Genomic DNA, 144,179 nt, shown 5'->3' on the forward strand with positions numbered 1-144,179 from the left:
TCAACTTTGCACTACAAGTGCACCTGAAAGTGCAGTCGCTGTAGATCTGAGGGGGACATGCAAAAAAAAAAAAAACAGCATTTTTGCTTGCACATGATTTGGTGATAAAAATCAGCAGAGCTTCCCCTTATTTCAGAGCTTCCCCTCAGATCTACAGCAACTGCACATCCAAGTGCACTTTCAGGTGCACTAATGCCTTGAACACACGGTCGGAATTTTGACCATGCAAAAGTCTGCCGTGAGTCCGTTGGAAGTCTGACGGAAAGATAGAGAACAGGTCCTCTATCTAAGGTCTGTCGGACTTCCAACAAAAAAGTCAGACGGAGGCTACACACGGCCGGACTTTCCAAGAAAAAAGCCTGTCCGACTTTTTTTCTCGGAAAGTCCAGCCATTTGTACGAGGCATTAAGGTGCAGAGTGGATTTGCCTTTAGTAAATAACCCCCATAATGTCAGTAAATGCCGAATCAAGCGTCTGGGTTTGATCCATCCTTTCCATAAATACCAGTACATTTTCCGTAATGCCATGCATTTATATTTCTGAAATGACAGCTATGTAAAATTGCACTTTAGTAGTCATTTATTCCAGCCTGTGTATTGGCATAATAAGCAGAATTAATGAAAAATGCTCTTTCTGTTCATGCATATATTAACTTTAATATTTAATTGTGAAAACAAAGCTTTAAGTAATTGAGGCCAGCAGACTGTTTATGTAAAAGCACTCTTGACCAATAGCTTATAAATATTTAAAATTATACAAATTGTAATGGATGGTACTGGAGAACAGACCCAATGATTAGAACACATTACCAATTACCTCTCTGCACACGCCTTTGCTGGTGAAAACAACATTTTTTATTTTCACATATTTCAGTACATTTTGTTGGCCACTAACATTAGACAAATATATCAGCCATGAACTAAGCACTCTTTTAGAAATATAGTAATATTTTGGCAACCAATACAATGCAAAGTCAGAGAGTGTAATGGTTAAAGAATCACAGGATAATAAACAACAACTTGCATCAGAAGTGTGCCTGCGTTACTACTCGCAGAGACTTTGCAACACGTTGTACATAAGGAGATGTTGCCCTACCACAGTTATACCAATGACATGTTCCATGGTAAGACAAGTCATGCAGATGTGGGATTGAGCAGGCTTCTCTCTTGATGGGAGGTTTACCACTTTTAAATAGTCCATCAAATTTACTCCTGCTAACCTGTGGTTGGTAGAGTTGTCATATCATCCCTTTAATCCAGGACACATATTAACCACGTAAGCCCTGGACTATTTGGCTGGCCAAAGACCAGGCCACTTTTTGCGATTCGGCACTGCGTCGCTTTAACTGACAATTGCGCGGTCGTGCGACATGTTTTACAAACAAAATTGATGTCCTTTTTTTCCAACAAATAGAGCTTTATTTTGGTGGTATTTGATCACCTCTGCGGTTTTTATTTTTTGCGCTATAAACAAAACAAAAAAGACAATTAAAAAAAAAAAAATAACAATATTCTTTACTTTTTGCTATAAAGAATATCCCCAAAAAAACATTTAAAATGTATTTATTTTTCCTCAGTTTAGGCCGAAACGTATTCGTCTACATATGTAATTTTTACAGTAATCAGTGCTATAAAAATGCACTGATTACTGTAAAAGGGGTTTACCTGTAGTGGTGCTGAAGGGGTTAAGTGTGTCCTAGGGAGTGATTCTAACTGTTAGGGGGCGTGGCTACGAGTGACACGTCACTGATCGCTGTTCCTGATGACAGGGAACAGACGATCACTGACATGTCAGTAGGAAGAACGGGGAGATGTGTTTACACTGAGATCTCCCTGTTCTTCAGCTCGCAACGGTGGCATGCGCGACCACACAGCAACAAATTAAAGGGGGCGTTCCTGTACACCCATGTGCCCGTGCCTTGCTGTCAACGTAAATCTGCATGCGGCGGACCTTAAGCGGTTAATTACACAGGTTCTGAGGCTGATTTAATGCAGATAAGGCACCAAGTGAGTTTAATTACCACCTTAATCAGCCACAGAACCTGTGGAATTAATGTGTGTCCTGGATTAAATGGAAGATGCTGCAACCTTAGTGGTTGGATGCCATGGGGCTCACCCAACGGTGATATTTAAAAAAAAATGGAGTCCAGAGGTCTGAATTACTTAGCTCTCTCCTTGCCATGTTGGAATTATGGATGTTCATGCAAACCATTATGGGTCTCCACTCTTCCTTATGTCTTTTTTATATTACATAGCCATTAAAAATCCAACCAGAGTGTTGTAACAGAGATCCCCTTATAATAGCCACAGGAAGCACAAACACATCTAACTACCGGTGTTCATAGGACATAGGAAAGGGTTAGTTGAGCTAATTTATTTTTCATATACCAAAATCTGAAATATCTTGTCAGTAAGCTAGGTTTTAGGAATTAAAATTTATTGAAAATAATCAGTGTATTCTATTTATATTTATTACGGGAACTTATAAAGCACTGTCAATTTACACAGCGCTTTACATATATATTGTACATTCACATTAGTCCCAGTTTTTAAACAAGTTGCATTAGTAGTCACCGTAAACCCCCCAAAAAATATATTGGTTTTATTTTCTTTGTTTTCTTTTCCAAGAGAGCTATCCGAGTTCGCAGCCATTCCATGGAAACCATGGTGGGAAGCCAGAAAAAGCATCAGTCAGGGGGATTATCTGGAAGTTTGAGTGGAGGCATTGTGCATACGGGTGCTGAAATGACAAAAACCACCTTCTCTGTAAGAATTGCATTACAATTGATTTTTATGATGCTGGTTTTGTTTTTATTTCTGTTTGTTAAATCTTGGGAGTGTCAGGTCTTACACTCTGTACTGATGTGAATCCTATAGCTCCACTGTAAGGATCACCCAAGAAAGGCAATAGACATACCTAAGAAGTGTAGTCTGACCACTGGCTTTCCATAAGGCAAAGCATCACTGAACCAATCGAAAACTTGAAATTGGATGTCCGGAACAGGAACCACGCTGGATCCCACTGGGACAGGTAAGACCTAGGAGCTAGATCTCTAGAACAGCACCCACATAGTCTCACACTGGAAGATATATCACTGGTAGATAGATTTGTTAAACAAGACCTACACAGGATCACACTGGAAGCTGGACCTATGGAACCAGGTCCACTCTGGAACACTGCAGATCAGATAAGATCTTTTTGCTGGATCAGAACTTTAAACTTTAAATCAGAACTTTGGGGCCACGCCCCCAACACATTTCACTTTGCCCCGAAGCTTAGTCATGGGAATCCCATGACTAAGCTCCGGGTAGCAGAGTGAAACACGTTTGGGGCGTGGCCTGGTCGGAGTCCAGGCTGAGGTTGCCACTCCATTGATTGCAGTAGGACACCAAAGATGTGTGACTTCCAGGGGTTACCCTTTCTTTCTTGTGTCACCAGGATACAGACAAAAGGTAAGAACAAAGAGCTAATGTAGATAACCAGAAAACAAGCACGTGGTCAGGACAGGCAGCAGACACAGATAACCAGAATATATCCAAGGGTCAGGGAAGGCAACGGGCCAGATTCCAGGTTTCAAGCCAGAGGTTAGGGCAGGCAGTAGCCAAGAATTCCAGGATATAGGCCAGAGGTTAGGTTAGGCAGCATACACATACACCAAGCAAGAGGTCAGGGTGCTGAACAGGCTTGGCAAACAAGAGTTGTGTGGCAACCAGCAGAAAGCTGCGCTGCTCATATTGGACATGTCCTATCGGGGGGGGGGAGCCACTGTGGTTTACATGGGTACAACATGGGTACAACAGTTTGAGTAAAACCCAAAAGTGTACTTAGGTACATGCCATAAAGGCAGAGGTGGCACTGGAATGTGGTTGGTAAGTAGTTCTGACAGTGGTTCTAGCAGAATAAACACAGTTTATTCGTATTATATGGCTGAAACTGATGGCATAATGTGTATTGGGTAACATTAAGGCCAAACGCATATATAAAAAAAATGTATACCAATATGGCACTGAGTTATGACCAAGGCCTCAAAGGCTAAAATGCATCAACTGATCTTATCTGTGTTTGTACACTGTAATTTTTTAATACAAATTAAGATTTTATAGGAGCAACTACTGGTGTAGGGATTATCTCTCTGCATGGCACTGTTGCCTGATGATCATGCATTTTAGGTGTTAAAGCCTAGCCCTTTTTTCTTTACATTTTGGATGGAGTAGGGAAAGATTATAAACCTCATTGGCTTTCTATTATTATGTGGGGCTCTATTTACCTTCACCTACTGTCAAAGTAGCAATAGTTTCACGAGACCAGACATCTGGTGAAACTTAAATTAAAACGTAAATTGAAGAGCCAGAAATGAGGAAAATCTGCATAAGAATCACATGCAGCAATACAAATCCGGCAGTGGTTCTATGCTTCCTATACTCTTATAAAAAAAAAAAAAAATTATTTCCACCTCTGTTGCTTTTTTTGTTTTTTCCCTTAAAAAAATTTTTTGACTGGACATACACTTTGATATATTGTTTAATGTAATAATAATATGCAGTAGATTGAATGCTCATTGTTAGTACACTTGTACATAATAGTACAGTTTAGTACAGTTTTTACATCCCATGGCACTCTGTGTAACTGTACTTGGGGCAGGTGCCTACTCCTAAAGTAATACAGGAAGATGGGGCTAGCATGTTTCCCAACGGCAACGTTGCACCACCGCGCAATTGTCAGTTAAAGCGACGCAGTGCCGTATTGCAAAAAATGCTCTGGTCGGGAAGGGGGTAAATTCTTCTGGGGCTGAAGTGGTTAATCCAGAGATGTTCCCCACAATACATTTTTCTGCCATTAAATTTCCTCTGTCTTCTATTGTAAATGATAGCCAATATTATTCAACCTTCTTCCTTTGAGCCCAGTCTGTCATGGACCTGTCCACTGCCTGTGATTGGGCAGTGAAATAAGAAGCAGCAGACTGATGAGCTCATTGTTTTGTCACTCTGCTTTCTTCTCCTATCAGCATGTTCCCATGAGAACTTCCGCACATGAGCTGTCATTTTAATGCAGGTTAGCAAATTACAACAAATATCTGTTTTTCTAATGAATGTGATAATATGCCATTTAACAAAAGATAAATTGGTAGGTGTGATGAACAAACACTTTCAAATGTTAATGAGTTTTATTTTAAGGATGGAAAAAGTTAGCCAGCACTTTCCTTTGGTTGTCATGTACAGCACATTTGTATTAAAGCATGTTCTTAAATGTGTATTGCCTTCAGCTAATATGCATTGTTATGTTGTAAATGTGTTTTACAGCCCCCAGCTATTGGAACTAAGACACAGTCCAAAAGCCCAGTAAAACGGAGATCAGGTCTTTTCCCTCGATTGCACACAGGGCCTGAAACCCAATTGGAGGGCCGGACTCGTTGGTAAGAAAATGTTATTACTCTATATTTTTTATACTTTATTCTGTCATTAAAGCAGAACTTCACCCAAAAATGGATGTTCTGCTTGTTTGCCTCCTCACCCCCTCCACTGTCATATTTGGCACTTTTTTGGGGGGGCAGGTACCTCCTCCCACGTCTGGTCAGATTGCCACAGCGATCTGTGCGGAAATCTGCCCCCTCCTTCCCCCTGAAGCCTTCTGGGACACATCACAGGTCCCAGAAAACTGTTGGACTATTTACAAAGTGCAGCCAGGCCCATGCATTCCCACTAGGAAACTGGCTGGGAAAGCCGAAGGGCTTCACTGATAGTTTTCCTGACCTAAGATGTCGGCGCAAAGGCAATTGAAGAATAGGCTCAGATGAGGACATTGCTGGATCCCTGGACAGGTAAGTGTCCTTATAGTAAGTCAGCAGCTGCAATATTTGGGGAGGGGACTAGATCTCCTCTTTAGGTTCACCAATCTGTAGCTAAAGATGGTGGATTACATTGGTTTGACCTGTTTTGTCTGTACAGAAATTAGCTGGGAAGAGGTAGGCGGAAAAGAAAAATGTGTGGGCTGGCATTGCTGATCTCTCCTGTGAAAATGAGATGCAGGCTGTCTGGCTGTGTTGGTGGGTCAATGGCTTTGGTATTTTATGAATCACTGACCCGAAATAAGCATACAACTCAGGAGTTCTATCTTCACTCTGAGTGAGTGAGTGAGTGAGAAACTTATATAGCGCAACATATGCCAACTGAATCTCCTCTGGGCGCTGGACTCTGACTATACTTAATGGCCAGCCCTCAGAAAGTATTGAAACCAGAGGCAGCCAGGAAACTAGCATTTTCAGAAGGAGATTAGTAATAGAAGCCTACATATATAGTTACATAGTTACATAGTAGGCGACACAAGTCCATCAAGTCCGACCTATGTGTGTGATTTAAATATGTTTCTTAAAGGAAAACTGTGCTGAAAGAAACCTAACCAGTAGGTGTTAGACCTCGTACACACAACCGTTTTCCTCGGCAAAATCCATCAAGAAAAATGCTGGCAGAGCATTTTTGCCGAGAAAAATGGTCGTGTGTATGTTTTCTGTCGAGAAAACTGTTGTGGATCTCGACAAGAAATAAAGATAACATGCTCTCTTTTTTCTCGTCAGGAGTCTCAATTTCCTCGTCGTGTTTCTCGTCGGGCTGGTTTACGACGAGAAACACGTTTGTGTGTATGCTTAGAAACCCGCACATGCTCAGAGTAAAGTATGAGACGGGAGCGCACCTTCGGTAAAAGTAGCGTTCGTAATGGAGATAGCACATTCGTCACGCTGTAACAGACTGAAAAGCGTGAATCGTCTCTCACCAAACTTTTACTAACGCGCAGTAACATGAGATTAGCAAAAGCAGCCCCAATGGTGGCGCCAGTGGAATCAAACTTCCCCTTTATAGCGCCGTTGTACGTGTTGTACGTCACCGCGTTTGAGAATGACGATATTTTGTCTCGACAGTGTGTATGCAAGGAAAGCTTGACAAGAATCTCGTCAAGCTTGACAAGAACCTCGTCGAGGAAAACGACGTCTCTTTTACGACGAGATTCGACGAGTGTGTACGAGGCCTTACACTTGGCCATCTCTTAGAAGTCATTAGCTCCCAGACCTAATTTTCTCACAGTAGTTAATACAGCGTACTCCTGATTTTCTAGAAGTAGTTATTACATCAAACACCTTATCTCCCAGAAGTTATTAGAATACACACCTAGCCATTTCCCAGTAGTTATTAAACCAAAAACCTAGCCCCATGCACACTGGGCATTTGCCCAGCTCCTCTGAACAACTTTGCTCCTGGCAGGAAAAAGCCACTTGCAAAAAGGCACCTAAAGCTGTGTTTTGCAAATGCGTTTAGGCGTATCAAGCAGTTGGACATTCATTCCCTTGGCCAAAATATGAATTTATTCTGGCCATTGGAATGAATGAACGCTTAAGTGCTATACGTGCTTATTGTTTAGGAGCATTTATAGGCATTTACATGCATTTAGTTATATCTAGCATTATTTCTCCTCTCCTGAACGCTCAAGTGATGTTTTTTTTTCTTCAACCTCAAGAAACATGGACGACATAGAGGCTAACATAGAGAGGCATTTAGAGGCAGAAAAAAAACAGCATTGGCCTGTAAAAGCAGAAATTTTTACTTTCAGTGTTTGAGTTCATACAGCATACACGTGAAAATCTAGTATTAGTAATTACAGCTCACACTTGGCTATCTCTTAGTGGGTATTATAGCACACAACTTTCCATCCAGTAGTGATTATTACAGTACACACCTGACTATCGAGTAGTAGTTATTATGACACACATTTGGCTATCTCATAGTAGGTATCACAGCATATGCTTACTGTCTCCTAGTAGTTATAATAGTATACGTCTAGCTATCCTCTAATAGGTATGACAGCAAACACCTATCTTGTAGTAGTTATTACAGCACACACCTGACTATCGAGTAGTAGTTATTATGACACACATTTGGCTATCTCATAGTAGGTATCACAGCATACGCTTACTGTCTCCTAGTAGTTATAGTATACATCTAGCTATCCTCTAATCGGTATGACAGCAAACACCTATCTTGTAGTAGTTATTGCAGCACACACCTGACTATCTTGTAGTAGTTATTATGGAATACACTTGGCTAGCCCCTAGTAGGTATTACAGCACATACCTGACTATCTAGTAGTAGTTATCATGGCACACATCTGGCTATCTCTTTGTAGATATTGCAGCAAGAAATCCTCATGTGGCTGCATAGGACACAGTTTGCTAGAGTTCTCCTTTTAATTTAGATCTTTATTCTCATTTTACATGGCAAAGTTAAAAACCCGAATTCATTCTGTATGATTGTGCAGAAATGTGTTTCTTGGTGTAAGCTCAATGCTGCTCTTTTATTTGACATTTCCAAATGTTAGCGTCTAGCTTTTAAAAAGGGAACTTTTGCAAAGTGTAAGAGGTTCTTGTTCTCCTGTCTTTACTTGTCATCACTGCATGGCTGGTAAGAACATCTTCCCTTACTAAGTCAAGGTACCTGCCTGGAAGTTTGCTCATAAACTGTAAAAATCCTTAAGCCCCCGTTCATTGTATTGTATTGCAGTAATGTATGGTTACGTAATGCATAACGCAATGTTAATGAGGTCTTAATTTTTTTTTTATCTCTATAAGCATCAGATGATATACAGATGATACAGATAATTTGAATATCATGCAAAAGTTCATTTATTTCACTAATGCAACTTAAAAGGTGAAACTAATATATGAGATAGACTCATTACATACAAAACAAGCCTTGATTTGTCATAATTGTGATGATTATGGCTTACAGCTCATGAAAACCCCAAATCCACAATCTCAGAAAATAAGAATTTTTTTTATTTTTTGCTCAAGTGTGCCACTTCTTATTATGCCATAACTGACTACAGAAACTTAACCCACTACAGAAAGACAAGGTAAAACTATACAATGTCCACGTTGTTATGGCAGGTAGTAATCAGAGATGGAAATACGAAAATGCATCTGTAATGGAGAATAAATTACTAATTAATGAAAAGAGGAAGAAGCAGAATTGTAATCACTCCACAGGTGCTCTTAGTTTGCTCTCATAGGAAAGCAGTTGATTAATCAACACTGTTATTTATTTAAGTGCATGTTCTGCTTTTTTTTCTTTGCTTTTTTTTAAGTTTAGGATTGGGAAGGGGAGGTAGCACTTTTGTCAAGTTTCAAATACTATAGGGACATTTAATAAGCAAAATAGCAGCAAAATAGATGCAAATCAGGCTGCTTGTCAGTTATCAGCAATGTGTATTTAACCGTTTTAAGTGTATTTGCAACCACTGCACTTGCAATCCTAGGCAGCATATCAAAATAGATTTGCACAAGCAAAATAAGGAAATGGTCAGAGTCAGATTTTATTCATTAACAAGGCTGCATTAGAGCTGCAAGGCAAAGAATTTATGAACCATAATACATAATAAGAACACATCCATCTCGTAATCAGTTTTCCTGGTGTCTACAAAGCATCTAAGGCCTCGTACACACGACCAGTTTCCTCGGCAGAATTCAGCTTCCGACCGAGTTTCTGGCTGAATTCTGCCGAGGAAACTGGTCGTGTGTACACTTTCGGCCGAGGAAGCCGACGAGGAGCTCGGCGAGGAAATAGAGAACATGTTCTCTATTTCCTCGTTGTTCTATGGGAGCTCTCGTCCCGCCGAGCTCCTCGGCGGCTTCAGTGCTGAACTGGCCGAGGAACTCGATGTGTTTGGCACGTCGAGTTCCTCGGCCGTGTGTACGAGGCTTTATTGTACATAGTTGGAGCCCCTTCCCCAATACAATCCACTCCACAGGAGTTATAGATTTATAAATGTTTGCCAAGATAATTCACTCACTATTCAATACATCTTTCCTTTGCATGCATTGCCTCCTGTGTAGCCAATTATTAACTGTATGTGTGCTGCCATGTAGACACAAATGTATATTTAAAGTGACAAGAAAAACCGCCAGAGACAAATACTCACCCTTCTTTCCTGGTGCCTATCAATATCTGCATATGTTCCCTACCTGTTTTGCATCTATGTACAAGAATAGGGAGGCAGCTATCTAGCCAATCTTTTATAAAGCTTTAATTGTTCCTATGGGTAAGGACAGGCCACACAACCTTTTGTATGCTGCCATTGATAGGTACTGGGAAATGAAAACTCTGGAAGGTGAGTATTCAGTCCTCCTGTGTAATGCTCATGTTTAGCATTGGATTGGGACAGAATTTATAGTTACCCCCCAGTGACTGCACTGGGTGACTGGAGCACTAGAGGTTGGAGACCACCTAAAATATATCACCTCAAATGTTTCTACACAATGACCCTCCTTGAACTTCCTTTTATATTTGCTTTTGATTATTTTTCACTTTAAGGTACTATTAGAACATTTCAGGTGTTTTATATAAGATGTGTTAAGCGCTGCAATTTTTCCTTATTGTTAGTATTTCAGTGCTCTGCATAGAGTATCTGCACTAATTGCAAGTGGCTACTTACACCCATAAGCGCTGACAACATTTTTACATTTATGTAACAAAGATAATCTCAGTTGATTTGATTTGTGGGCAGATGTCTCACCTTAATTTTTGGTAAAACTTCTGGTCATCCTAATAACTGTATATGATCACCCTTTTAGATTTGTCATCCTTATCAGTTGGCTTATGTGTTAACCTTAAATGTTTTTTTTTTTGTTTTTTTTTGCTTAAAGTGATAGCATGTCCACCACTCCTAAAATCCCAGACTGTGCACATTCATCGCAGGATGTTAAATCTGAAACCTCATCAAATCCCAGTTCTCCAGAGATATGTCCCAACAAGGAGAGGTAAGGGATAGTGTTTTAAACATTACATTGAACCAACAGAAAATTCAAATAGTAAAATGCCTGCAATTTCTTTGTAGTTTTTATGTTATTCTGACAGCAAGGACTCTTTTCAGTTGTTTCTTGTCCCTGTATTTTACGGTCATATATTTTATAGTTTTATATATATACCGTATATACTGAAATCAATGGGAAAGCGAGGTAATACCGCGGTATTAACCCTTTTTCGGCCGCTAGCGGGGGTTAAAACCTCACCGCTAGCGCCCGAATATCGTGGTAAACACGACGGTATAGCCGCGCTGCAAATAGTGCGGCTATACCGTCACCGCGGCTCCACGCTGCAATATGAAAGCAGCCTTATAGATTTATAAATGTTTGCCAAGATAATTCACTCACTATTCAATACATCTTTCCTTTGCATGCATTGCCTCCTGTGTAGCCAATTATTAACTGTATGTGTGCTGCCATGTAGACACAAATGTATATTTAAAGTGGTAAGAAAAACCGCCAGACACAAATACTCACCCTTCTTTCCTGGCGCCTATCCATATCTCAATATGTTCCCTATCTGTTTTGCATCTATGTACAAGAATATGGAGGCAGCTATACAATACTGCCTGCCATTGCCTTCCAAGTATAAACAAGCAGTGGATTTGAGCCTTGCTATCTTTTCACTGCAGTCATATTAAAACCTTGTTTGGAACGACCAGGGCAATTTAGTTGCGGTCTAGTGTGCTGCTCTGTGCACACTACCAATCCCTTAGTCGATAGTTCCTAGTTTCATCTCGGGAGTGAGTAAGAGAGGGTGGCTTTGTATATACAGTGGGACTATAGGGAATGAATGTAGCCACCCTCAAAGAGGAAGTCACATATCAGCAGCAAAAAAAAAAGGAATTTGGAGATCAGGAGGAGAGCACTAGAATGTTTTTTTTTTAGATACAAATAAATACATAAATACATTATTTTACCAGAGTTTACTGTCAATTTAAAAACCTTCACTTATAAAAATAAATTACTTGAGTATCATAAAATTCTGTTACAAAATAAGGTCAATTGATCTCACATTGGTCTGATCCATATTTCAAGAGGAGTAGAAATGGCTGTAGAGGTGTGTCATGGACCTTGGGATGCTAAAGTGTTTCTACTTGACATCTGTTACACAGGAGAGGGTTGCTAATAAATCATAATTCATGTATTACATGAGATGGGACATATTACAGGTGATTTCATGTGGGCCAGAGTGACTCATTCCTCTGCATAACAGAAATGCTAATGTCCCACCACCAGCCAGCTCTCTATTCTAAAGGTTAATTGATCTATTGTGTGTGTGTGAAGAAGACCTAAAGAAGAAGAAGACCTAAAGAAATGTGTCTTGTCAGGGTCGGCACCAGAGTGTCTACCTATAACCTGTATGGAAGCCCCAATGTGTGAAAAGGGGGTGGAGATTTCATTGTTCTTTGATTGATGATAAGCTTGTAAACTGTATATAACCAGCAGAATGCGGCCATTAAAGAGAGTCCTGTTTGAACTTACATACAGCCTGCCTGGTGTGTGTTCTTAATGGGTCCGAATGGCACATAGCTGTAATTCGGATCCCGGAACCTTGGATGAGTGGACCAGCAGACGTTGCAATCTGCAAGCTGACTCAATAGTAGCAGAGGAGTGTCGGGAGAGCAGAACCGGGCAAGCAAAGGATCTCGTCACAAGGTGTATGTTAGTAATCTGTGATGTAGTCAAATAGCACAAAGAGGAGATTTGCACTAGAAACTACTCATTAGGTATGACACATGGCATTAACTAACCCTATATAGGTAGGGGGGAGGCATAGAACCACTGATTTCACAAGCTATGGAGGCACTGAACATGACAGAATAACCACCATTTTATTATAGTGCCAGCTCAGCATGACACAGATCAGGGTATAACAATACAATTTTTATATAGGATTGGCTAGATAGCAGGGGCCCAATTGTTTTATTTATTTTGATTTTTGCTACCATTTTAAATGCAGAGCTAGAAAATGTTTGTTAACCATGATTTGTACTTTTAAAATCGTCCCTGTTAAACCAACTTTCTTAAGATATAATCAAGTTGAATCTTTCTTTGAACTATTTTATTTTTTAGACCCTACATAAAACTGAAAGAGAATGGCCGATCCAATATTTCTCGCTCCTCGTCCAGTACAAGCAGTTTCAGCAGTACAGCTGGAGAAAGTGAGGCCATGGAGGAGTATGAGAGTGTGGTGAGTATTACACAGTCCCAAGTAGTAAATCTAAAGGTTAACCTGTTTGAGAGTTCAGTATATAGACATTGAAATTATATGGCAAAACCATTTTTTACCCACAACTTTGTTTGGCTGTTTATTGGCCTATGTATGATTACCTGCAGGTAAAAAATAGCACACGTTGTGTGCAGTCAACCTTCATTAGCCAATTAGAAACCATCTTTAAAAAAAATAGAAAAAATTAATTAAATAAAAACTGTTTTCTGATCCAATGCATTCTTGGAATTAATGTATGTATCATTAATCGGAAGTTACCTATGGAGGTAATATATTTAAGAGAGTCATAATTTCCCTTTGTTTTCTTTCAATTGAACCTCAAAATATATGTAGGATATATATATATATATATTTACAGTGCCTTAAAAACGTATTCATACCCCTTAAAATGTTCCACATTTTGTCATGTTACAACTAAAAATGTAAGTGTATTTTTTGGGATTTTATGTGATAGACCAAAACAAAGTGGCACATGAATTGTAAAGTGGAAGGAAATTGGTAAACGGTCTTCAATTTTTTTTACAAATAAATATCTGAGGAGCGGGAGGAGCGCAGCTCTCTTGGCCGGAGTGGCAGTGACCGGAGCAGTGTGTGGAGGCCTGTGGCTGCTGAAGGGAAGAGGAGAGCCGACAGTCGGGCTAATGACAGTCTGTGCACAGCGGACCCTTAGGCCCCGTACACACGACCGGATCTATCCGCTGGGATTTATCCGCGGATCAGTTCCAGCGGATAGATTCGGTCGTGTGTAGGCTCGAGCGGACAATTTTCGGCGGACATTTGTCCAGCCGACGGATTCCCAGCGGATAATAAAATTTTGTAGCATGCTACAAAATCTATCCGCTGGAATCCTGTCCTTTGGACTTATCCGGTCGTCTGTACAGACTCACCGGATAAGTCCGTCCACTCCCCATCCCTCGCATGCGTCGGAATGATTTGACGCATGCGTGTATTTACCTTCCAGCGTCGCGCACGTTGCCGCGTCATCGTCACGGCGACGGTGCGACACATGACCGCGGATGTTTTCCGCGCGGATTTTGATCCGATGGTGTGTACAAGCCATCGGATCAAAATCCGGAGGGGAAATGTCCGATGGAAATGGTCCGGTGGACCGTTTCCATCGGATAACCCCTCGTCTGTACGAGGCCTTATGGTCCTTCCCTCCCCTACATCTAAGATCAACAGCCATAGCCTGTAGAAGAAGCTGATGCTCCGAGCACGTAGTCTGCCATGGCCCGATCTGTACAACGCTCCAAGATGCTTTGAAGCTTCCTGTGACATCAATTGCCTGCGCTTCACGCCTGTTTCCGGTCGACTACCTGGTGGCCACAGGGCGTGCAGCAGACCCTCTGCCATTCCAGCTAAGCGTGGGTGATACTATTCGATGCTAGGAGAGACCTGCATATAACCATCTACAGATGAGACCCATTTTTACTTCTAACATGTGAGTGTAACCACGTATTTTGCCATTAAACTGTGATTTTAATACTACACTCAGTTGACGCTTCCTGCGTTTTCCCCTATATTCATGTGTTAGAATGGCCCAGTCAAAGTCCAGACCTAAATCTGATTGAGAATCTGTGGCAAAACTTGAAAATTGCTGTTCACAGATCCTCTCAATCCAATCTGACAGAGCTCGAGCTATTTTGCAAAGAAGAATAGGCAAAAATGTCATGCTCCAGATGTGCAAAGCTGGTAGAGACATATCCAAAAAGACTTGCAGCTGTAATAGCAGTGACAAGTTATTCTACTAGTATTGTCTCAAAGGGGGTGGGGGGGGGCACACAAATGCATGCCACACTTTTCAGATATTTATTCATAAAAAGATTTGAAAACCATTTATCATTTACCTTCCACTTCAATTTTGTGTTGGTTTGTGTTGTACCATGAGAAAATGTGGAAAAATTCAGGGGGTGTGAATACTTCTTCAAGGCAAGAAATTATACTTTGCTACAATGTAACGTATCGGGTTTACAGCTTGTATAACCGTGTGAATTTGCTGTCCCCTCAAAATAACTCCATACACAGCCATTAACCTCCCTGGCGGTATGATTCTTTCCGAAAAAACATGCTGAAAGCGGTACCATTATTTGCAAGGAAATTTGGCGTTTTATATTGTAGGTCTGTAATTTTTAGAAATAACTCACTTAAATCTGACCAAACAAGATTCTAATAGGCATCCCGGGTATGACATTTTTTTAAAAACAAAATTATAAATTATAATATAATAAATAATTATAAATAATTATAACAAATAATAATATAATTATAATAAAAATTATTCAATAATGTAATCAAATTAAAATCACTGAAATTTGCTCAGTTGCAGAATTGTTGCTGTCATTATTTTTTTTTTTTTATGACGAATTTCCCCACAAATCGCTATCGCACAATTCTGCAAGTGATTATAATTTATTATCGCTGTTTTTTAGCTGATCTAAAACTATTTTTGACATAAAGGGACACTTTTGGTTGCTATGGACAATCTACAGTTTGCAGGGAGAAAAAAAGGTTTTTATTATATAAAATGACATGCAGGACACAGGACAGACCACTAGGGACAGGGGGTGTGTGTTTTTTTTACATACAGTACTGTAATCTATAAGATTACAGTATACTGTATGTAATGTGTTTGTTTACGTTTTTGAATTTGGCGCCGTTCTCCGTCCCCGTGCGTCGTAACGTCGCAGGGAACGGAGATCGGCGTCACACGGAGGCACTATGTGAATCGAGCGAGGTCCCGCTCGCTCACACAGCGCGGTGGCATCGCTGGATCCAGGGACAAGGTAAGTAAAAAGTGCCTGTGGATCTAGCGAGGCAAGCCCGAGACTGACTCGGGGTTACCGATCGTAGCAGGAAAATCTAACCCCAAGGCAGTCTCGGGAACACCGCCAGGAAGGTTAATGTCTAAACCGCTGGCAACAAAAGTGAGTACACCCCTAAGTGAATATGTCTAAATTGGACCCAAAGTGTCAATATTTTGTGTGGCCACCATTATTTTCCAGCACTGCCTTAACCCTCTTGGGCATGGTGTTCACCAGAGCTTCACAGGTTGCCACTGGAGTCCTCTTCCACTCCTCCATGACGACATCACGGAGATGGTGGATGTTAGAGACCTTGCGCTCATCCACTTTCTGTTTGAGGATGCCCCACGTATGCTCAATAGGGTTTAGGTCTGGAGACATGCTTGGCCAGTCCATTACCGTTACCCTCAGCTTCCTTAGCAATGCAGTGGTCATCTTGGAGGTGTGTTTGGGATGTTATAATATTGGAATACTGCCCTGTGACCCAGTCTCTGAAGGGAGAGGATCATGCTATGCTTCATTAATATCACAGTACATGTTGGTATTTATGGTTCCCTCAATGAACTGTGGTTTCCCAGTGCCGGCAGCACTCATGCAGCCCCAGACCACGACACTCCCACCACCATGCTTGACTGTAGGCAAGACACACTTGTGTTTGTGCTCCTCACCTGGTTGCCGCCACACGCTTGACACCATCTGAACCAAATAAGTTTATCTTGAACTTCCAATGACCAGTATGAGAGAGTGAGAGCAATAACACCAAATTTAACACACCTGCTCCCCATTCACATCTGAGACTTTGCAAAACTAACGAGTCGCATGACACCAGGAAGGGAAAATGCCAAGTTGGGCATTTTCACTTAGGGATGTACTCACTTTTGTTGCCAGCGGTTTAGACATTAATGGCTGTGTGTTGAGTTATTTTGAGGGGGCAGCAAATTTACATTGTTATACAAGCTGTACACTCACTACTTTACATTGTAGCAAAGTGGCATTTCTTCAGTGTTGTCACATGAAAGGTTATAATAAAATATTTACATAAATGTGAGGGGTGTACTTGCTTTTGTGATGTGTATATATATATATATATATATATATATATATATATATATATATATATATATATAGTAGCGATGGGCTCAAACTCTTTCCGTTTTTTCCAGTCTGTGTCCTGTTGTGGAGATTTTCCTTCACAACAGGAAGTGAGAAGAAATCTCCCCAAAGTTAGAGGAATTACCCACTTGTTACCAAAACAGGTGTGCCATTGCAAGGCTTACCTTTACAGTTTGTCCAGGTGAAAACTCTAGGATTTTGCTATTTCAGTGTCAATGGTCACCAAGACAAAGCGTGGGGTGAATGTTCTCAGTGGGGTCACAGCCAACAATACAACTTTGGCAGAAGGGCTAACCCTTCTCCACTTTATCCAAAATAAATTAATTCATTAAGACATTTTTGCCTTTAGTTACACCTCAACACAATTTAAGACATCAAGTAAGCACAGCTATACTTACAATATTGTACAACTATTGTACAACTAAATATGATCTTGTGTGTAGTTATGTTACATAGTGTTTTGTGTTTTTTTTTATGTATCCACAATGTGTTGGAAACTCCCTCGGCACTGGAGAAGTTGGGACTTTCATTATTCAAATATATATTTTTTTTAGTAGCTAATTGTTTTACAGAAAATCCATTTGAAATAAAGATGAGTTTATGCAAGTAGTGTTAGATTATATCAATACATTGTATTATAGAACACAGAGCAAATGAGTGATGTGACAGAGTGCTACATCTATGTACAGAGGATATAAAAGTGACATACACTTCAATGTGCGATCTTAATCTAAGAGACCAATATAGAAGCCATTAAATCCAAAAGTAGATCAATTCACTGAAAATATATAAAACAAATGTTTTACCAGGGAATGAGACACTATTTGGAGTATGGATAAAAGATAAAAATGCACAATTAAAATTTATTATGAAAGATGGAGAGCTATGAAAAATTCAGGAAATAAGACATAAAAGAGAATTATTGGTAATTAATGAGTTAAGATATTTTCAGTTTATGCAATTTATAAAAACATTGCCATACCCAATAAGGTCAGGGAAAAATCTATTGCCATTCGAGAAACTGCCCAGTTCACAGGAGACACTGAAGCATGGTATATCTCAGATATACAAGATGCTTACTTTAATGGCGGAACCAATGGCACTGCCTTTTGTAGGAGAATGGGAAGTGGAACTCGGGGCACACTGGAGTGAGCATGAGAAAGAGAAAATGCTGAAATTAGCAAACAGAACAGCAATAGTTGTAAATACAATAGAAATTATAAGTGTCTATCAAGATGGTGCATAACACCTAGTAGAGTACATAAATATCAAATTATAGAAATCACTGCTTTTAGTTGGAGAGGTTGTGGAATAAAAGGAACAAATGTGCACATATGGTGGGAATGTTTAAAAATACAGAAATTTTGGCAAGAGGTGATATAATTGATTCAGGAGATAACGGGAGTGAGTATGCCTAAAAACCCAGAAACGTATATATTTCATAGCACTAACCTAACAATAAAACAGTAAAAACGCAGCAAAATACCTGATATCAAAACATTGGGAAGCATCGGAAAGCCCAACATTAAAAGAATGGATTGGAAGGGTAGATTTTATATATAATTTGGAATAATTATACTGTATCATTGTGAAGAAGATAGAAAAGGGAAGTTTGTAAAAGCATGGAAAAGTTGGATGGAATTTAAGAGCAAGGAAATATTTTGGGATAGTGAAGGCTTGAGGATGAGGAGAGGAGAAGATGAGGGAAGGGAATGGAAGTAGAAAGGCAGGATATAAGTAAAGGAGAGCAGGGACTAGAGGGGGAGGGGGAAGTGGGGGAGGGGAACTGGAATTTGTATTTTATTCATGAAATTATGAGTAAAGTATAAATATTTTGTATAATGTTAAATTAAATAACATTTTTATAAAATAAAAAAGACTAGGTCACTGAAAAAAAAAATATATAAAACAAACTGATGTTTACAAGGGTTCTGGTTTGGCAGCTGACAGACTTCACTAGCAATATATAAACCACACTGAAGTATCCAGGGCTCCGGTTGGCAGTTGACAGACATTAATAGTCCTCTGGGGGTGTTTCAGGTGAAATCCAAGAGATACAGGAAGAAAAAAAAAAACGAATGTTGAGATTATACTACTGTACATACTCAAACTTATAAAGTAAAAACCAACAGGGTTCTAACTGACCACTTCACCCTTCATAATGGCTCAAAAGGTTTCTGTGGTCAGCTTTTGGAACCTACTCTTAACCACTTACCCCCCGGACCATATTGCTGCCCAAAGACCAGACTACTTTTTGCGATTCGGGACTGCGTCGCTTTAACAGACAATTGCGCGGTCGTGCGACGTGGCTCCCAAACAAAATTGGCGTCCTTTTTTTCCCACAAATAGAGCTTTCTTTTGGTGGTATTTGATCACCTCTGCGTTTTTTATTTTTTGCGCTATAAACAAAAATAGAACGACAATTTTGAAAAAAATTAATATTTTTTACTTTTTGCTGTAATAAATATCCCCCAAAAATATATAAAAAAACATTTTTTTTTCCTCAGTTTAGGCCGATACGTATTCTTCTACATATTTTTCGTAAAAAAAAATCGCAATAAGCGTTTATTGATTGGTTTGCGCAAAAGTTATAGCGTTTACAAAATAGGGGGTATTTTTATGGCATTTTTATTAATATTTTTTTTACTAGTAATGGCGGCGATCAGCGATTTTTTTTTCGGTATTGCGACATTATGGCGGACACTTCGGACATTTTTGACACATTTTTGGGACCATTGGCATTTTTATAGCGATCAGTGCTATAAAAATGCATTAGATTACTATAAAAATGCCACTGGCAGTGAAGGGGTTAACACTAGGGGGCGGGGAAGGGGTTAAGTATGCCTGGGTGTGTTCTTACTGTGGGGGGGGGGGGGGGGGTGGCCTCACTAGGGGAAACACTGATTTTCTGTTCATACATTGTATGAACAGAAAATCAGCATTTCCCCTGCTGACAGGAACGAGAGCTGTGTGTTTACACACACAGCTCCCGTTCCCCGCTCTGTACCGAGCGATCGCGTGTGCCCGGCGGCGATCGCGCCCCTAGTGGCGGCTAAAAGGTAGGACGTCCATTTACGTGGTCTCGCCTAGGAGAGCCACCTTGTGGACGTATAATGACGGTGCGGCGACGGCAAGTGGTTAACATATTAACATTTATCATATTGAACTCCAGATTTTTACCAGCAATTTTAAGCCCCAATAAATGTAACATCGTTACATAGTTAAGCTGGTTGAAAAAATACACAAGTCCATCCAGTTCAACCAATAGAAGAGGAAAAAAAAAAAAAAAAAAAAAAATATATATATATATATATATATATATATATATATATATATATACACAATCCTATATATACAATCCTATACACACAGTTGATCCAGAGGAATGCAAAAAAAAACAATAAAGCATGATCCAATTTGCTACAGCTGGGGAAATAATTCCTTCCTGTTCCCCCAAGAGGCAATATGATGTTACCTGGATCAACTTTACTTATTATCCAGTTATAATATGTGTATCTAGGAAAGAATCCAGGCCTTTCTTAAAACAATCTACTGACCTGGCCAGAACCACCTCTTGAAGGAGTCTATTCCAAATTTTCAAAGCTCTAAGGCCATGTACACACGATCAGTCCAAACTGATGAAAGCGGACTGAAGTTCAGTTTCATCAGTCCAAACCTACCGTGTGTATGGCCCATCAGACTTTTGTCCTTCAGACCAAAGTTTTAAAACTTGCTTTAAAATCGGACTGATGACCGATCGGTCAAAACCGATGGTTAGTACGCAAAAGCATCGGTTCAAAACCCGCACATGCTCAGAATCAAGTCGACACATGCTTGGAAGCATTGAACTTCGTTTTTTTAAGCACGTTGGTGTGTTTTACGTCACCGCGTTGGACTCAATCTGATTTTAAAGTGATGGTGTGTAGGCACATCAGACCATCAGACCATCAGTCCATCAGACTTCAGCCTTCAGTCCGTTTTCATCAGTTTGGACTGATCGTGTGTGTACAGGGCCTTACTGTGAAGAAGCCTTTCCGTATTTAGAGATGAAATCTCTTTTCCTCCTCTTTTCCTCCAGACGTAAAGAGTGCCCCCTTGTCCTCTGTAATGACCTTACAGTGAATGACTCAACTCCGCATTCACTATATGGACTACTTATGTATTTATACATGTTGATCATATCCCCGTTAATCTCCTCTTCTCAAGAGGAAATAAAGGACGCAAAAATTCCCAACCACAGATCGCAAAAGAAAGTAGAACAAACCCCAAAAAATCTCCAAATATATTAATAGTAAAAAGGTCAGGTCTGAGTATGTAAGCCCTTTACAAAATAATTTGCAATGGGTGACTAGGAACAAAGAGAAGGCCATGTTGCTATCTTAAAGAAACATGTTGGCTCTTCAAAGTTTCTCAACAATTTGTCTGGCATTCCTGTTTTTTTTCTTTCTCTATCTCTTTCGGTAGAAATCTGGCATGGTTTTGTCTATTAACAACCCGTATGACTTACTTTCATTGTAATCATTTGTGCAGTCTGGTCCTATCCATAACTTGTCTATTTCTGAATCAGTTGAATACAACTTTATCTAAATATATTTTTACAAACATTTTCCACAGGGCAGCCAGCCACTGACCGCATCACCCTGCAAACAGGAAGTGTTTGTCTACAGTCCGTCGCCTAGCCAAGAGAACCATACTTCCTCTACCCCTGTAATCATGAGCAGGAGCCCCACAGGTGCTTCTCTAACTAACCTTTACACACAAGCCTGAGCGGGTGTTGAAAAGTGACCTAAGTTAGTGGAGAATAAGTAGGCATAGGTTTTTGGTAAATTTGTATATTTGTGCTTGACTGGTAATATCGATGGGAAAACCATTTTGTCTTTTTAAGTTTGTAGAATTCAGATATCCATAGCTAAAGCAAATCTATCATGTAACCATTAAAGGGAGCCTGTAACTTTGACAGGAAGGCTTAGGAACAGACACCAGAAGACTCCTACAAGTGCTGTGCACAGTTATTTTTATTTACAGCCCAAGGTACAACTCTGGCAACTGTAGCTTACAATACTTTGCTGCAGGTGACAAATGGAAGGTCAGTACATCCATGCAAACAGGTGTTCTGTGCATCCATGCAGGTAGTCCCATTTAGGGACTTATTCTTGGGACACAGCAGCTGCTTCCAAATTCACATCCATATGGATACTGGTCCCCAAATGGATATGTATTGTAAATTTGAGGGCACACATGAACCCGCACTCACATGGATGTCAAATTGAGAGCAGCCACTTTGTCTCAATAGACATAACTGGGACTGCCTGCACACAGATGCTCAGAACACCTGTGCATCCTGTGTGGGCAAACACAACCATTCGCATTTACGTTTATGTACGTGCCTGTGAATGATGCCCAAATTCTGCTGGGCAAGTCATAGTTAAACTGAACCAATTGCTTTGGTCTTTGCCTTAGGCCAAAGACAAAGAATAGGTTCACTTCAAATTGTAATGTATTCTTCTTTCCTGGACTACAGAACACCTCTTCACTATGTTATGGAAATGATCACAAGGGGATATCGTGCTGTCCAGCAGAGGATAGCTGAGTGGGGCTGATATTATTGTATAGGACTTTGTCACCTTTGTCAGCTCAAACAGCAATGTAAAAATATACAGTGTGTTAAAAGATTAGACCTTGGAGTTGGGTGTTTCAGACTCACTTTTTTTTAGCATTTTAAGATATCGCTTCATATGCAACATATCAACACATTCCGTGTGATGCAATAAAGAGGTTAGAGCTAAATGCTTTAATATCACAGTGCACAGTAATATACTGTATGTAGTTTTTAAGTGTATACGTACATACAGCTGCAATATATAAAGTATGTGGAGCTTAGCGGTATGCAAGGCAAGGTTACCTGACATTGGAGGTGACGTTGGTACAGCGGGGGAAGCTTAATGTCTTAAAACCTTCATCATTAGTAAAAGGCAAATCCCTAAAGGGCTTTAAAAGGCATATCCTTACCATTTCCAAACTACAAGTGCACTTTAATAGGTTGGTACAAATTTATAAACAGAAAAAGACAGAGGCCTATTATGAAAAGGGAGTTGTTTAAAAGGACCACAATTTAAAAAAAACAGAACTGATGTTCATAGTGACCAATCATGTTTCTTATTTTATTTCTTGAAAATAAGGAATCTTACTTTTGTAAATAACTTCACTTTGTTCCTTTGTTCTCCACTTCAGGTCTTTATAAATAGCTCACTAGTAATGAATTCTAAAGGCAACACCTTTAGAGTTCTTTCTAAAAGTAAAAATTGAACTTTCACTTTAAGTCACCTAAATACTTTCCAGTTGCATAAATTCAAAAGATACTCAATGTCTTACAGTTCATTTTCTTTCTAAAGCAACTACAGGTTTCATAGAACAGCCTGTCCCCTGCCAACAGCTGCCAAATAGGACCCTTGCTCTCTGTGGATAAGTAATAGTCTCTCTGCAGAGATCTTCCACACCCCCTGCTGACTCAGACCTATAGGGCTTGCTCGCTACCGATTAGAAAACTCTAGCTCTGACTCAGCAGGAGACATGTTGGACATATGCAGATTGACCACTGCTTTCATACAGGTAGCAAGGGCAGGGGACAGACTTTCCTACTCAGGCTCTGGTTGCTTTCTAAAGAAAGGACTGTAATGCCACGTACACACGATCGGACATTCCGACAAGAAAATCGTGGATTTTTTTCCGACGGAATGTTGGCTCAAACTTGTGCTGCATACACACGGTCACACAAATGTTGTCGGACTTTCCGAACGTCAAGAACGCGGTCACGTACAACACTTTGACAAGCCGAGATAAATTAAGTTAAATTATTCCGAGCATGTGTCGACTTGATTCCCGAGCATGCATAGAATTTTTGTGCTTCAGAATTGCATACAGACGATCGAAATTTACAACAAGAACTTTTGTTGTCGGAAAAATTGAGAACCAGCTCTCAAACATTTGTTGTTGGAAATTCCGACAGCAAATGTCCGATGGAGCCTACACACGGTCAGAATATCTGACCAAAAGCTCACATCTGTCTGTCGGAAATTCAGATAGTGTGTACGCGGCATAAGAGTTTGCAAACTTTTTGTTTTGATGCACCTGGAATGAATTTAGCTGATTTAATGTTAGGCTTTAACATGACCCTGTCACCACAAGGTTAATTTAACTCAGTGGATCGCCTATAAAAGAAACATTATTATACTTACCTTTCTGTGGTGACCAGTGTACTGAAAAACCATCTCATCTCCAAACCCAGCTGCTGCATATATTCAGATGTTCCACTCATCGAAGTACTTAAGCTGCAGTGGCCAGAGAGAAGCAACTATTCAACTAATCTGGTTAGGGAGTGGAGATGTGGTGGCTTTTCAATACATGGGCCACTAGAAAAAGAAGTATGTTCACACTTCTTTTACCGGCAACCTATTGTATAAAATGGTCCTATGGTGACAGGGTCACTTTAAGCTGACAGTTTTTTCTGAAATGCTTCTGTTCCTCCTCTATTCCGTCTCCCCTACATACCATCTGTTTAATTATTGCCACCTGGTACATATATATAGTTGTGTTCATAAGTTTTCATACCCTGGCAGAATTTATGATTTCTTGGGCATTTTTCAGAGAATATAAATGATGATAACACAAACAAATTCCCTTCACTCATGGTTAGTGTTTGGCTGAAGCAATGTATTATCAATCAAGTGTGTTTACTCTTTTTAAATCATAATGAGAACAGAAACTACCCAAATGACCCTGATCAAAAGTTTACATACCTGAGTTCTAAATAACGTGTATTGCCCCCTTTAACATCAACGACAGCTTGAAGTCTTTTGTGGTATTTGTGAAGGAGGCTCTTTATCTTCTCAGATGGTAAAGTTGGCCATTGCTCTTGGTAAAAAGCCTCCAGTTCCTAGAAATTGTTGGGCTGAGTGGCTCAATGATATTAAGGTCAGGAGACTGAGATGGCCACTCCATAATCTTCACTTTATTCTGCTGTAGCCAATGACAGGTCAATTTGTGTTTTGGATCATTGTCATGTTGGAATGTCCAAGTACGTCCCATGCGCAGCTTCCTGGCTGATGAATGCAAATGTTCCTCCAGTATTTTTTTATATATACTGCATTCATCTTGCCATCAATTGAGACCAAATTTCCTGTGCCTTTGTAGCTCACACATCCCCAAAACATCAGTGATCCACCTCCGTGTTTCACAGTAGGAATGGTGTATCTTTTATCATAGGTCTTGTTGACTACTCTCTCCAAATGTAGTGTTTATGGTTGTGGCCAAAAAGCAAAGTTTTGGTTTTATCACTCCAAATGACTGTGCCAGAAGGTTTGAGGCTTGTCTCTGTGCTGTTTGGCCTATTGTAAGCGGGATATTTTGTGGCATTTGCGTAGTATATTTCTTCTGGTGACTCGACCACACAGCTCATCTTTCTTCAAGTGCCTCTTTATTGTGCATCTTGAAACAGCCACACCACATATTTTCAGAGAGTCCTGTATTTCACCCGAAGTTATTTGTGGGTTTTTCTTTGCATCCTGAACAATTTCCCTGGCAGTTGTGGCTGAAATTTTAGTTTATCTAGCTGACCGTGGTTTTGTTTCAACAGAACCCCTCATTTTCCACTTCTTCATCAGAGTTTGAACACTGCTGATTGGCATTCTCAATTCCTTGGATATCTTTTTATATATCATTGCTGTTTTATACAGTTCAACTTATCCTTTGACAATTCTTTTGCTTTCCCCATGACTCCAAAACATTGACCTTTTATACACACACACTAATTACAAGCAAACAGATCACAGGTGAGGATGGTTACCTTTAATAGCCATTACAACCCCTCTGTGTCAACTTGTGTGCATGTTATCCAGCCAAAATCACCAAGGTCATTTGGGTAGTTTCTGTTGTGATTATGATTTAAAAAGAGTAAACACAGTTGATTGATAATAAATGGCTTCAGTCAAACACTAACCACGAGTAAAAGAAAAAAAAATGTGTTATCATTCATATTCTCTGAAAAATGGCCAAGAAATCATAAATTCTGCCAGGGTGAAACTCATGAGCACAAGTATAAGATAAATCAAAAACCAAAACCCAAATTGCAATGATAGAGACTATCAAATAAAGTTAATATGGCAAATATAACCAAATAATAGTATGTTTAAGTGGTATAGTCATTATGCTAACCATTCCCCTTCATAATGTAGATCATTTTTAAAGTGGATCTCTATTCTTTAGTTTGGGGTTAACTGTGTTTGACCACATTGTGGAGTTTTTCCTCCTCTTCCTGTCGTACCATGACAAGGCTCCGCTGTGAGATTTCTGGTTCCTCCAGCATATGGTGTTTCTAGTCCAGCTCCATTCCTCAGTCAGAAACCTGGTTTCTATGGCCTTGGGGTAAATAGAGAGAGCTGGAAGGGGGTAAAACCTTGCTTTACTTAACCCAGAACTAACAAAATTATTAATAAAGAAACTAAGAAATGTCCTCTTTAAATTAGCTTAGAACCCATTGAAGTGCACATCTGATGGTTTTTCCTTCTCACAGATATAAAGAGTAGAAATTCCCCAAGATCCAACCTCAAATTTCGTTTTGATAAACTCAGCCAGTCAAGTTCCGGCTCCAGTACAGTAAGTAGATGTGTCTGCAGGCACGCAATCCAGCTCTAGATAGCTTGAGCTAGCTGTTCTAATGTGTGGCTTGGCCTCGGTTGTGCATTTTTTCAGCTTGGAAAGTAAGCTTGGTGTGACCCAATCAACCATCATATCTATAAGATGCCTAGAAAATTATGTATTAATTCTAGAAGGATTTTGTCACTGACAACAGTGATGGACACTTACCATCAATATGTTTTTTAAGTGTCACTCCTCAAAAATGTAAACGAGATAAGATAATACGTTTTGATTTGCAGGCTTAATCTTGCTTTGGAACGTTCTATGAGATGATAAGGCCTTGTTCACACTTGTGGATTTTATGTGTGCTATTAAGCACACTTTAAAAAAAAATCTGCTTGTTCCATCTTTGATGTGGTTTCATCAAAACATACTTTATATACAGTTCAATGGTAATGCACTTAAAGCACATGTAAAACAAACCTAAAATGTAACGCACCTAAAGCGTACCACAGAGATGTGATCGCTGTCTAATGCCGCGTACACACGGTCGGAATTTCCGACAACAAATGTTTGAGAGCTGGTTCTCAATTTTTCCGACAACAAAAGTTCTTGTCGGCAATTCCGATCGTGTGTCGCCAATTCCGACACACAAAAATCCATGCATGCAAATTTTTACTACTAATGGCGGTGATCAGCGATTTTTTTCGTGACTGCGACATTATGGCAGACACATTGGACAATTGTGACACATTTTTGGGACCATTGTCATTTTCACAGCAAAAAATGCATAAAAAATGCATTGTTTATTGTGAAAATGACAATTGCAGTTTGGGAGTTAACCACAAGGGGGTGCTGAAGGGGTTAAGTGTGACCTCATCTATGTTTCTAACTGTAGGGGGGGTGTGGCTCTACAATGGAGTGGTTTTGATTAAAACATATTAATGTGTTAGAATGGCCCAGTCAAAGTCCAGACCTGAATCCATTTGAGAATCTGTGGCAAAACTTGAAAATTGCTGATGCTGCCACAACCATGTTAAACCACTTAAGGACCGACCAACACCGATATACGTCAGCAGAATGGCACGGCTGGGCACAATCACGTACCTGTACGTGATTGTATAATGCCCAGCTGTGGGTCGCGGTCCGAAGCTCCGTGACCATGGCCGCGGGACTCGCGGGGACTCGCGGACCCGATCGCCGCTGGAGCCCGATCACCGCTTTATGAATACGGAACTTGCGCCCTAAGTTACAGCGGCGTAACGTATCTAAGATACGTTACACCCGCCGATAGATACACAATTGTATCTGAATCCGGGCCCGTATATTTATGTGCATTAGTGCAAATACAGCTGTGCTGAGAATACACGCCCTGCACGCTTTCGGCAGTTACCAGCGACAAATTGAAAGCAAGAAGCGATTGGGAGCTTTCCAATCATGTAACCAGCTGTGACAGCCAATCAATGTGGTTACGTTAGCATAAACCCTCCACTCTGCCTCCCAGCATTCCAAAAACCCCTTTAAGGGTCGAGAGGCGCTGGCTCCCAAGGGTTAAATGTTTGATTTTCATAACCATTTTTAGGTTGGCTTCAGATGTATGTGTTGCGGTAATGCATGCATTACCACAACACATGGTGCCAATTAGATGAACCCAAACCCTTCCACTGCTTTCAGCCTGTATCCTCCTTGATTCCCTGTAATCAAGGTCCTGGAGTCCACTGTTTCTCCACTGCAATCCACCAATCAAATAACAGGCTGCACACCAAAGATTTTAAACTCCAGTCAAGGTTTATTGCAATATACCTGTTTTTCAGTATTCCTCAGAGCATGGTAATGCACAACTGTGTTTTATAGTCCTTTGTTGTGAGTTGGCAGTATTTCAACTGAGTAGATTCTCTTACCGTAATGTGCATTAACACGCACGATTTAACTAACCCCATGAGACTGCAAAAGTCTCAGTGCCAAGTGCTTCAACCCTTATGTCATGTTGCCCTAAAACTATCTAAAGCCAACATTTTCTTTTTTTTTATTATTATTTTAGATTAGAGTTAGGAATGGTTAGAACCCATGTGAATTTTTTTTTTTTTTTTTTTTTAGCATCAGTGTCTTTTTGTGGAAAATAAACATAGACAAAACAAACGTGAGATTAAATATCTCCAAAATAGGAGAAAGTCATGTTCAGACAGTTGCCACCTGAACACGTTTACCCATTTGAAGATTTAATCGTTATTCCTATTCTGATGACACTTTACAAATCCATTGGAACCAGGATGAAGCCTTGTTTGTTGACTTTACAATTCACACTGGGTTGGTGTGCTGCGGCTTTGATTTATTTTTCCCAGAGTGTGTTCACAGAGTCAGGAGGGGCTCCTTATTCGCCTACAATCATGAGTGGGAGTTGACAGGCTTTGGATGATCATGTGGAGTGGTGCCCCAAGCTTTTCATGGTCACAGCTGCTATACTGGTTTTGGACTCTAAAACTGAAAGAAATGTCTGCTAACATTTTACTCCTTTGTCTTTAGATGTAAAAGCGTGTTTCTTTTCTCTGAAGCCATGCTGTATCTGTATGGACTGATTGCTTATACATGAAACCCATTAGATTAAAAAAAAAAAAAATGTATATGAAAGAAACATAATATTGTCAGGAAACATTTGTTTGAGGTTTTGCTCCGGTGTGTGCCCTCTCCACTGTGCCAAAGCTACTCAACTCCCATCCTGCAATGCCAACATTCAGTGTTTTGTTATTTGTATTCTTTAGTGTTAGTTAGCAGAAGGTAGAAAAGGGGGCACAGACAGAATATTTTCAGGGGCTTACTTGGCAATAAATGAGCTGGTCCCCTAATCTAAGGAAGGTAGAAGAAAGTGTTAATAACTTTTTTAAAGCTTCTACTTTAACTGTAATATCCTGTTTATCAGTTAGGCCCCGTACACACGTCCGAGGAACTCGACGGGCAAAACTCATCGTTTTGCTCGTCGAGTTCCTTGTGAAGCCGCCGAGGATCTCAGGGGGGCCAACTTTCCTCACTGAACAACGAGGAAATAGAGAACATGTTCTCTATTTGGCTCGACGGGTTCCTCGTCGGCTTCCTCGGCAGAATACAGCTCCGATCGAGTTTCTGGCTGAATTCTGCCAAGAAACTCGGTCGTGTGTACCGGGCCTTACACTTCTCTACTATATATGTTATGTATTTTTCTGATACTTATCATTTTGAAGATTTTCAGTATTTTCTTTTACCGGTCAAAGCTTATTCCCCCTCTACCCAAAAGCTATGATAGTTGATCCAATACTAACTTTGCACATCACTCATCATATAGTCCCATATTGCATATGTATGAAGATGGCAATATGAAATGCAAATAATCCAGTGCCTGCGAGCTTTGCAATACATATAAAGGGCTTAGCAGTCATGGCATATAACCTGTGGTCATTATTAATGCTAACATGGCTTTCTTTATATATACATTGCCTTATATTAATACTACAGTGTAAACACAAGGTGGTAAATCTGAGTTTTCCAAGCCACCTTTTCTATACCTGGTGCTACAAAATGTCCTAAAATACACAGTACATTATTATTTATGATAAATATGATATGTTTTGACAAACTCCTCTATTTTTATGTGTAATGACCACAAGCACACCTTTGCATACATAATGACATCTATTATGTTTCCCAACATTTGAAAATCTAAAATGTGGCTAGATATGCAAATGTAACTACTTCTAATTGTTACTAATTGTGCCAAATATGTGCATAAGAGCTAGTAAGGAAAAGCAAAACTTTTGTTGACTGCATTTACACAGAACATAGGGATTGATTTTTGCACTGTATTGTCACAGGGAATGTACAGTGGTTATATCGGATTATATGTAAAATAATATTATCAATGTGGGTTAACTAATGCAATGTATACTATATATACAGTATCTAATATATGCAGTCACATTCTGTCATTGGATATGCAAGCTTTACAGCAGGGGTAGGCAACATTGGCCCTCCAGCTGTGGTGAATCTACAAATCCCTTCATGCCTCTGCTTTTAGGAGTCATGCCTATGATTGTCAGGGTCTTGCAATGTCTCATGTGACTTTTAGTTTCAAAACAGCTGGAGGGCCAAGGTTGCCCACCCCTGCTTTACAGATTTACTTCCTTTATCGAAGTACTACACAGTGGTGGTGCTTTATTGCTCCTTCTGACAGGTTTATACGCTTTGGTTTTAATTAAAATATATACCGTATTTTCCGGCGTATAAGACGACCCGGCGTATAAGACGACCCCCTAATTTTCCAGGAAAAATTTTGATTTTGGGATATACTCACTGTATAAGACTACCCCCTTCTTACTGTCTTTCTGGAAGCTGAGGGGGAGCCAGAACCGCTGACAGAAACAGGCTTTTTCAAATCTCACTGTGCCATTACATTACATTACTCACTGTGCCATTACATTACATGCCCAGACTGTGCCATTACATTACTCACTGTGCCATTACATTACATGCCCAGACTGTGCCATTACATTACTCACTGTGCCATTACATTACATGCCCAGACTGTGCCATTACATTACATGCCCAGACTGTGCCACTGTGCCATTACATGCCCCCACATTGCCATTGTGCCATTACATGCCCCCACATTGCCATTGTGCCATTACATGCCCCCACATTGCCATCACTTGCCCCTCACATTGCCATTGTGCCATCACTTGCCCCCACTGTGCCTGAACTTGTTGCCCCCCCAGTGCAATAACACTCACTTTTTCCCCCAGCGCTGACAGTGTCCCATGCTGCGATCGCGATCGTGAAGGATTTCAAAGCCGCGCCTTCACTGCAGAGTGTTCTGTGATAGGATGAACAAAAATCTTCCCAGCAGCGCCTCTGTTATGTTTCCCGCCTATCACGGACGTCTTCTCATCTCGTCCGAGGATGAGAAGGCATCTGTGATAGGAGGAACAAAGAACAGAGGCGCTGCTGGGAAGATTTTTGTTCATCCTATCACAGAACACTCTGCAGTGAAGGCGCGGCTTTGAAATCCTTCACGATCGCGATCGCAGCATGGGACACTGTCAGCGCTGGGGGAAAAAAGTGAGTACTGAGACTGTACCCAGCGTATAAGACGACCCCCGACTTTGGATGCATTTTTTTGCATCCAGAAAGTCGTCTTATACGCCGGAAAATACGGTATATATATATATATATATATATATATATATATATATACTTTAAACCTCATACTAGGCCATTTGATTAGGGGGGAGTCACTGCTGTGATTGCACATTCACTACTATAGTTTTGATTCTCTAAGCAAATCTAAAAAATGTGGAAACAAGACTAGAGTGTCATCTGCTGACTGAATCAAAGACTACATGGTAAGATAAACTACTCTGCAACTGAAACTGAAAAGGCTATTTAATTCACTTTGAATATTCAAAAGCAAACTCATCCATCCATCCATGTCTCCATACTTTATGTTATGGAGCCATCACTATGCAAAACATCCCTTACCTTTAGTAAGGGAAAATGATTCATGTAGCATATACTTCCTGGAATCCATCTTGCCTTTAGCTCAGACATGTAGGCAAGAGGGTGTGATTAGTTAAGAAAATCATTCCTCCCCTACTGAAGACTCATGGGATATATTACATTATTTGCCTAGGCATGGAAAGCAGGAAGTAGCTAAAGGAATGTAAAACAAAGTTTAAAACAAGTGGATTTAATATACCTTCCTATTGTCACAAACTACAGTGAACGAGAGTGAACCACAACTGCGGTTAGGAAAATATTTCAATGCACTTCTCTATGCTATGTGATTTTCAGTACTGGACCCCAGGCGTCACTCTAATCAGAGAAAAAGAGTTTTGGGGTTCACTACATAATCTCACATATAGGAATGCGTTGAGCTACTAAGGGTGGAGGCATTACAACATACCTTCAAGCCCTAGCTTTGAAAGGTTACGGTGAGCGAAGCACAACTGCATTAAAGAGAAGATTTCAGTGCACTTCTCTATGCAAAGTGATTATCAGTACCGGACCCCAGGCATCACTCTAATGAGAGAAAAATTGTTTGGGGGTTCTCTACATCATATCACTCACATATAGGAATGCATTGAGCTACTAAGGGAGGGGGTATAACACACCTTCAATCCTTAGCCTAAAAAGTTATAACGAACATGTCCAGTATTTTAGGCCGAGAGGCCGTATACTATTAACAACACATGTCAAGCACGTAGCATATGAGAATACTGTATGCAAGTAGCATATACTTCAGAGAGGCAACTGTAGCTTAAATGGTTTAAGAGAGTATGTCCCTTTAAGATATTCCACAACTGTTACTTGAAAGCACAACAAGTAATGCCAAGCAGCATGATAGTATAAAGTAGAAGCAGATTCAAATACAGTACTCAGTAAAGCTATATGTGAACCGGTTAATTCCTGAGCAATAAATGTAACGTAGTAAAGTAATGGTACTTATCAGTTTGCAGAGGATGAGAGTTCTTCAGTAAGCAGGGTATTGTTGTAGCAATGGAATTCAGTCAGGCAGGGTCTCCTGGTGGAAGATATCTTAGGGTGTCCCCAACAACTCCAGTAAGGAAGGCAGCGTGGATGTAGGTAGTGGATAAGTTAGGGATGGTATAGATCCGGGCTTCAGTGACATCCAGGTGTAGGGGATATTGCCTATAGTTTGTTTGTAGCGTGGTCCGGCTACGGCCGACAATACTAGAACACTGTGTACTCTGCACGCTGTTCTGTTTATAGGAGCGGGACATGTGTAGTGCATAAAGCACTGATTCCACTCGCACTTCTGCGTTCCACGCTGGAACGCGCACATCGGGCGATGACTTCATTTTGTGGTCGCCGTATGCGTTCCAGTGTGGAACGCAATACGGCGACGGGAAGCGCCGATTACACCTATCTATTTACTAATGATAGCAGCATAAGGTTTAAAAATAGCCAGAGAGAGTAAAGTTCTGCTTCAATATGCAATGTTTTAATGACTATATATATATATATATATATATATATATATATATATATATATATATATATATATATATACACATATAAATATGTACAAAACCACTGCACACATTCCCTTCTTATAAATGGAGGAAGTAAATTGGGTTGCACAATTATACATGAAAAAGGAAATTGAAGCACATCCTGTTACAAATCAGCACTTCCTGCTGATAGTCTTCTGTTTACCCTCAGTGTTGCTGCAGTTCAGTATGTCCTTGTTTGGCTATGTGCTCAGTGCAGCATGTTCTTGTTAAAGTTAAAATACTAGGCTACCATTTAATATAAGCATGTAAAACACACATATATGATTTCTTTTACTGACTGTCTTTTTTTTTATTTGCTTTGCAGTGAGTCAAGACTAGTCAAACTTTAACTACCATCTTGAGAACTCACCTGGAAGGGTATGCTCACTCCACGAATAGTTACTGCCACAACGCATTCAAGGAAATGTTCAATTATTGCGCTGTTCCCCACAAATCAATGAAAGAACTGTCATCTTAGTGCACTCTTTGTGTCCACACTTGTCTTGTGAACGGAGTCTTGTCTGATAGTGGACCTAACTCTTTTTCATTTCAGTCTTTTATTTTGTCTAAAGCAAAAAGCATTTTTTACTTGATACATCCTACTTACTTGCACAGTCTTTTTATTCAGGTGCAATGATCTCCGAATGCACCGGTTTGTTGTATTTATCAGGAAAGATTACTGGAATTCTCACCACAATCCTAGGCATCCCACCTAGAAGTGGTGCTTCATATTTAATTCAGTGATATTACCAAATGCTGCTTTTTCATCTTCCAGGATATGTTGAAATCTTCCTGAGGCTTGCACAGTCCCCTTCATTGCTGCCATACCATAACGCTTTGTCTACAGTACTACTTCAAACATGGCTGTACAATAGTCACTGTCCACAAAACATATGTGCAAAAACTTTCTAATGTTCTAGTAGTTTGAACAATTAATTCAGCTTAAATGTTACTTACGAACCATGAATTCCCATTGTGCTGAGTATGTCAAAGCAGCAATAGAGCTTCCAGACCATAGTATACTAAATATTGTTGCCATTTCTTGGTGATTTTAGGGAGGAACCCTATATGTATTTAAAGTGGTTTTCTAAAACGAATGCTCTAAATTCATTGACTTCCATAGAGACTGTACTGAGAATGTTTTTTAGGGTAGGTTCCGCATAAGATAGAGCTGTACAGAAATCTGTGGTAGCATCACCATTTATATCCAGTCCATCTCAGCATGGTTAATTTCAGAAAAGATTTATGATCTAAAAAACATTGTATGCTCAGCCATGGAACCTTAAAGAGCTGTTGACTTTAGCTCTCTTTATTCAACCTCTGTAACCATTGTACAGAAATTTAGAATGGATGTAAATGTAAATGTCCAGCTTTGTTTACCTAAGCTACATGCAGATGCTCAACTTATTGCCCGCAATGACAACATCAAGGAGAACCAAATAAGGCTTTCTTCCTCTATAAAATTTGTAAATAGCCAACAAGATGTCATGGGGCAGTAGGCCATCTCAGTTGGACTATAGGTAAGGGGGATCTTCAACAAGTGGCATTGTGAATCTAAGAGAAAGTTTATCACAGTAAGCAGCACATACACATTTATGTACATGTTTTCCTAGTCTCTGTACAATGGTTAAATCATTTTAACTAAAGCTTATATTTATTATTTGCTCTTGGTGATCACTGCTGCTGTTTAATGGGCATTTATTTATAGTGGTTTACAAGTAATGTGCATGGTGAGTGCCATCCCCACACAGGGTGCCTCTAATGTGTTTTATGGGTCTCCAGGTCATTTACAGCATACATTCTGTTGAATAGTATTTTGGAACTACTATTTTCTAGGGTCCCAGAAAAATTACATATTGACAACAGGGGTCAATAAAATAGGTTGGAGTCTCAGCATTAATAATATACCTCCTGGTTTAAAAGACTGAACACACGGTACAGTGATACCTATCAGTATGTGTATAGTGTGACGTGTTTGTTGTCATTCTGTTATAAAATATATTTTCAAAAAAGAAAATGAACATATATAACAGTGAATATAGCTTGTTTACAGAAGGACATTAGGAATAAGTAAAATAATCAGGGAAATGTGGAGTGACAATGGCTAGAAAGTGATTATTTCTATATTAGACTGTTACCAAAGTTTTACGTTCTGCTGTGTCATGTCTATAAAACCCAGACAAAAAAGTTGTAATTTCCATAACATCACTCTGATTACAGCTTATATTTAAAAGATAGAAATTAATTACCTGATTGTTTAGTGGGTAACGCCTATGTCTTTTTTTTTCTTTTATGCTTTATTTTTTTATATTGTTGTATTTCCATAGGTAGAAGTCCAACCTTAGGTGATACTTGGTAATCAAAAATTCACAATGTTTTTATGCTTTAATGATAGAGGAGTACATGGCATGGGTTAATAAAGAATGCCTTCTGCCCCTAGATTCAGGTGAGGGAATTTGCTAAAAGCCAAAAATTAGAACATAAGCTCTCATGAACAGGACCCTTCTAACTCCCTTTGTCCTGAATTGTATTGTAACTGTACTGACTCCCTTATATAGTAAAGCACTGCACAAACTGTTAGCACTATATGAATTCTGTATAGTATTAAAAATAAAAATAATATTGATACTAATTACAATAAGTAAGCACCCTTAAAAAAAAAAAATACCAGGAAATTCAAAAATGGAACGACAGAGTTTAATTCCGATACAGTGTAAGTGAAGCAAGCCAATTCTCAATATTGTTGTCCATGTTGGGATATATCTGTGAGAGTTTTGTGTGTGTGTGTATATATATATATATATATATATATATATATATATATATAAAAATATCTGTCCAAAACTGATATTATTTTAATTATGGATAGACTTCGGGCTGCTAAATCATCCTCCTGGTTTTGTGCATTTTATTTTTGGTACTCAGGCAAAACTTCCCTAAGCTGTAGTCCATGGCCCTGACTTTAACTCTATGATGTCTCATACCAGCCTATGGATTAAAATGTACTGTTAGTAAAAATGCAAGCTTGACATATATTCCTCTCATAAGGATCATCACAGTCACAAAAGGTCTTATGCCTCATACACACGACCGGTTTTCCCAACGAGAAAACTGCCATTTTTTAGATTGGTCGGGAAAATCGGTAGTGTGTATGCTCCATAGCAATTTTCCAGACGAGAAAACTGCCTGCAAAAAAATTAGAACCTTCTCTATTTTTTCCTGTCGTGTTTCCCGTCAGTCTTTTTCTCGTCGCGAAAACCGCTCGTGTGTGTGCTTTTCCGAGGGGAAAAAAAACGTGCATGCTCAGAATCAAGTATGAGACGGGAGCGCTCGTTCTGGTAAAACTAATGTTCGTAATTGAGATAGCACATTCGTCACGCTGTAACGGACTGAAAAGCTCAAGACTGAAAAGCGCGAATCATCTCTCACCAAACTTTTACTAACACAAGGATCAACAAAAGCAGCCCAAAGGGTGGCGCCATTTGAATGGAACGTCCCCTTTATAGTGCCGTTGTACGCGTTGGACATCACCGCACTTTGGTTGAGTGTTTTTTGACTGAACATGTGTATGCAAGGCAGGCTTGAGAGGAATCACATCGGGAAAAACTTCGGGTTTTGGCATGTCAGGAAAACCGGTCGTGTGTACAGGGCATTAGGCTAATGTTGACAGGGAAATTCCTGCCGCTGAGCCATTGTGTTCTCCCTACGGCGGGAGAAGCCGTCCCTGCCGGGAGAAGACAGTGATTATTGCTAACAGCTGTAACGGCCCCTTGCAATAATCGTATATACAACCTGGCAGGCTGGTTGTGCCCAAGTTTCAGCCTGCCCATACATGATTTTTTGGGCAGGGGCATCAAAACAAAACTTGCCCAATTCATTTTCTAGCTATCTAAAGTAGCCATAGCCTGAGTAAAAAAGCATGTCTCCTGCCACCATCTGCAGAGTGGCAGCCTTGCTTTCTGTGAGATGCATTGGTCTCATAGCAAAGTTCAAAATGCCTCCTAAAGTTTGGCAAGTTCTTGTTTTACCTCTACAAGGAGATCGCTGATTCCACACAATAAGCAAAGGTACGTCTCTGCAGTTTGCTGGCAGGGGAAAGGCTTTTCTACTCAGTCTGTGGTTACTTTTTAATGAAATAAAAACAAACTGTAAACTTTGCTCACCTTTAGTTTTGCTACACTTGTATTTAGGTCATTTAAACTGTTAGTTCAATTAGACTTTAGGTTGGGTTCACACTACTGCAAATTGGATGCGGCTTTCCCTGCATCCAATTTGCATGTTAGGAGATTGTGACCGAGTCCTGGCCTCTTCTGGTCTGTTTCAGGTCTTAATTCAGCCAAAATTCGGACTGAAATCGCATCTGAAACACTGAACTGGGACGCAAGGGACCCCAGCTGTGAGCCGAACCGTGCGGCAGTGTAAACCCAGCTAGTGGCAGTAGGATCCGATTGACTGGAGGTTCAGAGGCAATCTTTAGTTCAGTATATTTGTTGTGATACTTTTGTGTTAATCACTATGACCGAAATTGAAATCTGCTTTAAATATTACTAGAACTGGTGCCATCACACACCTTAACAAAACATATTTATAGAGTGCTAAACACCAATAATTTTATTATAAATTACATTGGAAATACATTGTACTTTTATATATTGCTGAAGGTTGTGCAGTTATTTTAAAAGCCCATATTATTACTTTCATTACTATTACTTTTACCAAAGTGTTTACAGCAAAAGCAGTTGGGTTTAGGTTTCCATAGTCATGGAAGGTGAAACCAGGCTAAGGTTCTCTGAGAGTAAGAAAGAGTATTGGGAGAGCATAAGCCAGGGAAGCCCCATTCTGCTTCTAAGCATTCCAAGCAGCAAAGTGAGCTGCTCAACCAAAGGCTCAGGCCTCGTACACACGACCGAGAAACTCGACGGGCGAAACACATCGTTTTGCTCGTCGAGTTCCTTGTGAAGCCGTCGAGAAACTCGACAAGCCAATTTTCTCCATTCCCGTCAAGGAAATAGAGAACATGCTTTCTTTTTGGCTCGTCGAGTTTCTCGACAGTTTCCTCTACGAAAATTTACACACGACCGGTTTTCTCAGCAAAAAAATATCTCCCAGCAAGTTTCTTGCTGGTTTTTGCAGAGAAACTCGGTCGATTGTACGAGGCCTCAGAGAACAGAAATTTACTTTTGAAAGATCGATGTCTCTGGCATTTCAGCGTATATTTAAAATCATTTAATTGTTGTAAAATTATTTTAAAAATCAGATTTTTTTATTTAAGAAATAAATATATACATATATATATATAGTTATATTAAAGGTCATATTTTATAGGCAAACTTAGTTCTTCATTCTAATTAAAAATAGTAATAATAATAATAATAATATAAATAGAGATAGAGTTCCCTAAATAAAATCATACCTAAAATTGCTATGACTAAAAAGAATTTTCAGGTAAGATTTGACATATACCTTTTAAATTCTTGTCATCTTAAATGCAATGAATAAAGTGCGCATTAGTATATAATGTGTTCACTTCTACCTTTTGGTACCTCCCTGTTGGAGAGATTTCCTGTGACTTCCTGTGTACAGTCTGACAAATCGGGTGGGGGGAGAGGCAGAAGCAGCACAGGGATCCAATCAGTTGTGCTGCAGTGTACATGTCCTAATAAGGTACACGCTGATAGCTGGAGAGAGCAGAATGACCGAAAGATGAGCTCATCAATCTGCTTCTTCTTTCACTATTTAGTTAAAGGCTGGAGTAGATGAAAAACCCCCCCCCCCCCCCCTACCAGACAGAGCTGTGCTGTATTGTAGAGCTGTGTAAATCTCAATACTGGATAGTACAAGCTTTGGTAAAACGGCTCCCTTATACATATTTTATCTGTGTATTAGGCCACTTTCACACTGAGCAGGCGCTATTTCACACTGGAGCGGTGTGCTAGCAGGACCGATACAAAAGCGTTGAAGGAGCGGTGTGTTTACCGCTCCTTCCCATTGAAAGCAATGGGAAACCGTGGCTATACCGCCGGCAATGCGCCTCTGCAGAGGCGCATTGCCGGCGGTATTAAAAAAATCTCGCCCGCTAGCGGGGGTTAAAACTGCACCGCTAGTGGCCAAATACCACCACAATTCTGACGGTATAGCACCGCTCAAAATATATATACCGCCACTGCACCTCCCACCTCAGTGTGAAAGGGTCCTTAAGCTGTTTGCCTGGGGCTCAACTTTAAAAGATATGTTCTCAGCAGGGACATCGACAGCAGTCAAAATTCCCAATAACAAATTTCAAAATTGTTGGGTTTAACAAAAAATTACATTAAATATTCTGACCATATGAAAATAAGATAAGGTCATGGTTGTAGCAGTAATTATCAGTTCAACAGTGTTTTTTATTCAGGATATTTTAAGGGACATATTTAAAAATTCTGAAGTTCTGTATTTTAAGAAAAATCTTGTTCTTGTTTTTTTATTTTCAGCTGCCAACTTTTACGCTGACTGTCATTGCCCAATTTCAAATATTTGATATCCCAGGAGATGTTGGCGTTATAACCAGACATCTACATCAGATTGTTTTTGATGGTTTAATTTATTTCAAATTGTTTTAATTTTGCAGATATAAAATAAAAAAGAGAGTTGTGTACATAAAAATAGCATGCCAATATAAATAAATATAATTTTTACCTAAATGTAGCACTAGACAAAATACAAACAATAAGCAAAATCGGTTTCTAATTTTAGAGTAAAAAGAAAAATCATTTTTAAGTATGTGAATTGAGTAAAGGGGATAATATACATCTATTTGTATTCTTTTTAGATTGGTGGTGCTTATTGTAAGTCTCGGGTGACCTCTGTCTGTAAATAGTGTACATTTAATTTATTGCTATGGTCTAGTAATGTATAGAATTAAATCAAAAGTTCACAAATGTATATTTTGTTGCTTAAATGTGTCTTTGCAAAATTCACAATAAATGACCTATTTTATGTCCACATTGTGCATTGTCTCATTGTTTCTGGTGTAGCTTGTAAAATATTAAAGTAGATGGGAATGTCATTAAGCTTGCTAAAGACCTGTTTATCATAAGGCAGGCCATAGATGATGTGATATTCCGCCTGTGGTTGCAGGAAAGAAAATCGCTTGATTCCCCCATCAACTCTGACCCCCTCCCACGGAGGTATTGTGTTCGCCCGGAGAGGGGGGGCATAGGGAGCCGTCCCTGTCGGGGGAACTTAGTGATTATTGCTAGCGGCTATAAATTGCTTAAAATTGGACATGCTGGCTGTACACAAGTTGATCAAGGGATTCATTTGGGTACATTCCACCTGCCCATACATGGGTTGAATCTCAGTTGGTTCCTGCTGAACCAGACGAGATTCGAACCATCTATGGCTGGCTTTAGAAATAGCTTTTTTGTAATATAATGCTGGTTTCATCTTTTCCATTGTTGCATCTTAGTATAGCTATTTCTGCATAAATTATTTGGCATTTCTCAGATGGAGTTTACTAATGGTGACAACAATGAGCAATGTACATCTGCAGGGTTGCTTGTAGCCTCCAATGGGACAACATGAAAGGTAACAACACAGGAGTGCAATTGGGAGACAGGGAGAGAGTGTTGTCACCATATAACAGGAAGTGCCTGAACAAGGACCTTGATGGCAGCATCACCGAAGATTATTTCAAAGGGATCTGCAGATTCAACAAGATTGAAAACTACTTTTAAAATGATGGTGTAATGGTAAAACTTATATGAGATTTTAGTGACTGGAAAATAATTAACTTGGTTCTCCATGGTCTGATTTCCCCCCCTGCTTTACCTCAGCTGCCTGCTTAGACGAAAGTAGGCAGCTTGTGCAAGGTAAGGTAAGGATCCCTATTGAGATATAACCTAAAATGGTTCGAGAGACTATGTTTGGGAAATCATTTTCTTATCTTATCGAACCATTTTTGGTTATATCACAATAGGGATCCTAGTTTAGCTATTTTCTTTGGAATAAATAGGGTGCAACCTCATTGGAGGGGGGGGGGGGGGACATGACTCAAAGAATATCAAAACAGAAAGATATATAACACAAAGAATATGAAACAGAGTGGATTTTTTAATCTAATACACTTAATCTTACAGTTATTAATGTTGACATGGATTTAAATTGTTTTCTGTCTAACTCTTAGGCCTCGTACACACGACCGAGGAACTCGACGGGCGAAACACATCATTTTGCTCGTCGAGTTCCTTGTTAGGCTGTCGAGGAACTCGACAAGCCAATTTTCTCCATTCCCATCAAGGAAATAGAGAACATGCTCTCTTTTTGGCTCGACGAGTTCCTCAACAGTTTCCTCGTCGAAAAATGTACACACGACCGGTTTTCTCAGCAAAAAACAAAACAAAACAGCAAGTTTCTTGCTGGTTTTTGCCAAGAAACTTGGTCGTGTGTACGAGGCCTAAGAATGTAATGTCACTAAGGAATTCCAATTTAATTTAATCTTCTTATATATTTGCGTAATACCACAAACCACCACAAGATGGTGATATATCATTATTGGGAGTCAGTATCTTCACGCCTCCACTAGGGAGTGTGTCGTATAGACGCCTTTAAGATCCATAACATTTAATTTTAAATCTAATTAAAAATGTTAAGAATATTTTAAATTGATCTGATATAGTATATTAAAGGTAGATATTTTGATGAATAATACAAGGCATACATCTTTTAGGAGTTTTTAATGATCAAATTGAAGGATTGAACTTGATTGGATATCCTTTGATGGGCGGCAGTATATATGTATGGAGGCAATATATCCGGTCATGTGACTTCTGATGACGGCAGACGTGTTGACAAAACGTGTTGGTTGTGGTCGAGCGTGATACGTCACTTCTGCTCAGTGTGGAGCGCAAACCGTGTCCGCGCCTCCCACCTTCATTGTTTTAACTTGTATTCGTTCAAGTGCTAATATTAGCCCTTTTTTATAGCCAAATCATACGGATTTCACTATGGAAGGCTGTTTCTTTCTTCCAATGCCGCACCTATGACCGGAGTCCAGGTACTTGATCCAGTTTAATGCTGAGCTTCCTATGCCGAATTATTATAAATGACCATTGGGAGATTATCTGCTGTATGTGACTCCTGTAATGAGGGTCATGTGGATCTGGTGAGTAGGCTGTGTGACAGATTTTGGTGGAGGAACATCTAGAGTCATTCTAATGCTGGATCAAAACTACTTTATGCACCACGGAAATCAATTGATGGAAGTATTTTTTGGACACTTTTATAAGGTTCATATGATTTTTTTAAACATTGCACTTGTAAAATAATTTGAAATCCACTGGAAGGATCCAGGGGTAGTTACAGTATATGTATTTGTATGCACATATGCACTTTAGGTACATTGTGTTGAGGTTGCACAGCTATTTATGGTAAATACATTGTAATCAATTAGGGACATCTAGTGGTCGATGATGATATTGCACAAAATTGTATGCTGACATATGGTTTCACTTATTAGCAGGCAGTACGGTTTATTTTAAATCTTCACAATCAAAGGTTTCACCCTTACAATGAGCAGGCCCTAAAACCAAATTATTATAACACTTTTTGCACAGGTAAGGGAACTATATACATCTTCCCCTTTAACTTCATTTGTAGTGTGATATTGGTGTCAAGAGAGATAGAACAGGGCTCTGTTCAGTGCTACTATTACAATTTGTCAGGGCAGGTTTCCTACAGTATATATATATATGTATATATATATATATATATATATATATATATATATATGTATCAGTGCTTTCCTGCATGTTTAACGTGGTCTATATCAGTGCGTTACTGCACGTTTAATGCAATATATATCAGTGCATTACCTGCAGTTTAACACAGTTTATTTCAGTGCGTTACTGAGTGTTTAACGCAGTATACACTGTATATCAGTGTGTTACTGCAGGTTTAACGCAGCAAATATCAGTGCGTTACTGTGCATTTAACACAGTATATATCAGTGCATTACCTCTTCTTCTCTGGTCCCCCCTCAACACTCCTGACTCCTCCCTTTTGACCAGTGCCCCCATTAGCAAGTTGCTTGCTATGGGGGCACTGGTGCATACTCCCTCCAAAAGACACATAGATCTTCGGCTCGGCCCCCGCCTCCCACGCTCTCCTCATTGGCTCACTGACTGCGATTGACAGCAGTGGGAGCAAATGTCTCCTGCTGCTGTGTCTCAGCCAATGAGGAGAGAGAGAGAAATCTGGGATGGCCAAGACTCCCGTGCACATTGCTGGATCAAGCGGGGGGGCTCAGGTAAGCATTGGGGGGGGGGGGGGCTGTGGGGGACGCAGCACACAGAAGTTTTTTTAACTTTATGCATAGAATGTACGACAACATACAGCATTTTTGTGGACTTAATGTTGTCAGCCCTCCCACTCTCGGACCTTTAACAACATAAAGGTGAATCAATCAGTAGTCCAAGATAAGAACTAGGAGGACTTTTTTTCCATGCAAGACTTCTGATGATATCACAGCCTTTCAGGAATAAATCATCTGTATATTGAAAGGTGACCTACATATTATGCCAAGATTGAATCAAAATGCTGACTGAATAGAATAAAAAATATATTGTTATATATTTCTTTAGGAACAAAATGCTCATCATTCACAATTAAACTCTGTGTTTGTATATTATTCCAATGTTCACACTGATGCTTACTTTGTAAAAAAAATATATATACATTTGACCCCTGTTATACTTGTCATGCTTTGGATTTTTGGCATTTCTTTTAAAAATTAAAAGTTAGGTTGACAACCCTGAGCCACTTTCATCATCAGTCGCTAACACATAACTGCAAGACATTATAGAATTATATTTTTCCAATGTGTTAAATTTCCTTCAGTATGTGCCTGAATGATTATACATGTTTGGTGGATATATCCAAGCACTGTCTGGTCTTACGCAAGTCATAAAACTAGTCTCATTAATTGATTGTCATGTTCTAATGTATCCTTTGCATACATATTGTCACAATTTGTCATAAGTAGAATCCCTTATAATTAATATTTGACATACAAGAATTACCACACTACACAGCCAGGCATCTATGCGCCTGATTCTGCAAGTAAGATACGCCTGAATTTTGGCTTCATACGACCGACGTAAGTTTCCTACACCGTCATATCTTGGGCGCATATTTACGCTGGCCGCAAGGGGCGCTTCCATTGATTTACGCGTCGAATATGTAAATGAGCGAGATACGCCGATTCACGAACGTACTTACGCCCGTCGCAGAAATCTACGCCGTTTACGTAAGGCGTACGTCCGGCGTAAAGTTAAGCCTCATAAAGCAGGTGTAAGTCATGTTAGTATGGAAGAGCCCTGGGGCCATCATAAAAAAAAAAATACTAAATTCTGAGTTTCAAAGTCAGAATTCTGAGATTAAAAAGACAGAATTCTGTGTTTCAAAGTCAGAATTCTGAGATTAAATGTCAGAATTCTGTGTTTCAAAGTCAGAATTCTGAGATTAAATGTCAGAATTCTGAGATTAAATGTCAGAATTCTGTGTTTCAAAGTCAGAATTCTGAGATTAAATGTCAGAATTCTGAGATTAAATGTCAGAATTCTGAGATTAAATGTCAGAATTCTGAGATTAAATGTCAGAATTCTGAGATTAAAAAGACAGAATTCTGTGTTTCAAAGTCAGAATTCTGAGATTAAATGTCAGAATTCTGTGTTTCAAAGTCAGAATTCTGAGATTAAATGTCAGAATTCTGAGATTAAAAAGACAGAATTCTGAGTTTCAAAGTCAGAATTCTGAGATTCTAAATATAGTAGTCTCTATTAGGAGGATTTTAGGAGCAATTAGCAATAATGTAGTAACACCCATAGACCATCATTCTGCAGACATACAAGTCTGGTGCTCTAGATATAGATCTGTAAATCTATCTTAGTTACAGCATACAGTATGGAGAAGCAGGCAATGCTGGGCTCTCTGGTTCCTCTACAGTCCCACAGTTTACTGTCATTTGCTCTAACATAAAGAGGGATGCTGAAAACGAGTGTATTGTGTGTGTGAGTGGGGGGGGGGGGGGGGGGGGTGACACAGCTTCCATAGATAACAGAACACAATGCACCCCAACTTTTAGGAAACATTGCACTGTTGCCCCAACAAGAGGGAATTGTGAGCACAATGTGTGTCTTTGTTCAGAACGGATTGATTATAGCAATTACATGTCTGGACTAATTCTTACAGAGAATGAACCTCATATTACACATAAAAATCAATACAGGTATATAGCTTGAGAAATAGCTCAATGCATAGGGTGACAGACTTGTGATTGATATTTTGTGGGTTCGAATCCAGGAGACAGCACAATTTGAACACAACAGAACACAGAACACAATGCACCCCAACTTTAAGGAAACATTGCACTGTTGCCCCAACATGAGGGAATTGTGAATGGCTAGAAGGCAGAAGGACAATGTGTGTCTATGGTCAGAACGGCTTAATCATAGCAATCACATGTCTGGACTAATTCTTACAGAGAATGAACCCCATATTAAACCTAAAAACACAGTAGAGTTGTATGATTTGGGTTATAGCTCAATGGTTAGAGTAATAGACTTCTGTGTTTTTAAGTTTTGGGTTCGAATCCAACTCAGAGCTTAATTTTTTGAAGACATATACATTTTCAATATATTGATTTACTAATATTGGTATTGGGACATCTCTATTTTAATCTAAGAGCAATGTATAAAATAATATGTATATATACATATAACTAAAAAACAAATTGTGCTGTCTCCTGGATTCGAACCCACAAAATATCAATCACAAGTCTGTCACCCTATGCATTGAGCTATTTCTCAAGCTATATACCTGTATTGATTTTTATGTGTAATATGAGGTTCATTCTCTGTAAGAATTAGTCCAGACATGTAATTGCTATAATCAATCCGTTCTGAACAAAGACACACATTGTGCTCACAATTCCCTCTTGTTGGGGCAACAGTGCAATGTTTCCTAAAAGTTGGGGTGCATTGTGTTCTGTTATCTATGGAAGCTGTGTCACCCCCCCCCCCCACTCACACACACAATACACTCGTTTTCAGCATCCCTCTTTATGTTAGAGCAAATGACAGTAAACTGTGGGACTGTAGAGGAACCAGAGAGCCCAGCACTGCCTGCTTCTCCATACTGTATGCTGTAACTAAGATAGATTTACAGATCTATATCTAGAGCACCAGACTTGTATGTCTGCAGAATGATGGTCTATGGGTGTTACTACATTATTGCTAATTGCTCCTAAAATCCTCCTAATAGAGACTACTATATTTAGAATCTCAGAATTCTGACTTTGAAACTCAGAATTCTGTCTTTTTAATCTCAGAATTCTGACATTTAATCTCAGAATTCTGACTTTGAAACACAGAATTCTGACATTTAATCTCAGAATTCTGACTTTGAAACACAGAATTCTGTCTTTTTAATCTCAGAATTCTGACATTTAATCTCAGAATTCTGACATTTAATCTCAGAATTCTGACTTTGAAACACAGAATTCTGACATTTAATCTCAGAATTCTGACATTTAATCTCAGAATTCTGACTTTGAAACACAGAATTCTGACATTTAATCTCAGAATTCTGACTTTGAAACACAGAATTTTGACATTTAATCTCAGAATTCTGACTTTGAAACACAGAATTCTGTCTTTTTAATCTCAGAATTCTGACTTTGAAACTCAGAATTTAGTATTTTTTTTTTTATGATGGCCCCAGGGCTCTTCCATATGTTAGGGTATGGACCAGGGAACAGCCGTCGTTTTTTACGTCGTTTACGTAAGTCGTATGTGAATGGGGCTGGGCGTAGGTTATGTTCACATCGTAGGCATTGAGCCGTCTTATCTTAGGGAGTATATTCAACGCGATTCTGAGCATGCGCCGTTCGTTCGGCCCTTCATTTGCAATGGATCACGCCCACTTCCTTCCTACTTTGAATTAGGCGGGCTTTACGCCGACCAATTTACGCTACGCCGGCGCAACGTAGGGAGCAAGTGCTTTGTGAATACTGTTCTTGCCTCTCTATGTTACGTCGGCGTAGCGCATATCAGATGCGCTACGCCCGCACAAATGTACGCGGCTCTACGTGAATCCAGGCCTAATTGTCTGGTTGAGCTTTGCAGCTTTCTGTGTCACTTTTCCACCTCCAGCTTGCTCACTGGACAAGGAATCTGCATCATTTCTTTCTAATAAGCCAGGAAGAAGTACTGAGAAATCATTCTTTCCCACATTGGTTTAGCCAACAGTACTGCCTGTTCTTTCCAATCACTGTTTTACAGAACACAAAAAGAGAAGCATTGCACAGGGACAGTATAAAATACATTTTATTAACTATAACATTGTAAAACATATGTTCCATTCACTAATAGTAGTCATATGGGTTATATAGCCATTCAGTGTGGACCTTCTTTTTTTTTTTCTCTTTTTTTTTTTTTTTTTACATAGATACCATCACAGGCTTTTGTAAATATTACTCATGGGTTTTAGTATATGCCATTTTCTGTGTGATGATACATTTGAATTATATCACTGTGATATCAGAAATGTTTTAGGGTTTGGTTTCCAGTTAAGAATTACATTTAAAGTGGTTGAAAATCCTCCCATATACCAAGTAAAGTGAACAGTCTCAGATGATACACAGAGATAAAACAAATCCTACAAAAGTTTTACTTGTTTATCTGCAGTATTCTCTCCCTACACCCCTTCAAAAGGGCAGAAACGTTTTAATCCTTCTTCATCTGTTAGTATCACAGAGAAGGGGGCGGAGAGCTGCAGTTACAGTGTGTGAGAGCTGGTTGGAGGAAAGGCACACACACCCATCGCCTTGAGGCGATTCAGTTCGCATTTGTAGCGCTATACAACTTATTCACTCACACAGCAGAAATGTGTTGTGAATAGACAAGCTGCGTGCTGAGCTCCTTCTCCAAAACATATTTTATCTCATGTGTCAGGGAAACTTATCAGAAATGACTCATGATGATAACTGAGGAACAAAGAACCAGAGAGAAACTACACTTAGAGATTTGAGGAGAGATAAGTAAACACTACAGATATATGTGTTTTGCTCAGATTTCATGACTGAGGTTTACAACAACTAAGGATTAGGTGCAGGTTGTGGCTATAGGAGCCTGACAAAATAGAAATATGGGAGCCCTCATTTCTGACTTGTCTTTAAAGGGGTAAGCTTCAGAGCTGTCATCCTTATCCTTCAGTACTTGGTAAATTATGGACATGGAACATTCATAAGAAGTATTGGGACACCAGATTGTTCCAGGTCAGTGACTCAATCCCTGCAATTAATAAAGACTGGCAAAGACAGATTTTTCCAGTCTCATGTGTTCTAAAAGTGGTGCAGCATGAGTCAAATTCATGTGCCCATCCAAAACTTGTATTAGAATTTGGTGCATGCTGCATTACTTTTAGATTGCATGCAAGATACTTTCACAAATTCTGTCTGTGCCACTGTTTCTCTCTGTACGGCAAAAGACAGTTGGTCTCACTTTCATAAGATACAAACTGTCGGTATTGTATTTTGAATTTGGCATATTCATTGCGCCACAATGTAAAAGTGGTGCATTTTAGAACTACCGTACCTGAATTTGGTTTCAGAACCAAAACTGTCACAAATGCTTCATGAATTTTAGTGCAATACAATAGCAAGAGAGATTAACACCCAAACATGATGCAGCAGCTTTATTAAATTACCCCCAAAAAGTACTGAATATAAGGATGACTTTCTTGGATCATGCACCTTTACAAGTCATTGGTGGCAGCGCCCATTCTACCCAGACAGAACCCTGTAAGGTTTAAGTTTATAAGTTATAGTGAAGAGAATAGCTGGCTTTTAGTGTTGGGTCAAGGATGTAAAATACGGTAATGCCGCGTACACACGATCGGTTAAACCAATGAGAATGGTCTGATGGACCGTTTTCATCGGTCAAAACCGATCGTGTGTGGGCATCGTCGGTTAGTTAACCATCGGTTAAAGAAAAGGCAACGTGTTTTAAAATTAACTGATGGATTCCTAACCGATAGGACAAAACCGATCGTTAGTAGGCACGACCATCGGTTAAAAATCCACGCATGCTCAGAATCAAGTCGACGCATGCTTGGAAGCATTGAAGGTTTTTTTCAGCACGTCGTTGTGTTTTACGTCACCACGTTCTGACACGATCGTTTTTTTAACCGATGGTGTGTAGGCGCGACGGACCATCAGTCAGCTTCATCGGTTAACCGATGAAAACGGTCCATCGGTCCGTTCTCATCGGATGGACTGATTGTGTGTACGCGGCATAAGAGTTACGGTTATAGGCCAGTAAATTATGATTTTTTCTTTATCTTTGTGCAAAAAGTCTATGTGCTGCAAAAATATTTTTGTTTTCTAAACTAATACATTTAACTACCCAGTGAGAAATATTAAAGTACCAAAACAAAGAACCCCCAAGTATAGGAGCATATCCTATATAGATACCCATGCTTTCAATACTGCAGAGTCTTGAGTTGCCAGTGTGGAAAATGAACATGTTCTAATAACAGAAAGGTAGGAGGATGATGTTCAGTAATCCACACCCATTACAGACAAACATGTTGTGCTACCTAGTACTAATTTCAATATTTTGACATGCAACGATCATACAACGCTGTACCCAAAAACATGTATGTCTTTTTATTCCCACAAATTGGTGGTATTTGATCACATCTGCATTTATTTTTTGCGCTGTAAAAAAAAAAAAAATAAGACTGACAATTTAAAAAAAATATATTTTTTACTTTCTGCTATAAAACATATCCAATAAAAAAAAAATCATATTTCTTCATAAATTTAGGCCAATATGTATTCTGCTACATATTTTTGGTAAATAAGCATATGATAATTGGTTTGCGCCAAAGTTATAGTGTCTACAAATTATGATAAATATTTGTGGACAGTGATCATCGACTTAGAGCGGGTCTGTGATATTGTGGCAGACAAGTCAGACACTAACTTTTGATTCTTTTTTGGGAACCAGTGACACTAATACAGTGATCAGTGCTAAAAATAAGAACTGTGGGCCAGATTCACAAAAGAGATACGACGGCGTATCTCTGTTTTAGGGCTGTTCTAACTATGCGACTGATTCATAGAATCAGTTACGCATAGATAGCCCTAAGATCCGACAGGTGTAATTGAATTACACCGTCGGATCCTAGGATGCAATACTTCGGCCGCCGCTGGGGGGAGTTCGCGTCGTAAACCAGCGTCGGGTATGTAAATTAGCAGTTACGGCGATCCACAAAGGTTTTTCCCGTTGTTATGTCGTCACAAGTTTTAGATTCCCGTCGCAAAGATAGGGGTACTTTAACATGGTGTAAAATTACTCCACCATGTTAAAGTATGCCCGTCTTTCCCGCGTTGCTTTTGAATTTTTTTGTTTTCCCGGCGTAAGTACGTTACGCACGTCGCGATTCTCAACACGGAAAATTTGCGAACGGAGCATGCGTAGTACGTCCGGCACGGGAGCGCGCCTAATTTAAATGGTACCCGCCCCATTTGAATTGGGCCGCCTTGCGCCGGACGTGTTTACGATACACTGCCGCAAGTTTACAGGTAAGTGCTTTGTGGATCGAGCACTTAGACTGAAAACTTGCGGCGGTGTAACGTAAACGGGTTACGTTACGCTGTGCCGCAGCTACGAGAATCTGGCCCTGTCACTCTACTAATGACACAAGCTGGGAATGGGTTAACATCAGGGGTGATCAAAGGGTTAACTGTGTGTACAGTGTGGGAGGTGCTTTTACTAGGGGAAGACATATATCCTTGTGCCTGTAAAGTGGGCCACTGGCGCGTGCCCCCTACCTAGAAGTGTCCGATCACGTACTAGATACATGACCTGGTGCAGCCGTGCCACCTTGCCACTGTATATGTAAGTTATACAGCAGCAAGGTGGTTAAAGCATTCTTATTTACATATTCTCTACAGAAGTCACTCTTTCATACATTGGGGTTGACTTAGTAAAAGCAAATAGGCCTTTCCCAGAGCTTAGCGATTGTGCTGAACTTTTTTTTTTTGCAAAGAATACCCAATCATGTACAAGGAAAACAAAAAATAAAAAACTTGCACACGATGATGGAAGTCAGCAGAGCTTCACCTTAATCACTGAAATTTGGGGAAAATTCTCTTACAAAGTGAGCAGCCTTCCCTGCCTGCAGGGATTATTATCTCAATAAGATCCATCTTATTGGCATGTTCTCCTCATGTCATCCAATAAAGGCATTCTTCTTGTGGATTTGTCCATAATTGAAGTTCTTGGATCTCCAACTTAGTAATCTTCTATTGAATCCGCTTTCTGTTGCACACCTTTTCCATTTTCTTGTTGAAGATAGCTGGAAATTCAATACAAAGAATACCTATTGAATTAGTTCCCCTTTAACTCAGAATTTAACATTATACTAAAAATTGCTACTTACAAAATGTAATCCCAGAGAAAGGGGGTCAAAACATTCCCTGATGTATTTAGCTGAAATATTATATCCAGAAGTATAACTTTTTAACTGGTAGGTAACAGCTTGGGACACATTCATTATGTCATTCACTGAGGGCCCCAGAGAAGGAGCGATAAAGAGCTGCAAACAACCCATATAACACAGATTTTGAATGACTGGTCTGATATGTTCCAGCACCTTCTAGCACCTGCTATCAAACAGCTCTATCAGTTTATACAATAGTTACCAGTAACAGATTCTTTCTTCACTTACCTTCAGTTCTCCAACAGTTTTTAATATGGCTTGGTCTGAATAAAAAATAAATTCCTTGTGTTAAGTCACTCATTACTTCGTTTTATACATACAGTATATATGTTTACATGAAATTACTTCCAAAATAATTTAACTATGCAACATAACCATTTGATTACCGTATATACTCGAGTATAAGTCCGGTAAAAGCCGAGGGGGGCATTTTCAGCACAAAAAAATGTGCTGAAAATGCCCCCCTCGGCTTTTACTCGAGTCAGCTTTTTGCGCCTGATCTACCGGACTTTGGGGACCTGGTGCTGGCTGGCCATAGGTCCCCTGGACCCCAAACTGGCACACGTATAGCCCCACTCTTCCTCTACAAGTGTGAAAAGTTTGCTGTCTGGGGGACCTACGGCCGGGGAGCACCGATTTTTCAAAGCCGGGCACCCCTTCTATATACTCCCATGTTAAACGTAAGTCTAGTCATGGACACAGTGAGGCATGGGCACAGTGAGGCACAGTGAGACTTCGGACACAGTGAGGCATGGGCACAGTGAGGCACAGTGAGACATCGGACACAGTGAGGCATGGGCACAGTGAAGCATGGGCACAATGAGGCAAAGTGAGGCATGCAGAGGGACACCCTCTGCAAGTTTTCCCAGTTTTTTGTGGTAGAATTAGGTGCCTCGGCTTATATTCGGGTCGGCTTATACTCGAGTATATACGGTACTTGTCTAAAACGTCTTGAAAAACATGCTTGGAAAATAACTTTAGTTTAGGAATACAGTTTGCCTTGACCGTTTCTAACTCATAGTCCTTTACTTTTGATATAAGAGATTACAGCAGCTGACATAAATTGCTCAAGAGATCCACTTGGGGATGCACCCACATTTTATATTGTTCCTTATTAGAGCAGTCTTTAACATCTGCAAGCTTTGTTTTTAAGCATTGCATGTCAAAGTCGTGGTCGTTGTGTGAGTCTACCAACTTCAGAATTTACCCGTTTTGGTTTCTGGATGATTAATCTTTTCCCCAGATCTGGAACAATAATATTTGTCTTATTGACCATATATTACATGTCCTGATGTAGTTGACCTTGACCCATGCGCTGAAGCAGGTGAGGTGCAACTTCGATGTAGGCGCTAAAGTTCATACGTATGGTTAAGAATATCGCCAAAAGTCTAAGTGATGGGGGAAGTACAATATGTGCAGGTATTAACCAAGTATAAGTATGTCTACATACTACATAAAACTGTACAGAAAATGTTAATATAGCTCCGTTCCATTATAAGCTTGTAGGTGACCCTATCAACAGCTTAAACAAGGTGCAGGTATTAACACTGAAAAACCAAGCATTTTGAATGCTTGCAGAGTTTCTCTTTCCATAAATTATTTTTATTTACTTGCATTGTGTCTTTGAACTTGCTAGAAAATCGTATTACTTCACTAAGCATAAATTTCCTTTCAAAATACCCTCCCTCCTTGCACATCATAGCTCCCTTCTCCCTCCTGTAGATGTGTGTATCTACTCTGTGCCGGCCCAGCTCCTCTGCCCCTCACTACACAACCTTTTATGTAGCTAACAGGGAAGGAACAAAGGTTGTTAATTGAATAACAGATCTAAGTCTGCTGGTTCTGTTGATATCATATCCAAGATGGCAGATCCCAGAAGCCATGTTAGGGCTTTTGGATGTCTATACAAGAAAAGCTTTTACAAGTAAATAATATGTAGAAAATACATAAAATGGGAAGATTTTCATTGAAATAAAAGCCTGAAGACAGTCTATTTAAGGAATTGTCTCATATCTCTTACATACATAAATAAAACCATCTGTAAATGAGAAGGTAGAGTACGAGCTCACCTTTCTGAAGTTGATCCCTTTGTGTTTGGGGGAAAAAAGAGAAAGAGAAAGTAATTCAATTTGAGTAACTGTAAATGTAGTTTCTATATAGTCTTAAAGTAGAACTATTAGAAAACTTTTTTTCATTTTAGAAAAAAAAGTGTTGCCTTTAGTTATAATTAAATTTAAGTTTTGTAAGTTTCAGCAGTTCTCATGCTTGCCAAAAAAATGTATTGAACCCTGATAATAGCACTGATTGCTGTATAAATGTGAATGGTCCCAAATTTGTGTCGAAAGTGTCCGATACGTCCGTCGCAATATTGCAGTCCCAATAAAAATCGCAGATCGTCGCCATTACTAGTAAAAAAAAAATAATGAAAAAAAAATCATAATTCTGTTCCCCATTTTGTAGGCGCTATAACTTTTGCGCAAACCAGTCGCTTATTGCGATTTTTTTTTTTTTTTACAAAAATACGTCGAAAAATACGTATCGGCCTTAACTGAGAAAAAAAATTGTTTTTTTTAAAAAAAGATTTATTGTAGCAACAAGTGGGAGATTTATTATAGCAACAAGTAAAAAAAAAATATATATTTTTTAAATTGTCGCTCTTTTTTTGTTTATAGCGCAAAAAATAAAAACCGCAGAGGTGATCAAATACCACCAAAATAAAGCTCTATTTGTGGGGAAAAAAGGACGTCAATTTTGTTTGGGAGCCACGTCGCACGACCGCGCAAATGTCAGTTAAAGCGACGCAGTGCCGGAAGCTGAAATTTCGCCTGGGAACGAAGGGGGTTTATGTGCCCAGTAAGCAAGTGGTTAAATAAGGTGGTTAGTAAACCACCTCCATCCCTGGTTGTATAATAAAAAAGAAAGAGAGAGAGCGGGACTTTAAATGAAGCATGTGCAGGGATCAGATTACAATGGATAGGGGGAAAATAATAAAACTGGAAAAAGTTATGTTATTAATTTCAAAACTTTCAAATAATGCACTGTCCATGACTATATTGCATTATTAAAGAAATTTGGTAAACATATATACTTGACAGAAAAAACTGGGGTATTAAATATAGAAAAAAATGGGGGTTTATTTGGGGCTATAAACAAGATAAATAAATTAAAGTCGTAGACAGCAAGGCCACATACTCTGATTTGCAGTTTGATAAGTTGCAAGGGACCATCCACTTTGGACTGCTGTTCAAGGATGGGCAGATGTGTTCCCAGCCATTTTTCTTGGAGAAACAACTGTGCCCATCCCAATCCAGGGCTGGATTCTGCCTATAGGTAGGGACGGATTTCCCAATAGGTACTGTAGGCATGTGCCTACAGACAGACGCCCTTCCTCGAGGGGCAACCTTCTAAGGTGAAAGATTGTTCCTCTTTCCCAGAGCTCAGCTGATGAGGCTAAGCTACTTCTTTTCGGTCCAACACCACCTCCAAATCCTATGACATTCAATCATTTTTAACTTGTTCTTCCAAAAATGAGGCCCATATCATTACCTGCCCATGTGCGTTACATTATGTTGGGCGTACCATTCACACTTTTCAGGTGTACATTCGGGAATTCGCGTATCTAGCTAATTTGCATACTCGGCGCGAAAATCGATGGAAGCGCCACCTAGCGGGGGGAAAAAAATTGCAGTTACGATCCGACGGTGTTAGAGACTTACGCCTGTCGGATCGAATGGATATCTATGCATAACTGATTCTAAGAATCAGTCGCATAGATACGACAGACCAGATTAGGACTTACGACGGCGTACATGGCGCTGCGCCGTCGTAAGTCCTTTGAGAATCTGGGCCTTTAAGCTTACCTGGGCTGTCTTGTAAAGATCTAAGTTGTCTTGAACCCTTTCACTATATGGAAATAAACTGAATTCTAAGATAACATTCATAAGCTACTTCTTTTCGGTCCAACACCACCTCCAAATCCTATGACATTCAATCATTTTTAACTTGTTCTTCCAAAAATGAGGCCCATATCATTACCTGCCCATGTGCGTTACATTATGTTGGGCGTACCATTCACACTTTTCAGGTGGGTATAAAAGAACACATAGTCAACATCAAAAAAGGCTTTCCCAAGCATAGCCTTTCAAGGCACTTTGATACCCATCATTACTTCGTTTTAAAGGAGACTTCTCTTATGGCCATAGATCAATATAATCCCCATTGGAGAGGTAACCACATTAGAAGGGAAATCTCCAACCTTGAGACAAAATGGATTTTTTTACTTAAATCCTACAGACCCCATGGTTTAAATATTGGGACATTAAGGCGTTTAAAAATAATAGTTGAATTTTCTTTGGGGTTTTATTGTTCTTTTTATAGAATTTTTTTTTTATAGAATTTTTGGGCATTGTGTATTTTTTTATGAAATGTTCTATGAGATGTATTTGTCATGGGTTTTTATTGGCAGTGTCACATAAAGAAAATATATTTAAATTAACACTCTCCCAATACCAGCGTACTTCTTTTTAGGCTGGTAATTTAGCATTTTGCCCATTTCAGTGTGATTCGATTGAAATCTTTGCTTTATTGGCAGGCAGTCTCTGTCAGGAAACTGTTCCTCCGGGTGGAATTTTTTTTTTCACGAACGTGTGTATGCAAGGCAGGCTTGAGAGGATCACGACAGATCACAAAGAGAAAAACTTTTTTTTTTTTTTGCATGGCACGAATAACGGTCATGTGTACGCGGCATTATAGTGTGTACCCGGCTTCCCAGCCACCAATAATTTTAAATGACTTGGTTCAATTCACACACTTTCTTTTTCTTATCAGTCAAGGTGGCACAATCTTTGGGAATTGATAGCTTTTTACAGAACTACATTTTCCTTAAAGTTCCTTTAATCCAGGGGATCGCTTTACCAAGTATTTGGCATCCCCCCCCCACAACTTCTGGGGGGGGGGGGACCATATGTACCATTGGGTGTCTATGTCTGGCTACTTTTACTCATCTTTACCCGGAAGATTCATCAATTCAATTACCATACCATTGAACTTTTATAGTGTGACTCCTATTATCTGTAAGTCAGACTTTCGTGTTCTTTAACCTTTTTTGCCTCTTTCCTCTCCCTTTTTTTTTTTTTTTACAACTTTGGGGTAGATCCACAAAAGGATTACGCCGGCGTATCTACTGATATGCCGGCGTAATTTTAAATTTCCTGCGTCGTATCTTTAGTTTGAATCCTCAAACCAAGATACGACGGCATCTGGGTTTGATCCGACAGGCATACGTACGCCTTCGGATCATAGATACAATTCTTTGGCGTCCGCTGGGTGGCGTTCCCGTCGTTTTCCTCGTCGGGTATGCAAATTAGCTATTTCCAACGATCCACGAACGTACGCGCGGCCGTCGCATTCTCTTACGTCGTCTCTAGTCGGCTTTTTCCGGCGTATAGTTAAAGCTGGTATTTCGCGGCGTATAGATAGACTTGCCATGTTAAGTATGGCCGTCGTTCCCGCGTCTAAATTAGAATTTTTTTATTTTTTGCGTAAGTCGTCTGTGAATCGGGATGGACGTAACTCACGTCTAAGTTAAAAAAATGACGTCCTAGCAACGTCATTTAGCACAATGCACGGCGGAAAATTTCGGGACGACGCATGCGCAGTTCATTCGGCGCGGGGAGGCGCTTCATTTAAATGAAACCCGCCCCCTAATCGCCGATTTGAATTCCGCCGCCAGAAATACACTACGCCGCCATAACTTACGGCGCAAAATCTTTGAGGATTCGAAAGAACGCTAGGTAAGGTACGGCGGCGTAGCGTATCTCTGATACGCTGCACGGATCCAATTCTATGTGGATCTACCCATTTGTCCCTATTTTTAGACATCCATATGTGCCTCTCCTGAGGAAGCAGGGTTTTCTCTTGTGAAACGTGTAGAGAATCAGTATATAGTACTCTAGGCTATCATGTTTTCAATGATGGTGATCCTTGCACAGATACTTTTGAACAATTATGTACCAAAGATGATTTTAAATGTATGTAATTGTTGCTTTTTGTATTAATAAAATAATCTTTGTAAATGTTATCTGTTGGGTGTGCCTCATTAAAGTCCTGTGGGCATTTTTTTCTGTGTGTATGTACATTTTGGGACTGAGACATGCCCATGCCCTACACATGCCAGCTCATTCGTTATATAATGAGCTCATCTCTCTGCACTCTGCTCTCCTTTTTTTCATCATGCTCTTTGCACTGTAGCACGCCTGACTGGCTTCTTGTGCTGTTTCTTCCTCAACCTGTGTAAGCTCTGCTGTACAGCAGAATTGAAGTGAGTGATACCAGGCCAAAATCAGGTGCTTACACTGCTTATTTACAAAAATACATTTCATTAGGTAAAATGTTTACATGGATACATTTATGTGTGCCTTTTATATCTGTCAGGAGTTCAATGGCTGGATTAGATGTATATTGACCTATACATGTCAGCATTTCTGTACAATTTAACCTGAATATAGTTGATTGCACAATCTAACTATAAAAAATGTAACCCGTGTAAGGTTCTTAGAGCGTATTTCTACTTTTGCAGTAAAAAAAAAAAAAAAAAAACACTATGGGGCAAATCCTCAGCCAGCGGGCGTAACGTAATTTTTCCTATTTAAGTTACACCGCCGCAAAATTTCTACCTAAGTGCCCGATCCACAAAGCACTTACCTAGAAATTTTGAGCGGTGTAACTTAAATCCGGCCGGCGCAAGGCGTTCCTCTTCTCCAGGGGGCGATTCCCATTTAAATGAGGCGCGCTCCCGCGCCGGCCGTACTGCGCATGCTCGTGACGTCATTTTCCCGACGTGCATAGTGCGAAATTATGTTACGCCAGGCTTTGTGGATCGCGACGGGACAATAAAGTTGCGTCGGGTAAAAAAAAAGATACGGCGCCAAAAAAAAATTTTAAATTAAAAAAAAATCGCGTCGCTAGCAAGAAAGGTCTGTTTTTACAAGGTGTCAACAGTTTACACTTTGTAAAAGCAGCCCTAATTTTACGTTTGCAAAATAAAACTTACGGAGAAAAAACGAAGCTGAAAAGCTTCGTGGATCTCTGTAAGTCCTAATTTGCATACCCGAGGCGGCATTTCGACGCAAAATGCCCCCAGCGGCGGATGCGGTACTGCATCCTAAGATCCGACAGTGTAATTCAATTACACATGTCAGATCTTCGTCCTAACTATGGGAAACTGATTCTGTGGATCAGTTCCATAGTTAGGACCAGGGATACGACGGAGTAACAGCAGTTACTCCGTCGTATCTCTTTTGAGGATTTGGCCCTATATGTGTATACTGTATCAGGGGCGTACCTAGAACATTTGGCACCCGGGGCAGATCCAATATATGGCACCCCCCCCCCACGGTAAAATGTAAAAACACCCCACTGTGCCCCCTGCATCCTTCAATATCTCTTTGTCACTACTGTGTACCCCCTCTCCACAACTGCACCACGGGACCCTTTTACATTTCACAGCACTCTGGCCCCCTTTACATTACACTGCACTTCTGGACCCCTTTACATTACACAGCACCCTGCATCTCTGGACCCCTTTACATTACACAGCACCCTGCATCTCTGGACCCCTTTACATTACACAGCACCCTGCACCTCTGGACCCCTTTACATTACACAGCACCCTGCATCTCTGGACCCCTTTACATTACACAGCACCCTGCACCCCTTTACATTACACAGCACCCTGCATCTCTGGACCCCTTACATTACACAGCCACCTGCATCTCTGGACCCCTTACATTACACAGCACCCTGCACCTCTGGACCCCTTTACATTACACTGCACTTCTGGACCCCTTTACATTACACAGCACCCTGCATCTCTGGACCCCTTTAAATTACACAGCACCCTGCATCTCTGGACCCCTTACATTACACAGCACCGCACCTCTGGACCCCTTACATTACACACCACCCTGCACCTCTGGATCCCTTTAGATTACACAGCACCCTGCATCTCTGGACCCCTTTTCATTACACTGCACTTCTGGACCCCTTTACATTACACAGCACCCTGCATCTCTGGACCCCTTTACAATACACAGCACCCTGCACCCCTTTATATTACACAACACCCTGCATCTCTGGACCCCTTTACATTACAAAGCACCCTGCATCTCTGGACCCCTTTAAATTACACAGCACCCTGCATCTCTGGATCCCTTTACATTACACAGCACCCTGCATCTCTGGACCCCTTTACATTACACAGCACCTCTGGACCCCTTTACACTACACAGCACCCTGCACCACTGGTCCCCTTTACATTACACAGCACCCTGCACCTATGGACCCCTTTACATTACACAGCATCCTGCACCTCTGGACCCCTTACATTACACAGCACCCTGCATCTCTGGACCCCTTACATTACACAGCACCCTGCACCTCTGGACCCCTTACATTACACAGCACCCTGCACCTCTGGACCCCTTTACATTACACAGCACCCTGCACCTCTGGACCCCTTTATATTACACAGCATCCTGCACCTCTGGACCCCTTACATTACACAGCACCCTGCATCTCTGGACCCCTTACATTACACAGCACCCTGCACCTCCTGGACCCCTTTACATTACACAGCACCCTGCATCTCTGGACCCCTTTACATTACACTGCACCCCTTTACATTAGACTGCACCTCTGGACAGTGCAGACCCCTCCCTACAATACAGACCCCCCTACAATACAGACCCCCCCTACAGTTCAGACCCCCCTACAATACAGAACCCCCCTCATATACAGAACCACCCCCTATACAGAGAACACCCCCCCACAATACAGAACCACCCCCTACAATACAGAACCCCCTCAGAATACAGAACCCCCCCTATACAGATACCACCCCCCTACAATACAGAACACCCCCCCCCTCCCACAATACAGAACCCCCCAGAATACAGAACCCCCCTATACAGATACCACCCAACTACAATACAGAACTACCCCCCACACAATAAAGAACCCCCCTCATATACATAACCCCCCCTATACATATACCACCCCCTACAATACAGAACACCCCCCCCCACAATACAGAACCCCCTCAGAATACAGAACCCCTCTCATATACAGAAACCACCCGTTACCATACAGAACACCCCCCCCACAATACAGAACCCACCCAGAATACAGAATCCCCCCTCATATACAGAACCACCCCCTACAATACAGAACAACCCCCCCCCCCCATAATACAGAACCCCCCTATACAGATACCACCCCCCTACAATACAGAACTCCCCCCCTACAATACAGAACCCCCCAGAATACAAAACCCCCCTCATATACAGAACCCCCCCCCCCTATACAGATACCACCCCCCTATACAGATACCACCCCCTACAATACAGAACATCCCCCCCACAATACAGAACCCCCCCAGAATACAGAACCCCCCTCATATACAGAACACGCCCCCCCCTTACAATAGTGCACACACCCCCCTTGCCTTCAGACCCATAATGCCGTCAGACAGATGATCATCAGCGCGCCGCGTGTTACACTACACACACAGGCAGCACAGCACAGGGGGAGGCGGCTGCAGCTTCACGCTCCTCGGCTGTGTGACTGTCAGTGTCAGACAGTCACAGCCGTATCTATCAGAGCCGCGGGCGCCGCGCTGCCACAGAGAAGGGGATAATTGCGGTCCCGGGTATGGGTACGGCTCGCACGAGTCACACACACCCCCCCCTCCTGAAAAGCCACACTTCAACTGTGTCTTACCTAGACTTCCGCTAGCGCTGCCTCCCTGTTACCGCGCCATCATGCCGCACGCTACAGTTCTCTTCATTCGCGGAGGGGGGGCGTCGGCCTGTCTGACACCCCCCCAGGGTGTGGCACCCGGTGCAGCCCGCCCCCTCCGCCCCATGCTTAGTACGCCTCTGTACTGTATTCCTATTGATGCAGCATATAAGAAAAAAAATCTTACCAGTTATGGCAGACTGCAAGCATCTCTGAACAATTTCAATGTGAGTTTGTCAAATGGAAAGGCAAAGGCCGACAGAGTTTCCTCTCACCAGCATTCTATGATAAGGTTAGCTCCTAAAATTGTAATGCCGCGTAAACACAACCGTTTTTCGGGATGTAAAAAATGACATTTTTAAGGGTCTAGAAAAAACGACCTTTTTTTTCAACCCGATCGTTAAAACGGCTTTGCCTACACACGATCGTGAAAAAAAAATGCTGTAGCAAAGCACGGTGACATACAACTCGTACGACGGCACTATAAAGGGGAAGTTCCATTCAGATGGCGCTACCCTTTGGGCTGCTTTTGCTGATTTTGTGTTAGTAAAAGACGTTTCGCGCTTTTCAGTCTGTTACAGCGTGATGAATGGGCTTACTTCATTACGAACGCCAGAACGAGCGCTCCCGTCTCATAACTTGCTTCCGAGCATGCATGTTTTTTTCACGTCGTTAAAGCCCACACACGACCATTTTTTTACGACGTTAAAAACGACAACGTTAAAAACGTAGTGAAAAATTAGAGCATGTTCGAAATTTTTAATGACCATTTTTTACATCGTGAAAAATGCTCTGGAGCCCACACACGATTGTTTTTAATGACATTAAAAAAAACTTAATTTTTTACATCCCGAAAAATGGTCGTGTGTACGCGGCATTACTCTGTGTTTGCACAAGTGAGAATGAGATCTGCCTGCACAGGACAGACAGGTTTAAATATGGCAAACACAGCTTCAGAGAACTATGTAAGATTTGTCAATGTTGGAATTTCAAGAAACAAATATAAAAAGTTAAGCTGCAATTTTTTTTTTTTATGTTATATGTGAACTAAAAACAGTAAAAATAAAGTAGGTATTATCCCCAGCTGGCTGCAGACGTGGAAATACACTTTGGGCCAGATTCTCGTAGATGGGCGCAAAAATGTGCGGGCGTAACGTATCTCATTTACGTTACGCCGCCGCAAGTTTTTCAGGCAAGTGCTTTATTCACAAAGCACTTGCCTGTAAAGTTGCGGCGGCGTAGCGTAAATCACCCGGCGGAATTCAAATTCGGCGGGAAGGGGGGCGTGTTTCATTTAAATGAAGCGCGTCCCCGCGCCGAACGAACTGCACATGCGCCGTCCCTAAAATATCCCAGCATGCATTGTTCTAAATTACGTCGCAAGGACGTCATTGGTTTTGACGTGGACGTAAATTACGTCCAGCACCATTCACGGACGACTTACGCAAACAACGTAATTTTATAAATTTTCGACGCGCGAACGACGACCATACTTAACATTGGCTGCGCCTCATATAGCAGGGGCAACTTTACGCCAGGAAAAGCCTAACGTAAACGTCATAACTTTACTGCGTCGGCCGCGCGTACGTTCGGGAATTCGCGTATCTAGCTAATTTGCATACTCGGCGCGAAAAACGATGGAAGCGCCACCTAGCGGGGGAAAAAAAATTGCAGTTACGATCCGACGGTGTTAGAGACTTACGCCTGTCGGATCGAATGGATATCTATGCGTAACTGATTCTAAGAATCAGTCGCATAGATACGACAGACCAGATTAGGACTTACGACGGCGTACATGGCGCTGCGCCGTCGTAAGTCCTTTGAGAATCTGGGCCTTTAAGCTTACCTGGGCTTTCTTGTAAAGATCTAAGCTGTCTTGAACCCTTTCACTATATGGAAATAAACTGAATTCTAATGCCTCGTACACATGGCCGAGGAACTCGACGTGCCAAACACATCGAGTTCCTCGGCCAGTTCAGCCCTGAAGCCGCCGAGGAGCTCGGCGGGCCGAGAGCTCCCATAGAACAACGAGAAAATAGAGAACATGTTCCCTATTTTCTCGACGAGTTCCTCGGCGGCTCCATCGGGCCGAAAGTGTACACACGACAGAGTTTCTCGGCAGAATCAGGCTCTGACCGAGTTTCTCGCCGAATTCTGCCGAGAAACTCTGTCGTGTGTACGAGGCCTAAGATAACATTCATAAATCACAATAGCTAGGTAGGCTTACCTGAGCACAATACTGGTAACCCCCAAATAATGATCAAAATAAATATAACGATCATAACTTGAAGAAATGTCCAGGTCCATCCATAGTTTTCTGTAAAAAAATAAATAAAAAAAAATAATAATACATTGTTGAAATGTCCATATTATAGCACTATATTTGCAAAACTTGATCAGAGAGGTCTATACTCAAGATTCAGAATACTTCATGTCTGTTATTTAGGAATGAATGGCTGTTTGCTTCAAATAGAATTTGGCCACAAATTGAACCTGTGTGATTTTATTTACGGAGCATAGAGCTTTGCTATTATTCTGTGACATAATCTCATAATATGGATTCCACTCTGGCGACAGTCAAATAAATCATAATGAAATAATTTACCCCTTCTGCAAAATACGAAGCTATTTAAAGTGACATTAGGCAATAATGTTTGATATTAACTTATTATTTATTATTAACTTATTCCCCAGAAATAATCCATACACATCCACTACTTAAAGCGGAGTTCTGGTCACAATTTCACTTTTTAAATATAAATACCCCTGTAATACACAAGCTTAATGTATTCTAGTAAAGTTAGTCTGTAAACTAAGGTCCGTTTTGTTAGGTTGTTACAGAATTTAGACACTTTATAAAATAGAAATTGACTGGGGCCATCTTAAGTGTGGGCATCATGAAGCCAGCCATGATTAGGCACTAGCAAGAGTGTGAAACTAGTCGGCTGTCCTGGTTTATGGTTGTGGTGATTATGCATGTTCCTGCTTGAAAATAAAAGACAACTTTTTTGAAAAGTTATTTTGGAGTGCGGCTGTCCATCTCCTTCCTCCTATTGCTACAAGCCAGACTGTATGACTTCCTGGATTTCAGCCTTACAGATCTCGCACATGCTCAGTGCTGCACAAGCAGTGTCAGATCAGGTTTCAGCACCTGTGCTGTCCAAGTCACATGATTCTTTTGAGACTGGGGAGTGCACAGACTCCTGGAAAGTTACACCCACTACATTCCCAGGAGTCTGTGCGGTGTAGGTTAGGAAGCATTAAGCACCTAGGTGCAGGAAGTGGGAAGATTAACTATTCTGCCTAGTAACAACACTTTGAAGGCATCTAAAAAAAAAAAAAATTCGTAAAGGACTAATGACATTTTTTTAAAACTACTGATGTAATGTTATATTTATGGGTGGAACTCCACTTTAATGGCCCTGCAAGCTATTTTTCATTAAATTGTTTCTTTCTGTGTTTTTCTGCTTCCTTGTAACATCCTCCATGAGCTCCCAAATATCTCCTCCCCCCTTCCATTTGTTTGGAACAAGCATTGTATGTTAGTTGCGGTCATACTACATGCTATTACACAAACTTCACATGCCATAGTCCTTCTGTTGGGACTTGGATCATCTGCTGATGGCACGGTAGTTCCCAGACCTGAAGGGCACAATTGCAGTGGCCACCAGTGGGTATCTCTCAGCAGTGAGCATATCTCAGGAATTAGGCTCAGCTTGAAGTAGACTACACCTGATGCTGGCTGATGGGAAGGTATATAACCCTTTTCCTTAACTTTTATCAATGCCTCAGTTTTCTGCCTGTAAGCTACTTCCCTGCTTGATCATGTACCTTGTATTCGGTACCTTGTATTCAGTACCTTGTATCCTGCATCCCTTTTCTGCATCTTTGCTCCCTTTATTCCCAGTCATGCCGCATTTGCACATAGTGTGTTATAGTTTGATTTTTGGTTTGATTTTTGCTTCACTGCCATGTTTATTTTTCACTTTTGCTTTGCTCATGGTCAGTTGGTGTTGTAAAATTATTGAATTTTTCAAGACACATACACATTAACAGGCCACAAACGCGACCAACATTTACCGGTCATGACACATAGACCGGTGTATAAACCAAAACCCAACCAAGAGAAAAGGGGGGAGGGGGGAGTGGGGGGAAGAAGAGGGAAAAAAAAAAAAAAAAAAAAAAACAAAAAAAAAAAAGGGGGGGGGGGGGGGGGGACAAATGCTTGCATTAGACATATTCAACACCTGTCAAATGTAATGAGATGGATTATAATGCAATGAAGTCCAAGCTTGACCGTTCCCCCTTACACAGTATAAATAACGCCTTCTTGCCGACCCTTGACCCCAGTACCGAGCTAAGAGACAGATGCTCGCACTCCATCATGGAGGACCGAACCCCTCCATAGTAGGCAGTAACAAGTACCCTTTTCAAAGTGAACAGTCATCATGAGACATATCCTGCGCCCCTACCCACAATTTCCCTGACCCCCTCAGCCGTCAGACCATGCATGCCTCCTACCCATCCAGCTTAATCTGACACTGTATCCACAGAGGCCATCCAGCCCCCCCATACCTTATCAAACTTGGTCAAAGCCCCTCTATTCAAGTAAGTTGCCTTATAGAATGGGATGGCTTTGTTGACTAACGCCTTCCAGGCTGTCACCGTTGGGGCTGAGGAGCTCTTCCACGAAAGGATGATTCTTTTTTTGGCATAAAAAACAGCAGAATGAGAAGAGTCCTTATAGCCCTGGTCGTGGCCAGGGGTTCAACTAGTTGCAGCAAACACACCTCCACAGTCATGGGGATCGAGATAGAGGTGACCGACCTAATGCAATCTACCACCGCCTGCCAGTATGCCCTGACCTGGGGGCAATCCCAGAAGACATGCATAAAATCGGCAGAGGGCATGGAGCACCGCCAGCAGGCAGAGCCCTGACCTCCGAACATTCTAGCCAGTCTGGCCGGGGTCAGGTATATCCTATGCAAGAACTTGTAGTGTATAAGCCTGTCCCTAGTGGAGACCAGGGCCTGAAATGCCGCCCCCCAGACATCGTCCCAGTCGTCCCTGTCCAGTCCCGGGGCTACAGCCACCCAAGCACTCCTGCAGGGCGACAGCAACCTGGTAGTGTCCTGAAAGAGCTCCTGATAGAGGCTAGATACCGTCTTAGGAAGTGATTCGCTACGGGCCAGCGATTCCAAATCCCCGATCTCTAAAGTCAAAGGAACCCCACCAAATTGAGCCAGGAATGCATGGCGCAACTGCAGGAACCTAAAGAAATGGGTATTGGGAAGGTCATAGCGCGCCTTTAGTTCATCAAACGTCAGAAGTATACCGTTCCCCACAATGTGACTTAAGGTCTTTATCCCATAGGCCGCCCACACCACCGGGTCCGGGTAGTCCAGAAAGTGTGACAAATTAGGATTTCTCCATAGAGGCGTTTTAGGGGAGAGGGTGAGGCGTTTAGAAGGCCTCAATTCTTGTGCCACAGACCATGCTCTAATCACTGACCTCATAGAGTGCGTCAAGGGGTAAGGGGCCCTCGGGCCTCTATAAACTAAGTAGGAGAGCGCCTCATAGGAACCCACACAAGCCGCCTCCAACGACACCGCAGCATCGTCCGGAGCAGAAGTCAGCCAACGGTGTGCAACCGTCAGCTGGCCTGCCAGGAAGTACCTATGAAAGTCGGGTACCGCCAAACCCCCCTCCCCCCAGGGTTGTTTATGGACGGCCAACTTGAGACGAGGAAGATTACCCTGCCACAAGAAGGAGGAGATCATACCATCTATGGCCTTAAAAATGGACTTTGGGATCCACACCGGAGTGTTCCTAAATGTATAAAGCAGGAGAGGGAGAATCTTCATTTTAATAAGATTGACCCTACCAATGAGGGACAGGGGGAGATTCTTCCAGGAGTTCAACTTCCTGGAGACAGTGCTCAACAATGGGGACACATTGAGGTTAACAAAGTCTGACACAGAGTTCGTAATTTGTAACCCCAGGTACCTAATCTGAGTTACCCACTGTAGGGGATTAGAAGGATCAGCTTGTCTAGGCGACACATGGGACCGGAGTGGGAGGATTTTTGACTTGGTCCAGTTGACCTTGAGGCCCGAGACCACAGAGAACCTGCTCATCAATGAAAGTGCGGCATGTAGGGAAGGACCGGTATCCCCCAGAAACAAAACCAGGTCATCTGCGTAAAGCGCTAGTGACTCAGTCAGAGTGCCCACCTTGATTCCCTCAATTTGAGGCGAGGATCGTAGTGCAATTGCCAGGGGTTCCATCACCAGGGCAAATAAGCCCGGCGACAAGGGACACCCCTGCCTGGTGCCTCTGAATACCGGGAAGGTGCTCGACACCTCACCATTTAAACGAATTGCCGCCACCGGACTACTATATAGCAATGATATCCATTTAAGGAACACAGGGCCGAAGCCCATACGCTCCAGTACCTGGGTCATGTAGCCCCAATCAATGGAGTCAAACGCCTTCTCAAGATCGAAAAACACCAGGGCCCCCCCGTGAGATATGTCCCCGTCAATCTGTGTGTGGGCGTACACTCTGCGTAAGTTAATATCTGTAGCCTTCTTGGGCATGAACCCTGTCTGGTCAGGTGAAATTAAGTGTTCTAGGCAGGGCATCAACCTATTAGCTAACATCTTGGTCAAAATTTTTAGGTCCATATTCAGTAGAGCAATTGGCCTATATGAGGAACAATGGAGGGGGTCCTTCCCTGGTTTGGGAAGCACAACCACCTGGGCCTCGTACCACGAGGGGGGCAAACTTCCCACCTCCAAACATTCCCTGTAAAGGGTCAGCAACCTGTGCGAGACCACATCAGAGTAAGTCTTGTACCACTCTGCCGGAATCCCATCAGGACCCGGCGCCTTTCCATTTGGGAAGGAAGCAATAGCCACAGTCAGCTCCTTAGGAGAAAAAGGAGCCTCCAGGAGCTCCACCGCCTCCCCAGGCAACACCGGGATCGGAAAGGAGTCCAGCAGGTCCGTCAGAACCTGATTGTCATACTGTGGGATAGCCGCATAGAGGTCAGAGTAGTAGGACACAAAAGCCTGCATTATCCCCTCCCTGTCCCCCACCAAGGCTCCTCCTGCCGTGTGTATGCAAGGAATTGCCACATGAGGCCTAGCATCTGCCGCTAAGTATGCCAGCAATTTTCCGTTCTTGTCCCCCTTCTCAAATAAGTCTTCCGCCTTACATTTAAACGTGCATTGCGTAAGAGATTGCAGATGAACCAAGAAGGCCCTTCTGGCCATCTGCAACTCCGCAAGTGTGGAGGCAGAGGGCGCCTCAGCATGAGCCTTCGCACACCGAACCTCATGGACCTGGAGCGCCTCCGACTCTGAATTCTTCTCAGTCCTAGCAGCCTTGATAGCAGCGATGTACACACCCCGGGTGGACGCTTTAAATGCATCCCATACCATGTGCCCACCCGTAGAGCCGTCATTGACCTCCCAGTACTCAGCAATATGGCCGGCAACCAGCGGCTCAACCGATGGTTCATCAACCCACCCCGGGTGTAGTCTCCAGATTCTCCGACTACCCCCCCCCAGGGCGGCACAGCGTCACCTGCAAGGGGGTGTGATCCGAGAGACCCCCGGCCAGGTAACCAACATCGGTCACCAGCGGCAGGAGGGCCGGATTCGCAAAGGCCAGATCAATACGGGAGGAGGATGAGCTGACGTGGGAAAGATAGGAGTAACCTCTCTCACCAGGATGTTTCCACCGCCACACCTCCTCCAAAGCCGCCACATCTGCCCAGTGCCCGAGATCCAGATTCCGCAACCGGTTCGGGTTAGAAGCGTCCAACTCATAATCGATCACATTATTAAAATCCCCAGCCACTAGCAATTTTAGTGGACCAAAGGTGGCAATCTTCTCTAAAATCAGGTACAACACCTCCTTTTGAAAGGGGGGAGGGATGTAAACATTCGCTATAGCCAACAGCTGAGAGTCTACGGTGAGGACTACAATAGCATACCTCCCTTGAGGGTCCGTCACCACATGTTCTATATTACATTGCAATTTCTTATGCAGCAAGATGACCACACCTCTGGCGTATGAGGAGTAAGTGGAGTGTACTGCCCTCTGTATCCAGCTCCTGTTCAGGGAAAGGGTTTTACTACCCACCAAGTGGGTTTCTTGCAGGAGGACAATATGGGGGTTCAGGGATTTGAGGTACTGTAAGACTAAAGAGCGTTTGAATTTAGAGTTTAAACCGCGGACATTCCACGATACTAGTTTAATATCATTCATTGGGTCTGGAAGAGAAAAATATTTGAAGGACAGGAGGGGCACACGAATCAAGCCAGCCAGGGGGGGGGAGTCTGGACACAGAGAGCCACAGGGTAACATATTTCAATGGTTCAATATACATGTCATGAAGGGTATCACACACTGTAACACGCACATGGGGCGAGGCCCCAAAGCCGAGGAAAGGTGAAGGCAAAAAGTCAATGTCCCAAGGGTAAAAAAAGGAAGGGGGGGGAGAGGTAAAAAAAAGAGGGGGGGGGAAACAAAACATGCCAGTAAGAAAAATTAAAAACGTCTGGCAAAAATACAGTGAAAAAAACATCACACAAGCCCCAACGCCCTGTTTGCTCCAGGCGAACCAAACTAAAAAACGGTATCACCGCCGGAGAAACTTTGTACCCAAAACGTATAGAACAGCCGTGGAACGTCTCAAAAGTCCATCCACTTCAAAAAAGAGAAAAAAAAAAGTTGTGGGGGGTTTCAGGGAATCACGCGGGATTTTCAATCCGTGCTTAACCGTACCTGCTGCTCCTGTCCGGAACGGATGATTGACCGCTCGTAACATTCCAACCAGCTTTCAGCTATGGAGTTCCACAACAAAGTGTAACCGGAGCATATCATTCAAACACTGCAGCATGGAACCACTGCTCCCAGCAAGGACATCTTAGACAGGTAAGTGACTTCTCCTCCTAGGTCGATCACATCACCACCTCAACCCCCGACCTCAGCACCTCCTCAGGCCAGTGAATCCAGCCAATCCACCGCTTCCATCGGAGAATCAAAAAATTTTGCTGAGCCCCTGTGGATCACCTTCAGACGGCTAGGATAGAGCATGCTGTATACCAGGCCCTTCTCTCTCAGGCGACGACGGACGTCTGTGAAGGAGCGCCGCTTCTTCTGCAGCTCTTGTGAGAAGTCAGGATACAGGTGAATCACAGCATTTTCATGTTTCAGTTCAGGGTGTTTACGGGCCTCGGCCAGGATCGTGTCCCGGTCCCTGAAGTTAAGCAGGCGGACAAGGAAGGCACGCGGCCATGCGCCTGCAGGCCTCCTACCGGCAGGTACCCTGTGGGAGCGTTCCACCACATATACCGGGGACAGGTTCCGCAGGCCCAGAAGATCTTTAAAGAAGGATTCTGCAAACTCCACCGGGTTGGCGCCCTCTGCGCCCTCAGGGAGCCCGAACACCCGCACATTATTGCGGCGCAGGCGGTTCTCGGCATCTTCAGAACGGGCCATCAGGACTCTGACCTGCTGTTGCAGTTCCCCAACAGAATGAGAGGTGGAAGCCACTGTGTCCTCCATTACTGACAAGCGCTGCTCTGCTTCAGACAGGCGGCCCCTGAATTTATCCATGTCCTGCCTTATGAGCCCACACTCTATAGCCAGCGTGTCCATCTTACCCTCTACAGAGGATTTGCTGTCTGCAATGGCCGCCAGGATCGCGGCGGTGGATCGGCCTTCCAGCTGCCCCGGGGGACTCCTCACCTCCATCTGTGACTCCTCCAGGTCCAGGGCCTCGAGATCCGCCATCCAGGATTCTGTCTGCACCGCTACCGAGGCCGGAGAAGATGAGGAAGGCTCCAAGATGGCCGCCGCGCGTGTGGTCAGCGGCGGAAAACGGGACGAATAACTCGTCACCTTCTTAGCCGAGTTGCGCTTGCCGGGCATCGGGAGGACCGGGGGAGCCCCCCAGACAGGAGGGAGAATTTTGCTGAGCAGGATGGCTCTTGGAATCGAGGATGGGGACGGATACTGTGCACGGATGGCAGGAGCACAAGCTTAGCACGTCCGTTCCTCTCTACATCCCGGCCACGCCCCCCAGTTGGTGTTGGATGGGTGTTTTGTGCATTGATAATTATTTTTTTCTTTTTTTCCTCATACCTGGCCTGACTCCAGCTTCCTTTACACGCGATCCAAAAATCGTATGAAAAATCCCACTACGATAATCTGATTGTTAGTACACAGCTTTCGAGAGCCAATCACGACAGTTCATCCGATGGCACAAGCACGAACAATTTTTTTGTAAGATGCCAGATTGTATGATTTTCAATGAATCGGTACAGTTGTCATTCGATAATACAATACAAATACACTGCAACCCATTAGATCACTTCTGAATTTTTATTCTGTTATACAAGAATTTTCATCACTTTAGTAAACTCTTCATTTTTGATAAGAGACTAGCAACCAAAAAAAAAAAAAAACGGATGATCTGTCGTACTTTTTTCAGATTGTGTGTATGGCCCATAAGTGTAGCATACTAATTTGGTCTGTGTCTATAAACGCAGACAGGGTGGCTCTGCAACGAGCTTGCATGAGTACTCCCAGAGAAAGCTGCTTTCTATGGGGGCACATGCTGAGGAGGTGGAGCCAGAAGTGCCAGCAGGGGACCTGAGAAGAGGAGGATCAGGACCATTGCACAGAGCAGATAGGTATAGCGGGCCAGATTCAGGTAGAATTGCGGTGGCGTAAAGTATCATAGATACGTTACACCGCCGCAAGTTTTCATCCCAAGTGCCTGATTCACAAAGCACTTGCGATGAAAACGACGCCGGCGGCCTCCGGCGTAAGCACGCGTAATTCAAAGGGGCGTGTGCAATTTTAATTAGGCGCACTCCCACGCCTGACCTACTGCGCATGCTCCCTTTTGAATTACCCGCACGAAGTGACGTCAATTTTTCGAACGGCGACGTGCGTAGCGTATTTTCGGATTCCCGGACGTCTTACGCAAACGATGTGAATTTTTACATTTCGATTCGGGAACGACGGCCATACTTTATACAGCACATACGTGTGCTGTGTAAAGTTAGGGCAGCCAAAACGACGACTAAAATTGCAACGGGAATCTAGACTAGCGGCAACGTAGCGAACGCGAAAAACCATCGTGGATCGCCGTAACTCCTAAGTTGCATACCCGACGCTGATTTACGACGCAAACTCCCCCCAGCGGCGGCCGCGGTATTGCATCTTAAGATCCGACAGTGTAAAACAATTACACCTGTCGGATCTTATGGCTATCTATGCGTAACTGATTCTATGAATCAGTCGCATAGTTAGAACAACAGATACAACGGCGTATCAGGAGATACGCCGTCGTATCTGCTCTGTGAATCTGGGCCAGCATGTTTAACATTTTAATAAAAAAATGTAGGTTTTAGTATAACTTGAAAGTCAGCAGTGCAGCCGTCATGTTTCTATCATAATTATATTACTTTACAACCTCACCTCCCAAATTGGAATAGCGATGGGTCATTTCAATTCCAAGTAGTTATTATGCAGAGTTCAGATTTAATTGTTATGAAGAAGCTGGTTGCATGGCTGTAATGCTATCACATTTTCTATTCTATTGGATCCATAGTCACTTGATCTTAGCCTGTTGTCCTTCAAGTATAACTAAAGAAAAAAATGTTTATTTCATTACAGATAAAGTAGGGCAGTGTTATAACCCCTGCCAGTTTTGTCTCTGCCATCTGTGTCCCATTGGGGAGATTTTCCTCAACGTCCTGTCCCATAGCCAAAACAAGAAGTGAGAGGAAATCCCGGAAGAAAAAAAAAAGGAATCTACTGGGGACCCCAAGGTCATTAAAGCTAGGGTTTGTTTGGAAAATGTCCTCTCTATTCCTGTTCTGTGGACAACATTTTCGTTTTTTTTTTGCTTTCATAAACATCAAGATACACAGGGCAAATAGAGAGGCTGCATCTCCCAGCAGACTGGGCCACAGAAAGCATTAAAACCTGACAGGTGTTCTAATCCATCTCCACTCTGTCCAAAACTAAAGAAAAAAGTTTGCCTTTGGTTATACTTAAAGTGACAGTTAAAGTGTGGGAAGCCGCTGCAAGGAGGTAAGGTAAGTAAAAGGGAGGGTGAGGGGGAATGCTGATGCCTAAACATTTTTTTACCTTAATGCACAAAACCACTTTAACCTCCCTGGCGGTATGATTATGTCTGGAATTTTGTACCAAAAGCGGTACAATTATTTTGCATGGAAATTTGGTGTTTTATACTGTAGGCCTGCAATTCTTAGGAATAACTCACTTAAATCTGTCCAAACAAGAGTCTAGTATCCCGGGTATGATAAAGTTTGAAACACAAAATCATAAATTATAATATAATAAATAACTATAAATAATTATAATCAATGATAATTTAATTACAATAAAAATTATTCAATAATGTAATCAAATCAAAAACACTGAAATTTGCTCAGTTGCAGAATTGTCGCTGTCATTACTTTTATTTTTTTATGACGAATTTCCCCACAAATCGCTATCGCTCAATTCTGCAAGTGATTATAATTTATTATTTATGTTTTCTAGCTGCTCTAAAATCACTTTTGACATAAAGGGACACTTTTGGTTGCTATGGACAATCTACAGTTTGCAGGCAGAAAGAACAGTTTTTATTATAGTAATGTGCATGCAGGACACTGGGCAGACCACTAGGGACAAGGGGGTGTGTATTTTTTACACACAGTACTGTAATCTATAAGATTACAGTATACTGTATGTAATGTGTTTATTTACTTTTTTGAATTTGGCGCCGTTCTCCACCCCCGTGCGTCATAACGTCGCAGGGAACGGAGATCGGCGGCACACAGGCACTGTGTGAATCGAGCGAGGATGCCGCTCGCTCAAACAGCGGGGATGCATCGCAGGATCCAGGGACAAGGTAAGTACCTTGCCAGGAGAAGGTAAGCCATGCCGCTGCAGGCTCTGCACAGCTACCCCGAGCGTGACTCTGGGTTACCGATAATAGCATAAAAAAAAACACCCTGAGTCATGCTCGGGATCAACATTTAGTTTTTAAGGAAATCATAATACTGTTTTTAAAAAGCCTGCTATTGGTTGCTATAGGTTTTTAAATATGTTACATTCTCAGATCAATATAATCAAGCAATGTATATATATATACAGTATATATATATATATATATATATATATATACACACAGCGGGACAGCAGGTAAAATGAAGATTGAACAGGTCACCATTTTTCTAGGTTAATATTTTACTAAAGGTGCTATTGACATGCAATTTGCATCACATGTCGGTAACAACCCATGTAATCCATACATACATACAAAGAAACCAAAACAAATAATTTCAGAAATTAAAGCGGTTGTAAACCCGCATATACATTTTTTTTTTTTTTACACCTGCAAGGCAAAAGCCATAATGAGCTAGTATGCACCGCATATTAGCTAATTATGAAATACTTACCTCGGAACGAGGTAGGGAACTTATCTGGTCCATGCCGAGCCGAGCGTGTCTTCCGGGTATCGCCGCTCCAGCACTGTGATTGGCTGGAGCGGCGATGACGTCACTCCCGCGCATGCGCTTGGGAGATTTCATTCCGGCATGGGTCGGCGGGGCCGGCCCTTCAGCCGAGGATCCCCCCTGCGCAATCAGCGGCGCATTGCGAGGGTAATATCTCCTAAACCTTACAGGTTTAGGAGATATTTTTTATACCTACAGGTAAGCCTTATTATAGGCTTACCTGTAGGCAAAAGTAAAAAAAGTGGGTTTACAACCACTTTAAGTTATGTGTAATAAAATGTAATGACACAGGGAAAAAGTTTTGAGTACATGAAGAAAGGGAGGTGCAAAAAAAAACATGGAAAGCCAAGACACCAGTTGAACTCTATCAGTAATTAAACATCAATCCTGCCCCTTGTCATTGCAAATTAATAACAGCTGGTTCAGTCTCAACAAATGGCCTATAAAAAGGTGTCTCATTACCAAGGTGTCACACAAGAAACATCTCATGATGGGTAAAAGCAAAAAACTCTCTTAAGACCTTTGCAACCTTATTGTTGCAAAACATACTGATAGCATTGGTTACAGAAGGATTTCTAAACTTCTGAATGTTCCATTAAGCACTGTTGGGGCCATATTCTGGAAGTGAAAAGAACATAGTTTCACTATAAACCGGCTACGACCAGGTGCTCCTCGCAAGATTTTTGACAGAAGAATGAAAAAATTATCAAAAGAGTTGTCCAAGAGCCAAGGACCATTTGTGGAGCACTTCAGAAAAACCTGGAATTAGAAGGTACAATTGTTTCAAAGAAATAATAATGCACTCAACCACCATGGCCTGAATGCACGCTCACCATGCAAGACTCCATTGCTGAAGAAAAAGATGAAAATTGTGTCATACTTACCAACATACATGTGATAGAGCTCTGCCTCCACTCCTGAATAGCATAAATTAAAGGCATAGCCCCTCCCCCCACATTCTCCTTAATATAGAATACAAAGGGTAGTAGCATATGCTGCCATGGATTTGCACCAGGAAAGGAAAATTACGGTAAGTATGATATCATTTTCCGTTTTGCTGGTGCCTCGATGGCAGCATACCTGAGATAAATAACTAGCTCACATGGGTGGGTTTAATGCTTTAACAGAAAAAAATGTATTAGACACAGACATAGCGGCACAAAGTGCTCTACTCCTGAACTCTACTGTTGTAAGAGCCCTGGGATCAATACGATAATGTTTAAGGAACGTACAGTAGGTGAACACGATATTGTGTCAATCTCGCTCCCTTTCTCGGCGAAATTGACTACCTACGAGCCCCATCGCGGTAGCCAGCGCCGAGCTGGCTTGCCGCGATGGAGACAAAGCCGTCATAGAAGCGACGGGAATCCGACTTGGATTCCCGCCAATTCTAGCTGCGGCGTTTGGTATGAATCCTGAGCAGGAACTCCACGCCAAACTTCAAATAAAAAAACGGCATGGGTTCCCCCCCCCCCAGGGGCATACCAGGCCCTTAGGTCTGGTATGGGTTGTAAGGAGACGTGGGGGTCCACCAACAATCCATACCAGACCCGTATCCAAAGCACGCTGCCCGGCCGGTCAGGAAAGGAGTGGGGACGAGCGAGCGCCCCCCCCTCCTGAGCCGTACCAGGCCGCATGCCCTCAACATGGGGGGGTTGGGTGCTCTTGGGTGCTCTGGGGCAGGGGGGCGCACTGCTTTGCCCAGTCAGGGCTTAGTATGCACTGTGCAGTGCGCAGTGCATTGTGGGGGGCTTGGCAGGAAAACAAATGTGGGTGTTCAATGAATGGTTGAACAGGCGATGTTCGGGCTGAACTCTTGCTTGGCCCGAACCATTCGCCTAACTTTATTTGTAAATAAACTCACCTGTATGAATTAACAGGTGCTGGCAATGTAGAACCAGTTAAAATGGTAAAAAAAGGTACTCAACCTTTCCGTTGTGTGTCTTTGTGTGCCACGCGGAGTATTGACAAGATAAAGATCAGCAAAGCATTGTCTGAGGATTTGAAAACAAAAATTGTGGACAAATTTAAGGTTACACGTCCATCTCCAGAGAATTTTCCAGTGTCCGTTGTGTGCAACATTGTCAAGCAGTTTACAGCCCATGCTAGCTAATCTTCCTGGATGTAGACGAACAAGAAACATTGATAAATGAGTTTACCAAAACTATTTTGGGAAAATGTGCTGTGGACAGGCAAAACTAAATTACAGCTTTTTGGTAAAGCCCATCATTCTGTTTTCAGAAAAAGAAATGAGGCCTTTAAAGAAAAGAATACAGTCCCTACAGTCAAACATGGTGGAGATTCACTGATTGCTTTGCTGCTTCAGGCACTGGGTGTCTTGACTGTGTGCATGGCATAATAAAATCTGAAGACTACCAAAGAATGCTGGGGTGCAATGTAGGGCCCAGTGTCAGAAAGTTGAGTCTCCGTCAGAGGTCATGAGTCTTACAGCATGACCATGACCCAAAGCACACATCAAAAAGCACCCATTTAAGACAAAGCGCTAAAGAGTACTGAACTGGCCAGCAATGAGTCCAGATCTAAATCCCAAAGAGCGCCTGTGGAGAGATCTCAAAACAGCAGTTGGGAAAAGGAACCCTTCCAATCGGAGAGACCTGGAGCAGTTGGCGTAAGATGAGTGGTCCAAAATTCCAGTAGAGAGGTTTAAGAAACTCATTAATGGTTACAGGAAACGATTGATTTCAGTTATTTTTTCCAACTGGTGTGCTACCACATATTAAATTGAGGGTGCCAATAATTTTGTCCATTTTTGGAATTTTGTAAGAAAAGTGTTGGCTTTTTGTTTCTCCACTTTTTGTTTGTGTCATACCAATACAAACAAAATAAATGAACACAAGAATGCATAAGCATTGGTAATTGCAACAATTTTCTGGGTGAATATATATTTATATTTATAAGTGAGCCAGCAGTAACAACAGAAGTCTTATGCCGCGTACACACGATCATTTTTCAGCATGAAAGAAAACGTAGTTTTTCAGCATGTCTAAAAAACGACTTTTTTCCCAACTTCATCATTAAAACGATGTTGCCTACACACCATCGTTTTAAAAAAATGATCTAGCAAAGCGCGTTGACGTACAACACGTACAACGGCACTATAAAGGGGAAGTCCCATTTGCCTTTGGGCTGCTTTAGCTGATTCCGTGTTAGTAAAAGACGATTTGCGCTTTTTTGTCTGTTACAGCGTGATGAATGTGCTTACTCCATTATGAACAGTAGTTTTACCAGTGCTCCCGTCTCATAACTTGCTTCTGAGCATGCGCAGGTTTTTTTCGTCATTTTAGCCCACACACGATAATTTTTTACAACCTGAAAAACGACATAGTTTAAAACGACGTTAAAAAATGCAGCATGTTTGAATTTTTTTTTTGTCATTTTTCAGAACCTGAAAAATTATGTGAAGCCCACACATGATCATTTTAAATGACGTTTTTAAAAAACAACGTTTTTTTTCATGCTGAAAAATGATCGTGTGTACGCGGCATTAGGGTTTTTATAAGGCAACAGCAGTTTAGAAAGCATGATAAATGTTGACTGGGGCTCTCAAGGTCCACAGTAGCTGCTGCATTAGTGGTATTTATACAGCATGGGTTGTAGTTATAACATATTTGCATAGCTGAACATCTGTCAAAACTGCATGTAAAATTATTTGGCACGAATGGGGCAAAATAGAATGTTCTCAGGCTTCATTCTCTGCTAGATGCTGCTGACTAGAAAAGGAAATAAGTACACTCCCAAGCTCCGTCTAGTGGCAATAATGCAGTATTTTCCACATAATTACAGATCCACATAGAATACAGCAGAATACAGCCTGGGAATATTAGATTTTTCCCCATTTGCACAGAACAACTTTACATGTAATTTCCATGGACATATGATTATGCACTTTTTTTTTTATTAGAAATACACCCGTATGTACTGTATATACTATTGCTGTAAATTGTATAAAATTGACCATGTATACATTACCTACAACTGTAAGGCTCACTTTCTTTTTTATTGGTATGCTTAGGCTTTCATGCTCCACACGGCAGGTGAAAGTGGTGTCACTGTCCTGCAGGGATGCAGTGTAGAAGAAGAAACAAGAAATGCTATAGGTGCCATCACTATTGTATCTGTGGCTGCTATAGACGATGTGTTGTACTGAAGTTGGCAAAAGTCCTCCATGTTGGCTTTCTCGTAGCCATTCAATACTGACATCAAGAGGATAATAATTTGAGGCATCACAGACAAACTTCTGCTCCTCTCCCTCTGTCAGTGTCACCGATTCCACATTTACAGACACCACTGGGCTTTCTGCAAATAAAGATATTGTAATATTCTTGTTTGTTAAACAAATAAAAAAACATGAGGTGTAAATGAAACATTATATATCAGTTCATGCATTAATTGTGAGCAACTAAAAGATTAGTCCACCCCAAACTTTAAAGTGTATGTAAATCCAAAATCAATTTTTCAATATGTTCAGCTTCACATTTCACTGTAGAAGATTCTCTTTAGCAAACAGTGGAGGCCCATCCATAGGGGGCACACGGGCGCCGCCCCCCTATCCATGTGCCTGGCCCCCTTAGCAACATGCAGGGCGCTGAAAACTGTATACAGTGACACATGATGACAGACATATTGAAAAAAATCATTTTGGCTTTACATACACTAAAAACTGCCTACTAAATAGTAACTGAGTGCAAACAGGACAATATCTGGAATATGCTTGTATTATGATGATGATGATGATGATGATGATGATGATGAAAGACACCCTCAACTTGCCATCCCCAGCTTCTTGTGTCTCAGTAACCAAAATGTAACCTATAAACCTAACTCCTATATACACAGTATATATACAGAAAGAAAGAACAATTCTAAGAATTTATGTCACTGTGGGTAAAATGTAGATAGAATCTGCAAAAAGGATCAAAACACTCTAAGGTGGGGGAATAATCTGGTCATGAGTGAGGCAGGTCTAGATGTGTCTGATTGAGTATCTAATACTGAAATAAAATAAGGATAACGATGTGTATGGACTATTCATAGTAGTGAGTAATGTCCCACTCATAGTTTAGACCCTTAGGGATACGAGTATCAAGTCTAAAGATCCAATAAACATCCTTTCTACATAGAAGGGAGACAGTCACCACCGGAGGCTAGGAAATCAACACTTCCAATTATCTGGACCTTGTAAGATTGTGTATTTTGCTGGTGAAATTGGTTGAAATGCGTGGCCAGATTTGTGTTCTTATTGGTCCTTATATCGGAAAAGTGGTCTTGCATTCTGTCAGTCAGTCGTCTGGTCATCCTTCCTATGTATTGGACATTACATGTGGTACAAGTAACCACATATATTACATACTTAGTGTAGCGGTGCCCCCATAAGGTCACTGCGTGTACTAGGCATCCACACATTTCATCCTGCTGGTCAGACATCCATTTTGGCACACTTTACCAGACAATGAATAGTCTCTTGCTTGTTTTTGTTGTTTTTTTTATTAAGGGAATAAACTTGGACGGGGGAAAAGGGACATGGGATGCCCAGATAATGAATACTTTGCAATGAAATAAATGTTGGTCGAGTCTAAATCTGACAGTCATTTCCTCTGCACATCTCCTTCAGCACACGACTTGAGATCACTTGCTTCACGTCACTGTCCAAGTCTAGGTTTCTGTCACCGTTAGCACATGGCTAGGCCTCACTCTGAATAAGTCCTAATGTTTTCCTAGTAGCCCTTTACCATCCTGGGGTCTAAAGTCCCCCTTGGTAGCAACAGGGGTCAAGTCCTGGGGAAAAAAGTGTGGGGACTCCCACCCAAGATCCACTCCCCCACCAAAAAAAAAAAAAAAAAATGATACGCTCATATGCATAATTACTAAACCGCATGTTTTTTTTTCCGATCCACTGTACTTTAGTAATCCTTTATGTTACTGCCCACTTCCTGTATATGTCTCCTGGGAGCTTTTGTCATTGTTCCCAGGAGACATTGCGGAGATCTGCCATTAAGCAAGTTCTTTCTAAATCCCGCGATAACTTGCGGCAGACCGCCGCAATGTCTCCTGGGAACAATGACAAAAGCTCCCAGGAGACATTGCGGCATCGAGGAAGTGACGGAATACCCGCACACTACCCAATGAATCCATATACAGGAAGCGGCCAGTAACATAAAGTATTACTAAGGTTCGCCTGCCCCTGACAGTGACTCGAGCTGGGCATCGCCGCTTAGTGAAGGATTGGCTCGGGCGGCTCGTCTGCTCTAGTCCTGCAAAGGGAACTGCGTTCCTGCTGTGAAAAAAGTGCAGGGACTCCGTTCCCACGCGTTCTCACAGGACTTGAGCTCTGGGTAGCAACCGTTTTAGTTGAGAAGAGTAAATGTGCTAACTGACATTTGGTGGACTACTGATCCCAGCACGTCTGATTCACATCCTGCCAGCCCTTGTGGCTGCAATGACTTGACTTCCAAACAACACCACTGTCTCTCCCTCTGGCTCCACATTCAACTCATGGCATGTATCTCCCAGAGCTTCACACTGTGCTTCTTACTCACCAACCCGGCATGGATCCTTCCTGAATGACTTGCATAGCAGTGCTGCCAACTATCCTATTCCTGCTCCTGTTCCAGGCACCTCTGGATGACTGTGTAAAGAGAGGCGAGCACCAGGCCTGAATTCACCCCCCCCCCCCCAGAAAGGGGGTTCCCTCAGACCACGACAGTCTAACATTCCATCATTCAGTTCTTCCACCGGACAACCCCTCCCACAGCAGGCTGACCATGGGTATATATAGGAGGCCTTTCCCATGCCAATCCTAGTTGGGGATTGGTCAGGGCTCCCACATACACCCCATGTCTCTCCAGCTCTCTGCCCTTCCTTCTTTCCAAACCCACTATTCTAGCAATTATCTACCTAAGGTAAAGGGTGCTACACTAGGGTTGTCCCGATACCAATTTTTAAAGACGAAGTACAAGTACCGATACCGATTACCGATACTTTTTTAATGTCATGTGACAGTTTGACTGATGGGCACTGATAGGTGCCACTGAATGATGGCTGGCACTGATAGATGGGACTGACCGATGGGCATTGATTGGTGGCACTGCTAGATGGCTGGCACTGATAGGCGGCACTGACAGTTGGCTGGCACTGATAGGTGGCACTTATAGATGCCACTGATAGATGGCACTGATGGGCAGGCACTGAAATGCAGTAATAAATGACATGAGGAAAGCATTTATTTTGAAATGCTTTTCTGCGACGTCCATCTTGGTACTCCTTGCACTCGGGCGCAGTAAGGAGCAGCAGCAGACATCTTGTTACACCCAGTCCAAACTATATGGGCTGGGTGTAACAAGATGTCTGCTGCTGGCATACTGTGGCCGAGTGCAGGGTGTACCAAGATGGGGGTTATCGTTCCTGATGTGGCTGCACCCCTGCCAGCTTACCCAGCTAGTTCCACTGCAGGTGGGGATTCAATCTCCGCTCCGCTGACTCCACCAGCCGACTCCACCCACTGACTCAGCCCACTGACTTCGCCCACTGACTCTGCCCACTGACTCCGCCCACTGACTCTGCCCAATGACTCCGCCCGCCAACTTCCGGTTGTGTGCAGCCTCTTCCCAGGTATTGGATTAGGCATCATGAGAATTTGTGTGAGTACAAGTACTTGCGCAAATGCTCGGGATCGGAACAACCCTACAATTAACCAATTGTTTAATGGTTGAGGACAAACCATTTAAGCAGGAGGTTAAGGTGTGGGGATGACCAAGATGGTTGCAAGTAGAACATCTGGTGACACCGCACCTGTACATCCCTGTGGTGCTTAGCCACAAACATGTAGATTGTACATGCTGGGAGAGACCATATGGTCTCTCCCAGCATGTACAATCTACATGTTTGTGGCTAAGCACCACAGGGATGTACAGGTGCGGTGTCACCAGATGTTCTACTTGCAGTGTCACCAGATGTTCTTTCTAGCAAAATATCGGACCCCTCATTCTAATATGACTCTGTAGCTGTCATCACTATACAAAGCGGGAAGATGTCTGGCTTACATCTTATATCTTAGAATTGAGAGCTATAGTTAGTGGAAAACACAGGTAAGTCAGATGGTCTGGTCTGTTGTGGATATTGGTATTGGTTAGTTAGTAGGTTCATCCAGTTTACATTTCAAACTTGGAGACAAACTTTTTTGACCTGTGATCTATGGTAGCCCCATTCACAAAGTCTTTGTTCCAATGACAGAGCTTCTCTGTCATAGTCCATCAAATTGGAACATTTTTTCCTGATTCCACTAAATTATCCGGTATCGATTTAATAGTTTGGAAGGTTTGTTTCTGTATGTACCATTTGTCGTTAAAGAGGAAGCGGTTATGGTATAAGAGATAGGAGACCCCTTTCAAAATTAACCATTTAAAGTGTAACTTCCGCTTTAAGCACTCCTCGCCCCCCTGACATGCCACATTTGGCATGTAATTTTTGTTGGGGGGGGGGTATTTAACTTACTTTTATTGGGACTTCCTGGAGAAACAATCGTGTGCCTAGAGCTGATGCGAGTGCCCGGCGGACGCGATGACCGCAATCAGAATCGCTCGTGACAGAGTGAGAAGCGGGATCTGTGTGTGTAAACTAAGGTACTAAGTATAACACAGATCTATCTCTCCTCCCAGACATCATCCCCCCTACAGTTATAACACACACTAGGGAACACACTTAACCCCTTGATCGCCCCCTGGTGTTAACCCCTTCCATGCCAGTGACATTTATACAGTAATCAGTGCATTTTTAAAGCACTTATTGCTCTATAAATGTCAATGGTCCCAAAAATGTGTCAAAAGTGTCCGATCTGTCCGCCGCAATATCGCAGTCCCAATAAAAATCGCAGATCGACGCCATTACTAGTATAAAAAAAATAATAAAAATGCCATAAATCTATCCCCTATTTTGTAGACGCTATAACTTTTGCGCAAACCAATCAATATATGCTTATTATGATTTTGTTATGATTTTGTTTACCAAAAATATGTAGAAGAATACATATCGGCCTAAACGGAGGAAAAAATTAGTGTTTTTTTCAAAATTGTCGCTCTTTTTTTTTTTATAGCACAAAAAATAAAAACCACAGAGGTGATCAAATACCACTAAAAGAGAACTCTATTTGTGGGAAAAAAAATTACATAATTTTTTTTTGGGTACAGCGTCGCATGACCGTGCAATTGTCAGTTAAAGCGACACAGTGCCGTATTGCAAAAAATTGTTATTGAGCAGCCAAATCTTCCGGGTCTGAAGTAGTTAAACATGCCAGCTTATCAGTTAGTTACATGTTTCATCATTACATTATGGGTTATGACCAATCCCTTACCTCTGACCTCAAGGTGAATCTGTTGTTCAGCATAGAGAGATCCTACGGACACAGTGCAGGTGAAGAGTCCTTCCTTTTCCAAAGCCATACTGGTCACACTAAGAGAAGCAATCCCCTTCTGTATTTCCTCCACTTGTATCAGACCCTTCTTACTGTGATACTCCAGCTCCTTTTTGGATCCATTGTAAGACAGCAGTTTTAGGTTCCTCCTTCCTTTGCCTTGGAAATTCCATGTAACTGAAGCTTCAGCCATGTGATCAACCAGGAAAGCACAATCCAGAACTACATTGTCATTCAGTCTGGTATAGATATGAGGAGTATAGGTACTTATCGTAAATGTAGCTGTATAGACAGAAAAAAAAGTTCAATGTACCATAGATACAATGTATTAATACAGTGGATGAATTTATTAGAAATAAATTATTGAATTATTTTATTTGTATTTAATCTGTAGTAAAAAAAAAAAAAAAAAAATGACAGAAAATAGGAAAATAATTGTTGTTTGTAATTGGGTGGATAAAACTTAGGGCTGGATTTTAGTGCCATGTCCCATAGGTCAGTAATTATTGATGACAGCCAGTGTACTGTATGTATTCTATATCTCATCCAGTTAAGAAATAGTAAAAGACTATAATAGCAAAAGAACAGAGCTACCTGGCCCTTGTTCAGTAGATCAATTAAATTAAAACGTAGGCATTACCCAAATGTACCCGCCTCAAACCTCCCTCCTCCTCTATAGTTAGAGCCGGTTCACACAGGGGCGACCTGGGATCCGACTTGAAGTCTCCTCAAGTCGTCCCAAGTCGTGTGGTTGAGAAAATCAATGTAAGTGAATGGAGCCGTCTTAATGTACACTACTGAAGTCGCTCCAACTTCAGAAAAGGTTCCTGTACTACTTCAATCCGACTTGTAGGCAACTTGTACCCATAGATTTCAATGGAAGTTGCCTCAGAAGTCAGATCACTGTCTTAACTGAAGTAACAATATAGGAAGATAACATACATTTCTCAGGCAAAACCCTCCCTCCCACAGAGCTGATTGTTGTTTGATTGGCCACTGGAAAGCCTTCTGTCCTGGAGGCGACTTGAAGTTGCCTTATAAGTTGCCTGATGATTCATACTCAAGTCGTGTCCAAGTTGCCTCCCAAAGTCGTGCTGGAAGTCGTGTTGCCCCTGTGTGAACCGACTCCTAATTTTTCTTTTAACATGTTTTTGTAGCAAGAAACAATTTTATTAGTTCCTCTGATATCATCGCCAGGCTTGTAAAGTTCTTGCGTGGAGGGTGTTTGGGGTGGAGCTGGTAAAAGCTCAGTTTCTATTGCTGTAGGAACACCCCCAAAACTACATCTCCCAAGAGCTATTTCCTTACACACAGTTGGCCGGATTCAGATACATTGGCACATATTTATGCCGGCGTAGCGCATCTTATTTACACTACGCCGGCCCAGTGCGGAGAGGCATGTACTGTATTCAGAAAGATATTACTCACCAAGATGAGCCCGCGTAACGTATTTTCGACGGCGAAAGGCGGCGTAAGTGTAAGTGGGCGTCATCCCATGCAAGTGATGGTCCGACCGTGTCGCAGAGAGATACGTCGGGCGTATCTTAAACGGCGCATGCGCTGTGACGCCAACGTATTGTCTGCCCCCATCTGCGCGAATGCGCACAACTGCGCCTGGCGTAACCCCTAAGGCCGGGTACTAACGAGCAAACATATACGATGAAACCGGTCCGTCGGACCGTTTTCACCGTACATGTCTGCCCGAGGGCTTCTGTACGATGGCTGTACTAACCATCGTACAGAAGTCCGCGCGTAAACAATACGCGGGGCGTGGCCGCGTCGTCGCCGCGATGATGACGCGGCGATGACACGGCGACGTGGGCGGGCCTGCCATTTAAATGCTTCCACGCATGCGTCGAACTCATTCGACGCATGCGAGGGACGGCGGGCGCTCGGACTTGTACGGTAGGTCTGTACTGACGACCGTACATGTCCGAGCGGGCAGGATTCCAGCGGACGGTTTTAAAACACGTCCAGGAATATTTGCCTGCTGGGAAAAGGCCCGGCGGGCAAATGTTTGCTGGAAATCTGCCCGCTCGCGCCTACACACGACCAAACATGTATGCTGAAACTGGTCCGCGGACCAGTTTCAGCATACAGTTGTATTCAAAATTATTCAACCCCCACTGAAATTGATTGTTTTGGCCAGTTTGACATTGATTTTGATCATTCAGTCATCCTGCTTACAATTAAATCAAAGAGGCACGTGTAGGTCAGACAAATATAACATAACATTTATAATGAAATCACCACAAATGTCTTTTCTGTGCTCACATCATTATCAGTTTTATTCAACCACCAAGTGACATTCAATCTTAGTACTTAGTACAACATCCTTTTACAGTTATAACAGCTTTTAAACGTGAAGCATAGCTTGACACAAGTGTCTTGCAGCGATCTACAGGTATCTTCGCCCATTCGTCATGGGCAAAAGCCTCCAGTTCAGTCACATTCTTAGGCTTGCGCACTGCAACTGCTTTCTTTAAGTCTCACCAAAGGTTCTCAATCGGATTTAAGTCTGGTGACTGCGATGGCCACTCCAAAATGTTCCAGCCTTTAATCTGCAACCATGCTCTAGTGGAGTTGGAGGTATGCTTGGGATCATTGTCCTGTTTAAAGGGCCAACGTCTCCCAAGCCTCAGGTTTGTGACAGACTGCATCACATTGTCATCCAATATCTCCTGGTACTGAAGAGAATTCATGGTACCTTGCACACGCTGAAGCTTCCCTGTACCTGCAGAAGCAAAACAGCCCCAAAGCATGATTGACCCCCCGCCATGCTTCACAGTAGGCAAGGTGTTCTTTTCATCATAGGCCTTGTTCTTCCTCCTCCAAACATAGCGTTGATCCATGGGCCCAAACAGTTTCATCAGTCCACAGAACACAATCCCAAAACTTCTGTGGTTTGTCCACATGACTTTTGGCATACTGCAGTCGACTCTTCTTATTCTTTGGAGACAGCAAGGGGGTGCGCCTGGGAGTTCTGGCATGGAGGCCTTCATTACGCAGTGTGCGCCGTATTGTCTGAGCAGAAACTTCAGTACCCACATCTGACAAATCTTTTCTCAGTTCCTCAGCAGTCACACGGGGACTTTTCTCCACTCTACACTTCAGGTAGCGCTCAGCAGTCAAAGTCAGCATCTTCTTTCTGCCATGACCAGGTAGCTTTTCAACAGTGCCCTTTGCCTTGAATTTGCGAATGATGCTTCCTATGGTGTCTTTTGGTATGTTTAACATCTTTGCAATCTTCTTATAGCCATTGCCCTTCCTGTGAAGAGTAATCACCTCTTCTCTTGTCTTCCTGGACCATTCTCTTGACTTCACCATGTTTGTAACCACACCAGTAAATGTCTAGAAGGAGCTGAGTATCACAGTAATTTTAAAGCTGCCTAATTAATGCTTATTAGGCTTTATTGCTGCTCCCTGACATCCACAGGTGTTTTCAATACCTGATTGAATACACTTCAATGAACCTCTGTTCCTCAGAGTGGTAGTCTTTAAGGGGTTGAATAATTGTGTAAATGAAGAATTCACAAAATAAACATTTACTACTGTATTACAAAACCAATTGATGTCATTTTAGTTGCATATGGTTCTTTAAGAAGTCCTTGTAGGATTTCATTCTGAATACAATTACAAATGTACACTAAATTCCCTAAAACCCTTTACATCATTGGGGGGTTGAATAATTTTGAACACAACTGTACATGTTTGGTCGTGTGTACGGGGCCTTAGATACGCCGGCCCACTGCCTACGCCCAGTGCATAAATACGCCCCGAGAAGCGCCCGTCAAGTGCAAAAGTACCCAAGCATTTTTTCTTACTGCTAGGACTTTTGCTTTTTGATTGTGGCATTTCTGCACCAGGTGAGAAGAGAAAGAGGAAGCTGAATTTCTCCCCTGCCGAGAAGGCTGTGATTTTTGAGGGCCTGGAGAAATATGGCGCTTGCCTCTATGGGGCACAGGCTGGCACTACCAGCAAGGTGGAGAGACAACGTATTGTCCAGGAAATCACTACCCAGGTTAATGCCCTTGGTGTTACGGCTCGGAGCACCAGGGATATTACCAAAAAATTTAATGACCTCCGGCGTCTAGTAAAGGAGAAGTTGGCCAAGATGCGTAGCCATGCCAGTGGCACAGGAGGAGGACCAGCCACCGACCTGACCCTCACTGCCGAGGAGATGGTCGTTGCCAGGTGCCTGGATAGGGAGCTGGTGGAGGGCCTGGAGGGTTTCGATTCTGTTGATCAGCCCTTGAGGATAGGTAAGTGTGTTTTATCTTCTCGTTGGTGTGTATCATGTGTGGGGGGGCAAGGGAACATGTGACAAGTGTGTGAGTCCACCAACATGTGAATGTTTTGTGTCATCCTCAGATGTCCAGGAGGTTGCTGGGCCGTCGTCGGCTGCTGGGCGACTGACCCCATCCCTGGTGCACGCATCTGCTCATGCTGGATTGTGACATCCCAGCCACGACTCCACTTGTTCTTTGAAAAGATCCACTTGCAAGGAAATGCAGTGTTGCCAGGACCTTGACCAGTGGCTGCACTGCATGTACGCGGTGTGTCTTGCTGGTGATGTCATCCTGCAGGGTTCTAGCTAATTCCAGGATGGCTTCAGGGCTAAATCTGAAGATGCGATACACCTCCAAATCACCCATGCCAAAGACGTCTATGCGCGTTCGGTATATCCTCTCCCATACCCTCCTACGTGCCCGTAGACGCAGTAGTGCTATGACCACGGCTGCCCCTGGCATGTTGGCATACAGATGTGTTGTCCTGCAAGTGTTGTTGCTCAGCTCGTCTGAAATGGTGCTGCTGTAGCTGCTCTCCAGCTGACTTGAGCAAGTCTGGTGCAAAGTTACCCCTGCTTTATGAGGGGTAACTTTACGCCAGATATTCCACTTACGCGCACCGCGCGTAGCCTGCACCGGCCAAACGTACGTTTCTGAATGGGCGTATCTCCCTCATTTGCATATTTGAATACGAAATCAATGGGAGCAGGCAGATGCGTCCAGCGTAAATATGCGCCTACGATACGCCGGCGTAAAAAAGTTGCGTCGGTCGGAGGAAGCCTATTTTACGGCGTATATAGTTTTCTGGGTACGGCGCATAGATACGACGGCGCAAATTTACACTTACGCCACGCATCTCGAGATACGCCGGCGTAAGTGCTATCTGAATCCGGCCCAGTGTGTGGGGAGGTTCTTGGGAGTCACAGCAGTATCACTGTTTTGATAGCAAAAACAAAACAAAAAAACCCGATGTATTAAAACTGGAATAGTCAGAATTTGGAGCAGCTGTGCAAAGAAACCAATTGGCTTAAATGAAGAAGTTAAAAATAGAATTTGACTGGTTGCCATGAACGGCTGCCACAGGTTGTGACTGTTCCAGTTTTATTATTTATTTATTATTTTTTATTACAGGTACTGCTGAGGAGAGCAGGATTGAGTAAGTAAAAGTGCTTTTGACATACCCTAACCCTAAACAAGCATTTTACTCTTGTAGTGCAGGGGCAGCCCCACTGCAAGGGAGGGTTTTTATGTTCCCTTGAGTTAGGCTTTAAGCATTAGCAGGAAACAGATAAATAGTGTAGTGTCCACAAAGTAGTTATTATTCACTAAAGTAGTGCATACTATAATAATGAGGGGCAAAGTGCAGTAATCCACACCAACCACATTTCACTTATCTGATGTCTGAACTGAAATAGATAAATGTTGTTTTGTTGCATTTGGTTACTGCACCTTTGACTAACTGAATAAGTCTCATAACCTAATCATAAACTAATAATAACCTAATAATAAAATAATAATAATAAAAAAATAACAAATCTTGTTCTAAATTGTGAACAATGATATGACCACATACGTTTGTGGTTGGTGACACACATCCAGCTAAAGTTTGGAAAATACTAACCTAAAGTATGATGTATTTCATCATCTCTCTCTGCCATTGATGGCACCTGGGTAAGTATGGTGAAGAATGTTGACATCTGAAACTTGCCATCAGTGTGTTGTACAGTGACAATATACCAAGAATTCTGTGTATCGTCAGAGGGGGGGATATCCGGCCATAACACCTGAATGTTGTCTGTGAAATAAGATTTGATCCTACAATTCAGCTTCTCTGTATCTGCTTTCAGAAATGGCATCAGCTTTAAGGATGAATCTGCAAATAAAGAAAGAAAGTTCACTGCAGTGAAAACAACTGTAGCGCCGGGCTCCCAATGACTGGGGCGCTACTATAAATTTAGGGGGCGTCTAAGCCATAGTTGGGCTCAGACTTTACTAATCCTGTATTAATTAGCCTCTGTTCTGGCTGTTGTTGTGCTCGGTAGAAGTTTTCCCCTGTTTCCTGTAGGTGGCGTTACCACCTCATGCCCATGTTGGAACTCGGGCGAACCATGGTGTGTTGAGTGACCCTTCTCGGCAGCAGCCCAGCGGGAGTTGTGGCCCACTGTGCATGCTGGGAAGGGATACTTAAAGGGTCACTAAAGGAAAAAAAATGTTTTGCTGAAATGACTGTTTACAGGGTATAGAGACATAATAGTTAACTGATTTCTTTTAAAAAGGATTAAAAATAGATAAAAAAGCAATCATATAATGTGCCTGCAGTTTAGTTTAGTTTTTGCTGTTGTTTCCTGGTTCTCTGATGTACAGAGCCAGAGAGCCAATAGATGGCAGTGAAGGTTTTGCAAAACGAAACTGGATTGGTGCTGAGGGGTTTTAATCACACCTCCTTGATTATTCACCACAGTGAGAAATCTCCCAGTACTGTGGTGATCAGGAAACAGACAACCAGGAAGTGTCCAGAACAGAGAGGAATTACAGCAACATCAAAGCAAAAACAAACAATGAGGACATGAAACCAGGACTGCAGTAAGGTAAAGGAAGCTATTTAGCTAAAAAAAAAAAATTCCTTTAGTCACCCTTTAAGGGGCAGATGCCGTTTTTCAGGGGCCTTCGCCTTGTGGTCCTCCTGGCATGAGTTACATGTGTGTGATTCCAGCCCCGGGACCACGTTGGCCCGAGGCTGTAATCCTATCAGGTAGGCCCAGCTATGCTGGCTGGGGCCTATGGTTCTAAAAGGGATCCCAAGCTGTCCATCCAAGTGGGGGAAGCTTAACAAAGGAAACCGGGGGGGGGGACCTGCCCTGGAGGAGACCAAGCAAGGCAAGCTGATGTCTTGGGATAGGCCTGGTGACCTCGTTAAGGAAAGGGATCCACTATGCAATTTGTCTTACAGTCCGCCGGATCGGCTTAAAGGCTCTTTTGCTGTAAGGCAGAAAGTTCGGGACATTAAATCCTGTGGCAGAGGGTTCCCTGACTATCCATCCTGTGTTCTTAGACGGTCTGTGGCAGAGACTGTTTCTATACTGTCCGTGCATCATTCCGGCTGCTGGGCCATGTGAGAGGGGTCTATCCGGGTGAGCAATACCCACTCAGGAGTGAGTGGTGAATACTGGAACTTTGAATACTTTGTGCATTCTGTACCGCGTACCTGAACCTTCCCCTTCTCTCTATACTCTCTACTTCCTTCACAAGTTTTATGCAGCAAAAATAAAACCTAACAGTTGAAGGTTTTACATCTTTTGTGGACATTGCAATTTGTACAGACTTTCTACCCTGGACAACGAACTTAGAGGTAACATGCAAAACCCAAATCTAAACCAGCAGCTCCTACGGGGGTAGTGCTACACAACTTAATGTTAAATCTAAAGCTAAAACTTTTTTGTGTCATTTTGGACAGAGTATGGAATGGTAAACAGCCCTATCTTGATTTTTTTTGTCATTTATGTTCCATTGGGTAGATTTCCTTTCACTTCCTGTCCTGTAAACACAACAGGAAGTAACAGGAACCTCTCCAAGTTAGTGACAACTCTAATGCCGCGTACAGACGGTCGTTTTTTGTGATGAAAAAAACGACGTTTTAAATCATGAAATAAAACAACGTTTTTGAAACATCATTTTCAAAAACGACGTTGCCTACACACCATAGTTTTTTCACAATGCTCTAGCAAAGCGAGGTTACGTTTCACCACTTTTTTCCATTGAAGCCCGCTTCATAACTAGCTTCTGGGCATGCGTGGGTTTAAAAATGTTGTTTTAAACGTCGTTTTTTGCTACACACGGTCAATTTCTGTGAAACAAAAAATGACACAAAAAATTCAAGCATGTTCGAATTTTTTTTTTGTCGTTTTTTTGAAGACATAAAACGACGTTTTGCCCACACACATTTTTTAAAACATAGTTTTTTTTCATCACAAAAAACGACCGTCTGTACTCGGCATGAATGTTGTATCTTTTGTACGCTGTGACAAGAAAAGTAGGCCTTAAAGCGGTTGTAAAGGCAGAAGTTTTTTTTTAACAGTGCCTTGAAAAAGTATTCATACCCCTTTTAATTTTTCACATTTTGTCATGTTACAAAATATAAATGTTTTTTTGGGGGATTTTATATGATAGACCAACACAAAGTGGCACATAATTGTGAAGTGGAAGGAAAATGATAAATTATTTTAATTTTTTTTTTACTAATAAATATCTGAAAAGTTTTGCGTGCATTTGTATTCAGCCCCCTTTACTCTGATACTCCTAACGAAAATCTAGTGGAACCAATTGCCTTCAGAATTCACCTAATTAGTAAATAGAGTCCACCTGTGTGTAATTTAATCTCAGTATAAATATAGCTGTTCTATGAAGCCCTCAGAAATTTGTTAGAGAACTTCAGTGAACAAACAGCATCATGAAAGCCAGGGCCGTTTGAAGGAATTTGGGGGCCCCAAGCAAAAATGAACATAGAGGCCCCCCAACCCCCCCCTGCACGCACACAAAGCCTACAGGAACCAGTGGGCGGCCTCCTCCTGGCGGCTCCGGACTGTGAGGGAGGGAGGAGGAGGGGAGAGGGAGCCAGGCAGGACACGAGCGGCGCATGGATACAGACCAACGGTAGCAGCTGCTACATGGCGGCGGCGGCGATCTTACCGAAGGCTGGGACAGACTCGTGTGCGGCGCGCCCAGGGGTATATTTAGGTTTTGTGCTGCCCTAGGCCTGGTGAAACTCGCGCACCCCTTCCTTTTTAAGACTCGTCCTGTCATTTTCATGGGATGAGGACAGAGGGACAGGGTGGGAGGGGGACAGGGTGGGATGAGCACATGGGACAAGGTGGGATGAGCACAGGGGAACAGGGTGGGATGAGCACAGGGGGACAGGGTGGGGTGAGCACAGGGGGACAGGGTGGGGTGAGCACAGGAGGACAGGGTGGGGTGAGCACAGGGGGACAGGGTGGGATGAGTACAGGGTGGGATGAGCACAGGGTGGAATGAGCACAGGGGGACAGGGTGGGATGAGTACAGGGTGGGATGAGCAGAGGGTGGGATGAGCACAGGGTGGGAAGAGCACAGGGTGGGATGAGCAGAGGGTGGGATGAGTACAGGGTGGGATGAGCACAGGGTGGGATGAGCAGAGGGTGGAATGAGCAGAGGGTGGGATGAGTACAGGGTGGGATGAGCACAGGGTGGGATGAGCACAGGGTGGGATGAGCACAGGGTGGGATGAGCAGAGGGTGGGATGAGCACAGGGTGGGATGAGCACAGGGTGGGATGAGCAGAGGGTGGGATGAGCAGAGGGTGGGATGAGTACAGGGTGGGATGAGCACAGGGTGGGATGAGCAGAGGGTGGAATGAGCAGAGGGTGGGATGAGTACAGGGTGGGATGAGTACAGGGTGGGATGAGCACAGGGTGGGATGAGCAGAGGGTGGAATGAGCAGAGGGTGGGATGAGTACAGGGTGGGATGAGCAGAGGGTGGGATGAGTACAGGGTGGGATGAGCACAGGGTGGGATGAGCAGAGGGTGGGATGAGCACAGGGTGGGATGAGCACAGGGTGGGATGAGTACAGGGTGGGATAAGTACAGGGTGGGATAAGTACAGGGTGGGATAAGTACAGGGTGATATGAGCACAGGGTGGGATGAGTACAGGGGGACAGAGCATCTTTTAATTTGGGGGGAGAGGGTGGTATGGGGATATGTGCTGGGGAGTGATTTTAGAGGGAAGATGATATGTGCTAGTGGGGGGGCGGGATTGCACATATTCCCTCTCACATGTCAGGGATAAAGGTGGAGAAGTTAAAAGCAAGGCTAGGTTATAAAAAAAAATTCCCAAGCTTTGAACATCTCACGGAGCACTGTTCAATTAATCATCAAAAAATATGAGTATAACTGCACTGAAAGGTTTGCCTAGTTCATAGCACTTAACTAGCTTTTGTAGCTGAAACTCGGTACGAAAAGTTCTCTACCACATGAGAGGACACATAACTGGTTGAGTAGACTATTAGACATTATCCGGTATGTTAATGACCATTCCTCTAGATATTGTTATCGAGATTGATCCTACATGTATACGTGTATTGAAAAATTTTCTGAATAAAACTGTTATTGGTAAAAAAAAAAAAAAATATGAGTATAGCACAAGTGCAAACCTACCAAAACATGGCCGTCCACCTAAACTGAAAGGTCAGGCAAGGAGAGCATTATTCAGAGAAGCAGCCAAGAGGCCCATGGTAACTCTGGAGGAGCTGCAAAGATCCACAGCTCAGGTGGGAGAATCTGTCCACAGGACAACTATTAGTCGTGCACTCCACAAATCTGGCTTTTATGGAAGAGTGGCAAGAAGAAAGCCATTGTTGAAAGAAAGCCATAACAAGTTCCAATTGCAGTTTGCAAGAAGCCATGTGGGGGACACAGCAAACATGTGGAAGAAGATGCTCTGGTCAGATGAGACCAAAATAGAGCTCTTTGGCCTAAAAGCAAAACGCTATGTGTGGTAGAAAACTAACACTGCACTTCACCCTGATCACACCAACCCCACCGTGAAACATGGTGGTGGCAGCATCATGTTGTAGGGATGCTTTTCTTCAGCAGGGACAGGGAAGCTGGTCAACTGGTACAGTCTGCAAAAGACTAAGGCCGCGTACACACGGTCGGTCCATCCGATGAGAACGGTCCGAAGGACCGTTTTCATCGGTTAATCGATGAAGCAGACTGATGGTCTGATGTGCCTACACACCATCAGTTCAAAAACCGATCGAGTCCAACACGGTGACGTAAAACACAACGACGTGCAGAGAAAAATGAAGTTCAATGCTTCCAAGCATGCGTCGACTTGATTCTGAGCATGCGCGGGTTTGGAACCGATGCTTTTGCGTACTAACCATCGGTTTTGACCTATCGGTTAGGCATCCATCGGTTGAATTTTAAAGCAAGTTCTAAATTTTTGGACCGAAGGATAACTGACCGATGGGGCCCACACACGGTCGGTTTGGACAGATGAAACTGAACTTCAGTCCGTTTTCATCGGTTTGGTCTGATCGTGTGTACAGGGCCTTAAAGACTTAAAGGCTGGGGTGGAGGTTCACCTTCCAGCAGGACAACGACTCTAAACATACTGCCAGAGCTACAATGGGATGGTTTAGATCAAAGCATATTCATGTGTTAGAATGGCCCAGTCAAAGACCAGACCTAAATCCAATTGAGAATCTGTGGCAAGACTTGAAAATTGCTGTTCACAGACGCTCTCCATCCAATCTGACAGAGCTTGAGCTATTTTGCAAAGAATGGGCAAACATTTCACTCTCTAGATGTGCAAAGCTGGTAGAGACCTCCCCAAAAAGACTTGCAGCTGTAATTGCAGTGAAAGGAGGTTCTACAAAGAATACAAATGCATGGCACACTTTTCACATATTTATTTGGAAAAATTATTGAAAATCATTTATCATTTTCCTTCCACTTCACAATTATGTGCCACTTTCTGTTGGTCTATCTCATAAAATTCCAATAAAATACATTTACGTTTTTGGTTGTAACATGCAAATTGTGGAAAATGTCAAGGGGTATGAATACTTTTTCAAGACACGGTATCTTAATGCATTCTATGTGCAGCAACCCCCCTAATACTTACCTGAGTCCCATCTAGATCAAGTGATGTTTTAGGATTGTCTCGGCTGCCTGGAACTGCAGAACAGCAGGAACTGAGACAGCAGTGTGGCGCTATTGGCTCCCGCTTCTGTCAATCAAAGTCAGTCAGCCAATGAGGAGAGGGCTGGGCCATGGCTCTGTGTCTGAATGTGGCTCAGCTCAGGATGTCCCCATAGCAAGCTGCTTTCTGTGGGGGCAATCAACAGGAGGGAGGGGCCAGGAGCACTGGCGCAGGATCCGAGAAGAGGAGGATCTGGGCTGCTCTGTGCAAATCCACTGCACAAAGCAGGTAAGTATAACATGTTTGTTATTTTTTGCAAAAAAAACTGAGACTATACAATCACTTTAACCTAACCATCGCACAAAGATGTCCAGTGTGGTCTGAGGTTCTGTGCTGATAGCGTGTTTACTGTCCACATTGACTAAGCTCTTGGTCAAGGTTTGTGATCAGGAGCCAGAGGGAAAATCTCTGATGATGTGATCACTGTGAGAACCAAACAAATCCTCTCCTGCTTATTGGCAGCCTGTGAGTCTTGCTGGCTGACCTTTGTGTTGATGACCTATTCGTTTTTGACATTGAAGCATATAGATGTTTTTCAGGGATGCAACTAATGCATTTTGCTTACTAACCCGACCTGGAAAAAGTTGTATTACATTTGTTTTCATGGATTTATTTTATATATTATTGTCTTTAGTAGATAAGGAAAAAAAACAGGTTTTAGAGAGACGATTAAAGAATGGGGCAGATCCACAGAGCGAGTACGCCGGCGTATCCATGTCCCCTAATCGCCGATTTGAATTACGCGCCCTTACGCCGCTTAAGATACACTACGCCGCCGTAACTTACGGCGCAAAATCTTTCTGGATTCGAACTAAAGCCAGGTAAGGTACGGCGGCGTAGCGTATCTCATATACGATGCGCCGGGGCAGTTCTTTGTGAATCTGCCCCTATGGGGGGATCCATATCTAAAGTTTTTGTAATATTTAAAAGACATCAAAATTGACTGAGAAATATTCAACATTTACCTAGTTCTTTTTTTCCTTTCTTTTACCTATATACATTTTGCTAATCAAGGATCTTATTAAAGCGGAGTTCCACCCAAACGTGGAACTTCTGCTTTAAGGACTCCTGACCCCCTTCTATGCCACATTTGGCATGTCATATTTTTTTTTGGGGGGGGGGGGGGTACCTAGTTTTAACAGGTACCCAGCTCACACTTCCGCTCGGGCCGCCTCAAGTGGAAGTTCTCCTTTCCCCCTCCCTCTCTGCAATCTTCTGGGACACGTCACAGGTCCCAGAAGATTGCCCGAGCCATTCAGAATGTGCAGCGCGACCTGTGCATGCGCAGTGTGCACCCGGCTGTACAGCGCAAGCTGTCACAGCCGGTACCCACACTAGTGATGCCAGGGCCGGGGAGAGAACCGAAGGCTTTGGGCAGCCACATTGCTGGATTGTGGGACAGGTGAGTGTGTGTTTATTAAAAGTCAGCAGCTACACTTTTTGTAGCTACTGACTTTTAATAACCACAAAAAAGGCTAAAACTTCACTTTAAGCACAAACCAAACAATGAAAAGTCAAAAATAATGTGTATATATGGTGTCATAGTGACATCTAGTGGTATTAATATGCATTGCTATTTTTTAACTTCCAGTAATAGACAATATCACACAGAGCTGGATTTCTTCAAATATTTCTTATCTGCTCTTTATCTATCATTTTGCCTTTATATTTGAATTTATTATTATTATTGTTATTATTATTACTATACGGGATTTATATAGTGCCAACAATTTACACAGCGCTTTACAATATAAAGGGGAACAGTACGATTACAGATCAGTTTAATACTGAAGGAATAGGAGGGCCCTGCTCACGGTGCTTACAATCTAAAGGGAGGGGGGCGCTACAAAAGATAATGGCTGCGGGGGATGATCTGATGGAGGTGACTCGGGTACAGTTCTCAGGTGGCGGTGGGGTAGGTTTCCCTGAATAAGTGAGTTTTCAAGGATCACCTAAAGGGGGACAGGATAGTAGCTGACTGGACATTCTGGGGCAGGGAGTTCCAGAGGATGGGTGAGGCTCTAGAGAAGCCCTAAAGGTGAGCATGGGAAGAGGTGACAAATGAGCTAGAGAGCAGGAGGTCTTGGGAGGAGCAGAGAGGATGATTTGGGCGATATCTGCAGATAATAGACTGAAGGGGGGATAGCCTGTGTAAAGGTAGACCAGTGAGGAAGGAGCAGGGGCGGACTGACCATTGGGACTCTCGGGCACTGCCCGAGGGCCCCATGCCACTAGGGGGCCCCATCAGGGTTGCCAGGCTCAATAAAACCAGGGATGTATGTAAAAATCTGTGTTTTTTTACATCTGTCCCATATATGTCCGAAACCGACATGCTTTTGACCAAGGTTTAAAAAAACATGACACACGAGGGGATTCACACTGTTTAGCAGACTCGTTTTACACAAAGTGCTTAATCATTGCATGAAATAGATGATGTTATAAAGGCGTGCCAGCAAAATAGCACCAAATTTGATGGCATGCGTCCTGTGGGACCGATGCCCATTTTGTGGGTGCCCACACAATCTTCCACATCCCGAAGGAACAGAGGTGAATTGGGGAGGGGGTCTAGATGAGCCTCGCAGAGACAACCAGCCAGCCAGAGTACAAGCATGTGCAGTCATTCACTTCTATGGTCAACATTCGGCCTTCCGGGTGTGGAAAACAGCTCAGATTTTTGTGCTAGAACTCATTTGCGCCTCTTACCATCCGTGTACATGAGCCCTAAAAATGTGGGTGGACAGTAACATGTCAATTTGTCTGAATATCTATTTCTGTTAAATTGGGCTTTCGGTATTTTCAAAAGTTGCCAATAGAATTGTGCAATCATATACAAGGAGCGTGTAGACAGGCAGCTGTATGGTGGGGAATGCCTCCACCTCTTATGATTGGCTGTCCACTTTGACAGCTTCTTGGAGGTTAGCTCAGGCGGGTTCAGACTTGTATGCCTTCATTCCTCCTTAAAAGCACAGCTGAGGACTGAGCTGGAAAAAATGTCCACACTTTGAGATTGCCACCTGTAAGCTAAAAGCGGTAGATGCAAAATAAAATAAAAACATTTTTTCTACTGAAGGTTTTGAAAACTGTATCTACATAAAAATAGTGTCCATTTACAAAAAGGTTAATATGTCCTGATGTGTAGAAACAGTTTTTGTTTTAATATTATGTTTTACATGCTCACCTTTAAAAACAAAGGTAGGTCCTTGAAGGGTCTTGTACACTTCTTGCCTGCTTCCTACAACCAGCCAGGCTTTTTGTGGAGGAAAACTCGTGTTCACCCATTGACCCTCCTGAATTTTTTCATACAGACAATGAAGTTTTATGAATGCCTCCACTCCAGAAGACCAGCTGCCTGAAAAAAAAAATCCATAGGTGTTCTACTTAAAACAGATGTACTGGCAGACAGATTGTTATGATGATTATGAGTACATCTTTTAATTTTTTTTTTTTTGTTTTGTTCTCTGGTTATTCCTACTTTTTGTGTTTGTTTTATTTACATGTCCGACCCGAGATACTGTAGCCCACCTATTTCCGGCCCTCTGCGCCTATCGGAGTGATTGGGGACAATTTCAACTGGTTTGAGTTTATATGTATATCTAATTCAGAGACTGCAACCTCCATCCCTTTTGTCCTGCCTGCTGGGCGGTTAATTGGGCCCTTTGCCTTTTGTAATACCTAAATGTATGGTTGGACAGTATTGTATGTTTTCTCCATCTTTTTGTTGTTGCACAATGGAAATTTTTTTCTATGTGAATAAATAAAGATTATATTAAAAAAAACAAAAACACAAAAGAACGATGTACTGTATCTATTCTGTATGGGTCCTATTGCGTATAGGGAATCTGGCAGGGTAGGAATATGGGATCTGCTTTGCAACTTTGGGGCTGTCATTTTCATCCTTACGACAATACAGGGCTCAGCTTGTAACAATTACTTATCTATGGCATAATTATTTAAAAATAAATCAGACCTAGATAAACATATTGGTCCTTAGAATAAAGGGCTAGCTAGCCTGAAAACCTGTACTGAAAAATTTGCACAAAAAAAATCAAAAAGAATCACAGGCAGTACTCAGTTGACCTATATCAATATCATTTGTCCATGTCATAAAAGTAAGTCAATATGCAATGTCAGCTCGGCTGCTAAATAAATAATCAAAGAAATTTATGCATGAAATTCATCTGCGAGTTCATAAGAGTACTAGACATAGCCGTACAGTGAAGCTGTGCCCAGTATAAATGAAAACATTTTTTTTTTCTTAACTCATTGAAAAATGCTTTTCACCGAATTTGTTGACGGACACCTCTATCTTTATTCTAACAACTGGGTTATACTGCCACCTGCAGTAGTAAGAAGGTACAAAACAAAAGCTTAGCCTTGGTGCAGCCATGCTGATAGCCAAACTCCTCATTTCCTGGAGAGCTTATTTGCTAAAGAAGCAGTAAAAGGGGCATTCAAAACATGGGCAACATACTTTATTCTGTGTCAATAAAAAAACAGTAAAGGTTCAAATTCAAATAACTTTCAGGGGAAAAAAAACATTAAACACGCCACTAATTCTCAGAAGGCAAAGCTAGGTTCTAACTCCTTGACTCCTTTTCCTTAAAATTCTACAAACAATACCCCATAATGACAATGTGAAAAAAGTTTGTTTGAAATATTTGCAAATGTATTAAAAATGTAAAACCAAAAAAATCCCATGTGCATAACTATTCACAGCCTTTGCTCAATACTTTCTTAAAGCACCTTTGGCACCAATTACAGCCTCAAGTCTTTTTGAGTATGATGATACAAGCTTGGCACGCCTATTTTTGGGCAGTTTCTCCCAATCTTCTTTGCTTGACCAGTCTCAAGTAGAGATGGGCCCGATGTTCGAGTGGAACGTAAATTCAACATGAACATCAGGTGTTAGTTTGTTTGTAGAACAAACGAACATATGGGGCACTCAATGGGAAATTCACCCAAGATCACAGTGCTTTTCAGGCTGCTGATTGGCCAAAGCATGCACCTGACCTGTATGCTTTGGCCAATCACAATGTGCTGTAAGAGCCATGATTGGACAAAGGCAGGGTCATGGCTCAGGGGCTCCTGTGCCATCTACGCCCCACACTATATAAGGCTGCTTATACGGCCACCATGTATAGTGTTTATAAATGGAGAGAGATAGGCAGGTTAGTTAGTGGATTGAACGTGCAGTCAGTGTAGTGTAAATAATACAGTGCAGAGTATATAGTGCAGGCTCACCTGCCCCTCATCTATCCATTAAAATGCATGTGCTCCCACTGTGGAAACGCTCATAAATTCTGTAGCGCTCGGAATGCAAGCATGCACAGGATGCCGTGAAAAGGCCTTGCAGCTTACGCATGCATTTGCAAATGCGTGCCAACTAAACCCCTGTTTTTAACACAGACTGTTGGACAGGTTAATTCGGTTGGTCATCAGACAGGTTGGTCAGTTGAGCTATAGGATGTTCTGTTTTTGTCTTTCACAGGTTAATAAAGAACGTTCTCAAAAACTTGTGTACTGGTTATATTTATTTTTGACTCTTTTTTTTTTAAATGGTGGGGGCCAGGATCTGAGAGGCAGAAGGGGGCTTCCAGATTCCGATAAGCACCCCCACCCGCAGACCCCCACAACCACCTCCCAGGGTTGTCGGGAAGGACGCTCGCCCCCCCCCCTTTTCATGACTCGCCGGGCTGCGTGCATGGATAAGGGTCTGGTGTGGATTTTGGAGGGAATCCCACGCCATTTTTTTTATTTTAGAATGGGAGTTCCCCTTAAAATCCATACCAGACTCTTTGGTCTTGTCTTGGGGGGGCACACAGTTTTTGATTTTTTTAAATTTTGGCATGTGGTTTCCCATCATGATTCATACCAGACCCAAAGTGACTGGTATGAAATTGGGGGGGGGGACACCAAGACGTTTTTTTTTTGGCGTGGGGTTCCCCTTCAAGATTCTCAGAGCACAAGTCGCATGCCAAAGTCGGATCAGTTAAGATGATGATCCGACTTTGATCCAACTTCAATGATATTGAATGGGCTGAAGTTGGACTAAGTAGTGCAGGATCCTTTTTCAAAGTCGGACCGACTCGGACCAGTTAAGACGGCTCTCATAGAAAAGCATTGATTTATACACGTCATGCGACATGTGCTACCAAAGTTGGAGCGTATGTCGCACCAGTGTGAACCAGGGCTCAAAGATGATCAGTGGAAGTAGGGTGCACCTGAGCTAAATTTTGAGTGTCATGGCAAACGCTGTAAATACTTATGTACATTAAATTTGCAAAGATTTTAAACAAACTTCTTTCACGTTATCATATTGAGGTATTGTTTGTAGAATATTGAGGAAAATAATGAATTTAATACATTTTGGAAAAGGCCATATAAGATGCCCGAAGGGCAATATAGAAGGTGCAATTATGCTGTAAACAATCTACAATTATAAAGTGCTTGTGCTCAGTAAGACATTAATCTGTGAAAGAAAGATTATACATCCAAAATACACAAAACCAGTTGCAATGTGCTATAATAATTTGCCAGCAGTGAATACAATAAGAAAAAGTCCATCAACCTAAACTGATTGCTTGATATGCTATCACCGTCACCGTTGTGCGGATATGGAACTAACGACACCCAGTGGGAATGGAGGTAAGTGCCTACTTACCAAACCACCATGACCTCTTTATTTAAAAAGGAAGGTCAGGTGGAGCTTGGGTAGAGTTTGGGTAGGTCTACCGACTTACTCAAACTGAGTTGGGACAATGTTTATTTCTTGCCATTACCATTACCATGACCCACCACCAAAGTAAATTCAGATCCTGAGATTCGTATTGATACCGCATACTGTATAATTTGTGTTGTTTGTACAGGGCCAAGAAACAATAGGTGGTATTTTGCTTTTTTTTTAATCCACCTAAACGCACAGGGGTTGATTTACTAAAAGCTTCCAGATTTTTTCTTGTTCAAACATTGAAGAATAGAATGATTATACATGGATAAAGAGCAATAAGGAAAATTCCCATCTGCAGGGAAAATAAGACAGGATATATTGTATTACAATGCAGTGACAGGGACGCATCCCTTAGTAGTATAAGGTTTGTGAGAGGAACATCTTAATTCTTATGCCACGTACAAACGCTCGGTTCATCCGATGAAAACTCTTTGATGGCCAAGCCAATGTCCATCCGATGGGTAGGATGAAAAAGGGGGGTGCCGTTAAGGCACCATGTGTGGGCTCCTTGGGTACCAGGGATTCAAGGGATGTAAGAACAGCATTGTGGTCGGACCATGTGATGAGTAGAATAACTGAAGAGAGAAGGGCTGGGGTTGTCTCGATAGATAGGAAGATATGATCGATTCAAGAACATGTTTTGTAGGAATGGGAGTAATGAGTATATTGGCACCTAGCTGGATTAGTTTCTCTCCAGAAGTCCAGAAGAGAGTAGCTTTGCAATAAATGTTGGAATGTGAGTTTACTGAGGGTGGCAGGGATAGGAGATTTATCTAATAAAGGATAAATCACTAGGTTGGAGATTAACAGGGCGCCCTGTTTATGCATATTGATAACTTGCAGTAGGTGGGAGAAAAATGAAGTGGGGTTGAGATTAGGTGTGTAATACGATACCAGTTACTTCTGTGTCAAGAAGTTGGCCGGTCAAAATTATATATCTGCCTTCAGGGTCACTAATATCTGTCTGTAGGGTGAAAGTGGTGGTGCAATGAAAAGCAATTACAGTAAAACCCCCCTGCGCTTAGCATCTGCTGAAGCTGTATAAAATTGGGGGTAAGAGGCGCTAATAAACTTGGGTTAAAAACGTTTAGTAAAAGGCAACTCTTGTAGGCAGACCCCATGTGCCTTGGCCGAAGCAAATGACTGGTCAGGAGGGAGGGACTGTGAATTAGAAGATGAAGGGGAGAAGGAGCCACAATGTGGTGCATCTAAGTAATGCAGGGATCAACCCAGCGACATGCAGTGTTTGGCTCCGAAGTAAACCAGACTGGAGTACGACCAAGCAATATGTCTGCTTTGCCAGGTGTACAATAAAATTTTAGGCGTATCATTTAGTAACCGGACCTTCAAAACGTATGAATCCTTGGAGAAATAAAAAAATATTTAAAGAAATAGAAAGGTTGGGGTGGGGAAGAATGGAGTCATTGTTGCCTGGTCCCAACCTAATGTGGCCAGGAAGGCAAGGCAGAAATAATGAGAGGTATGTCTCAGAGAAATCATATAACATTTGCAAATGGAGCCTGCTTCAATATAGAATGAAAACAGCCTCAGTTATCATTAAAACAACACAACACTCTGAGAACTAGGTGGTCACTATTCATCATAAGGAAGAGTAGTAAGATCAGGCCTTGGGCCCATTTTAGGAGAAAACAAATAGATGTACCATCAGTCAAGAAAGGAGCATCATTTTCAACTAGTGAGGCAATAACCTTAATAAACAGAGAAAACAGAAAGAGAAAACGATGAAATGTGAGTTCTTACAGCTACTATGGGCGAAGGAAGAATCCAGGTAGGTAAGTGTTATCGTCAGTCCATTGAGTCAGATAGAGCGAGTGGTGAGGACATGAATCTGCTGCATTTGGAGGACCCGCAATGTCCTGCTGCGGAGATGGATGCTTTCTGAGGAGAGCAGGATGCGGAACGTCGTCGTTGTCACTGTTCAGCTGGGGGCGGTTCTGAGGCCAGACGAAGATTTTGAAGCACGGACTGAAGTTCTTCTGAGGTACTGTAGGAGTATTTGTTGCCTTGGTGGGTTAAGCAAAGGGCGAAAGGAAACCCCCATGTGTAGGTTATGTGATGCTGCTGTAGGACCAGCAGGTGTGGCTTGAGTGCACAGCGTTTTGAAATTATGGTTTGGGAGAGATCGGCAAACAGCTTATAATCATGGCCTTGAAAAGAGAGAGATTTACTCTAGCATGCGGCAGTGAGGAGTTGCTCCGTAGTGTGATAAAAATGAAGCTTACCGACTATATCGTGTGGAGGTCCATCCGGCTTGTGCTGTCTGAGAGCTCTATGTATCTGATCCATTTCCCATCGCTCGATGGGCATGGAAGGTGACAGCTCCTGAAATAACGCAGTGATCGTGGATTGCAGATCTACCACTAACTCATGTATCTCCCGGATATGGAGGTTGAAATGGCCGGTTCTATTTTTGTAATCTTCCAGTTGTGATTATAACATAAAGTTCTCCTCACGGAGTGCTTCCAGCTCATCTGAATGGTTGTTGAGAAGGACCTCAAGGTGCTTCTGCTTGGAAGAGCGGGGCGAGCCATAGCGTGAGGAAGGAGGTGGCGCCATTTTGGTGAAGTCCCGCGCCAGGACCTCCCGTATGTATTTGCTTTTAATCTTGTGCTTGGAACCCCCAGTTATCATCGTGTGACCATGCCGGGAAGCACCGCGGGTCCTTATAAGGCAGTGGGAGTGGCTTTGCAGGTGCTCTAGGTGGCTGCGTAAACATCAGTGGAGTGGAGCGTTAGGCAGGCATGGACTGGCCCGGTTTGTCTTTGCGCATGCACCCCCCAGATTCCAGATTTTTTTGTCAAGGCTTAATTGAACAAGTTGAAGTTAGAAGCTGATTGGCTACAGTGCACAGCTGCACCACATTTTGCATATTTAGTATATCAACCCCACAGACACTAATAATTACACTAAAACCCCTCCCCCTTGTTTTAACTACCTAAAACCTAACCCTGAGTAGTGATGGACGAACATCTGACAGGGCAGTTCGCGAACACTAACTGCGAACCTTCTCAAATGTTTGCGAACTTTAATGGCAGGCAAACATTAAAAACCTGCAGGTCATATTTGCAGCCACAAAATACTTACTAGCTGTGCACAAATAGTCCCACAACATGGACACTGACCTACCAGAAGTACTAAGCGAAAAAACGGATACAGAAGTAAGTGTCGGCCATTACAGGCCCCAAAAATTAGCCGACAGGCGATCACCTGACAGCAAACAACTTTGTATTCTATGGCTGGTGGTACATTAGGCATTCACCGGATACAGAAGTAAGTGCCGCCTATTACAGGCCCCAAAAATTAGCCCACAGGCATTCACCTGACAGCAAACAACTTTGTATTCTGTGGCTGGTGGTACATTAGGCATTCACCGGATACAGAAGTAAGTGCCGGCCAGTACAGGCCCCAAAAATTAGCCCACAGGCGTTCACCTGACAGCAAACAACTTTGTATTCTGTGGCATTCACAGAATAAATAAATGCAGGCCCCAAAAATTAGGCATTCAACGGACATAAGTCGTGACTTCTTCAGGGATCTCGAGACCGTGACGTAACGACGTAGGAAGTGTGACCACGTGATACAGGCAATCAGCCGGAGGCCAGCAGACGTAAGCCGGCTTGTTACAACGCCGCGTCCCTATGCTGAGCGCAAATTTTAAACCTGTTACTATACGAATTTTTATTAAAATCCACAACTTTTTACCAAACGTCCTTCACTATTGTGGTATCATTCCTTCTACTTCTTGGCTCCATTCCATGAGACGGACGGACCCCAGGACTGTGCCCAATCCCAGGACGCTATTGGAATCCATTTAGGATCGGCAGCTCTGAACCAGCAGAAGAAGGAACCACTTGCCCTTAATGCGCATTTTTCATAGGGTGAAGGTAAGGGCAATATGAGACAGTTGTTGGAGATATTCACCATGTCTAGAAGATCCTTGCATCCTATCTGCTCCATTTGACCATCCATATATAGACTCTTTCATTTGATCAGTGTCACATTTTGCATATAATTATTTTGCATTTTTTGATCCATACATCTCCTATTGCATTCCCTTGTGGGGAGATCACTTTCAATGCTTAGGCTGCTGTAGCCAATCCGACTACTTTGCAGCTCACAGTGGTGGCCTTCAGCCATTTATTTATTTATTTATTGTGTTTTTTCACCTACACTTCAGCGCTTATCATGATGGAAGGTGGAGTGGAGGACAATTGTGAGTATAGAGGAGAAGGAGAAGGAGAAGAGGCTGGACGGTGAGAGCCTGGAGTGTGGCTTTGTGGGTTCTGATGGCATTGCTCCCACTGGGTTAGGTGATGGGAGGCCAGGTGCCTTCTTAAGGTCTTCCCTAGGTGAGTGCTGGGCTTACAGTGACTTATGCGTTGACTGCAAAGGCTGCAGATGGCAACACTATTGTCAGCAGCGGACACGTTAAAAAAAGCCCACACTGCGGAGCCATGGGCCGGCGTCCTGGGAGCGCCAGATGTGACCTACATGGTTGATGGCTCACTCCTGATACATTAGGAGTCTGGTTTGTCCCTCCTGTGCAATGTAAGTTCGACCTGCTTCGCCTCCCTATCTGCTGGTCCATCTCTCCCTCTGAACTCCCCTCCTCTTCCTCTCTTGTGGGCACCCACGTGACATCTGTAGACACGTCATCATCTACGTCACCTTCCCCACCACTAACATTAGAGATCTCGGAGTAGGCAGCAACAGCGGGGACCAACCTCCTTGGGCTGATCTGGGTACTGTCGTCAGACTGCTGAGTGGCGGCTGTTGCTATCTCCTCTTTCTGATCCAATGTCAAGAATGGCTGCACATCGAAAATGTCTTCTGATAGATCGGAAAATAATTCCTGTGACTCAAGTGGAGGGTATATGGTGGTGGTGGTGGTGAGCCACTCAAAGAAGTCTGGTGCGTCCTTTGACGTAATCAAACGCACCTTGTGCCACTTCCCACTTTGGCTTCGGCCTGGTGCTCCTGCTCTACCCCTACCACCCTTGCGGAAGGGCTTGCCTCTTCCTCTGCCTGTCATTTTTTAAATGACCCTGTGACAAAAGTCTAGAGAGGCGCAGTATATGTGGAAGAAGGTATATAACACCCTGCTTCAATCTGTCGTTTTGGGGGGCTTTTTTTCAGGAAATGTTGTCACTGAGGTAACGCAGTGAAAGACGCAAAAATTCTGCAGTACCCAAATACACTATTATGAAAGTATATTTTTATATAACACCCCGCTTCAATCTGTCATTTTGGGGAGCCACTGGTTAATCGTACCAGTTATAAAACTTTTTTTTCAGGAAATGTTGTCACTGTGTGTAGCAGAGGTAACGCAGCGAAAGAGGCAAAAATTCTGCAGTACCCAAATACACTATTATGAAAGTATAGTTTTATATAACACCCCGCTTCAATCTGTCGTTTTGGGGGCCACTGGTTTATCGCACCAGTTATAAAACTTTTTTTCAGGAAATGTTGTTACTGTGTGTCGCAGAGGCAAAAATTCTGCAGTACCCAAATACACCACCAGTCACAATGCTGCACAATACAAATCCACTATAATATACTTTCTATATTAGAAAGTATATTATAAGTGTATTACACCCCTATATACTGCACACCAAACAATAGTACACATATACCAGTCCTTAAAGGGACTTTTGTGGACCTGTTAGGTAACGATTTGTGTCACTACAGTCTGTCCCTGCTCCACACAGAAACCTCTCCCTACACTGACAAAAAGTATAATATAAGTGTATCACACCCCTATATACTGCACACCAAACAATAGTACACCTATACCAGTCCTTAAAAGGACTTTTGTGGACCTGTTAGGTATCGATTTGTGTCACTACAGTCTGTCCCTGCTCCGCACAGCAACCTCTCCCTACACCGATAAAAGGAATATTATAAGTGTATTACACCCGTTTATACTGCACACCAAACAATAGTACACCTATACCAGTCCTTAACCTCCCTGGCGGTATGATTCTGTCTGGAATTACGTACCAAAAGCGGTACAATTATTTTGCAAGGAAATTTGGCGTTTTATACTGTAGGCCTGTAATTTTTAGAAATAACTCACTTAAATCTGACCAAGCAAGAGTCTTGTAGGCATCCCGGGTATGATTTTTTTTTTAAAACAAAATTATAAATTATAATATAATAAATAATTATAAATAATTATAACAAATAATAATATAATTATAAAAAAAATTATTCAATAATGTAATCAACTTTAAAATCACTGAAATTTGCACAGTTGCAGAATTGTCGCTGTCATTATTTTTTTTTTTTTATGACGAATTTCCCCACAAATCGCTATCGCACAATTCTGCAAGTAATTATAATTTATTATCGCTGTTTTCTAGCTGATCTAAAACCATTTTTGACATAAAGGGACAATTTTGGACAATCTACAGTTTTTAGGCAGAAATAACATTTTTTATTATATAAAAGTACATGTAGGGCACTGGGCAGACCACTAGGGACAAGGGGGGTGTGTATTTTTTACATACAGTACTGTAATCTATAAGATTACAGTATACTGTATGTAAGGTGTTTGTTTACTTTTTTGAATTTGGCGCCGTTCTCCGCTCCAGTGCGTCGTAACGTCGCAGGGAACGGAGATCGGCGGCACACGGGGACACTGTGAATCGAGCGAGGAGGTCCCGCTCGCTCACACAGCGGGGTGGCATCGCTGGATCCAGGGACAAGGTAAGTAACTTGCCTGTGGATCCAGCGAGAAGGTAAGCCGCGCCGCTGCACACTCTGCACGTCCACCCCGAGCGTGACTCGGGGATACCGATCCTAACATTGGAAACCTACCCCGAGTCACACTCGGGTTTACTGCCAAGGGGGTTAAAAGAACTTTTGTGGACCTGTTAGGTAACGATTTGTGTCACTAGTACTACAGCCTGTCCCTGCTCCACACAGCACAGCAACCTCTCCCTACACTGACAAACAGCAGAATGTAAAATGGCCACCAGATCAGGTCTATTTATAAGGTAGGGGGTATGTCCATGTGCTGAAATGTCTCAATTGGCTGTGCTCTACCACCTGATGGATGTGTCATGGGTCAAAATTCTTCTCAATGTAAAATGGCGGACCGCCACGAATATCGCCAGATGTCCGCCTGTTCGGCGAACCGCGAACGAGAAAAGTTCGCCGCGAAACGACCGCCGGGCGAACCGCCAGGCCATCTCTAACCCTGAGCTTTGATCATGACTGTGGCACTGATCCTGACAATATTCAAGATTAAGCCCTGACCTGTATTTTATCTTTATTTTTTTTATAGACCTTAGATCTGTGATGTGGTACCCATTTGAGAAACTCCCAATATACCGTAGGTATGTTCTGGGTCCACATTCACAAAGCATACCTAAAAACAACAAAAAACATTTTGGTTTGTACATAAAACCCTATAGGAATCTTACATTGTTTAGAATAGTTGGCAATATTATCAGGTAACAGATTTGTTTAGAATTGTATCAACATAACATTGATTACACAAGCCTTGAGATCTTTAACCCTTTGTTGGAACAGTCAAAGTGCATATCTTTTTTACAACTAATAATTAAATCTGCCAGCACAGTACAGACAGGGTTAAATATAGTAAACATCATTTCACAGCACCCTCCATATCAATACATAGAAAAATGATTTTTAACCACTTAAGGACTGCCTAACGCTGATATACGTCGGCAGAATGGCACGGCTGGGCACAGGCACGTACATGTACGTCGCCTTTAAGAGCCCCGTCGTGGGTCACGCACGCTGCCGGCACGCGCACATGAACCGGGACCTGCGGACCCGATCGCCGCCGGTGTCCCGCGATCGGTCACAGGAACTGAAGAACGGGGAGAGGTGTGTGTAAACACACCTTTCCCGTTCTTCACAGTGGCAGTGTCATTGATCGTCTGTTCCCTGATATAGGGAAAGACGATCAATAACGTCACATTCCCGCCGCCCCTACAGTTAGAAACACATAAGAGGTCACACTTAACCCCTACAGCGCCCCCTAGTGGTTAACTTCTAAACTGCAATTGTCATTTTCACAGTAATCAATGCATTTGTATAGCACTTTTTGCTTTGAAAATGACAATGGTCCCAAAAATGTGTCAAAATTGTCCGATGTGTCCGCAATAATGTTACAGTCACGCAAAAAAATCGCTGATCGCTGCTATTAGTAGTAAAAAAAAAAATATTAATAAAAATGACATAAAACTATCCCCAATTTTGTAAACGCTATAAATTTTGTGCAAACCAATCGTTAAATGCTTATTGCGATTTTTTTACCAAAAATAGGTAGAAGGATACTTATCGGCCTAAACTGAGGGAAAAAAAATGTATATCTTTTTTTGGGGATATTTATTATAGCAAAAAGTAAAAAATATAGCATTTTTTTCAAAATCGTCGCTCTATTTTTGTTTATAGCGCAAAAAATAAAAACCGCAGAGTTGATCAAATACCACCAAAAGAAAGCTCTATTTGTGGGGAAAAAAGGACGCCAATTTTGTTTGGAAGCCACTTCGCACGACCGCGCAATTGTCAGTTAAAGCGACGCAGTGCCGAATCGCAAAAAGGGGCAAGGTCTTTAACCTGCATATTGGTCCGGGTCTTAAGTGGTTAAGCAAGTAAAAAGGTAAGCAGCAATTTTTTAATACATTTTTCCAGTTAAAGGGGTTGTAAAGGTTCATTTTTTTTATTTTCTAAATAGGTTCCTTTAAACTAGTGCATTGTTGGTTCACTTACCTTTTACTTCGATTTCCCTTCTAAATGTTTTCCTTCTTTGTCTGAATTTCTCACTTCCTGTTCCTCCTCGGTAAGCTGTTCTGGCTGACGAACCACCAGCCAGAACAGCTTGGATGATGGGGGCAAGTTTACTGAGGAGAAACAGGGAGTGAGAAAGTCACAGGAGCCTGAACTATCTCCATGGTGAAGATCTTTATCCAGGAATACATCCTAACGGCTCCTCCAGCCCTCCTCCGTGCTCGGCGTGCCCCACGTGGGGACGCCCTGCAGCAGCAGCCTAAAACTCCATTCGCCTTTCCCCTGCACCGACAGACTCTCTCAGCTTATATGGGAGGCCTGCCCCCTGCCAATACCGAATAGGGATTGGTCAGAGCTCCTCACATGAGCTGCCTGCCACTCAAAATTCGGTCCAACCCCCATTCCAGAACAATCCTTCTGAAAGCAGGGGAGGTGTCAGAGCACAGGTGATCACACCCACTACTGCACTGAACACTCCCAGCCCCAGATCAAAATAAACAGGCCCAGCCTAGAGCACAAAATTAGACTAAATTTTCCTGCTCTGATACCCTAAACATTGAAAAATACTATTTGAAGAACCCCCTGCATTCGTTAAGTGTATGGGGGGGAGGGGTGTTATTTGTTACACCCTAAATATAGGTGCAACATAAAACCTGATCAGAAATATGGACTTAGCTTGTAAGCTCCTTCTTCTGCTCACTAGGGATCAATACAGCAGCAACCTATTACAGTTTATAAAGGACATGGGTTTACTAAAGACAAAAAGCCTGTCCTCTTTTCTAGGGAAGTTGCACTTTGCATTGGAATTTGCACCAGGACTTACTGAATGCGGTGAAATTTCACTTTGCAAAGAATACCCAATCACATGCAAGGTAAATAAAAACAGCATTTTTGCTGGCACGTGATTGGATGTTGGAAGTCAACTCATTCACTAAGCTCTGGGGAAAAACAGTCTCTTTTAGGTAGATTCAGTAAGAGTTAGGCCGGCTTATCAGTAGATAAGTCGACCTAACTCAGAATTTACGCCGACCTATGTTTAAGCGTATGCTCAAACAGAGATACGCTTAAACATATCTAAGATAGGACGGCTTGCGCCGTCCTATCTTAGGTTGCAATATTTTGGATGGCCGCTAGGTGGAGCTTCCATTGCGGCCGGCGTAGAATTTGTAAATGAGTTTATACGCCGATTCACGAACGTACGCCCGGCCGCCACAGTCGATTTACGCCGTTTCCGTAGCGCATTACAGGCCTAAAGTTATTCCATCTATTAGGTGGAATAACAATGTTAAAGTATGGCCGCCGTTCCCGCCGCGAGATTCAAATTTTTTACGTCGTTTGCATAAGTCGTCCGCGAATCGGGATTTACGTCGTTTACGTCCACGTCTAAATCAATAGGCCCATGCGGCGTACGTAACCGCAATGCACACTGGGAAATGTAGTCGCCCGGCGCATGAGCAGTGAAAAAAAACGTCAAAAACGTGAGGTCAAGCTTCATTACCAACAAACACGCCCCCCTCCAAGTCATTTGAATTCGGCGCCCTTACGCCCGCCCGCTTTAGGCTACGCCGCCGTATATTAGCAGGCAAGTATATTGAGAATCATTACTAGCCTAGCTAATTTACGGCGGCGTAGCCTAAACAGGCTAAGCTACGCCACCGTAACTTTGCTCCTCTCTACCTGAATCTACCTATTTGTCTTTAGTAAAGTGGGGACACATTATAAGAAAATCAGCCTAATATTTGTCAGATTTTTCTTGTTGTTTCACAGCAAATCACAAGTGAGGAAGTAAAGAATGTATGAAAGTTCTCGTACAACAAAGGCTTTTTTTTTTGGTTGTTTATTGTTTTTGATCATGCTAAGTCTTTATTCTCTGTTTTTTTCATGTACAACAATCGTATGAAAACGGCACACATTAAACCAAATTTGTTTGTTCTGTTCCTACGACAAAAATGTGGGAGTTTGTCCAAATCGTACAATTGTTCTCCTGAATTTCTTATAGTGTATAGTGTGTATAAGCCTTAAATTGACCCCCCGTGTGCTCATTTGTGATCAAACAAAGGTTTCCGATACTGCAAGGCAAGTGTGCCATGTACTGAGTTGATTGTTATTAATGTTCTACATATATTTCTGCAGGAACTTCAGTGTGGCCAGCTCTTATCATTGCACAGGTCAGTCCCCTATACGGCCACCTATAGTGACACAGCCACTTACCTGATGTTAGAAGCACACCAAGAAGAATAGTTAGAGTTAGCTTGCTCTCCATTGCAGTGCCTTAAAATGCTGCCTCAGTCCTTCACTTCCCAAGTCACTTTTACTTTCGTTTCTTTGCTGAGAAGGCAGCAAGGAGGGGCATGTCACCGCCATAGGAAGTTTAACTCCAAACATACTGCCAAAGTACTTTATGTTCATATAAAAGACTATGCTGAGGTCACTTTGACCTATTTCACCCTTCAAATTACAACCTAGTTCAAATTGTATGGTCTGAACATATATATATATATATATATATTTTATATCCAATTTAACCAAGATTGTTTTCTCAGTAAATTACAAGATTATCTTCTGCTGCAATAATTATTACATGCAAGGAAAAATAATGATTTATTTTGCTTTTAATATAATTATTATTTATTTAGATGCAGAATTAATGTCTTGTACACATGATCGGATAATCGTACGTCTTGTGCCTTCTACGAAATGTATGGTTTATTATTTGCGTAGCTACGTATCGAAAATGATGTCAAATTTCTGTGTCTGCCACACCTTTTGGCTATCCGTTCATCATTTTGTTTTCTATTCTATTCTATTTTATTGTCTTTGGAAATTGTAAAACTATTCTAATTCAAATTTGAAAACAAATTGCAATTCAAAAATTATTAGAAAACGATTTAAATTCAAATTTCGTCCAAATCTTTTTTGTTAGTTCAAATTTGTTTAAATTCGGTACTGTTGTAATTCAAAACATCACAGTTCCCCTCCTAACATTAGAAGTACCTTATACATCAGTGATAACTAAGAACAGCAAGCTTTCTCTGGAGCACCACACATATGCTGTACCCCACATTACACAATCCCCTCTAAATGATATGCAATGAACCCAACATTAAACATACTATCCCCCAGGCTATACACACTGCACTCACTGTATCTCCCCTATAGAAGACTCATTACACTTGTAGTTGGAGTGCAGCGTGGGGTGGCAACAATAACTCACACAGGTGCAATAATAAACTTGTATTGAAGCAATGCAGCACACAACACAAATGGTGGGAAGACTTCCAACAACGTGAACAAAGTGGATTCCAGCCAGAATGACAACGTCTATAAAGAGGGGCAAAATGTGGTCCAATCAGGAAGGTGTCCAGAAGAGATGCGACCCTACGCTTTCCCGCCTCATCAGGAACCCTTTGTCTACAACTAGTGCTGTCCCTAACAGCGGAGGAAACAAACTGCCCCTGCCAACACACTGCATCACTACCTGCATCCCATATACTGTACAGTACATGTACCCCTTTATCACAGTCAGCTCCCCATATTAGATGCCCCTCTTCACACCCAACCATCGCCATTCTCCACCTTCTGCATACTGGCTGGTCTTTCAATCCTCCCACTCAGCTCACACTCCCAGCAGCATAGTAGCAGGACACATGGTACAGTCTCAACTTGGTACAGTCCTGGTCACATGACTGAGCTGTCCTCTCCCTCACACACAGCTGTCATATGTAATGCCTGCTTTTGTCCCAAAGTTTACAAACTGTCATGGATTCTTTAGAGGCAGTCTCTATAGCAGTGGTTCTCAACCTTTTAGTGTCGTGACCCCTTGATAAAATGTCCCAAGTTGTGGGAACCCCTAACAGTAAAATTATTTTTGTAGCGTGGGTTGTCAGCACCCAAGGCAAGACAAGTAATTTACGCCCCTAACCCATGGAAATTTAGCGCTCCCTGAGTCCTCCACTCGTACAGTATTAAAACCTCATATTGTACATTTTAGAATGTATCTCTCTTTCTCTCTTTCTTCCTCTTTTTCCCTTTTATCTCTCGCTATCCTAATTTCTTGTTTTTTTCCCCATCCCTCTCTCTAGCGTCTTTCTTGTTTTTTCTCTTATTCTTTCTCTCACTTTTTCTTTCTTCCTCCCCCTCTTTTCATCTCCCTTCCACGTATTATCTACTTTAATTCCTTCTCTTACTCCTTGGTGGGTAGTTGGGATGAGTGGCAATGCTGGGGGGAGTTCTGATCAGCCAACTTAGGTGCTCTTGATCAAGGTCATCTGCTGATCTGAGAACTGTAGTGGGGACTTTTAATGGCAACTATAATCACATGTAGTGTTACTCACTGTGTCTACGACTTTGTGGTGTCTCGTAGCATTGACACCTATGCTGAAATCGGGAGATAGGGTCTCCTCCAGCCCCTCCCACCTCACAATCCTCACCAGTCAGCGGACCTCTAGTCTCTGCCCCTCAGTCATGCCATTAACTGAATGGGCGGCTGTGAAGAGGCTGAGTGGGCGATCGTGTGCTCCAGGAACAGCCCAGCTGGGTGGCCATCGGCTCCAGAGACAGCCCTGCTGAGCAGCCACAAGAAGGTTGAGAGAGTGGTGCGGGCTTCAGGAACAGCCCAGGATTTGGTGACCCCTGGCAAATCATCATTTGACCCCCAGGTTGGGAACCACTGCTCTATAGGGTCCCACTGCTGACCCAATTGGGCTTGGGCCTGGTACAGGAGGTCTGTCAGTACCTCCCTATGGGCAGCCCTGAACAGCGCTGATATTGTCTCTATAGGTAACAGCTCTTTTGGAACTTTTGAACACATGTGCAATTTTTGTTGCAAACCCCATTTTGCAAAACCCTTTATAGAAGGGGCATTTAGGTTTGGCTACACCGTTCAAAGTGGTATTTAGTGGGCATCGCAAAAGGTGCTGTTGTCCTAAGGGACCTGGTTTATTGCAACCCCCTTTTTCATAGTTGGCAACATTGGGAAGGACACCTTGAGGATCTCAATTTTTTTTATCTTTTGGCCAATAAATTGGGTGTCACCTAAAGCAGAGTTGGGGGGGGGGGGTACCTAGTTTTCACGGGTACCCATCTTCCGCTTCCTCTCCTGGTGCCGCGGGGTCAAGCGGAAGTTCACCTCTGCCCCCTCCCTCCCTGCAATCTTCTGGGACACGTCACAGGTCCCAGAAGATTGCCCTGCGATTTATAACGCATGCGCAGTGCTTGCCCAGCTGTGAAGCCACAGCCGGGCGCCCACACTTGCAATGTCAGCGCCGCAGAGAGGAGGGGGAGGGGAACGATGCTTCATTACTGGACCGTGGTAGAGGTATCTGAAAAGTGTGGCGTGTATTTGCATTCAGCCCCCATTATTCTAATACCCCTAACTAAAATCTAGTGGAACCAATTGCCTTCAGAAGTCACCTAATTAGTAAATAGAGTCCACCTGTGTGCAATTTAAGGAGACCGTTAATCAGAGAAGCAGCCAAGAGGCCCATGGTAACACTGGGGGAGCTGCAGAGATCCACAGCCCAGGCCACAGCATGTTTCCAGTTCCAGATGTGACATCATCCAGAAGTATCAGCCTATGTATTTTGCCATCAAAAATGTACATACTCAGGAGCTAGTGCTAGGGTTGCCAGCTTATCTCTTTAAACCCAAACACATAAGAATTACATAGAACCTGTGTAATTAATATGTGTTTTGTTTTGAAGGGATGAGGTGGCAACCCTAGCTAGGGGCTAGAGGTTAATCAAAACTTTACTATTACTGTCAGGCAGTGGACTACTCTGCTTGACAGGGCTATAATAACTTTAATGCTGGGTCATTAGATACAGAGCATGTCAGCACTTGCCACCCTACTGTCATTCTGCACAGTACAAAGCAGGATGGTCAACAACAGAGGCAGACTGACAACTCATGGGGCCCCTGGGCAATAGGAGATTATGGGGCCTCTGGCAATAGGAGATTATGGGGCCCCAGTACAATAGGAGATTATGGGGCCCCCGGGCCAATAGGAGATTATGGGGCTGCCAGGCAATAGATTATGGGGCCACATAGTATACACACACCTACAGTATACATACACAGTATACACACACACACACACACACACACACACAATATACACACACACAGTATACATACACACAGAATACACATACACACACTGAAAAGGTACTGGAGAGGTGGGGCAGCTATAATCTTGTGATTTTTAAAAAAACACAGATTTTTACATACTGTCCTTGGTTTTACTGAGGCTGGCAACCCTGATGGGGCCCTCGGCAGTGCCCGAGAGCCCGAATGGTCAGTCCGCTCCTGGTCACCAATATCCTGAGCATGTCTATAGAACAGGGATGTGGTTTTGCCGTGACTTATTTTAACATTGAGGTAGAGCATTCTGTGAACTGTGAAACCTACGATGTGGAAAGATGGCTTTGCGAGCTGCCTTTGATTCACTCGTGCAGCATGGAATTATCTTTCCGCACCTCGCTCGCTTCCGAGCCTGACTTGCGGTGTGAGCGGGATGATGTTTTTCCTAATTTGGCAGTACACCTGAGGGACCTTTAGGTGGAATAGATCACTGACACTATGATGAACGAGACCTTGTCCCTCACTTTGGCTGAAGCAAAATCGGGAACATTTTTTACTTTTTTTTCCCACTATCTTCTTTTATATTTTTAGTCCTCTTTACCCATACATTTCAAATACATGAAAATAGCTATTTTTAAAATATGGGAATGTTATGTAAAACATGAAGGAACATTTTAAATAACAGACTGGACAGCTTGGAATGCAGAAATGTGTGAAATTAATATGCTAGCTATGTAAATAAAGCTGTAAAGGACATGAACAGTGGCAGCACAGTGGTGCAGTGAGTAGCACTTTCGCCTAGCAGCAAAAAGTTCGCTGGTTCGAACCCCAACCACGACACCATCTGCCTGGAGTTTGCATGTTCTCCCTGTGTCTGCGTGGGTTTCTTCCCACACTCCAAAGACATGCTGGTAGGTAAATTGGATCTCGTCCAAATTGGCCCAGTATATATGTATATATGTGTGTATGACTTTGTGTCCCTAGCAAGTCATGATCCTACGGGGTAAAAATGACCGCACCAACCAAGCATATTCTGGCTGGAAAAAGCGCCCAGAGGCGATTCAGTTCGCATGCGTTGCGCTATACAAGTCATTCATTCATTCATTCATGAAAATTAGCCCCTTTTCAAAAAGAAAAAAGCCTGCAACAAATAAAAGAACCACCAGATGTCACCATTGTATTAGAAGTGAACTGATATTATGAAAAAGAAGCAGCTGTAAAAATGTCCACCAGGTGTCATCACTAGATTACAAATCAAATTAACCCTAAACACTGAACAACAGAAAATTGCTAGAACAGGAATGTAAGATTCATTATAATTAGGAAATTCTTTTTTTTAAACAACTATAAAATTAACTTGTCTTGGATTGTCACACTGTTTTGTTAAACTGTCTTTTTCTAGAGCTGGAATAAAGAATTAAATTCAAAATACTAACAACAACTTATAAAGCCATCCACAATTCAACCCCCAGCTACATCACTAACCCAGTCACAAAATACCAACCTAATCGTTCTCTTCGTTTCTCCCAAGACCTCCTGCTCCTTAGCTCCCTCGTCACCACCTCCCATGGTCGCCTCCGGGACTTTTCCAGAGCCTCTCCCATCCTATGAAACTTCCTACCAGGGCCGGACTGGGAGTAAAAACCAGCCCTGGAAAACATTTCATACCAGCCCCATAGCATTAATATACCAGCCCAACAGCATAACGTCATTATTTTCTTGTTCATAAAAGGGAAAACCATACATTTTAAAGAAACATTTGAAGAGCGTATTATAAAAAGATAAGACAGATATGAAAGCACATTACAGTGGAACCTCGGATTACGAGCATAATCCATTCCAGGAGTACTGTATGCTCGTAATCCAAAGTACTCCCATATCAAAGCGAGTTTCCCATTGAAGTCAATAGAAATACCGCATGTGGCCAGAGGTGGGGGGCGCAGGAGAGCATCGGAGACACTCGGAAAGGCCCGAGGACACCTTGGAAAACCTTGAAAAGGCTCGGGAACAGAGTATTTACAAGATTTTCCGAGCATTTTCTAACGGCTCTGATCGGCGCCGTTCGGCTCTGCTCGGCTCCTGCGCCCCCCCACCTCAGGCCAAACATGGTATTGCACACTGCTTTGGCTTGAATCCTGCTTGTGTTGCGAGGCAACTCTCGCAAACCGAATCAGGATTTAAAAAATACAGTGCTCGTATTGCGAAACACCCGTTAACCGTGTTACTTGCAATCCAAGGTTCCACTGTATCAGCAAATTACAGTCAAAAGTGGTAAAAGTGGAGAAATCATCAAGACTCTGGGAATGTGGGGGGACTCTGATGACCAGAGACAACCTTCCACAGAAAGAATACACTAAGGTAAGGGTGGGGGGTACTGATATAAGGGGGAAACCTTTATATCAGTGCCCCCTTACATTATTGTATTCACTCCCCCTTACATCAATGACCCCCCCCCCCCTCAGATTTGCCTGGCAGCGCCAGAGCCATCTTAAGAGCATCATGGGCCCCTGGGCAAAGTAATGAAATGGGGCCCCTACAAGCTTACCCCAATTTATGCACCTACTCTCAAGAATGAAAGTACAATATTTCTAATTTACACCCTATCACTTGCCACCGGTTCCTTGTCACCAGATTCAACTTATCACTTGCCACCGGTCCTTTGTCACCAGATTCAGCGTGTCACTTGCCACCGGTCCCTTGTCACCAGATTCAGCGTGTCACTTGCCACCGGTCCCTTGTCACCAGATTCAGTGTGTCACTTGCCACCAATTCCGTCACCCTGGGTGACAGGGGACTGGATGACAGCAGGGGACTAGGTGACAGGGGACTGGACGACGGCAGGGGACTGGGTGACAGGGGACTGGACGACAGCAGGGGACTGGGTGACAGGGGACTGGACGAAAGCAGGGGACTGGGTGACAGGGGACTGGGCGACAGCAGGGGGAATTGGCGACAGGGTACTGGGCGACAGCAGGGTACTGGGCGACAGCAGGGGACTGGGTGACAGGGGACTGGGTGACAGCAGGGGACTGGGTGACAGGTGACTGGGCGACAGCAGGGGACTGGGTGACAGCAGGGGACTAGGTGACAGCAGGGGACTGGGTGACAGCAGGCAGAGGACTGGGAGAAATTGGGTTGAAAACTTACTGAGAGGACAGTGCTACAGGAGAACCAGATACCATCTTGATCTTTGTCAGCTAACAGAACTTTTTTACGTCTATGTAAAAGTCTAATGATAGAAGTAATAAAGTTGACAAAGATCAAGATGGTATCTGGTTTTCCTGTAGCACTGTCCTGAGTGCAAGAAATCGAGCAGAACAGTTTTCAACACTATTTCTCTCAGTCCAGTAGCTACATAAAAAATAAAACAGCATTTTTAGAGCCTTTTTTTTGTACCTCCATATGTCTCTGCCCAGGACTTGGGACCGTGCGATCATCCCTGAGGCCGGCCGCTCTGCCCCCCAATGACAGGCGGGGTCACCCCTTGCCTGGCCACACCCCCTCACGATTCCCGACCATTTTCAATAAAGGAGGCGGGCCAGCTCCTCAGCATCAGAGCCCTAAGCCGCCGAACAGCTCTGCAGCTGGGGGAGCCGGGGGAGGGATCTGTCTGTGTACTGAATGCGATAGTTCCCTTCCCCGCGCCCCCCGCACAATACCCGGCAGGCAGCAGCATACATTCCACCTCTGGTACACACTGCTGCAGGTGCGCCGGCCATGGATGAATCGAGCTGGTCTAGGAGGAGGGCGGGACTTTTCTCACACAAGTTTTCACACTGAGCTCCGTGACACACAAGCGGCCCAGGGCAGGTAGCCTACCGGGAAATCTCCTGGTATCCCGGTAGACCAGTCCGGCCCTGTTTCCTATCCCAATCTGTCCGATTATCTCCTACTCTGTTTGCTTTTAGACCTTCCCTAAAAACCATCCTCTTCAGAGAAGCCAATCCTGCCTCCACCTAACAACTGTACTTTGATTTCTCCATCATCTCATCCCCCACAGCCATCACATTTTGTATCACTTGACCCTCCCTTCTAGATTGTAAGCTCTAACGAGCAGGGCTCTCTGATTCCTTCTGTATTGAATTGTATTGTAACTGTACTGTCTTCCCTCATGTTGTAAGGCGCTGCATAAACATAGAATTATCATGTCTTGGATTGTCACACTGTTTTGTTTACCTGTTATTTTTCATGTCTTGATTAAATGTATTAACCCTTTTGCACATAAGGTTAGAACAAATATTTATGCCCAATTTTGCAACTTTGACATTTGTTAACCACTTACCCCCCGGACCATATTGCTGCCCAAAGACCAGAGTACTTTTTGCGATTCGGGACTGCGTCGCTTTAACAGACAATTGCGCGGTCGTGCGACGTGGCTCCCAAACAAAATTGGCGTCCTTTTTTTCCCACAAATAGAGCTTTCTTTTGGTGGTATTTGATCACCTCTGCGTTTTTTATTTTTTGCGCTATAAACAAAAATAGAACGACAATTTTGAAAAAAATGAATATTTTTTACTTTTTGCTGTAATAAATATCCCCCAAAAATATATAAAAAAACATTTTTTTTCCTCAGTTTAGGCCGATACGTATTCTTCTACATATTTTTCGTAAAAAAAAATCGCAATAAGCGTTTATTGATTGGTTTGCGCAAAAGTTATAGCGTTTACAAAAAAGGGGGTATTTTTATGGCATTTTTATTAATATTTTTTTTTACTAGTAATGGCGGCGATCAGCGATTTTTTTTCGGTATTGCGACATTATGGCGGACACTTCGGACATTTTTGACACATTTTTGGGACCATTGGCATTTTTATAGCGATCAGTGCTATAAAAATGCATTAGATTACTATAAAAATGCCACTGGCAGTGAAGGGGTTAACACTAGGGGGCGGGGAAGGGGTTAAGTATGCCTGGGTGTGTTCTTACTGTGGGGGGGGGGGTGGCCTCACTAGGGGAAACACTGATCTTCTGTTCATACAATGAACAGAAAATCAGCATTTCCCCTGCTGACAGGAACGAGAGCTGTGTGTTTACACACACAGCTCCCGTTCCCCGCTCTGTACCGAGCGATCGCGTGTGCCCGGCGGCGATCGCGCCCGCCGGGCACACGCACGGGAGTCGGGGGCGAGCGGGGGGCGCGTGCGCCCCTAGTGGCGGCTAAAAGGCAGGACGTCCATTTACGTGGTCTCGCCTAGGAGAGCCACCTTGTGGACGTAATATGACGGTGCGGCGACGGCAAGTGGTTAATAAAACTGTACATATCATCACAATTGCTTTGTGCATCTGGGTGGATTATACCTTGTTTTTTTTTCCGGGACAAATTGGGCTTTTATTTGGTGGTAAATGATATCTTCAGATTTTCCAAGGAAAACTGGCCCAAAATAGTAAAAAAATAATAATAATGTAACTTGCTACTTTCTTGCTACTATCATAGCCTACCATCAAAGAACAAACCAAAATAAATTCTCCTGCTCCTGAAGATTGCAGTGATACCATGAGTGTGTATGTTAATTGTTGTTTGTACACATAGTACAGCCTAGAAACAATAGTGCTTTTGCTTTTTTTATCCTACCTAAAACAAACTGATACTGATACTAATTTAAAAAAAAAAATCCTGTCCAAAAAAATCCTGACCATAACCTTGACCCTGACCTTCACCCAAACACTAACCCTGGGGCTGACCTAGACCAAACCTTGATCTAAGTATTTTTTTTTTAATTTTGTATGTATTTATTTATTTTAATTATTTATTTTAAAAAAATCACCTCTAAAAAAGTGTGCAGGCATGATCTACAGGCTCTGAAATACCTTCCTACCCTTTCCCTTGGTGAATCCATGCAGCCTCACTGTGCCCGTCCATGAAGCCTCACTGTACCTATAAATGCAGCTTTACTGTGCCCATCCATGAAGCCTCACTGTGCCCATCAATGCAGCTTTACTGTGGCCATCCATCAAGCCTCACTGTACCCATCAATGCAGCCTCACTGTGCCCATCCATGCAGTCTCACTGTGCCCATCCATGCAGCCTCACTGTGCCCATCCATGCAGCCTCACTGTGCCCATCAATGCAGTCTCACTGTGCCCATCAATGCAGCCTACCTGACTGTGCCCACCAATGCAGCCTCACTGTGCCCATCAATGCAGCTTTACTGTGCCCATCCATGCAGCCTCACTGCCCATCAATGCAGCCTACCTGACTGTGCCCATCCATGCAGCCTCACTGTGCCCATCAATGCAGCTGTACTGTGCCTGTCCATGCAGCCTCACTGTGTCCATCAATGCAGCCTCACCAGTCAGTGCCTGGATTATACACAGCTGTCTCCCGCTGTGTCACGGAGCTTAGTCTGAAATGTTCAGCCGTGCTGTGAAAAAAGTCCTGCTTCCAAGTCCTAGACCAGCTCGTGTGATAGACGGAACACTGATTTAATGGCAGGAAATTGAATCCATGTTCCGTCTAGCACACGAGCTGGTCTAGGACCTTTTTTCACAGCACGGCTGAATATTTCAGACTGAGATCCGTGACACAGCGAGAGGTGGAGGAGGAGGGACGGAGGGAGGGGAGCACTGCAGCCACAGCTTAAAACGGCCCCAGGGCAGACAGCCCCGGTATCCCGGTAGGCCAGTCCGGCCCTGGCCTCCAAACCCCCCTTGTATTCTTCAATTCATATCCCTTATACTTCAATACAACCCTGGCTAATAGCCCGTATTGGCGGTGATCACTGATTTTTATTGCAATATTATAGCGGACACATCGGACACTTTTGATGCTATTTTGAGACCATTCACATTTATACAGGGATCAGTGTTAAAAAAAATTCAAATTTTTGGTGCATTTTTGAGTCACATGTCACAACCCACCAGAAACTCAGAGCAAACGCATCTGAAACACATATGCGTTTTTACTAGGATTTTGCTACAGAGCAGTGTGAAAGTACCCCTACTGAGCCTAATTTATTAAACTGTCTGAAGTGAGACTGTTTTTTTTTTTTTTGCCCACAGTAAGAAGCAGACTTCACAACCAGCCCAACATAGAAGAATTAAACCAAGTCTGATTAGTAGGCATGGATTAAAAGAACAATTCTTCCTTCAGACGTTTGGATAAATAGGTTTAAAAGCAAAAGATTTGTCTACACTTGTAAATCAATAATTGATATAATTAAGTGCAGTAAATTGATTTTAGGTTGGCCAATTACAGCTAGAGTGAGCTAAGAATTTCAGTTCATTTTAGAGAAGTACATAAAGGATAGAAATAATTTATTCAACTGAAATAAACTGTTAATATTCACACTCCTTATCTATAAAAGAGCAGTATTTGCTGGGCACACAAAAGAGCAGCAAAATGTAATTCCTTTGTCTAATAAAGACTGGAAAATTAATACACTGAAAATATTTTGAGAACATATGAAACAAAAGTTAAATTGATATCATATCTGATAGCTTTATTGAAGGTAAGAGCACAAGTGCATATTCAGTGCAGTAACAAGTAGGAGCAGTGGTGAAGCTAGACATTCTTTCACCCGGGGCAAAGATTCAGTTTGGCACCCCCCTCCCCCCCTCTGATAAAGGACGGTGTTAGTAGGGCATGCCATTGGTTCCCACTGCTGTCAATCAAAGCCAGCGACAGGGGGCGAGGGCTGAGTCCCGCTGTCTGTTTTAATGGATGCAGCAGCAGGGCTCGGATGAAAGCACGCACGTGTGTCCACATGGGAAGCGGATTCCCATTGGGGAACTGGACAGACGGGAGGGGCCAGGAGCGCCAGCGGGGGACCTGAATAGAAGAGGTTTGTGGCTGCTCTGTGCAATTCCATTACACAGAGCAGGCAAGTATAGACATGTTTGTTATTTATTTTATGTTTTAAAATACCTTTACATTCATTTTAAGAGGAGTGATTGGGGGGCAGTACAAAAAATGGCTCAGCCACATGTTTTTACACTCCCTTTTCCCCACCACAATTGTAAAAAAGCCCTAAAAGTGAAAACACATAAAGTACAGTGCCTCCTGATCAAATAGATACATAGGGGGTTATTTACTAAAGAAAAATCCACTTTGCACTGCAAGTGCACTTGAAAGTGCACTTGCAGTGCATTCGGAAGTGCAGTCGCTGTAGATCCGAGGGGGACATGCAAGGAAAATAAAAAACAGCATTTTAGCTTGCACATGATTGGATGATAAAATCAGCAGAGCTTCCCCTCATTTCAGATCTACCCTTCAGATTTACAGCGACTGCACTTTCAAGTGCACTGGAAGTGCAAAGTGGATTTTCCTTTCGTAAAAAAAATTAAGAATTTTTACAATGATCCACTGAGCACATGTGAGCAAATCCTTAAAGCAGAGTTCCACCCAAAAGTGAAACTTCCGAAAGCACCTAAAAAGCCCTTTGGAAGCGCTGCAACACAGGCACTTTTAACCTGTTCTTTAGCCGCTAGCGGGGGTTAAAAGTGACCCACTAGCGGGCGAAAAGCTCTGAAAGGAGCTTCTGGCTTCTCCTGCTCTGTACTGTGACATATGCAGAGGAGTTGTACTGATGCTGCCCCGATTGTTTTTTGTGTCTTAGCCTCTCACAACCTCTACACAGCACTGAGGGGGTGTTGGAGCACTTCCTGAGCTCCATGGAATAAGTCTTAGGCCTCGTACACACGACAGAGAAACTCGACGTGCCAAGCCCGTCAAGTTCCTCGTCGAGTTCCTTGTTGAACTTGTCGAGAAGCTCGGCAAGCTTGCTTTGCGTACACACGTAACATACCAAAATCTGGTCGTTCTCCGGCGCGATGACGCTCACGACGTATGACGCGACTATAAAGGGGAGGTTTGATTTTGTTGGCGCCACCCTTGGGGCTCCTTTTGCTGATTCCGTGTTTACGCGTGTTAGTAAAAGTTTGGTGAGTGACGATTCGTGCTTTTCAGTCTTTGTGCTTTCAGATTGATCTCTGCCGTTCAGTTTGTACTTGTGGGGGTCGTATCTAGGCAATCGAGACGTGCGGTCAGGTCGTATTGTTTTACATTGCGGTCCTGTCCCCGCGTGCCCTTTATTGGGTACAGGAAAAAATGCACTACAGATATCAGCACACAGTGGGATAAACAGCTGACACGTTTCGCATTGAGTGTCAATGCTTAATCATAGTTGAGCTATGATTAAGCATTGACACTCAATGCGAAACGCGTCAGCTGTTTATCCCACTGTGTGCTGATATCTGTAGTGCATTTTTTCCTGTACCCAATAAAGGGCACGTCTTTTTTCAAGTTACTGGAGTGCGGCTGTCCATATCCTTATTGCTTTTGCACATCCTGTGCATTGCCAGCACCCATCTGCTTCTGAGTGGACATCAATTACCCTAGTGAGCTCACCTGGAGCGGCAGCTCTCTTACCTGTTAGCCTTGTAGCCATGTTGCAGGCACCTAGTCATCGCCGACTTCGTGCTAAGCATCTTCTGTGTGTAGGTCTGTTTGTTTATGACCTAGACGATGAGGAGTTCATGAACAGGAGGAGGACGCGTTCATGGACCAAGAATTGGTTGCTCCGTAGGAACCAATTCTCTCACATGCCTTTGCTGCGGGAGCTTCAGGAAAATAATCCTGTTGATTACAGGAATTTCCTGAGGATGTCTGATCCCGTCTTTCAGCACCTGTTGGCTTTGGTGTCCCCCTATATTACCAGGCAGGACACCGTTATGCGGGAAGCCATCAGTGCTGAGCAGAGGCTAGTTGCCACCCTCCGTTATCTGGCAACTGGGAGAAGCCTTCAGGACTTAAAGTTCTCGACGGGCATCTCCCCCCAGGCTCTGGGCCTCATCATTCCTGACACCTGCTCTGCCATCATCCAGGTTCTGCAGGAGGAATATATGAGGGTAAGTTTTCTCCTTTAATATCACATTTTATGTCTATAATGTATGCTAATGTCTTGTAGTTATCTCCTCCTTCCCTAATTACCATGTCTGGAATATGCTGTGAATGTCCCCTTTGCCCCATGCATGCTGTAAACTTTGATGCCCCTTTTTTGGCCTACATGCATATTTCCCATCACTTACCTCCCCAGCATGCTATCCTGGGCCCCAACCTACCTAGTCTAGTCACTTCCCAATGTATTGTGTTATATCCATTGTAATGTCCCCCCCCCTCCCCTCAAAAATGTGTTGTAAAGTCTATGTTCACCAATAATCCTAATTATCTTATTTTTGTACTCCCAAACTCATCTAGCCCTCCCCTCAAAAATGTGTTGTAAAGTCTATGTTCACCAATAATCCTAATTATATTATTTTTGTACTCCCAAACTCATCTAGCCCTCCCCTCAAAAATGTGTTGTAAAGTCTATGTTCACCAATAATCCTAATTATATTTTTTTTGTACTCCCAAACTCATCTAGCCCTCCCCCAAACTTGGGCACTGGCCCATCAGAGGGGGTGTTTAATGTGTTAATTGTCTAAATATATTTAGATATAATATGCTAGTTCCCAGAAATGTTATAATGCTTATAATGTCTTTGTCTAATCTGCTTGCAAGGTTATGTGGCTAATTTTAGCATTTTTGCTTCCCCAGCTTCCGTCCACACCACAGGAGTGGCAGTCTGTGGCTTTGGACTTCCAGACCCGATGGAACTTCCCCAACTGCGGGGGAGCCATCGACGGGAAGCACGTCCGCATCGTGCCTCCACCCCGTTCAGGATCCCAGTTCTTTAACTATAAGGGGTTCAACAGTATTGTGCTGATGGCGGTGGTGTCAGCACAGTATGAATTCCTTTTTGTGGATGTCGGGATGAATGGACGGATATCGGATGGGGGAGCCTTCAGGCAGACGGAGTTTGCGCTTCGCCTTCAGGATGATGATCTGTCATTGCCACCGGATGACCAGAATGTAGAAGACCTGCCATTTGTTTTCCTGGCTGATGAAGCGTTTGCCCTGGGACCCCATCTTATGAGGCCATTCCCTCAGTGCACCCTCACCCCAGAGAGGAGTGTCTTTAATTTCCAGCTGGGCCGAGCACGCAGAGTGGTTGAGAACGCTTTCGGCATCATGGCCAGCCGGTTCCGCCTTTTCCTCACCTCTCTCCACATGGCGGAATATAAGTGGAATACTATTATTTTTGCATGCTGCATTCTGCATAATTTTTTGCGGAGACAATCTCCAAATTATATGGCCCTGGTTGGGCCTGAGGCACAACTTTTGGCTCCATCAGAAACTTTGGCGGGCCTTGAAGCTGGCCACACAGGACTGCCCCCCCAGAGTGCCCGTGAAGTCCGGGACAAATACATGGACTACAGGGAGTGCAGAATTATTAGGCAAATGAGTATTTTGACCACATCATCCTCTTTATGCATGTTGTCTTACTCCAAGCTGTATAGGCTCGAAAGCCTACTACCAATTAAGCATATTAGGTGATGTGCATCTCTGTAATGAGAAGGTGTGTGGTCTAATGACATCAACACCCTATATCAGGTGTGCATAATTATTAGGCAACTTCCTTTCCTTTGGCAAAATGGGTCAAAAGAAGGACTTGACAGGCTCAGAAAAGTCAAAAATAGTGAGATATCTTGCAGAGGGATGCAGCACTCTTAAAATTGCAAAGCTTCTGAAGCGTGATCATCGAACAATCAAGCGTTTCATTCAAAATAGTCAACAGGGTCGCAAGAACCTTTTAGAAAAACCAAGGCGCAAAATAACTGCCCATGAACTGAGAAAAGTCAAGCGTGCAGCTGCCAAGATGCCACTTGCCACCAGTTTGGCCATATTTCAGAGCTGCAACATCACTGGAGTGCCCAAAAGCACAAGGTGTGCAATACTCAGAGACATGGCCAAGGTAAGAAAGGCTGAAAGACGACCACCACTGAACAAGACACACAAGCTGAAACGTCAAGACTGGGCCAAGAAATATCTCAAGACTGATTTTTCTAAGGTTTTATGGACTGATCAAATGAGAGTGAGTCTTGATGGGCCAGATGGATGGGCCCGTGGCTGGATTGGTAAAGGGCAGAGAGCTCCAGTCCGACTCAGACGCCAGCAAGGTGGAGGTGGAGTACTGGTTTGGGCTGGTATCATCAAAGATGAGCTTGTGGGGCCTTTTCGGGTTGAGGATGGAGTCAAGCTCAACTCCCAGTCCTACTGCCAGTTTCTGGAAGACACCTTCTTCAAGCAGTGGTACAGGAAGAAGTCTGCATCCTTCAAGAAAAACATGATTTTCATGCAGGACAATGCTCCATCACACACGTCCAAGTACTCCACAGCGTGGCTGGCAAGAAAGGGTATAAAAGAAGAAAAACTAATGACATGGCCTCCTTGTTCACCTGATCTGAACCCCATTGAGAACCTGTGGTCCATCATCAAATGTGAGATTTACAAGGAGGGAAAACAGTACACCTCTCTGAACAGTGTCTGGGAGGCTGCGGTTGCTGCTGCACGCAATGTTGATGGTGAACAGATCAAAACACTGACAGAATCCAAGGATGGCAGGCTTTTGAGTGTCCATGCAAAGAAAGGTGGCTATATTGGTCACTGATTTGTTTTTGTTTTGTTTTTGAATGTCAGAAATGTATATTTGAGAATGTTCAGATGTTATATTGGTTTCACTGGTAAAAATAAATAATTGAAATGGGTATATAGTTTTTTTTTGTTAAGTTGCCTAATAATTATGCACAGTAATAGTCACCTGCACACACAGATATCCCCCTAAAATAGCTAAAACTAAAAACAAACTAAAAACTACTTCCAAAAATATTCAGCTTTGATATTAATGCGTTTTTTGGGTTCATTGAGAACATGGTTGTTGTTCAATAATAAAATGAATCCTCAAAAATACAACTTGCCTAATAATTCTGCACTACCTGTATTTCATGGGTAGGGGGGCAATACCATCTCAAGCAAATTTGCCATAATTTTATCTTTCACAAAAATAAATCATAATCTTTTTTATAAACTTGTTATGTCTTGCTTGTGTTGCTTGGAGTTCTTTACTAAGTGTAACTAAGTGTATTTTCATTATCAACTAGCAAACATTTCCCAGGTGACCCCCAAAACAAACACATAGAAAATTTAACGTATTTTAGGAAAAACACCACACACTTTTTTGAGGTTCAAAAGCTCTTTATTTTCCCAATTTTTTTTTTTTTTTTTTTCAAAAATACCCTACAAAAATATTTTGTCTTTTTTCTCATACAATATACAATCATTTTTGTAATTTTTTTGGTCTTTTTTCTCATACAATATACAATCATTTTTGTAATTTTATTGGTCTTTTTTCTCATACAATATACAATCATTTTTGTAATTTTATTGGTCTTTTTTCTCATACAATATACAATCATTTTTGTAATTTTTTTGGTCTTTTTTCTCATACAATATACAATCATTTTTGTAATTTTATTGGTCTTTTTTCTCATACAATATACAAATCATTTTTGTAATTTTTTTGGTCTTTTTTATCTTAATAAACATTAAAATCTGGTTATTTATTTTTTTGTATTTTTTTTTATTAAATAAAGTCTAAAATCTGGTTATATTATTTTTTTGTATTTTTTTTTATTAAATAAAGTCTAAAATCTGGTTATATTATTTTTTTGTAATTTTTTTTATTAAATAAAGTCTAAAATCTGGTTATATTATTTTTTTGTATTTTTTTTTATTAAAGAAACTGTAAAATCTGGTTATATTATTATTTTTTTTTTTTTAATTAAATAAACAGCAAAATCTGGTATTTTTTAATTTTTTTTTTTTTTTCTGATTCAGACTCTCCCCAAAACATCTAGTAAATTTTTTAATTTATTTTCCACCCTCCTTGTTCTTTCGTTAATTTTTCTGTTGGCCAGATGAATCTCCTCCACCTCTTCTCTGCAGGCCCAGATTTCAGATATAACCATCTGTACAGTATGCCTGTCCAAGCCACCACCTGATCCTGAAATGTGGGACAAAACAATTTTTTAAAATTAGGCAGGCCTACATCTACATTACCTGAAGCTGGGTTAGTTATATGTTACTTTACCTGATGTGGTGGCAGGCTGTGCATCATCACCATCCCTCGGGGGTGTGGCTTGCTGGACTTCTTGCTCCCGTGTTGAAGCTTCATGACGCCCTACGAGAATGAAGAAAATGGAAACAGGATTTTTATAGCTTATAGGCCTGAAAGAGGAATATGATTCACTTTATACAATTTCTGGGACTATTGATGTTTTGAAAAACCCCTCAGGGCAAAACACAGGATTGAAGGCATTCACAAAGATCATGACAAATCTTTGAGCTTTGGTCTACTTTTAAACATGTAAGCCAACCAAGTATACACTGGATCACCTCACCTCTGTGTGAACCCCAAAATGGGTTATTAAAGGGGACAACAATTATGCAAATGAGTCCACATGTGTCACCGACTGCTGAGCAGACTCTCCTTTTACTGTATATATTTAAATTTTAAAAAATATTTTGTGGTTTTAATAGCACATCTACATAATTTTCACGATTGATCTCACCACAATTTTAGAAAAATGTCATAATTTTTAGGATTTTAAACACAATATTTTGTCGTTCCGAATGGACGTCCAGTTTGACGATAAATTCTTGTGCATAAAAACATAATACAGTACAACCTGAAATAAAAAACACATGGCGCGGAACAAATCTTACAAAATATATAACAAACTTACTTCTTCTAATCACTCTCCTGATCCTCTTCATTTGTTCCGGCTCACGTTTTTTCAGGTCACACCACCTTTTCCGGATCTGTTCCTTGGACCTTTTCACCCCAAATTTCTGATGGAGACTCCTCCTCACCTTCTCCATTATTTGGGCCTTGACCTTATTAGGGTACTTATATGGCCCATGCCTCCCATCATAGTCCTCTGCTTTGAGGATGAGGACCATCTCCACCATTTCCTCAAAGGTCATGTTGGAGGCCTTAAAACGGATTCGCCGTGCTGCCATATTCTCCATGTGCTCCCAACAAAAAAAAGATGGAAAAGGGGCGGGGAAAATACGACACCATGAACGTCAGGGGCGGGGAGACGTGCGTAAAGTCCCACATGCGCGTGTATAAAGGGCTACCACGTGAGTAAAAGGGGCGTTCACAGTTTGTGGAAGACGGCGGAGATAACGATCGGGTCAAAGACCGGTATGTAACTACATTTTACATGTTATTCTTGATTGAATGATTTTGTGGCCTACATCTTAGGTTCATAAATTAAAACATAGCTAGTTGGAAATTTTAAGGTAATGGTCCGCTATAGTGCCGTCGTACGTAAACAACGCTTTGATTATGCATTTTGATCCAACTACTGTTGTGTGGGCAATCTCGGTTCTCATCAGGATGTCTTCTAAAAACAAGTCGGTTTAAACATGATGCAAATGGTCGCTTTTATGTCTTGACCAAACTATATCGGAGTGCTTTTCTCTAACTAACGTTTCATACACAAATGAGGATGAGATCTGGCTTATTAGTTCGACACAACTGGTCATCTGTTTCCTAGGAACTGACCCAACATGATCTGCTGCCAATTCCTCCTTGTCGTTTTTGCGACGGAAGATAAGGGGCGGGGGGGAAACATCAATTTTTTTTAAGCATGGGCGGATGTCGTGTGTGGAGTGTATATAAGGCTCGAACACATGTAGCGTCCATACGACCGGGTTGCGTAAGAAAGACGTTTGAACGACAAGCGTGTAGGTATGCTTCGAACTTGGGACAGCAGTGGCATATTCAGGAAAGACAGACATTTAAAGGAGCAATAAGCCAAAATTGTTTGGGGCAGAAATAACTAACTTTACATTATATCAGTCTTGATTTCATGTCCTCATTGTCCCTTTTTGCTTTTAAGCAGCTGTAATCCTTTGCATAAATCATCACTTACTGGTTCTCTGGCTCCCTCTCAAATTTATCAGGGGAGCTTGTCACTGTGGTCTAAGCTGTGTGTCTAAAAATCCACCAAAACAATGCTAATAATTTTAGAACTAAAAATATGCCCTGGTTTTTTGTTTTTTGGTTCTGTGTGTCTCTTTACTTCACAGAAACATTAAATAAATTTAAAACCAAAAGTGAAACTAGAGGCACATTATATGTATGCACTTGTATGTCTCTAGACACCTCAAACAGTCCAACATTTCCTCCAAAAATATAGTTATCCATTAGTGACCCTTTAAGGGCTAGCTTGTGAGAAAGAGTAATTGACTTTATAGACTGTGTATTGACATTATTTTTTTATCCTTGGTTTTGGACAGGAAAAGATGAATCTCTTTAACAGACCAGAATTCTTGGAGATATTCATTGATCGGTGGCAAGAACTTCCTGTTCTGTGGGCCACCAAAGACCCCATATCTCGAAATAGAGAGTTGCGCAAAACTGCACTGGAGAGCCTGCTCCCACTTGTGCGGAGACAGGTGGGGTTTGATGTGACAACTGACCAGTTGGAGGTCAAAATTGGGACCTTGAGAGGCACCTACAGGAAGGCACGCAACAAGGTCTTGGCTTCGATGAGGTCTGGAGCTGGAGCAGGGCGGGTATTTAAACCCAAGTTGTGGTACTACAGCAAACTGAGCTTCCTGGATGAACACCTGGAGGTAAGGGAGTCACTTTCGAGCCTTGCCCCCAGAAGGCACAGAAGGTCCAGCCTTCCCTCCAGCCTTCCCTCCAGCCAACCTGCTGCTCCCTCTGCAGATGAACCCTCTCAGCAGCCTTCCATCCTGGATGAAGATCCGGATTTGCCCAGCTGGAGCCAGGTATATAGTACTTTCAATGTGCAAATGTGTGGTGTTTAAATGTTGTTAAAGAGATGTAAATTAAGATGTTAAAGGTAAAAAAATATTAGATCTAAAAGTGTTATACAGAACATTTGTCAGTATTGGCCATGAATTTTTTTGGTGTGATTGACCATAAAACATGGGTCACAATGATTGGCTTAGCTAAGTCGTGACTAAAAAATATGCAACAGTCAGGAGCTTAAATAAAAAAAAAAAAATTAAAAAATAATAAAACTGTACTTTTTTTCCATACACAGGACGAGACCAGGCAGCAGGAGGATCAGGAAAATGCCAGGCAGGAGGAGGACAGGGTGAGTGGCTTGGAGGAGGCTGCAGGCCCAAGTATCTCTAACGTGGTGGCAGGCCCAAGTGGAGCGGATGAGGTGGCAGGCCCAAGTGGGTTGCACGAGGTTGATGGGCGAAGTACAAGATGTCAGGTGTCTCCTCTTCGCCTGCGTCCGAGAAGGCAGATGAGGGATACAAGGGTGCGTGACGCCTCACTAGCCCTCATTCGGGATGCCCATGCAACCCTTCAACAGCCTCCCACTGCTCAGGAGGGATTTGTAACTGTGGTTTTGGCCAAAATGTCAGAAATGACATTAGACCAGCGCCTCCTCTTTGAGGGACTCCTCATCACCCTCGCAAATCAGGGGGTGAGGGGTCTTCTCACGGAGGACACTGTGATTTGCCGCCATCCCCATCCTCACACACCACATAACTCCCAAGCTCCCCCACCTTCTTCTTCTTCTTCTCATGCTCCTTCTCAAGCTCCCCCACCTTCTTCTTCTTCTTCTCATGCTCCTTCTCAAGCTCCCCCACCTTCTTCTTCTTCTTCTCATGCTCCTTCTCAAGCTCCCCCACCTTCTTCTTCTTCTTCTCATGCTCCTTCTCAAGCTCCCCCACCTTCTTCTTCTTCTTCTCATGCTCCTTCTCAAGCTCCCCCACCTTCTTCTTCTTCTTCTCATGCTCCTTCTCAAGCTCCCCCACCTTCTTCTTCTTCTCATGCTCCATCTGAACATTCTTCTTCCTCTTCTTCTCCTGCTCCTTCTGAACATTCTTCTTCCTCTTCTTCTCCTGCTCCTTCTGAACATTCTTCTTCCTCTTCTTCTCCTGCTCCTTCTCAACATTCTTCTTCCTCTTCTTCTTCTACTACTCCTCCTCCTTCTACTCCTCCTCCTTCTACTGCTCCTCCTCCTTCTACTCCTCCTCCTTCTACTCCTCCTCCTTCTACTGCTCCTCCTCCTTCTACTCCTCCTCCTTCTACTCCTCCTCCTTCTACTGCTCCTGCTCCTTCTACTGCTCCTCCTCCTTCTACTGCTCCTTCTACTGCTCCTCCTCCTTCTACTCCTCCTCCTTCTACTCCTCCTCCTTCTACTACTCCTCCTCCTTCTACTGCTCCTCCTCCTCCACCTCCTCCTCCACCATCGTCGACTACTCATCCTCCACCACCTTCGTCTACTCCTCCTCCTGGCATGAGTACTACCCCTGTGGCACCACCTCCAGCCAGGCAGAAGAGGAAGGCTGCTGAGAAGGCTGCAGAGAAGGTGAAAGAGCAGGCTGCAGGGAAGCCACCAAGGAAGGCCTTGAAGAAATCCAGAAAGTGACTCCCTTACTTCCATGTGGTGTACCAGAGTTCAGGCTGGTATAGTACCACAACCTGGTGACATCTGCCTGCCCTGCTCCAGTTTGTGACCTCGGGGAGTCCAAGACCTTGATGCGTGACTTCCTGAATGAACCTCTCAAGTCCCCATTTTGGCCTCCAACTGCTCACCAGTCACATCAGGCCACACCTGGCTGTGCACAAATGGCAGCAAGCTCTCCAGTGCTGACTTTTGCATAGTTAATTTATTTTTCTAACCAAAATAAATGGTAATTTTTTTTTTTACAGTTCATACTTGTCCTTGTATTTTTTTACATTTCAATTTTGCAAGTGAGAAGGCAGGTTATTTTTTTTAAAAAATTGGATATAAGGTGTAATTTGAAAGGGACACATGAGATAAGACAAAGCAATAAGGTTTCTATGGGGGGAACTTGACATTAAAAAAAAAAAAGGATTTGCATTTTTTTGAAATTTAAAATTAAGGTGAATATTAAAAGCAGGATTTAAAACACAGGACCAAAATAAGGTGACAATAATAAAAATAACAAATATTGAGACCAGTAAGAAAAAGGTTCCACCTAATTTTAAGGAACTCTGTGTGAATATCATAAAAAATAAAAATTATATTGCTGTTTTGTGCCCTTACAAAAAATTGTGTAAAGCGCTGCAAATAAACGATTAAATAATGTTGGAAGCGACACGAATGTGCTATCTCCATTCCAAACGCTAGTTTTACCTATGTTGGTCTCCAGTGTCTAAGTTTTTGACAGGTTTCTTAGCATACACACGACCGAGTTTCTCGTTTAAAAAACAGCCCGATGAATAACTCGTCGAGCCAAAATCCACTGCCATCGAGAAAATAGAGAACCTGCTCTCTATTTGCTCGACGAGTTCCTCGGCGGCTCCATCGGGCCGAAAATGTACACACGACAGAGTTTCTCGACAGAATCCGGCTCTTCACCGAGATTCTCGACGAATTCTGCCGAGAAACTCTGTCGTGTGTACGAGGCCTTATAGGCGGGTGGGTTGGGACAGAAGCCAGCTCTCCCATCCTCAGGCTTACAGGAGAAGTGATACTGCTGTCACTACTCCTGTCGGTGGTGCCCCTCCCCCCCCCCCCGAGTTTCGGCTCTGAGTAGGAGTAGGGGATATTATCTAAAACATTTGGAATTATAGCTAACAGATCAAATATCATACACCTTAGAAAAATAAAGTCATTTTGAAACTAATGGCAGCAATGCCACTCAAAAGAGTTGGGACAGGACAACAAAAATCTGGAAAAGTAATGGGTACTAACAAGGAAGAGCTAGAAGCAAATTTTGCAACTAATTAGTAGACGTGTGCATTCGTTTTCATCCAAATGCATTTTCGTCCGAATTTCAGGTATTTTCGTTATCGTTTTAACAAACGATAACGAAAAGCACAGCAAACGAAAACCGAAAGATCTGACATAAACAAATGCTTTATTTTCGTTTTCGTTGCGGTCGAATGTGCCTAACCTTAACTCTATTAGTCCAATATTATTCTACATAGAGAGAAAAGATTTGACATAGAGAGAAAAGATTCGACATAGAGAGACATGAAGAGTCGATTTTTTTTTTTTTTAAGATTATGTCGAATCTTTTTTTTTTTTATTAGAACATTCGACAGACACCATAAGCCTTCAATGACATATTCGACATAGAGAGACATGAAGGTTTGACATAGAGAGACGTGAAGATTCGACATAGAGAGACATGAAGATTCGACATAGAGAGACATGAAGATTCGACATAGAGAGACATGAAGAGTCAAATTTTTTAATTTTTTTAAGATTCTGTCGAATCTTATTTTTTTTTATTTTTTTTAACATTCGACAGACACCATAAGCCTTCAATGACAGATTCGACCTTAATTTGGATTTTTGGACGAATGCATTTTTTTAATGAAAAACAAAATAAATAAAAACAAATTTCGGGAGTAACTAAATAAATGTATTTTTCGGACGAAAACGAAATTACGAAACAAAATATTTCAGTGTGCACATGTCTACTAATTAGGTTAACATGTCAGTAAGGCCGGCCATAGACGGTTTGAATCAGTAACTGCTGAATCGGCCGAGATTCGAACCATGTGGGAGGACTGAAATTACCAAGTTGATGGATCAATCAACTTGGGTGCAACCAGCCTGCCAAGTTTATTTGCGATTATTCCTTGTAGCTGCTATAGCCGCTAGCAATAATCACAGCCTTCTCCCAGCGGGGATAGCTTCTCCCAGTGGGGATGGCTTCTCCCGGAGAAGATGGCTTCCCCTGCCTGCCCCCATACTGGGAGCAGACAATGGCTTGGCAGGGGGATTCCCCTGTCAGCACTGTCTGTGTTGGGGGGAATCATGCGAGAAAGAAATTTGCAACGTCAATGGCCTGCCTAAAATGATTGGGTATAAAAAGGGCATCTAAAAAGCTGCATCTAAAAAATGTCGAAAAATTTCAAAATAATGTTCCTCAACAAAAAATAGCAAATACTTTAACTATATCATCATCTAAACCACATAATATCAAAAGATTCAGAGAGTCTGGAGAAATCTCTGTTGGCAAGGAACAAGGCTGGAATGCAATATTGGATGCCTGTGATCTTCTGGCCTTCAGAAAGACACTGTATTAAAAACAGGCATGTTTCTGTGATGGATATCACTGTGTGGACTCATAAATTCTTCCAAAAATCACTGTCTATGAACACAGTTTGCCATGCCATCCAAAAATGCAAGGTGAAGTTCTATTACGCAAAGAAGAAGCCATATCTGAACATTTTCCAGAAATGCCGCTGTCTTCTCTGGGTCAAAGCTCACTTAAAGTGGTCTGTTGCAAAGTAAAAAATTCCTGAGGTCAGACAAATTGAAATTTGACATTAAATAATTATGTTCAGTAAAGGAACACCCAACATAAGCCCAGCACTCTGGATAATGAACCCAAAAAAACAATCAAAAATACAGTGTATCATACATATACCAAACACATCCAAAATGTTGCAAAGTGAAACAAAAAATAAATAAAAAAATCCGCCTGTTTTCCTGAAGGTTTTTTTCTTCAGGTTTACCAAAACCATCTAATATGAGGTCAAACCTTAAGGCCCCGTACACACGACGAGTTTCTCGGCAGAATTCAGCCAGAAACTCGATCGGAGCTGAATTCTGTCGAGAAACCCGGGTGGGTGTACACTTTTGGCCGAGGAAGCCGACGAGGATCTCGGCGAGGAAATAGAGAACATGTTCTCTATTTCCTCGTTGTTCAATGGGAAATTTCAGCTCGCTGAGATCCTCGGCGGCTTCACAAGGAACTTGACGAGCAAAACGATGTGTTTTGCCCGTCGAGTTCCTCGGACGTGTGTACGAGGCCTCAGAGTTTCAATTTGTATGCAGGCCCTTGCACTACATGGCTTTGGTAAACCTGAAGAGAAAAACCTGCAGGAAAACTGATAGTGTGTATGGGGCTTTAGTCTCCATAAGTAAGTATGTTCTCTTTCAGCCATAACTGTATATTAAGATTCGGAATCACGTACTCATAAATTCGAAGGTTTGTAAGTTCTTGATGTGATTTAGATTCAGGATTCATGTTCAAATGGAGCTTTTCCAAAGCGGAGAGTGTCACCATAATGGAAGGTAGTAGAGGACAGATTAAAGGCATATTTGTCAATTTGGCTAGTAATAAGGAAGGGAGATCTCTATTTTGTAAAATAGATTTTTCTATTTGAACCCATAGCTTAGTGGAGTCTGGTTCGAACCAGGCCATCATTTGATCTAAGATCGCAGCTCTGTAGTAATTACGTATATTTGGGAATCCTGTCCCCCCCATTAGTTCTGTGCTTTTGGATAATTGAATAGGGTATTTTAGACATTTTACTTTTCCAGATAAATTGCCTGAACAACTTGTCTATCAGCTTGAAAAAAGATTCTGGTAAACAGATGGGAATTGTTCTAAAATAATAAATTAGTTTGGGTAGGAGAGTCATTTTTAGGGCAGCTATTCTGCCTAACCAGGAGGGTTCATAAGAGGCGATATGGTGCAAATCATTTTCAACAGTGGCCCAGATTCAGGTAGCAATTGCATCTGCGTATCCATAGTTACGCAGCGCAATTGCTTACTTGCGCCGGCGTTTCGAATGCTCCTGATTCAGGAACCTTGATACGCCGACTGCAGCCTAAGATATGACTGGCATAAGGCTCTTACGCCAGTCATATGGTAGGCTGCATTCTTACGATGGCCGCTAGGGGGGCGTTCCCGTAGTGGTCCGCGTATAGTATGCAAATTGCATACTAACGCCGATTCACTACCCTAAGCGAGCCCTGCGTACGCAGTTTACGTTGTTTCCATTCGTCGGGTTTCGTGTGAGGCTGCTCCTGCTATTAGCAGGGGCAGCCAATGCTACGTATACCCGTCGTTCCTGCGTCGCAAAGTTTAAATTTTACGTTGTTTGCGTAAGTGAATCGTGAATGGCGCTGGACGCCATTTACGTTCACTTTGAAGAAAATTACGTCCTTGCGACGTCATTTGCCGCAATGCACGTCGGGAAAGTTTCCCGACGGAGCATGCGCACTACGTTCGGCGAGGGAACGTGCCTAATTTAAATGATCCACGCCCCCTACGGGATCATTTAAATTACACGCCCTTACGCCGGGCATTTTTGAGGAGCGCGCACGCAAATTACGTGGCTACTGCTTCGTGAATGAAGCGTAGCGCGGATAATTTGCGTGGGCGCAGGGCAAAAACGGTACGCTGCGCCTCCGTAAGAAGTGCGCAGCGTTACCTGAATCTAGCCCAGTGTCTATTAGGGCAGGAAAATTAGCTGTATACATTGATTATGTCGGCGAGGACAATTTGATGCCTAGATAAGGGATTGTTTTGGTCATCCATTGAAATAGGTACTTTTCTTTTAGAAGAGATATTTGTTGTTTTGACATGTTGATGGGTAATAAGCAAGATTTCGCAACATTCAATTTATAATAGGAGACTGCACCATAATTTTGCAATACTGTGTGTATTCTAGCCAGGGAAGAAGCCGGATTGGTGATCGTCAGAACCACATCATCAGCAAAAAGACCAATCTTGTGCATTTGGTTTACAACTTTAATTCCTGTGATGTTATCATCGGACCTAATTGCCTCTGTCAAGGGTTCCATCATTAAAGTAAAAATTATGGGAGATAATGGACACCCTTGGCGGGTTCCATTTGTTATGTGGAATTTATCTGAGAGGGCGTTGGACGGGAAGACTCTTGAATGCTTTTTTAAGTGGTCTTCTGTTGTACGAGCCAGCGCAAGTCTTATTCAGATTGCTCATCAACTTGCAAACAGCTCTAGCACTAAAAAAAGAGTGTCACAAGTGGCACATCTGTAAAGGCCCCCCACAATTAAGGAGGTCAAAACAGAAAGGGTTATCATTCAATGTGTCCAACATGAAACGTACTCACAAGAGATTGCTAACATATCAAAGGGACTCAACCTATCTAAGGATAGCTCTCTGTACAAATTAAATCCAATAATTGATCGCAACACGTTAACCCCTTCCCTGCCAGTGACATTTATACAGTAATCAGTGCATATTTATAGCACTGATCGCTCTATAAATGTCAATGGTCCAAAAAATGTGTCGAAAATGTTAGATCTATCTGCAACAATGTTGAAATACTGCTAAAAATCACAGATCACCGCCATTACTAGTAAAATAAATACATAATAAAAACGCCCTAAAAATGACATAAATCTTTCTCATAGTTTGTAGACGCTATAATTTTTACGCAAACCAATAAATATACGCTTATTGTGATTTTTTTACCAAAAATATGTAGAAGAATACATATTGGCCTAAACTTAGGAAGAATCATTTTTTTTCAATTGGGGGGTATTTATTATAGCAAAAAGTAAATTATATTGTTGTTTTTTTTCCCCAAAATTTCCGCTCGTTTTGTGTTTATAGCACAAAAAATAAAAACAGCAGATGTGATCAAATACCATCAAAAGAAAGCTCTATTTGTGGTAAAAAAGGACACAAATTTTGTTTGGGTACAGCTTTGCATGACCCTGTAATTTTCAGTTAAAGTGACGCAGTTGTAAAAAGCACTCTGGTCAGGAATGGGGTAACATCTTCTGGGGCTGAAGTGGTTAATAGTGTGTTGAATTAAGGGGACAGCAAATTTCCACTGTTATACAAGCTGTACACTCACTACTTTACATTGTAGCGAAGTGTAATTTCTTCAGTGTATACACAGCTGCCACAGCAGACACTGGTAATACGTGGCTGTATCCAGCTGTATGGGGGTTTTCCCTCTACCTGCATAAACCTGCACATGCATATGGACCTACAATCTTGGATGCAGATAGTCTGCATCCAGGGGTGTACAACTTTATACCCTGTGTACAGCTGTAGACAGTCATTCATTACAATAGTTGGCTGTGCATGGCGGTATCCTGAGAGTGGAAATACACCAGCATTTTGAATTGAGCTTTCAGACTATGAGGCTGATTTATTAAAACATTTTGAGAATTTTTATTGGAAAATTTTGCAAATATTCACACCAGTTATTAATCATGTGAAAAAATAAATAAAAATGTTTTACTTATTTCATCTGCACGTGATGTGGGTGTGGATGCGAGCAGGAAATCTAATAGTTGGATAACTGAAGTAAATATTCAACTAATTTACTGAGCAAAGATCCTCAACTCCTTTAGTAAACCAGTCTCAATGTAATGTACAAGAGAAATCTAATAGATTCCTCCATCCTTACTCCATCTTCACTAAGTAGCATGAATAGAAGTATCTCTGCCGCCTGGCAATTTTACTGAGTGGTGCTTGATAGGGCCACTCACTGCTTGAACATTAAGTGGTTCAGCAGAATTAATCCAACATTTGAGCTGTGTATGACCAGGTGGCAGAGCGGTCAGCAGGGCTGGGACACCGGCCTGCTGACCACTATCCTTACATTCTTCCTTCGCATCCTATTCTCCATTTCGTCGATCTTTGTCTGATAATTGACCATCTGCTCCTTTATGTGTGTGATGGATTGTACATTTTCTTAGTGAGACCCTTCTTTAACGTGAATGTAAACCCACTCTCATCCTTTCTAAACTACTGCTATAGTGCTGATCTATAAGGATACCCAAACTATAAGGATGCCTCCTGCATGTATCCTTACCTGTCAAATGTTTCCCCTCTGTTATAAGAACTGAAAAACTGCAGATTCTGTGGGTGGATCTGTTGTCTGGAGCTCTGTGGGTGGAGTCGTGATGCAAGTAG

General features: G+C 42.4%; 2 protein-coding genes across 13 annotated transcripts in view; one reads left to right on the top strand and one right to left on the bottom strand.

Annotated features, from left to right (window-relative positions):
* RAP1GAP2 (RAP1 GTPase activating protein 2) overlaps nucleotides 1-36,331 on the top strand; it is a 794,986-nt gene extending 758,655 nt beyond the window's left edge. For 6 of the 9 annotated variants that reach the window (XM_040338455.1, XM_040338453.1, XM_040338456.1 and 3 more), the window contains 7 exons: nucleotides 2,628-2,765; nucleotides 5,301-5,413; nucleotides 10,688-10,801; nucleotides 12,923-13,040; nucleotides 21,608-21,725; nucleotides 26,562-26,644; nucleotides 33,992-36,331. In XM_040338455.1, the coding sequence (XP_040194389.1) occupies nucleotides 2,628-2,765; nucleotides 5,301-5,413; nucleotides 10,688-10,801; nucleotides 12,923-13,040; nucleotides 21,608-21,725; nucleotides 26,562-26,644; nucleotides 33,992-33,994 (687 nt within the window). In that variant the 3' untranslated portion in view covers nucleotides 33,995-36,331. The remainder of the gene's footprint in view (nucleotides 1-2,627; nucleotides 2,766-5,300; nucleotides 5,414-10,687; nucleotides 10,802-12,922; nucleotides 13,041-21,607; nucleotides 21,726-26,561; nucleotides 26,645-33,991) is intronic. The other 3 variants (XM_040338460.1, XM_040338461.1, XM_040338462.1) reach the window with 3 other exon arrangements.
* Nucleotides 36,332-51,802: 15,471 nt separating this feature from the next.
* On the bottom strand, nucleotides 51,803-114,834 carry LOC120927645 (tapasin-related protein-like). Of its 4 annotated transcripts, none has more exons than XM_040338463.1 (9): nucleotides 114,737-114,834; nucleotides 100,193-100,363; nucleotides 90,898-91,149; nucleotides 84,928-85,269; nucleotides 79,551-79,877; nucleotides 64,235-64,324; nucleotides 54,282-54,298; nucleotides 52,441-52,475; nucleotides 51,803-52,068 (listed from the first exon to the last, which is right to left on the bottom strand). In XM_040338463.1, the coding sequence occupies exons 1-8, from the start codon at nucleotides 114,786-114,788 to the stop codon at nucleotides 52,461-52,463; spliced, it is 1,266 nt and encodes a 421-aa protein (XP_040194397.1). In that variant the 5' UTR covers nucleotides 114,789-114,834; the 3' UTR covers nucleotides 51,803-52,068; nucleotides 52,441-52,460. The 4 variants fall into 4 exon arrangements, with proteins under 4 accessions (XP_040194397.1, XP_040194398.1, XP_040194400.1 ...); XM_040338464.1 differs by having other exon boundaries at nucleotides 52,415-52,475; XM_040338465.1 differs by lacking the exon at nucleotides 51,803-52,068 and adding an exon at nucleotides 52,087-52,202.
* Nucleotides 114,835-144,179: the final 29,345 nt, after the last annotated feature.

This window comes from Rana temporaria, chromosome 2 (genome assembly GCF_905171775.1).
Source record: "Rana temporaria chromosome 2, aRanTem1.1, whole genome shotgun sequence".
NCBI classification, from domain to species: domain Eukaryota; kingdom Metazoa; phylum Chordata; class Amphibia; order Anura; family Ranidae; genus Rana; species Rana temporaria.

Bases quoted from the DNA above. Each gene is read 5' to 3' on its own strand.
- LOC120927645 (XM_040338463.1), bottom strand. From the start codon at position 114,788: ATGGAGAGCAAGCTAACTCTAACTATTCTTCTTGGTGTGCTTCTAACA. The intron at 100,364-114,736 runs GTAAGTGGCTGT...TTTTTTTTTCAG, and splicing joins TGGTGTGCTTCTAACATCAG to GCAGCTGGTCTTCTGGAGTG. The intron at 85,270-90,897 runs GTTAGTATTTTC...CTGTCTATACAG, and splicing joins TGAAATACATCATACTTTAG to CTACATTTACGATAAGTACC.